The sequence below is a fragment of the Salvia splendens genome, chromosome 16, assembly GCF_004379255.2.
Source record: "Salvia splendens isolate huo1 chromosome 16, SspV2, whole genome shotgun sequence".
NCBI classification, from domain to species: domain Eukaryota; kingdom Viridiplantae; phylum Streptophyta; class Magnoliopsida; order Lamiales; family Lamiaceae; genus Salvia; species Salvia splendens.
The window spans coordinates 31,422,412-31,566,590 of NC_056047.1; the positions used below are offsets into that span (position 1 = coordinate 31,422,412).

General features: G+C 40.6%; 2 protein-coding genes and 1 long non-coding RNA gene across 10 annotated transcripts; 1 reads left to right on the forward strand and 2 right to left on the reverse strand.

Moving 5' to 3' along the window:
- Positions 1 to 47,911: 47,911 nt before the first annotated feature.
- LOC121771799 (probable bifunctional methylthioribulose-1-phosphate dehydratase/enolase-phosphatase E1 1) lies at positions 47,912 to 60,288 on the reverse strand. Of its 6 annotated transcripts, XM_042168686.1 has the most exons (16): positions 60,083 to 60,288; positions 59,963 to 60,033; positions 59,026 to 59,103; positions 58,802 to 58,957; positions 58,445 to 58,591; positions 58,269 to 58,372; positions 58,059 to 58,172; positions 57,863 to 57,981; positions 57,362 to 57,504; positions 55,966 to 56,488; positions 55,616 to 55,754; positions 55,450 to 55,530; positions 49,759 to 49,840; positions 49,322 to 49,423; positions 48,574 to 49,229; positions 47,912 to 48,488 (listed from the first exon to the last, which is right to left on the reverse strand). In XM_042168686.1, the coding sequence occupies exons 1-9, from the start codon at positions 60,186 to 60,188 to the stop codon at positions 57,404 to 57,406; spliced, it is 996 nt and encodes a 331-aa protein (XP_042024620.1). In that variant the 5' UTR covers positions 60,189 to 60,288; the 3' UTR covers positions 47,912 to 48,488; positions 48,574 to 49,229; positions 49,322 to 49,423; positions 49,759 to 49,840; positions 55,450 to 55,530; positions 55,616 to 55,754; positions 55,966 to 56,488; positions 57,362 to 57,403. The 6 variants fall into 6 exon arrangements, 1 of the variants encoding a protein (XP_042024620.1); XR_006044213.1 differs by lacking the exons at positions 57,362 to 57,504; positions 57,863 to 57,981; positions 58,059 to 58,172; ... (4 more) ...; positions 59,963 to 60,033; positions 60,083 to 60,288 and having other exon boundaries at positions 48,574 to 48,631; positions 48,882 to 48,938; positions 49,155 to 49,229; positions 55,966 to 56,473; XR_006044214.1 differs by lacking the exons at positions 57,362 to 57,504; positions 57,863 to 57,981; positions 58,059 to 58,172; ... (4 more) ...; positions 59,963 to 60,033; positions 60,083 to 60,288 and having other exon boundaries at positions 55,966 to 56,082; positions 56,221 to 56,473.
- A 37,875-nt stretch (positions 60,289 to 98,163) lies between these two features.
- On the reverse strand, positions 98,164 to 105,664 carry LOC121771830. The gene is made up of 3 exons (XR_006044217.1): positions 105,578 to 105,664; positions 100,625 to 100,626; positions 98,164 to 98,174 (listed from the first exon to the last, which is right to left on the reverse strand). It is a non-coding gene; the product is annotated as an uncharacterized LOC121771830 (long non-coding RNA).
- Positions 105,665 to 136,561: 30,897 nt separating this feature from the next.
- On the forward strand, positions 136,562 to 141,945 carry LOC121770547 (putative nuclear RNA export factor SDE5). 3 transcript variants are annotated; one of them, XM_042167271.1, is made up of 11 exons: positions 136,562 to 137,096; positions 137,245 to 137,270; positions 137,917 to 137,994; positions 138,266 to 138,336; positions 138,447 to 138,685; positions 139,839 to 139,924; positions 140,112 to 140,168; positions 140,645 to 140,712; positions 140,790 to 140,890; positions 140,966 to 141,033; positions 141,630 to 141,945. In XM_042167271.1, the coding sequence occupies exons 1-11, from the start codon at positions 136,568 to 136,570 to the stop codon at positions 141,744 to 141,746; spliced, it is 1,440 nt and encodes a 479-aa protein (XP_042023205.1). In that variant the 5' UTR covers positions 136,562 to 136,567; the 3' UTR covers positions 141,747 to 141,945. The 3 variants fall into 3 exon arrangements, with proteins under 3 accessions (XP_042023205.1, XP_042023208.1, XP_042023206.1); XM_042167274.1 differs by having other exon boundaries at positions 140,790 to 140,881; XM_042167272.1 differs by having other exon boundaries at positions 138,269 to 138,336.
- Positions 141,946 to 144,179: the final 2,234 nt, after the last annotated feature.

Here is a 144,179-nt window from a genome sequence, read left to right on the forward strand (position 1 = left end):
TGACGAATCCGTCCAGCAAACGGAGGAAGGATCACTGGGTCTAGCAACCGCAGCCCCTGAGCAGGCAAACTCTCCCAGACCTAGCAGTGGAGAGAAAGAAGAGGAGGAAAGCCGCCACGCGACCGAGAGAAAGAGGAAGGGAAAACAGATTGCTCCTTCCTCGACCAAGAAAGCAAAAAGGAAGTCCGTTGAACCCTCTCTTCCTCCACCTGCTAAGGTACCATACGCTGCTGGATCCGAAAGCCCTGGTAGGTCCAGTGATTCCGACGAGGAACAAGAAGAGGAGCTCAATTTCGAGCCTATAGAAATCTGGATCACCAAGGAATTGCTGGACGCTGTGAGGAAGTTCACTGACCCAAAACGTGCCGCGACGTACAAAGAGAAGAGCGCCGTGGGAAAGTATGCTAAGTCCGGGAAGATGTATGACCCAGAGGAGCTCAAGGAGATTGCGTCCAACAACGAATTTCGGGAGTACATAGAGGCAATCGGATTTGACTGGCTGCCCAAGCACAACACCTTCGAGGTTCCGATCGCCTTGGCACGAGAATTCTTTTCGACCTTCCGGTTTAAGTCCACCACTGACTTGGATGCTAACTCCATTAACTTTCGCCTCTTCAATGAAGAGCATGTGATGAGCATCAGAGAGTGGACTCTCCGGATGGGTTTGCTGACACGTACACAGGACGACGAAGGTTTATGGAATGAGAGAATGGTAGGACCGCCTAAGTCCACACCCGGTTTCAAGCCATAGAGTGCTTGGGAGTGTGTTACCCACCCAAGGGTGGGTCAGTTTAAGACCAGCTTTTCGAAAGCCCACCACATCGAGAACAGAATCCTGCGATTTGCCTAGACATTTATTAGCTATAATCTGATGGGCACCGCCAACAACACCTTGACAACCCCCGACCTTTATTTTACTTGGTGTATGGCCAAGGGGGTCCGTGTTCATCTAGGCTATTGGCTTGCCCAGGCTTGCCACCAGGTAACTGCAACCCTTCCAGGCATTTATACACATGTCATCTCCTAGGGGCTTATTTGCAGCGCAACGTGATCTTGAAAGTCCATAAAGCCTGCCGAGGAGTGGAGATGTGCCTACCCCCGGAAGTTTTTAATATGGATTATTTCTTCAACAAGGGGCTCCTATATATGCATGGAAAGGAGGTATGTTTTTACGAGGTTGGCGGGTCAGAAGTTCCGGTGAAGCAGGAAACGACGAGGAGGTGGGATGGATGCGATCCGAAATTAAGATGGTTCTGGAGGGGATTGTGACCCTACGGGGTAATAAAAAGGACAGTGTCGAGGTAGAGAAAATAAGGAAGGAGGTAACTGAAGTCAGAATGGAAGTCGGGTGAGTCAGGGAGGAAATCGTGGCCCTCACGGGGCGCATTAATGATCTTGTGGCCACATCGTCTAAGCACACTGAGAGGATAGCGGAGGGCGTCTCGCTAATGATGATGATGGCAAAGTGGTTTCGTGAGAGATTCCCTGATGCACCAAAGTCACTTTCTGGACCTGGCAGCGGTTCCAAATCACCGGGTCCAGGAAGTGTAGATATTCCAAAACCCCCACAGGCATCGAAGCCCTTGACTACCCCATCCTCCACTAGACCGTTGATCGTGAAGAAGACAATCCCCAGACCGAGTGAGACAGAGAAGGAGACGCCGGAATCTTCGGTAAAGAAGAAAGCCAAGGTGACCCAACCGTCCGCCCCGCCCAAGTCTGGCTCCCGCGGGGGCCAGACCCCTAATTGATTCCCTCCCCAAACCAAGTAACTTTTACTTTTCATCTTTTAATTTTTTTCATTTTTTGTTTGTGTTTATCTGTGCCAGCATGCTCTGTTCTGTATATACGTGTTGCAACTTCCCACACTTAGCCCACTCTGTGGTCTAAGTGTGAGACGGGTTGTTCTGTTTTTGCATGTTTTGGTTTTGTTTGTTATGATTTCTCCCACTTAGCCCGGTGTACGGTCTAAGTGTGAGAAGTTTGTTGTTTGTTTGTTTTGTGTTGTTTGGTTTGTATAGTGTTGTTCTTACTTCCCTATTTCCCCCCTTTACTACGATATCTAGGGGACAAGCTTGAGTGAAGCGGGAGGGGGGAGAGTAAGTGCAGTTTTTGTTTTTGTTAGTTTTTGTTTTTGTTTTTTTAAGAGTCTTAGAGTCTCTAAGTTTTTGTGTTTGTGTGTTGCATGAGCTAGTGGATATAATAAGGCAAAGAATTCCCTTAGTGAGAGCGATTGAAGAAAGGATACACGTCAACTTTGATGCCTTTATCCTTAATAAACTAAAAGCGGTCTGAATGAAGTAAGGACGATAGAAAATGCCTTAGATAACTTAGCTGTGCAGCCCTACTATAAAAGCGAGTTATAAGCCTAAACACTTTGAGCTAACATGAAAAAAATGGGCTGCCACTTGATGCTTATGGAGTAGAGTCTAAAGGAGAAAAAAATGGGTTATGGAGGAATAAGCTGGACGAAGTCCAGAACTGGTGGTATAAGCTGGACGAAGTCCAGGAAAAGGAGGTATAAGCTGGACGAAGCCCATGGGAGGAATAAAATAACAAATCGGAGGTATAAGCTGGACGAAGTCCAGGGAAAAAAGGGGAAAAAGAAGATTAATTACCCAAGGGCAGGAAGTGATAATTACCTGACCCAGGAATGAAAAAAAATATAGAAAAATTAGGAGACGATAGAAAAGAGAAAACTCTCATAACCCGACGCATCAGTGCTGTAACTTTAACTTTGGAGCGTTTCGATCCTAATATCCCTGGTGAGGAATGAGTGATCGAGCGAACCTAACCACTGGGAAATCAATAGGCTATCTTGACGAACTGACGGACCGTTTAGGTAGAAGAAGGAAGGGGGAGGATTTGAAGACTGTAGACGATCGGAGAGAACTTAAGCTTGTGGGGACAGTCGCCTAAAAGTTGAAACTAGTTCATGCTTGTCTGTTGTTTCTTTTTGTGTGTTGTCTTCTTTTATGAGTCTGTAGTTGTCTAGGTCTAGGAGTCTATTTTGTGTTAGTGTCTTGTTGGTAGAGTCGTTCTTGGGGACCGTGCGTTGAAATTCGCCTTATTCTTTTTCTCGTCTTTCATGCTTGAGGACAAGCATGGTTTAAGTGTGAGCAGTTTGATAAGGCTAATTTCATACATAGGTCTAGGGGATAAATTTGTGAATTTGCTCGGTCTAACACATGTTTTAAGCCAGGTGTATAGAAGAAATTCACCAGGTCCAGGAAAAGAAGGAGGCAATCACACGCCCGAGGAAACTGGCGAATAAGTGAACATTGTGAAAGAAATTGCAAGACGGAGTAAATCTCAGAACTGAAGGGTAGAATGGAGATTTCTACGAAGGTTCTAGAAGATTATGTCCGTGTCTATAAAAGGAAGGTTGCATGCATTCTGGAGGGATCTTCTCGGGGGAGACCTCACTAACAGTCGGCAGCTAGTTCACTTTTCTATACACTTGGATTTTTAGAGGGAAATTCAGGGGGTTCCGCGCTGGGGTTCACTTTCGGCTTTCTCGTTTCAAGTTGGGTTGTAACACCGTCCTGTTGAGGGCGAAGAAACAAGACCCCGTTTACTTTTCTCGCATTTTGTGGTTTCCACCGAGCTTCGCTGTTCGAAGCTCGGCATTCTGTTTTATCGACTATTTACGTGTTTTATGCAAGTTTAATTTTCTGTTATGTCGATGTCTGATTTTGCTGTTGTGATTTTCTAGAGTTTTGAGCTAGCTTGCTTGTTTATGATGCGTTTCGCAATTGTTTATTGAATCTGTGCAGAGTAATGGCTGAATCGGAGTGATCGGAGTTTGTTGGTGAATGAATCAGAGGTCTGAATTTGGTTTTGTAGTTTTGATTGTGGTAACGTTTAAATTTGATGTTGATCGGAGTAGATCTGTTAGATCGGAAGTTCTGGAGTGGAATCTAGTTGTTGTTGGTTTCGGATTGCTTGGATCCGGAGTGGATTAAGCGTTCGACGTGAGATCTGAGCAGAGTTGGTTTATTTTAATGCCTAGTCTTCGTGTTTTCATTTCGCTTCGTCTAGTATATGTAGATCTGAGTTATTTCCGGTTAGTCGTAAGTTTCCGACGAACAAACTTTTACATTCTGTTCGAATCTGGGTATGTGCTCTGTTTCCTTCATTTTCGTGTTTAATCCCGTTGAAGAAATGCATGCTGTGTTAGTTAAATGCTCAGTTAGTTATTTGCAACTTTTCTGCCGTTCTTCCTATTTCTGGGTCATGGTCCTCACTGTTAGTTGTTTCCTGTCTAACTAAATTAGGCAGTCGTTTACACGGTCTAGTAAGTGAATTTAATATACCGAAGTCTTGATGATGTTTGATCTCAGCATGTTTACAGTTTTCTAGGTCTAGTGTTTACATTTCCTGCCTAGGTCTAGTAGTAGTAATACCTCAACCCTGTTTGCGTGGCAGCAGCTGCTTTTGTCAAGAGTCTCTAAATGCTTTCTTACGTGTCCATCTTCGTGGGATCGACCCCTGCTTCTCTATACTAAATCATAGTATTCGGGTTGAGGGATCTTTGAAGGGGAGTTAGTGTGTCCAACGACATAGCATTCTGTGTTCTATTGAGTTCCTAGACCAAGTGATCTAGTGGATTCATAGTACCTGACATCTCGACCTAGCACATAGCATTTTCACCACACACTCAAACCATGCACTTCATCCTTCAAGAGTTGAAAACTTGCCTCGCACTCGGGAGTCCAATTGACTTTCAGCCCCCTCTTGAGTTGTTGTGTCATGGGTCTCGCTATCTTGGAGAACCCTTCTATAAACCTTCGATAGTATCCCGCCAAACCTAGGAAACTCCGAATCTCGTTTGGTGTTGAAGGTGCTTTCCACTGTTGTACTGCCTCAACCTTAGCGGGAGCTACTCGGATTCCTTCTGCTGACACAAGATGTGACCAAGGAAATTTACTTTCTTAAGCCAAAACTCGCACTTGCTGAATTTGGTGTACAACTTTTCGCTCCTCAAAGTCTCCAAGGTGATTCGTAGATGTTCCTCGTGCTCCTTCTCATTCTTCGAGTAAACAAGCACGTCATCTATGAACACCAAAACGAACTTATCCAAGTACGGATGAAAGACTCGATTCATCAAGTCCATGAATACCGCAGGTGCATTCGTCAATCCAAACGGCATTACGACAAACTCATAGTGACCATATCTCGTACGAAAGACAGTCTTTGGTATATCCTCTCTTCGGACTCTCAACTAATGGTATCCGGACCTTAAGTCCATCTTAGAGAACACACCGGCTCCTCGAAGTTGATCGAATAGGTCATCTATCCTTGGCAGTGGATATTTGTTCTTGTTCAGCTCCCTATAATCGATACACATTCTCATCGATCCATCCTTCTTTTTCACAAAAAGCACAGGCGCGCCCCACAGTGAAACACTGGGTCTAATAAAACCCAGGCCCATAAGCTCTTGGAGCTGTATCTTGAGTTCCTCTAACTCTTTAGGCGCCATTCGGTATGGTGCCTTGGACACAGGCGCCGACCCTAGCGCTAGGTCGATTGTGAACTCCAATTGTCGATCTGGCGGTGGTCCAGGTAAAGCTTCGGGAAAAAGTCCAGAAATTCCCGTACGACGGCTACGTCTTCCATTTTCCTTTCTCCTCTCCTTGTAGATAGACAAGATAAGCAGGACGTCCTTTCCTCACCATCGTACTAGCTTGAAGCGCGGAGATGATAGAGGTTCGCCAGTTCATCGAGATTCCATGGTATATGGTGGGTTCCTTGCCTGGGGCTTGTAGAGATATTTATCTCTCCTTACAACGAATCGTCGCAAAATTCAAGGTCAACCAATCCATTCCTAAAATTACGTCAAAGTCTCCGATCGCCATAACTTGCAGATCATGAGCGACTATCTTAAGGCCTCCCATAACAATTTCTACGTTCGGGCATGTTCGTGAGATTTCTATTGTCCCACCCACTGGTGAAGACACTACCATCTTATGTTCAGATTTGTTAACAGGCAAGCTCAAAGTATCCACACACAAGTCAGATATGAATGAATGCGATGCGCCCGTATCAAACAACACAACGATAGGAGTGTCGAGGATTTTGCCCATACCTGCCAGGTTTCCGTTTTCTTGATTCCCTTGTTCGATCTTGGGTTGTTTACGACTCAAGGCATATACTCTAGCCCGAGAAGGAAGTCTCGGGCGATAAGGTTGTTGTTGTCGCAGAGGTTGATCACGATTTCCCCTTGATTCTATTTGTGGTGCCCTTGGTTGCGTGCGGGGTCCTTGAGTGTTCTGCCTCATCCCCAGTGCCACATTCTTGCTCGGACACTCCCTGGAGAAGTGGCCGTTTCCCCCATAGTTAAAGCACTTAGTGGTGTGCTGAATTCTACACTCTCCAAAGTGGTACTTGGAGCACACGTTGCATTGGGGTGGCTTGGATCGGAAGTCGCCTCTCTGGTTAGATGAGTTTTGCCCTCCCCCATATTGCGGCTGGTTCTGGTTGTGCTGATACCTCTTGTTGTCATATGGGGTTCTGTTTCCCTCCCACTTCCTCTTCTCTCGGGAGTGGTGTGGTGGAGGTGGTGCCAAAGCGGTGTTATCCTTCACCCTCTCCTGGGGCATAGCTGCCTCAATGTCTAGTGCAAGGGCCAAAGCTTCCGCGTAGGGTAGCTTCCCACGACTAGCTAACGACATCCTTATCTCAGGCTTTAGTCCTCCACGGAACTTTTCGGCCAGCTTTTCGTCGGTATCGGCCTAATCAGGTGCGTATCGAGTCATGCTGTTGAGCGCACGATCGTACTCGGTCACAGTCATGCGTCCTTGGGTCAGATTATAGAATTCGGACACCTTCGCCTTCCGATAGCTTTTGGGTACATACTTATTATATATCTCTGTCTTGAAACCCTCCCAAGTCATCCCCGCTGCTTGCTCTCGGGGCATTGTCTTCATCCGGGTATCCCACCAGAAGTCGGCAGTCTCGGTTAGTTGATAGGTCACACAGGTTAACCGTTCTCTATCGTTGCACCCTAGGATTGCGAAAATGCGTTCCAATGAGCGTATCTGTAATATCTTAATCTTTTAGAAGTTTAGAGTTAGTAATTAGATTTTTAGTTAGTGGTTTTATATGTATATGTTATTAGGATTAGAATTGAAAAATATAGGAATTTTAGAAATTCAGAAAAAGAATGAAATAAAGAAAAAGAAGAAAGAAAAAGAATAAGAAGTTGATGAGTAAGTTGGGGGAAAATTACGTGTCTTGTGGATAGAAATTAGGGAGAAAAATTAGGAATAAGAATATAGAATTAAGAACAAAAATTGATCCTCATCCTTCTCCTCTTTCTTTTTGCTCTCTCTCTCGACGTCTCTTTCCTCTCTCTGTAATCTTCACTATAGCCTGCTCTCTCCCTCCGATCAGCCACCGTCTCCGATCACTCCACCACGGAACATGTAACACACCCACTAATTCAAGCTCTCAATTCCCCCATCTTCTTCTCAATTTTGGAGCTTAGGTTGCAAACCCAACTCCACTTATTTTTGGAAAATAATTGAAATTAGAGGTTAGATTCCTCCATAACCTCCTCAATCATGTTTCTAAGTATAGTAGTGATGTTAATTTGATGTGATTCTTTTGTTGGTCGAAAATTAGGGTTCATAGAATTGGAGATTTTGTTGTTTTGATGCTTTTGTGTAATTTGACTTTTGAATTATGCAATTGGAAGTATGATATGATATTTAAGCATGAAAGTGATAGGAAAAATCTGATTTTTAGGGATGATTGTTGACTTTAAGCTCTTGATATGGATTTAAGGAGGTCCCTTGCTAAGTTTTTTACTATATGGTGTTGGGGTTGCCTTGTTGTGCAGTTTAATGTTGGTTATTGATATTAACCAAGCTGAAAATTTTTAAAAAGGATTTGGTGAAAGAGGTTTAGATGTTGGTTGTTATCAAAAGGTTTAGAATTGAAGTTTTAGCTTCAAGATGTCAAAGTTTTGAGTTTAATTTTAAATTAAAGTTGCTGTCCCATATTTTTGAAAATTAATTAGGTTTGTTTTATGGAGAAAAATAGAATTGTGAGGCTTATATTTTTGGGACAGCCGGGGATAGCTCTCGGTTTCCAAAGCTATTGAATAGTAATATCGAATTTCTTTGCTTCTTTTTGGTATAAATGAAGTTAGAAATGTTTTAACTTGTATATATGTTTTAGTTGATTTAATTTGTGATGAAGGAAATAGTATAGAAAGTGAAATAGATAAAGATAATGATTTGGTTTTACTTGTGTTTTAAGTGTTTGTTTATAATTTTTATATGTCATTATTGGAAAAATTAGGTGAACCGAGTCCAAGCACAAGCGAGAAGGGAAAGGGGCACCTCCATGGTTGAATAAGCAAGTAATAGCGGCTTTTTTACGTGTACGGTAGTGTACCCGTGTTCTAGAATTTAACTCCTTTAACTTCGATAAATATTACTATTTGTTTGTGTGATTCATATGCTTATGCCATAGAACTTTAAAAAAATGATTGTGTTGAATAATGTGAAAGTTGATATGAAATAGTTGCGTTGTGCCCCATTGCTTGAGTGAACCACATAGTATAGTTGGCATGCCATATGACAGCAGTACTGCACACATGTTGATCACTCGTCTTCTGGATAACCGAAGCGATGGTCTATATGATATATCGATTGTTGAAATGTACCCTATATGGGTAATATATGACAGTTGCCTTGCGTAGGCCATATGGAAGATTACAGTGTCCGATACGGACTAACATGATAGACGCCCTCATAGGGCTACAGATAGTGTCCGTGTATCCGTGTCCATCACTAAGCATAACTTGGGGGCTGAATGTGACTTTCTATTTTTGAAATAATATGGTTGTGCTTTGAATTCTTTAAACAGTTTTGTTTTCCTCAGGTAAAAGTATGTTGTATTATGTTATATATTGTTTCTGATTTATATGTGATAGATGGCTATTATTGAAAGTATTACATGATTAAATTGAATATGTGTTGTACGACAATCCAAGTAATAAAGTGTTTACTTGTGATAGTGATATTGATTGAAGTTGTAGAGGTTTTATTCTGGAATGCGATTATACTACGAGCTTTTCGAAGCTCACCCCCCTTTCTTCTCCCTCTTGCAGAGTATAGAAGCGAGTGAACTCGCTAGTTGGCAGCAGCACGTGTCAAGTCACTACCCTCCCTTTTTGCTGGTAAAGTTGGAGTTCTCACGTGGCATGCTTAGGCTAACTTTTGGTTGTTTGTAGTTAGTTAGAAATATAAGGTTATTACCTTCTTTTTGCTAATGGAGTTGTATATATATATGTATCGAAACAGGTTATCGATATTTTGTTATGCATAGTAGTAAATAGTTGTGTTATCAGGTTTAGTTACTTTTATGATAGTGTTGTATATTGAGTGTTTGCAAAAAAAGAAAAAAAAATAGGCAGGTTTTGTTTGTCGGCAGGTTTTGTTTGTCGATCGTACCAAAAGGTGACGTCACTTACTCAGTTAAAACTAACCGAGTAAGGGGTGTTACAGTATCCATGATTCGGCCTTGGCCGGCTCTCCCATTCCATCAAAGACGGGAGGTTTCTGACCTAAGAACAACTTCACGATCTCACGGTCGACCAGAGGTGGAGGAGGTGGTGGCAGAGGGATGGGTTGTGTCACACTTCCTTCTACCGTCTGAGGGGTAAGTTCCGGGTTCTCACGCCTTATGTTACGTCTTGGCGGCATTCTGATTTATTATCACAAGAATTATTATTGCATGAAATCCCAAGAATGGTTATGTGGTATGGTTGAAAAGTGGGGATCAAAGGACAATTGCATCATAGAATAATAATGAGCTTTTGCAAAACAGGGCATAAAAAAAACAATTGTACAAAGTGATAGCAAGAGAGTAATTGCAGAGTAGCATAGCAAGAGACAATTGTGTCACAAGATGGCAAAAGAGGGATTGCCCAACAGAATAATAGAAGGTAATCGTTCAATAGTGCAATAGGAGACAATTTGTACAATAGAATGGCAAATCACAAGTATTCAATAGAACGTAAAAGACAACGATAGTATGGCAGGATAGGATTGTGCAATAGGATATCAAAAGACAATTTGCATAATGGAATAGTTAGGATGACTTCAACTTATGGCAGGAAGCAATTGTACAATCGAGTAGCAAATGTAGTATGTCAAAGGTAATTGTGCAATTGGGAAAAGGACAATTACAATATAGTATAGCAAAAGGTAATTGCGCCATAAGTTAGCAAAAAGGAAATCGCACAATTAGATAATAAGGAATGGTACCAAAACATTGCACAATAGGATAGCAAAGACAAAATTTGCATAGAATTATCAAATGTTGCCCCTAAGAGGTCTTAGTTCCATCATAAAGATAACAAAAGGGTAAAACATCGTGGAAAAAGAAATGCCAAAGTCAAGCAAAACGGTAAGGTATCAAAACGTGGGATATCGTAATAAGGTATTCTAGAACCATCATGTCTAATCCTTTCCATCCCCATCCTCTTTCCTTCGGTTTCTCCAACACCTTCTTCATTTGGGTCCTCCTCCTCCTCCTCGTCTGGATCCTCCTCCTCACTTTCCTACTCGGCACCTACGAGTGGAGGGGTCATCCCGAGCATCCCATCGACCTCTCTGTCTATTCTTAGAGGGGCTGAGATACGCATCCCGAGTCTCATTCTCTTAAGAACACGTGAGACATGTGGCTCACTGTCGCAGCGATTCTTCCGCATGCGGGCTTGAATCGGCGGATAGATATGTGGAGGTGGGTCACGTGGCGGTCCGTCAAATGCAGCTGTCATGGCCGGAAGTAGCACCTTTATAAGGCCGACTAAATCCCCCCGCGCGGTGTATTCGGGCCGGCTATACCATATGAAAGACCCAGACGCTTGGGCAGTCCACTCGCTCCAAGGAGATGGTAGAGTGTGGATGAGCTTTTGAATCCCCTCGTGATGGGTGGCTCCCCCATACGCGTAGGCATTCATCCATCTATCGTAAAACCCGGTGATGTAGGACATAAGGAAGAGCTTCCCATCCCACTCGTAGTCTTGGTAGCGCTCAACTGGGTGGTCCCTATTGCTGGAGTAGCAATTACGCATCGGGGCATAATACTGATGGACCATCTAAAAGAAAAAAAAAAAGAAAACTCTGCATCATTCCAAGGATAGAAGGAAACAATGGGGTTTAAGTTTCAAAGTGAGATGCTAAGAACATGATGCGTATGAAGATGGCTATATATCAAGAGATTTAGGTATTTAAGTAGCATCATGTCAAGAATTTATATCCCAAGGTTATTTGTTCGCGGGTTTTCGTGTTTCGTCGAGTCGTAGTATGCCGACTTCCCCATAGGCCGCTCGCCTTGCACTAAGCATTTCGCATCTCTACGTTCATTATTATCGTAAGGTTTACGTTCATTGCACACTTTACAACTAGGTACAGTAGCATGCTCAATTTAATATCATAGATATTGCTTCATGCTGCAATCGCATAATCATCATCATATAATTTCATCCAACTCATATAGATTTAACACATATTCGAGTAAAATATACAAGTTCATTTTCATAACATCATTCCTCATCCTTGGGCATTGACGCAATTGACAATTTCATGCCCATGTATATTCATCATTTCATATTCCAGGCCAAAACTTCCAAAATGTTATATTAACTTCGATTTTCATAGGAGTACTTTCATTCACACAAGAGTAATATTCCCATCGAAATTTCCAACAATTCACAGTTCATATCAAAATCCATTAGAATACTTGTTACCTCATTCTTCGTGGTTGAGCAGGGATGAGTTGTGGTGTTGAGCTCTCGATGTTTTTCATTTAGCCAATTTACACGTGAATAGATTTTTGACTTAAACAAGACTCTTGGGTCCAGAGCGGAAAGAACTGAGGCTCTGATACCAAACTGTCACGACCGCCCTTTAGGGTTAGTAAAAACGGGCGATCGTGATTAAGGGACTTAATGAACAAACATAGAAAACTAGGGTTTCAGTACCGGTTTGACCAAGAATTTAAGTTAAAAAAAATAAACGACCAAGGGTATTTATGTTTAATAAAGGAAAAGACTTAAAGGTTTGACATTATTCAAAAGATAACGAGTTTTCAACATCCAATTAAACAGTTTTAAAGTTTAACGCAAGTAAGTAAAGAAAACATCACAGCGGAAGCATCCAAGAGAAGAGTGAAGTCATGTGTGAGGACACAACAACACTCGGAGTTTCAAAACAGCCATAGTAATTCATTTATTTCTGCTCAACACCACCAACCCCTCGTCGCCGCTCAACCTGCACATAGGGAAAACACATGCAGGGCTGAGTACTATGAAAATACTCAGTGGCTCATGCCGGAAACATTTTAAAATAAGAGTATATGTTATCATGCCATATGTAAGTAACCATCGGGGTTTTAACTTTAGAAAGGCCCGAGGCACAAAAATATTTTCCATTGTTCAAAATCTCGACTGCGCAGTCATTTTCCCATAGACGTGAACCATATCTGCCCATACATGACAAGGAATGCGGCCACAAATCAGGTCACTAGACCGGCCAGCCCGTACGCTGGCACACGATCTACCATAGGTGTACACTAATCCAAGTAGAGTTTGCGGCTCTACAAGGATCCGAATTCGATTTATATAAAAATGGGAAAAGCTATTTCAGATAGGCACGTAAAAATCAAAGCAAGCATGATAAGCATAATTTCATTTCCATTAATAAATTATTTAGGACGATGTCCTTATTTAAAAGAGAGCCCACCTCGACCGTTTAGATTTCAAGTACTTCTTTCCCTTTGTTATCACGCTTCGCGCACGAGTTACCACCTTTAGATAGTATGTATTACCAATCAGTCACAAACATTGACTCATAATTATGCATGTCCCCACGTTTTCCCTTTTCCCCACTGACAAAAGGAAACACACCATAGCATACATCCTTGAATAACACATCACTTCATCATAGAGTGGCTCTTTAACACATATATAAATCATGTATATCATTTCACATAACAACATAGTTGTTTTTTAGTAAAGACAGAAATCTGGCAGCACTGCGATATCATTTTGTAAAAATCATTAAAAATTCACCCGACTTCCGTTGGGGCTAAAATTTTACCACAAAGTAGTAGACTCATCAAATAACTTCCAGTTAAAAATTCACGTCAAAATAACCTTTTTAGGTCGGTCCAATCGAAAACGTAACCTACTGGTCGAGAAAATATTTTCGGGCAGAACTGCGCAGTTAACTTCAAAAATTTACCAAAACTTCATCCTTTGTTAAATGGGTTGAAATTCACTCACAACACAGAATACACCATGAGGTTTACTCAGAAAAAGGAATCGAACAAAAAGGAGTTCATTTGGTCGGTCAAATACGCGTCGGAGTCTACTGTCTGAACTCACAATATTTTTTCATGTTTCAAAATTTGAATTAGGGTTTTATCCTCATTCATTCAAACACAACCTTTTCATGCTTCTAACACACAAACATGCTTAAAAGAGTCCTCCCACTCATGTTTCCATATAATCACACATCATTCACCAATGATTTATTTAGACTTCACGCAATTGTATTCAAAACGCATACACACATACAAACACAAATTCCCCACCGATTAGATTCTTAGCTTTGAAATCCCTACACTCACTATATGCATGAGGGAGTCAAAAGAATGCTTGAATGGAGAGGATGAAGAATAGAGGTTTGATTGTACCTTTCTTGATTAAAATGATCGGTAGAACAAATATAAATCTCGATTCTTCAACAACTCTTGGCAATGGAAGAGTGGAGTAGAAGAACAAGTGGAGAGGGAAGGGGCGTATGTGAGGGAGAGAGGCGTGAGATTTGGGGTTAGGGTTCTCCTTCCCTTCTTATTTATAGGATTAGAATAGACTCTCAATTAATTTGGAAGATTTGGAGAATTAATTGCATGAATATTTGAAAGAGATTTGGGGAGATTTGAGGGAGGGAAATCAACGTGAATTTGGGGAGAAATAAGGAGAGATTTTCAAAAATCATAGCTAATTAATCAGCCTATCATTTTATTTGGTACTTCATGGAGTAGAATAAAATAATACGGAGCAGAAAAATAATAAAATCCTCCCAAATTAATAGGAAATAGGCATGTGATTTTTGGTTCATCCCACAAGGAAAATTTCCAAATCTTTAATAGAATAAAGTAAGGCAAGACTTACTAGGATATTCCAATTCATTCATGGAAAGAAATAAGTAAGGAATCAATTATAGAATAATTAATTTCTCCTCTCCCAAAATTAGGAGATTTCGAAAATCTCCATGAACAAGTCATAGGGGTCGAAATTTCCATGGAGGAAATAAAGAATAATTGGCTTTGGATTTAATTTGGATAATTATCCCAAGCAAATAATTAAATCCAAGAAAATAGAATTCCTCTCCATCAATTAACAGTGGTCGAAAATTTCTGAACAAAAGGGCAAGGTAATTATTGATGATCCTATTTAAATCTCACTCCCCAAAAAAAAAATAATTTACTGCAATATATATTTAATTCTGCATCAATTAATTAAAGCCACGTCATAAATCGACGAATTTGATTCGGTCAAATCAGAATTAGGTCACCAAAGCAAATACGTAACAATTTGTCATTTAATTGCGGCAATCAAAGAAATAAATGCAATCGTCATAGGGTTCGAAAAGTGGGGTGTTACAGATCTTCCCTTCGTTCCCTCGCATCTCGCTCAAGGAAGTTGCTATCTGAGACAGTTGCTTCGCCAACATATCCAATGTCGCCTTTTGTTCCTGCTGAGCATCCTGAAGCTTGTGGACTACGTCATTGTTCGATTGCAAGTTGTTCTGCATATGCTATTGAGAACTGACGAGGTCATGCACCATTTCATCCAGATTCCTTAGCATTTTTGAATTTGGCAGACTGGGCCCTGGGCCTGCACTTGGATTCGAACCACTCGCTTGATTCTGGCGAAGGTTTCCTTGACCTCCTGAACTATTTTTGTACTGATTTCCTGGCCCTTGGTAGTTGGTTTGGAAATTCCTTTGGTGCGGTAGCACATAAGAGCTCCCTTGATGGTTTTGGTTCCTGTTTCCCCAATTCGAATGATCTCCTTGGTTTCAATTATTCCAGTTGCCCTGCCCCTCTTGACTCCTTCCAGACCAATTACCCTGCCTCTCGGGCTGAGGTGCAAGCTGGATACTCTGTTGTGGTGCTGGCTGGCTCTGTTCGTTGTCCGACCATCTAAAATTGGGATGGTTCCTCCAGGGTGCGTCTCTTTGTCTCCATGGATTCCAACTCCCCATCGCATTAGCTTGGGCCTGGTACTCTCTTTCCTGAGGTCCATAATATTGCTGAAGTTGACTATCTCCTAGACCCGGAGGTTTTTCCTTTGCTTGTGAGGTTGGTAGTTTGGTCTTTTCGATTGCGTTCAACAGTGCTTTCTCAAGCCTGTCGATCCTTGCCTCTACCTTCTCATCATCTTGCTCCCTCATCGCATTCACCGATCCTCTCTTCACAAAATTCCTTGGGTTATCGTATGCCTTCTTGGCATCTATCAACTTCCCCAGGATCTCTCTTGCTTCGCTTCCCTTCTTCCTTGTAAAATTTCCCCCGCTCGAGGAGTTCATTAAATCCTCTGACTCAGGGTTTGTTCCTTCATAGAATAGATAATAGGTCTCTGCCTCTATCATCCTGTGATTTGGGCATGCATCCTACAACCCTTTGAACCTCGACCAATATTGACTCAACGACTCGTCGTAGTCCTGCTTGCACTCCACTATTTCTTTCTTCAGAGCATTTGTTTTGTTGGAAGGGAAAAAGTAATCAAGGAATTCCAGTTTGAAATCCCTCCATGTGTGGATAGAATCCGGGGGTAACCTTAATAACCACGTGTTGGGTTCCCCCTTCAAGGCAAAAGAAACCGCACGCAGGCGATAGTCCTCCTCTGTTGCATCATTTGGCCACTTCTGAATGCTGCACAATTTGCTGAATTCATTCAAGAACTCGTACGGGCACTCATTCCTTCATCCAGAGAATGTGGGTAGGATACCGAGCACGTTCGTCTTGATCTCAATGGACCTCTGTCGCGGATTCATCACTATGGCTTAAGCTGGCTCTCCATCCAGATGAGCAGTGAGCGAACTAATCTCCGGATCTGGATCGATTATGTTCACCATGTCCCTTATTTCTTCTTCCTCTGTGCTTGTTTCCGAAGACGATTTAGGATCCTCACTTCCTGACGAGTTCCAATCCTCTTCACTTTCCGAACCAAATGGAAATGGATCTCCCGTAGATAATCCCGATCTGGTGGTGACCGTAGATGCTGTGTCCTTGACCTGCCAAATAAACTGATCGTTCCTCCACTCAGATGAGTCACCACAGTGTCCAATCCGCGAGCCTCTGCTCATAAACTGAAAAATAAAGAAAGAGAAAGAGAAAATAAAACTATGTACGCCAAAATCCTCTAAACACAATCACAAATTACGCCATCCATCCCCGGCAACGGCGCCATATGAAGCACGCTTGTCGTTAGTGGGAGTGTGTGTATAATAAACTTCTAGATCGAGCCGCCAAGTCCAATGAATCCACTAAACACTAAGTCTAGGAACTCAAAGCGACGCGGAAGACTCTGTCGATGGACACACAAACTCTCGTGTTTCAAAGATCCCTCAGCCCGTTATACTATAGACTAGTATAGAGAAGCAAGGGGTTGATCCCACGAAGATGGACACGTAAGAAAGCATCTAGAGATTTTTGGTTAGAAAACGGCTGCTGCCACGCAAACTTGGGTTGAGATATAACTACTTCTAGACCTAAGCACGAAATTAAACACTAGACCTAGTAAACTGTACACAGCATGCAGACATCGAACATCCTTAGATCTATGTAATTTTAAACTTACTTTCTAGACCAAGCAAACAATTACCAACTATAGCTAAACAGAACGCAAATAGAAGTGGGGACCAAATTCCAGAAATATCAAGTACGGAAGAATGGCTGTGAAAGTGGTAGTGTATGGAAAGTACTAGTTTACTATAAAAGGTTAAACAGAATATCAGAGGAAAAGAGGTAGTTAGGTGACTAGACTGACAGATCTGTAGGTACCAGCTGAAAAGGTAGAAAAAGTAAAGGACAAAAGCAAAAGTAACTAAAAAGTAAAAGTGGTCCCAAACTTGGATGTGGATGTTATCTTCTTCAACATGAATAAACTCAGATCAACAATCTCAGATTTCATGAACGAGAAACACATATTGACAAACTTCACAGCTCAGATCTACAATTAAAACTTCGAATCAAAAGATCGAACACTGAAACTGCAATTATGCTTACTGGTCAACATGCAGGGTGGCAGAAATCACGTAAACTGGGTTTTCACACTTAACTAATTCAGATCTAAAATCTAACAGCTATCTAGACTTGCAAACTCAGAGAGATTAACTACAGAAGTTAAAACATGCGATTCCACACTGAAAATTACCGTAACAGCTAGATCTAAGCTATCTAGGCAGAAAGAAGCGAAAACAAACATGAACCGATGCTGGAAAACAACTTCATAGCATTTAGAAAACGTTTGGATCACAACCAAGACTTCAAAATAAGCAAAATACTGGAAATGCGAAAGATCCAACGTAGAGAAAACAAACAAGATTAACTAGAAAGCAAATAAAGATTGTTTTTGCCACTCCTGTGAACTGCTAACTACGATCGTGCTGACTAGAACGAGAGAATGAAACTCCGGCGAACTGATGATCTTCAAGTGACCACGGCTGTGGCGAGGAACGAGAATTACGAAGGATAACGCTGAAGGAGGGATCTACCGAAGAGAAATTGCTAACTAAGCAGAGGAGTTAACTAACTAATTGATGATTTTCTCTCCAAGTGGCTTCCTTTTATTGGGAGGCCTCCCTTAATTTTTAGGGTAGACTTCGAACATGAAATGACTCTTTTGCCCCCTTGCTTGCGGCTGATCTTCCCAGCTATCATTCTTCTCCATCTCGAGCCTTTTTGGCATGCATATGGTCAGGATAACAACATCCTGACGCCCTTTTCGCCTGAAGTATCTGAAGCTTTGCCTACTGGCTAGAACACTTACTGGCTAGAACACTTCCCTGCACACGTTAGCAACTGTTTTGCAGAATATATACCAATTATGCACATTATACTGACCAGTAACCAAGACCTAGAATACGACTTATCAAACTGCTCACATACCACATGCTTGTCCTCAAGCGTGGAGAACAAACAAAAAGAAGTAAGTCGAATTCTAGCCTGGTTACTCCCCTGACCGACTCTATCCTACCCTAGACTCTAACTATGACGCAAAGAAAAACACATAACAAAGACAAACACATAAAAGAAAACTAAAACACTTAGACACATTAACACAGTAATTGGGCTATATTTTCAATCATCCCTCCCCTCGGGATCAGGTGCAATCCGGCCTTAGACAGCCTTGAACTTCCGCCGCCCCCCTTTTCTCTCCCAGTCAGTATATCTGCTCGTCAAGATCGCCCAAACTCTCGGCCAAACACTAGGTTCACTCAGTCACTCATACCTCACCAGGAATGTTAGGACTGCATTCTCTCAATATGCTCAACCACGATTGCTTCGGACTTAGATCTCACGTGCAGCTACTGAAGGGCTTAAAGGCTTGTAACGGGGCTATTGGTTTGTAATGTTTTGGGGTGGATGTTCCTAAGGCTCTAGGTTCAAAATTTCTACTTTATTGAGGTTGGGGAACTGTGTGCGCTTGGGCCTCTGGTTAGTTGCTTTTCTTGGCTGGCGCTTCTGGTTTTGATCTCCAACTGGTCAGTAGCTTCTTGTGGCTTCGCCACCCTTATGCCTTCTTCATTTTTTTGTGGCCAAGTTTTTCTGACCATTTTCCTTCATCTTTTCTCTCTTTTTTCTTCTTTCTTCCCCCCCCCCCCCTTATTTTTCTTTGTGGCTTTGCCACCCTTAGGGATGTCAATCGGGCCAACCCGTTCTGGTTCGGGCCAACCCGTTCTGGTTCGGGCCAACCCGTTCGGGTACGGGCTATTCGGGTTATGGTTTTTTCGGGTTATAAAAGTTCGACCCTAATCCTAACCCTTCGGGTTTCGGGCTAACCCACCGGGTTATTCGGGCCAATGCGTATTTTTAATTCTTTTAATATATTCAAAAAATAATATGTATTTTAAATTTTGTTTAATTATATACATATTTTTAATTAATCATTCAGCAATGAAATACATATTTTTAATTTTCTTTAATATTTTTAAAAAGATTAAGTTATTTAAATTTAAATAACTTATTCATTACATAATTATTTACAAAATATCTATCAATAGTATGTTTATGTTTATGCATTTAAAACATAAATCAACAATTTATTTCAAAATTCAAACATAAATCAATTCGTAAAAAATTAAATAAAATTTTCATAACGTGAGAGGTGCATTGTAGATGTAACAAAAGTATTTTGAATTGTTAAAGAGTGAATTATCAAGATGCTAGCTAATTGGAGTAACTTTAAGTTTTCTAGAATTATGATTAGTCAAATTTAATTTATTCCAGCTGTAAATAAGTCAAATAATAATTTATCTTTGTTTTAAGAATCATCAAAGTACGCATAATTCAATGACGAAGCGGCGTCAAAACACTTTGCACTATTATATTGGAAATATACTAAAAGAAAGCTTTTATAAACGAGTATTTATGAATCCATGAACCACATGGTGATTTTTTCGTGATCTTATATAGTCGGTTGACGTATTTGGATTTTGCATGGTTTTAGAGGGTTGTCTTGGATGATTTTGATTATATTTCTATATTTTGGTATGTTTACATGTTTGTTGAGAAATGATAGAAAATTGATTAGAAAATGTACACAAAATATGTGGATGTGCATCAGCCTTGTTTGAGTCAATTTTTCTCGCGATTTTGAAGTCTGATAAACCTATAATACATATATATTGCACGCCTCAATCGGAGCTTTGCAGAGAAAGTTATGACCGTTACAAAAACTGCTCACTGTGCAAAAGCCTTCAACCCGACGGGCCGACCCGTAACCCGAACGGGTCAGCCCGCCTAACCCGACAACCCGAACGGGTCAGCCCGAATGGCCCGATTTTAAATTCGGGCTGCGAAATTACAACCCTAACCCTGTATTTTTATCGGGTTATTCGGGCTGGCCCGCGGGTTCGGGTTACATTGACATCCCTAGCCACCCTTATACCTTCTTCTTCTTTTTTGGACATGGGATAACTCCCTGGTCGATTTTCTTCCAAACTTTCTTGCCCAGCTGGTTCCTGCCTTCTTATACACCTTTCTGGCCAGTAAGGTCCAATAGTCTCATGCCTTGCACACACAATCCCAGTGTCTAGGGGTGTATATCTGGGTATAAAGAGTTAAGAAAATGGGTTCTAAAGGTGGTTTTCTTTCTTTTTTTTAGAGGGAGGGGGTTTCCTACTGCCTTCAGTGTTCGCTACCCGTGGTCACTTCATCTTAGGCAGTTTGTGGCAGCCGCTCTTTTCTTTTCAATATATGTGGAAAGTGGTTCCACTTAAAGCTTATAACTCACATTTTAAGAGGGCTTTCGTGTTTGGCTCTAAGGATGGGCTTTCCCCTCATACTTGCATCGTCTATCCTGACTAGTAGGTACTCAAGGGGGTGATTTCTGTTTTCCAGCATGTCGTATCTCCCTCAATTCCCCTCACCGTCAGCTCAAGACAGTTGAGTTTTAAGCCCAATAAACACAAAATAAAAATTAAAAAAACTAGACCTAACCAAACACTAACACAAGCACAAACACAAACTACACATATACACATACATCATACTGGTCATTGCGTGCCCCTCCCATTTCACAAGTGTCGGCCCTCAGATAAGGCTGTGAAGTGGAAAAGGTAATGGCCAGTATGGTAGACACAACGACATACTAAAAACTAAAACTTCTCACACTTAGACTATAAAATAGGCTAAGTGGGAGAGTTTAAAACCTAAGCAAAAACCAACAATTACAAAGCACATATATACATAAACTTCTCACACTTAGACCATGCAATGGTCTAAGTGTGAGCCAACATGCTTTCGAAAAACAACAAACTAGAAAACACAGAAAACATGCGCCAAAGAGACAAACCTTTTATTTCTCACACTTAGACTATTAAATAGGCTAAGTGTTATGAATGGGGTTTGCGCACATACACAAATTATACTACCTAAACAAACACCAAAACACAAACAAAAATACGGAAAGCTAAAAAAAAATCTGAAAATTAAAACGAAAACTAACTGGTCAGTGTCTCCTGCTCCTTCGCGGCGCAGGTGGTGCAGGTGGGTTCTCCGGTGGTTCCTCTACATTCTCGGACTGGTTCTCATCAGACTTTGCCGGCTCCTCGGCTTCTGCCGGCACCTCGGCCTCTCCTTCCTCTATCTTGGGTACATGTGGTTCATCATTCTGGCCACCATGGCCACTCGGTCCAACATCTTCCTCTTGTCTTCTCTGTGCTAACTCCATCAGGATCCTTTCCATTACTGACGCTAACCGGGTCATCTCCGATCTCATCTCCCTGTTTTCCTCAGCTATTTCCGTCACTGTCCTCTCCAAGATAGCAACTCTCCCTCCTGAGGTGGCTTCTTCCCCCATCGCGTAAAAGCGCGGTATTCCTCCTGTCATATATACGACATTCGTTCGGACAAAGAACGACGTGTCAAACAACCCAGGGGGCGTACCATCGGCAGTGGGGACAATGAGATTGTTACCGACAAACGTTCCCAGAATATGGCACAGGGTGAGATTCCGGGCAGGATGAGTAGCTATCAGATGGCACTGGTACGCAGTCCAAAAACCCAAATGCAATCTACGGCCACGCTTTGCACACCAGAGGAGACATAACTCCGTCATCGAGGTTCGGACGGTCGAGTTCGACTGCCCTAACAGGTTAGAATCTAGATGGAGTTGAACCAAACGCAAGACATGGTCGTTAAGATGAATGGAGCGGGAGATAGTGGACGCGAATTCTCCAGCGTTAGGATGGGTCAACTCCGCCCATGCCTCCTGTGGGTTAAAATCTACATGCCTACGGGGGATGCCCCACTCCCTATTTCTCCAGTCTTACCCTATCGCCTCTTCAAGGCTACACATATCCAACCGACACGTCCACTCTATCAAATTCATGCTTATTTCCCCTCCATACAACCGAAAACTTATAGAAACTTCATCCAGATCAGTAGTCACCTTAAATCTAAAACTGGTGAAAAATTCCTTCGCGAGCCGAATGCATATATGAGAATCCCCATTCGGCAACAATCATTCAAAACCTAACGCATGCACGTAAGCTAGGAACTGCTCGCGGACACCTAGCTCGTCTAAAGAGGGATAGTGCATTATCTTCCCGCATTTGATTTCCTTGCTTCCATCATCCATGCTGTCAAACGTATCCTGCAACTTCTTTGTTTCAAAAAGCTTCATCTCCTCGGCGATCTCGTCAGTGAAATCCACCGACCACCGCCGGTATCTTATCCTCTCGATCGGGGGATGCACCAATTCCCGATGGTTGTCCGGAAGTGATTGTTCTCCATATTCCTCATCCTCCAAGGAGATATTGCAGTCTGAGTCGGATTCCTCGCTGGCAATGTACTCATTGTCACTAAACGCTCCTCGGCTTGGTGGAGTTCTCTGAGCAGCTTCAGTGATGACGATTCCAGTGCTCACCACTCGGGACTTCTTGGTTACCGACTTCCTTTGAATTGGGGCCTTCCCCTTCCTCTTCTTGGCTTGTTGGTATCTGGCTTCCTCCTCCGATCGAAGTAGGGACTCATCTTGGGCAGTAGAAGTAGTCTCTCCGTGAGCTTGAGCGTTGACATTCCCAGATCTATCTGGCCTTACTGACTCGGACGCGAGGTCCAGACCCTCAGCCACCCTTTCAGTTTCTTCGCCTTGTTCGCTCTGTGCTAAACCGCGGTATCCTCTAGGCCAGTAGCCTGTGCAGGCTTATCTCCAGATTTAGTGGGAGTGGCCTGTTCTTCTTCACTTGCAATTTCTACCGGATTATCTGCCATGTTTGCCTTGGCTTTACTCGCTGCCCATTGACCCAAGCGTCTCTGCGACACTCTTGTTGGTTTCGGTCATTCCGTCTTCGGACCGCCCTGCAAAATTAACTGCCTCTTGAAAGGTTTACGTTTCAAAAAGGGACGCGCCACTGGTTCTAGTTCTTGGATTGATGTAGCTGGACCTTCCTCCTCCACTTGAATTTCATCGTCCCCTGCTTTCGGTTGGGAATCCACGGGCTCAGTCTCTCTTTCTTCATCCTGCACTCCATCTGCTTCTCCTACTGACTGGGAAAATCGACCTTCTGGTGTGGTTCTTGTAACAGCTTTTTCACTTCCTCCTACTGCCCTCGATGCAAGGTCTAGCCCCTCAACCATCGCGGCGGTATCATCCTCCCTCTAGTTTACTCTATCCATAATCGCCATTTCTTGACGGACGGGTTCTACAACCGGCGTTTCCTCTACTGTAGGTCCTCCCTCTCGGTCTCGCTTCTCTTTTCACAGCCTGTCCGCTCTCTCCTCCGGATCAGAATCGTAATAGGTTGTAATGTCCTCATCCTCCATGGGCTCTGTTTCTTGATGAGTCGGAGAGGGTTCTGCAGGCTCAGATGTTGCAGCTTCGACGGGAGGGTTTTCTTCTTGTAGGATCATTGAGGATATCAGAATGATAGATGGAGGCTGCACTATAGGGCGCTTGTTACTAATAAGGCTACTGCCGGATTCGCTCCGGTCACGCTACCTTGCCCTCTTACTTGGTTGAAATTCGCCAACTCCGCCGCCCAGTTCCTCGTCGGATCTTGTAACCGGAGGAACTCCGCCATTGCGTCTAGGGATACCATCGTTGGGGCTAACGGTGCCAGTTCTGACGGTTATGGGTTTGGCGGTTGGTCTTCCCGCGGTGGATGTGTTTCAGGGGTTTCTGCACGACGGGTTGAAGGAGGTTTAATTTTGGTAGCGAACGCCTTCTTTCCCATGGTTTCAGTGGTGATGTGTTGGTGGAGATTTGGATTTTGATTTCTGGGAGGGATGAAAGAGATTTTGAAAAAGGGAAAATGGAAATGAGGGTTTGTGAAGGAAAAGGGTTTAGATGGTATGGTTAATGAGGAGGGAAAATGCAGTTTTAGGTGGTTGCAACCGGCTATTGGCGGTCTCCGGTCGCGTCGTATCAAGGGGGAAGACGGTTGAGAATGCTGGCCTCTGATTGGTTGGCGTGTCTCTTCCCTATGCTCACGCGCCCCTTCCAGCCGCTGCAACCCTGCAAAAGCTGCAAAGACTGAAATAATTTCCCTCCATTCTTACCTAATAAGGAAAAATAATTCAAATGGGCACTTAAACAAAATTGAAGTTGCACCAGATAAGCAATTTCGCGGTCAATGCATACATCTAAATCAAAATTAAGGCCCGAAAATATTTTTTGGGTTTTCTGAACATTAACATGCAAAGGTTTTAATTAACTACCATATATTCACAATATTTACATCTCTTTAGGAAAATTGGAATTCTACTTAGCCAGCATATGCAAGTTACGCTGAAAAGAGCTAGCCCAGTGGAATTCCAATCCCTATCATACCGGTCAGTATAAACCTTGAGTGTGTGGTCGCAGTGAAATCTCATCCACATCACTATTGTCCCTAAATACTTTTAGCCTATGCCCATTCACAATAAAAGGTTCAGAGTTAGAAAGACTCCCTGAAATTTCTACTGCTCCATTGGAACGGAGTGAGGTGATGACATAAGGCCCTGTCCATTTCGATTTGAGTTTCCCAGACATGAGCTTCAGTCTCGACTGGAAGAGTAGTACTTTCTGCCCAACATGGAGATCCTTGGTCCTCAGATTCCTGTCGTGCCATAGTTTGGTTAGCTCCTTGTACCACATGGCTGAGTCAAACGACTCCAATCTAAGTTCCTCAAGCTCCTGCAACTGCAGCTTCCTTTCCTCTTCACAGGTTGTAGCATCCATATTCACTTGTTGTACTACCCAGTATGCCCGGTGTTTAATTCCCACCGGTAAGTGGCACATCTTTCCAAAAACAATCCGGTACGGGGACATCCCTATGGGGGTCTTATAGGCTGTCCGATATGCCCATAAAGCATCTTCTAACCTTACACTCCAGTCCTTCCTAGAAGGATTGACAGTCTTCTCCAAAATCTTCTTTATCTCGCGATTAGAAATCTGTGCTTGACCGTTTGCTTGTGGATGGTAGGGTCTTGATAGTCTGTGGTGCACACCGTATTTTTTCATTTAGGCTTCAATTGTGCGATTACAGAAGTGTGTACCTTGATCCGATATGATCGCCCTTGGCACTCCAAATCGGCTGAAAGTGTGACTCTTTAGAAACTTGGCCACCTCCCTTGCTTCACACGTGCTTGTGGACTTGGCTTCTACCCACTTGGAGACGTAATCCACTGCAACCAGGATATACCAATTGCCATAGGACGAAGGAAACGGACCCATGAAGTCCATTCCCCAAATGTCGAACAATTCACATACAATCACCGGAACTTGGGGCATCTCGTCTTTCGCAGATATCCCACCGGTCAGTTGACAACGCTCACAACTTCTGCAGAACTCGTATGCATCCTTGTTGAGGGTTGGCCAATAAAAGCCGCTATCCAGAATCTTCCTTGCCGTCTTCTTGGATCCGAAATGTCCTCCACATGCTAACGAGTGGCAATGGATCAGAACGTCCCTTTGCTCCCAGTCAGGAACGCACCTCCTTATCACTTGATCGGATCCCACTCTCCACAGATATGGGTCGTCCCAAAAGTAGTATTTTGCTTCACTCTTGATCTTCATTCTTTGGGCCTTGGTAATACTCGGTACTTCTGGAAGCTCTCCAGTCACTAGGTAGTTGGCTAGGTCTGCATACCATGGTTCTTGCCCAACCTTTTCTTTTCCTTTTCCTGTATCGTACTGGCAGTAAGCTTCATCACTTCTTCCCAGTCAATCTTCCTGACCTCAAAAATTACCTCACATAAATGCTCTTCTGGAAACTTGTCGTGCACCTCTTCACTGTTTCCATCTTGCACTACTCTACTTAAATGGTCCGCCACCTTGTTCTCGACTCATCTCTTATCTTCCACTGCCCAATCAAATTCCTGTAACAAGAGGACCCATCGGATCAAGCGGGGTTTGGATTCCTTGTTGGCAATCAGATACTTAATCGCTGCATGGTCAGTATAAACGATGACCTTGGATCCCAACAAATATGGCCGGAACTTTTCGAAAGAATACACCACTGCCAGCATCTCTTTTTCAGTGGTATCGTAATTCCGCTGGGCTTGATTCAGTGTCTTAGATGCACAAAAAATTACGTACCTCTTCCCATCGATTTTCTGACCCAGTACGGCTCCCACTGCATAGTCTCTGGCGTCGCACATCACTTCGAAAGGGTAGTCCCAGTCAGGTGCCCGTATGATAGGTGCGGATATCAGCTTTTCCTTGAGAAGGTTGAAAGCGGCCTTGCATTGCTCATCAAAGACGAACTCCACTTCATTCTGAAGAAGTCGGGTAAGGGGTTGGGCGATCTTGGAGAAATCCTTGATAAATCTTCGATAAAACCCGGCGTGCCCTAGAAAACCCCTTATCCCCTTCTGATCAGTAGGGAACGGTAATATGGATATAACATCCACCTTGGCTCGATCCACCTGGATTCCTCTCTTTGAAACCACGTGTCCTAGAACAATCCCCTCAGTGACCATAAAATGACACTTCTCAAAATTCAAAACCAAACTTTTTGTTTGGACTCCTTTCTAGAACTATGTCCAAATGATGAAGGCAAGAGTCGAAAGAGTCTCCGTAGACCGTGAAGTCATCCATGAATATCTCTATGCAGTCCTCAATCAAATCGGAGAATATGCTCATCATACATCGTTGAAACGTACCTGGAGCGTTACATAGGCCGAAAGGCATTTCCCTGTATGCATAGGTTCCGAATGGGCAAGTGAATGTAGTCTTATCCTGGTCCTCAGGATCCACGTAAATTTGGAAATATCCGCTGTATCCATCCAAAAAGCAAAAGTACTTCTTACCAGCTAATCTCTCCAACATTTGGTCGATGAAAGGCAAAGGGAAATGGTCCTTCCTCGTTGCATTATTCAGCTTTCGGTAATCGATGCACATTCGCCACCCTGTGACTAGCCTCGTTGGGATCAGCTCATTCCTCTCATTTTGAACGACTTAGATTCCCGACTTCTTTGGAACCATGTGGATCGGGCTGACCCACTCACTGTCCGGCACAGAATAGATAATCCCTAGCGACAACAATTTCATGATTTCCTTCAATATTTCTTCTCGCATGTTAGGGTTGACCTTCCTTTGAGCATCTCGATGCACTTTTGCTCCTTCCTCCAGCCTAATATGGTGCATGCAGACGTCGGGGCTTATCCCCACCAAATCGGTAAGACTCCATCCAATCGCTTTCTTGTTCTTGCTCAGCACAGTCAGTAGCCTCGCCTCTTGTTCCTTTGTAAGGCTGCTACTGATGATCACTGGATATGAGTTCTCCTCTCCGAGGAAAGCATACTTCAGATTCGATGGCAGTTTCTTCAGCTCGACTTGGGGTGGAAGTGTGTCTTCGGGTAGAGGGTTTCTTTCAGCTTCTCCTTCTTTTTCTAGTTCTCCCTCTGAAGATTCCTCTATACTGACTGGTAGCTTGGCCCCTGAGGCTCCAATAAATTCCGATTTCTGGCAGAAGTCCTTAATTGCTCCCCTTATCTCTTCATCGGTCAACCCTTGGCTACTGATCAGATCACACCATGCAGCGGCTTCTACGTCAGCTTGCTCATACACATCTAAAGCTTGGAGTTTCTCCTGCAATAGTTCGGTCTCAAGAAAATCTTGGACTAAGGGGTCAATCACATCAACATAGCATACATTTTCAGAATCAATAGGCTTTTTCATGGCCTCATTGATATCAAAAGTAAACTTCTCCCCATGAAAATCAATGCAAATCTGTAAGACTCCATCCAATCGCTTTCTTTTTCTTGCTCAGCACAGTCAGTAGCCTCGCCTCTTGTTCCTTTGTAAGGCTGCTGCTAATGATCACTGGATATGAGTTCTCCTCTCCGAGGAAAGCATACTTCAGATTCGATGGCAGTTTCTTCAGCTCGACTTGGGGTGGAAGTATGTCTTCGGGTAGAGGGTTTCTTTCAGCTTCTCCTTATTTTTCTAGTTCTCCCTCTGAAGATACCTCTATACTGACTGGTAGCTTGGCCCCTGCGGCTCCAATAAATTCCAATTTCTGGCAGAAGTCCTTAATTGCTCCCTCTATCTCTTCATCGGTCAACCCTTGGCTACTGATCAGATCACACCATGCAGTGGCTTCTAAGTCAGCTTGCTCATACACATCTAAAGCTTGGAGTTTCTCCTGCAATAGTTCGGTCTCAAGAAAATCTTGGACTAAGGGGTCAATCACATCAACATAGCATACATTTTCAGAATCAATGGGCTTTTACATAGCCTCATTGATATCAAAAGTAAACTTCTCCCATGAAAATCAATACAAATTGTTCCCTCAGCCATGTCTACTATTGTCTTGGCCGTCCTCAGAAATGGCCTTCCTAACAATATGCCACTAGATTCCCTAGCCTCGGACTCACTCATTTTGATCACATAAAAGTCAGCAGGGTGGGTAAAATCATGCACTCTAACCAACACATGCTCTAAATCACCCTCAGGACTTATGCATGACCTATTAGCCAGTTGGATCAACACCCTAGTACTCGACAATCTAACTCCCTTCAATCGGTTATAGATTGACAAAGGCATGACATTAATAGAAGCTCCAAGATCACACATTGCATGCTCGACTTTCACATCTTCTCCACATGGCGTCTCCCCCAAGAAAAATGGGTCCTGCATCCGAGGCATGAATCTCTTAAGCTCTTCCACTGAGATGGTGTCGCCCCCTATCTTCGTTCCACTCGGCTCTCCACTTGGTTATTTCGGTCGAGGTCCATCATAAGTAGTTCCTGACCTCAATGTAACCTTACTCACATTCGCCTTTTCGGGTATTTGGACTGTAGACGGGAGTTTCCATGCATTTCCTCTTATTTCACCCATCGAACTGGCCAGTTGGGCCAACTACCTATTCATCATATCCATGTTCGCTTTATGTTGCTTCTGGGCATTTTGCATCCCCTGCACTACTTCGTTGTGGGATTGCAACTCGCCCTTGATACCTTGCTGCGACGCGAGCAATTCTCCCATTATGTCCTCCATGGATCGTCTTGTCCTGTTGGGATATTGTGACTGATTTGGGACTTGGAGCTGGTTATACTGGGAACTTTGGTTGGGCTGGAGGTTTTGGAAGTTTTGTTGGTTCTAGTTAGGTGGGTATTGGTTATACTGGCCAGGAGGGTTGTACTGGTCATGGTGATATTGGTTCTGGTTCATTGTTTTGGAACTAATTTTGGTTCTGATGGTGTTGGGGTGCTTGATTCGGCTGATTTTGGTAATTTTGGAAGTTTCTCTGGTGTGGTTTTGGTTCTGGTTTTGTGGGTGTTGGTTTTGGGATTGTTGGTTCCTTCCTGACCAGTTGAACTGGTGGTCCGGGTTTGCTGGTCCACGGTTGGGGTTTTGGTTCGGGTGGGGGTTATATTGGTTCTGACTTTGACCTTGGTTTTGATTTTGGTTCCCATCTCCCCATCGAAAATTTAGGTGATCCCTCCATGGTGCGTCCCGTTGTCTCCCCTGGATCTAATTCCCATTTGAGTTAAAATACCTGACAGCATTAGCCTGCTCCATACTGACCAAGTCGTTTGGCTGATCATAGCTCGGTCCTTGGTTTCCCTGTTCTGCACCCATGTAGTTCCCAACTGGGGAAGTTGGCGGTGTATTCTTCTCGATTGCGCTCAGGAGTGACTTCTTCAGCTCATCCATCTTCAAATCCATCTTCTGTTCAAGCTTCTGCTCCTAGTCAGTAGACGAGGTACTTGCAACCCTTTTATCGGTTGTATCCATCCCTTGAATGGCCATACTCCTTCTTCGCACTCAGTAGCTTCCTTAGGACCCTCTTTGCTTCGCTGACCCGTAGCTGCGTGAAGCTTCCTCCCGACGACGAATTGGCCAGGTCCTTGGTTGTTATGTTCATCCCCTCATAGAAGGTATGATGTATCTCAATGTCCGCCATGCGATGATTGGGACATGCATCTAAAAGGCCCATATACCTCGCCCAATAATCGCTCAAGGGTTCATCGTACCCTTGCTTCACACTAGTTATTTCCCTCTTCAGCGCGCTTGTCTTGGATGACGGGAAAAACTCGCCTAGGAATACTGACTTTAAATCGGCCCAACTCTCAATGGAGTCGGGGGCAGGCGCATGAACCAGGTGTTTGCCTCCCCTTTCAAAACGAACGACAAAGCCTTCAATCTGTAATCATCCTCGGTCGCCCCTGCTGGCCTCCTTTGCGCCCTACAAATCTTACAAAACTCATGAAGGAACTCGTAAGGCCATTCGTAACTCTTCCCGCAGTATGTAGGCAGAATTGCGATCACATGAGGCTTCACATAACAGGCAGTTTGCCCTGGGGTCACAACTATGGCTTGAGGTGGTTCTCCCTCAGTATGTGCGTTCAGCGTCCCGATCTCAGGATCTTCATCTCCTTGAGCGGCCATCTTTCTCGGGTTTTCCTCTATCCTTGATATCTCTTCCGGTATTAGTCCTTCTATGGTGTATTGCTCCTCGTCACTACTCGAACCTAAGTCAGACAAAGCCGTCGACAAGTCGGATCGAGTGGTTACGAGTATAGATCCTCGTTGAAGTATCTTCGGCCTCCACTAGTCAAGAGCCGAGCTGCTTCTCATAAACTGAAATAAAAAGAAAGAGAAAAAGTTATCCACAATATATACGCCAAAGTATCACGCACAATATTGCTGAAGTTGACTATCTAAAATTGGGATGGTTCCTCCAGGGTGCGTCTCTTTGTCTCCATGGATTCCAACTCCCCATCGCATTAGCTTGGGCCTGGTACTCTCCTTCCTGAGGTCCTTAATATTGCTGAAGTTGACTATCTCCTAGACCCGGAGGTTTTTCCTTTGCTTGTGAGGTTGGTAGTTTGGTCTTTTCGATTGCGTTCAACAGTGCTTTCTCAAGCCTGTCGATCCTTGCCTCTACCTTCTCATCATCTTGCTCCCTCATCGCATTCACCGATCCTCTCTTCACAAAATTCCTTGGGTTATCGTATGCCATCTTGGCATCTATCAACTTCCCCAGGATCTCTCTTGCTTCGCTTCCCTTCTTCCTTGTAAAATTTCCCCCGCTCGAGGAGTTCATTAAATCCTTTGACTCAGGGTTTGCTCCTTCATAGAATAGATAATAGGTCTCTGCCTCTATCATCCTGAGATTTGGGCATGCATCCAACATCCCTTTGAACCTCGACCAATATTGACTCAACGACTCATCGTAGTCCTGCTTGCACTCCACTATTTCTTTCTTCAGAGCATTTGTTTAAAGTAGGAAAGATAAAGAGAGGGTAAAGTAAATGGTGGAATAAAGTAATATTGATTAGTTGTTTTGTTTTTTGTTGAAAAAGGAAATGACTTAAGTTAATTGAGACACCATAAAGAGGAATACGACTCAACTTAGTTGGGACGGAGGGAGTACTACCAATACTCTAATCAAAAATTATAAATCTAATAATTAATCATCCTTCTACCGTCCTATAATAACTGTCACGCTTTTCTTTTTAGTTTGTTTCATAAAAACACTTTTCTTTTTAGTTTGTTTCATAAAAATATTAGTCTCTTCGTCCCCAAAGAGTATGAACTATTGCTTTTTTCGTCCGTCCCCAAAGAGTATGAACTTTCTAATTTTAAAAAATTCAAACATACTACACATACACATCATTTTATTTACAACTTATTTCATTACCATTAACACTCATACCATTATAATAATATGGACCCCGCTCTCCACTAACATTATTTCCACTACCCTTTCTTCATTTCTCTCTTACTTTTTGCCATATTTATTAAAACCCGTACCGAACCCAAAGTTCATACTCTTTGGGGACGGATGGAGTACATTTTTATTTTTTTTAAAGTTTTTTCTCGCATTAATATAAATATATTCTATCCGTCCACAAAAAATAGTCCTATTTGTGGACGGGACGGATTTTAATTAGAAATTTAATAAAGTACGAGAGAGTGAGAAAAAGTAGGTAAAGTACAAGAGAGAGATTTTCCATTTATAGAAACGGTACTATTTTTTTTAGACATTCCAAAATATCAAAATGAGACTATTTTTCACAAACGAATGAAATACTATTTTCTCTTTCAATTTAACACACGAAAAACATATCCTAAAATCATGTGCTATTATTCAAATGTAACATCTATTATGGGACGGGGGAATATATTCATAGCTTGAATAACAGACATCAGAGGCAAAATGTCAACTAGTCTATTCAAAATGGTCAAAATCTATAATTAGGCATAAGACCATCTCTAAGATACTCTAAAACTCAAAATAAAGTAGCCAATTATCACCAGTATGACCTAAAATCAATCTAAATTTTAATTTTTTAGTAAAATCTATAATCTATAAATATATAAAGGGACAGTTCTTTGGGTGGTCACATGGCGCACTTTTGGGTGGAAAGCCATCTATTGAGTAATAAAAAAGGAAGATATTATTGGGTTAAAATTGGTCTAATGAAATGCAGAAAAATGGCTTCTCCAAGAAGTTTAAGACACTTATATAGACTCGCCATTAATTGAAACTGCATTTTTGTGGATGATTTTGTTTTTTTTACTGCAGCATAGTAGGGTGCTTCGAATCTGGCGACAGCTCCGACAAGAGGGCGGCAAGGCTGAGGGAGATGGGGCGGCAAGGCAGCTGGCCGAGAGAAAATGAGGGATTCAGAGCGATGAGATGAGGAGGAAGGTTGAGAAGACAAAAAAAAGAAGAGGAAGGAGAGAGAAAAGTACGGCGGAGGTGGATTCATTTAAAGATTTGATATATACTTTGAGTCTTTGACGGTGCCATCATCTGAATAATTAGAGAATATATTTTTTAAAATAAAGTGCATAACTTTATAGTTAAACGTACTAATATTATGTAATATATATAAATATTTATAAGGTTAAAGAATTATTTTTTATTTTAAAATTATAAAAAGCAATATTTTATAATAAATATTTTATCTTCAGTGGAAAAGAGAAAGTATTATATTTATACTTATATAAATATACTCCATTCGTCACATAGAAATAAGTCATTTAGAGTTGCATGAGTTTTAATGAGTAATTGGTAAAATAGGAGAGAATGAGAAAAAGTAGTTGAACTTATGTAATTGATGATGGGGCTCATAAATGATAAAGTAAAAGAGAAAGAGAAAAATATTGTCATAGTTGGATATGAACTATTTCTATAGGATGGACGAAAAAGAAAATATGGCATATTTCTATGGGATGGAGGGAGTATATAATAGAGCCCCTGCCAATAAAATTTTCTACGTCCACCAATGTCTGCCAGTGATGATTTCAATCATGTTCATATATTTCCTAGATATGTAATGTACTATTCTATCTATGACATCGGAGTAGGAATTTGGCCTAATGTTATGTTTTCATAGGATTTGTCATGATTATGGAAGTTCCATAACTCATTCACCAATGTTGCACACCAAATGACCCTCACGAAAAAAATGATTGAGTTGGCATTAGGTGGGAGACGAGTAAGATTATAAGGAGAGACAAAATGAAAGTGGTGGTGTTGGCACGAGAGAAGAGTTCGTATAGTTTGGGATGAGAAGATGACACCAAGTCATCCTTCCACACACCACTACCATTGTCATGCCGTTTAGCTCTTTCAATTCAGATTCATAATATAGCATCTCTGCTGTGTTGTTTTCGTGCAAATATTTTTCCATTTGAAATTTGAAACCGTAAATTCTTTTCCGTTTTCAATTTGATGCAGAAACGACGTACAGTGAATGACTGAACTTGATGTAGTTCAAGCAAGATTAATGTGCCAAAATGTTAGAATGACTTGAAATTTGCAGGGTGTTTGCGAATCTTAGAAATCGAACTCATTCTTCGGTGAAATGCACAGTACCGTGTGAATTTCTAAGCTAGATTCGCAAGCACAGTGTGAATTTCAAGCCATTCCAACGCCTTACGTTATTCACACGTTTTCGTCATTACGGAATGAAATTATCAGACTGGAACGATGTAGTAACCACCCAAACACTTATGTAACAAGATCCATTTTTTGTTGATCAAGTTTCATTTGCAGATTCAAGAATGTCCTTCATATAGCAACAATGGAGGGACAAGAAGGCATCATCGAAGAGTTGTTACGTCGACTACAAAAAGTCACCATCTTTTTACATGGTAGATGCGCAAGAGATTTCCCGAGAACTGTTATACGTAGCCCTTGAGATGTGCTGGCGGGTCGATTATCAAGGCATGAGCTCGGTTCATATTGGAGTCTCTGCATGAACATCACTTAGTCTCCAGGAAATGTAATTTATTTATTCACCAATCACAATGTGTCTCAAATTTGTACTCGTATGTCACCAATCATAATTGTAATATAGAAGTACTTTTCTCTCAATTCCTTGGTAAACAATGTCCCCGAAATTCAACGTGGAGCTTACGCAATCTGTTATTAACTTAAATCCTTTCTCACCCTCAAATTGCAACATAGCAGGCAAATAGTACTTGACAAAATAAATAATCTATTAGTACTGAAATGTCACAAACATTTACAAATAGTTAAATAAGATGATAATACTTATGCATTACGGAAATGTGCAACATAGAAGCTAACTGGGCCTTTTAATCTTCCTAAGTCTTTCTTAATGGTCGTCTTTAGTCGAAACTGGTAATAAGTGCGAAAGATTCGATCAGCGATTGTATGATCATCATGCTGTAGTTTCAGTATCTTCCACTTGGCGCACGAATTCTTTAAACCTATGACAACTGCTAACAGAAAGATGCACAACACAATGACTACAATAGCAATAATTGTACCAACAGATTGTGTTTCGACAGGATTTGTAATGATTGCGGAAGTCCCATAGCTCACTACAATAGACCCAATCGCCACCAGCTTTGCATACCATATGAGCGCCATGATGTCTTCGGCGCACGGATGGGGGTGAGAAAGATTACCAAGAGAGTTGAAACGAGAGCGGTGTTGTTAGCACGATAGAAGACTTTGTATAGTTCGGGATGAGTAGATGCCACCACTGCTTTTCCGGCTTTGTGTGATGGAGTGTCATCTTGCCACACGCCGCCCTAGGGGCTGAAGTTCGCCTGGAACGCCATAGTAGCTATCAAACCGACCACTACCCCCGTGGGGGGCCTGAATGCACCTTGTCCAGACAAATACTTTATTATATGATGAGATTTTTATGCAATAATTCAAGTAAATAATAGAGTGAATGTTACGAAATGTAAACATACAATAGTGCAGAATCAAATGTTTTGACTAGGCAAACAAGTCCTTTCGTATGTGGTAGGTTGTTGGACGTATATACCTTACTCCAAGAATTGTATCTCCATAGAAATTCATCCTCCAAATAACAATATGAGTATCAACTGAATAATAGCACGAACATAAGCATAGTCAATCTTCTAAAATACGTAGTTGAGAGTAAAATTCTAATTTGTGAGGAAAAGAAAGACTAGTAAAAGCTCAGCTTCAAGATCAAAGCAACAGATCAATTCATTTCCCCTTAAATCTGATGTCAACCAATGAAGATTTCCATTCAAAAATGGAGCAACCGAACATCGTTGACCTATATGAAGGTCTAGTGCTGGTACTGCTAGGCTTATGCACGACCCTCCTCTTCCTCCTAGAGTGTATACATAACAAGATCAAGACCGAGATTTATATGCGAAGGGGTTGGCAGCGGAAGCGCATCACAAATCAATTACATAATAATTCAGATCTATTTAGCAAATTATTTAGATAAATTCTATTCGCACAATTATCACATGTATCATGCTCATAACTTGAATCAAATCATGCTTCAAGTGTAATTGAAACCTAAAACATGCTTTTCTACGGATTAGCCATTTTACCTTGAAGATTCTCCAAAGAATCGAAGATGGCTCGCGCCTTCTCCACGTGAAGATTTTGAGTACTAAACCACAGATCTTCTGACTGGTTCCCGGACTGTATGCTGATATCAGTGTGGGTTGATCACCAGAATACTAGGACTTAAATAAAGAAGACGGAAATCCCTCATAGAGTAGGAAAGAAGGAAAAATCATCCCCTATGTGTGAGAGGAGAGGGACGAAAATTTGAGAGAAAAATAAGTGTGTTTTCTGTCTCCTTTATTCTCCTATTTATATCAAGTCACATATTGGGCCCATTTAGGGATCTATGGAAGGTTTTGGATATGACCTCCCCCAATTAGCTTTTTATTAATTAAATTGAACTCACAATTTAATACAAAATTATATTGGAATATTATTAGCAGCCACTATAGAAATAATATTGCACTGCCCATCCAAATCCAAAATTACAAGTAATTCGGGTTTCCATTGTTTGTCGTTTATTTCCCGCGCTTAAGATAGAAATGTCCATTAATTAATTAGTGTCTGCTATAAACTTAATTAATTAACATCTTATTAATTTCCAAGAGTGGACTCAGCAAGAAACACTTATTTATTATTCATAGAGTAATCAAACTCCAACTAGTCAGGTTCCGAATAATAAAACCTTGTTTCAAGCTCCTCTATGGGACATTATCAAACGAGACTCACCTCATGCTCGATTCAACATAATAGCAATCCTAGCACCGCTAGATATTAATCACCACTACCCAATATACCAGGATTATTGGGTTGTGAAAAACCCACACCATTTGGTAAGTCAAAGTAGTGCATAATCAATACCGTATGCTCAATGCTAACGCACATTGATTAAGAAATAAGTAATTATCAAGACCTCGTCTTTCAGTAGATAGCATAAATACTTGTCTCGCTGTTAGATCCAATTCAGTGCTCTACCACACCAATGTCATCTTATTTCAGTAAGGCTTAGAAATATGCGGACTGACATTGCAACATTTCACGATAGGTAGTCTAGGCCTATCTGGGTTGTGAAATTCTTATTTTTCTTTATTCAGAACTGACCGTGTTACCTTAAATTGGACGTCGCCCACAACCGGTCTACTAAAACAAAGACTTAGACTTTGTTAAGTTACTTATACATTTAAACATGCAATAAACATCCATTAAATGTAAAACATAACATTATTATGACAAAATAATCTGTTTCATTTATTGGAAAATAAAATAATAGTTTTTACAGTATTCAATCACTTGAAAGGTGATTTTTAGTATACAAACTCTAGCAATCTCCCACTTACACTTAAAACAGCTTTCGAGTATACAAAAAAAATGTGCATTACGTCTAATTCTCCCACTTATACTGAAAGAGAGTTGAGGTCTTGAGCGAGTCGAACTCCATCCCTTCAACATGGCGCTCGAACGGTTTCACTGCCAATGTCTTTGTAAAAGGATCTTCCAGGTTGTTATCTAACGCAATCTTGACCACTTGTATGTCTCCTCTCTGCACTATATTTGTAATGATATGATACTTCCTCTCTATGTGTTTGCACACTTTGTGAGCCCGTGGTTCTTTCGAGTTTGCCACAACACCAGAATTGTCACAATAAATGGTGATGCTCTTGAGCAGATTCGTAACCACACCTAAGTCCAAAAGGAAGTTTTTGAACCATACAGCCTCCTTTGCGGCCTCCGAAGCGGCCACATATTCGGCTTCCATGGTAGAGTCCACAATGCGTTTCTGCTTCACACTTTTCCAAATTACGGCACCACCTCCTAAGGTGAATACGTATCCAGAAGTAGGTTTTCTCGAGTCGATCAGCTTGAAAGTCTGAATCAGTATATCCCAAAGGACAGAGCTCGGCGGCATTGTAAACTAGAGCATAGTCCTTAGTTGTTTAAGGTACTTGAGTATGTTCTTTACCGCAGTCCAATGTCCTTGGCCCGGATTCGACTGATATCTTGCCACAATGCCAACAACAAAGCAAATATCAGGCCTTGTACAAAGCATAGCATACATGAGACTACAAACTGCCGAAGCATATGGTATCCTTCTCATCTCTTCTATCTCAGACAGTGGGTTAGGACGCATCTCTTAGGATAGATGGATGTCATGTCTAAAAGGTAAGTAACCTTTCTTGGCATCTTGCATGCTAAAGCGACTAAATACAGTTTTGATGTAAGGTTCTTGAGATAAGCACAACGTTCTCTTCTCACGGTTCCGAAGAACCTTGATGCCGAGAATGTGTCTCGCGTCTCCCATATCTTTCATCTCGAACTGGTTTGACAACTATGTTCGTACTGATGACAACATCTTTTTATTGTTTCCAATTAGAAGAATGTCATCTACATATGAAAGAAACATCATTGAAAAGAAATATCATTGAAAATTCTACCTAAATTAATAATTTTAATTAAAAATAATTTATTAGTATTTAAAAATCTAAATTTTAAATTTAATTTAATATAATTGAAGGATGAAAAAAAGGAATAAGAAGATAATATGAAAATAATATCAGATTTAGTACATCATTGAAATAATATCAGATTGAAAAAGTTAAAAATGTGAAAAGGCAAAATTGCCCAGCAGCCCAAAAGGGCATTTTCGTATCAATATTTGCCAAAATGACCATTTTTAAATAAACCCTTAGTCTAGGGATGTCTAGCGATATTTTTAAAGTTCAGGGACTATGAGCGAGATAAACACATAGTCCAGGGACCATTTTTGTAGTTCACTCTACTTTTTATTAATTAAAGTTCACGGAGGCCGACCGACCTTGGTCTTCTGAGAATGGTTCGAATGAGCATACCTTTCGGGACCCGAAAGATGGTGAACTATGCTTGACCGGGGTGAAGCCAGAGGAAACTCTGGTGGAGGCCCGCAATGATTAGATGGATGGAGAACTTGGCGAGTCCTTGGCCACCCAGCGAGTGCGCTAGGCAGCGGGATGGGGAATGGATATCGGGGCCATGCTCCACCAGCCATGTGATCATGATTTTCTTTGGCCTTTTAGGCCACGGAAGTTTGAGGCAATAACAGGTCTGTGATGCCCCTAGATGTTCTAGGCCGCATGCGCTAGCCACTGATGTATTCAACGAGTTTATAGCCTTGGCCGACAGGCCCGTGTAATCTTTAAAATTTCATCGTGATGGGGATAGATCATTGTAATTGTTGGTCTTCAACGAGGTATTACTAGTAAGCGCGAGCTGAAAACTTAAATTAATTTTGTCGTCCCATTCCCAACAAACATTACTTCGCACAATGTAAATTAATTAAGACTTGGTGTTATTCCAAGCATTAATTTAAAACAAACTATTATGCATAGAGGTGGGAAATTATACCGAAATACCGGACTTACCGTACCGGAAAAATACAGAAAATATCGATTTTTCGGTATACCGCAGTTTCCGGTACGGTATGATACCGTACCACAGTGTTTCGGTACGGTAACGGTATCAATTTTTCTATACCGCGGTATGCCGAATCCACGGTATACCGAATCTTCGGTATATATCGAAAATTCGGAATACCGCGGTATACCGGTATACCGATAGATTATTATATATATATATATATTAAATATGTTATAATATATATATATATATAGGGTAGTGATCTATGGCAAACACCCCTTAACCAAATAACTAGAGAACAAATCATAGCCACAAGATCAAAAAAATCAAGGGTTAGTATTAATTTTCGAATTTAATGAGATATTAGTTCCCTCAATCACAAATTTACTCCATAATAACAATGCAGGGGTATTATGGTCATTGACGGCAGCTAGATCCTTGGTGAGAGGCCACTCGATCTCATCGGAGACGACGGCGAGGATGGCGACGTTGTTGTCGCCCTGGCGGAGGCGGATGATCTGGAGATCTCCGGCGGCGAGCTCGACGGAGTAGTGCGTGTCGATCAGGTGGACGATTGCGTCGGGGATGGTGAAGTAGGAATCCTCGACTGAGTCAGGCGTCGGGGGTGCCGAGTATCTGTGGAAGTGTTTGATTGACGGAATATATATAGCTCTTGTACTTGCTTTTCGATGGCGAAAAGCAGCCACGAATCGACATCGCTTGCATCGCTAGTCCGAAGCCGCTTCTGATTAAATTGGCGCATCTCATCGCTACCATCGTCGGACCAGAAATAAACATGTAGGTTGAATCTGAGAATGTTGGGACCTTTCCATTGTGCGAGAGAGTTTGAGTGTTGTTGGGAGAGGTCGAGGCAGGGGATGGTGGTGGTGGTCCATAGGTTTTTCCAACGTTTGGAGAGAAGACTTGTGGCGACGGCATCTTTTAGCTGCGTCAATTAAAGAATTTCAAGGATTAACGAGTCTGGTAACTCGCTAATTCGATCAACGACATACTTTTCTTCCATCTCAATAAATTTACAAACCATAGATCAATTTTCAGTTTAATTAATGATGAGTTTAGGGTTATACCTCCAAATCTCGAAACAAATCAAATTTTGATATGGATATACTACACTATACATCATCAAACGAATAATAATTATTTATTTACTTTTGTTTTGTAAACAAGAGTAAAGTAAAATCATGCTAAGAGTGATGTGTTTTGTAAACAAGAGTGAAGTAAAATCATAATAAGAGTGATGTGTTTTGTAAACAAGAGTGAAGTAAAATTATGCTAAGAGTGGTGTGTTTTTTTAAATAAGAGTGAAGTAAAATCATGCTAAGAGTGATGTGTTTTGTAAACAAGAGTGAAGTAAAATCATAATAAGAGTGATGTGTTTTGTAAACAAGAGTGAAGTAAAATCATGCTAAGAGTGATGTGTTTTGTAAACAATAGTGAAGTAAAATCATAATAAGAGTGATGTGTTTTGTAAACAAGAGTGAAGTAAAATCATAATAAGAGTGATGTGTTTTGTAAACAAGAGTGAAGTAAAATCATAATAAGAGTGATATATTTTGTAAACAAGAGTAAAGTAAAATCATAATAAGAGTGATGTGTTTTGTAAACAAGAGTGAAGTAAAATCATAATAAAAGTGATGTGTTTTGTAAACAAAAGTGAAGTAAAATCATGCTAAGAGTGACGTGTTTTGTAAACAAGAGTGAAGTAAGATAATGCTAAGAGTGATGTGTTTTATAAACAAGAGTAAAGTAAAATCATGCTAAGAGTGATGTGTTTTGTAAACAAGAGGAAGTAAGATAATGCTAAGAGTGATGTGTTTTGTAAACAAGAGTAAAGTAAAATCATGCTAAGAGGGATGTGTTTTGTAAACAAGAGTGAAGTAAGATAATGCTAAGAGTGATGTGTTTTGTAAACAAGAGTGAATTAAAATCATGCTAAGAGTGATGCGTTTTGTAAACAAGAGTGAAGTAAGATCATGCTAAGAGTGATGCGTTTTGTAAACAAGAGTGAAGTAAGATCATGCTAAGAGTGATGCGTTTTGTAAACAAGAGTGAAGTAAGATAACGCTAAGAGTGATGTGTTTTGTAAACAAGAGTGAAGTAAAACCATGCTAAGAGTGATGTATTTTGTTAACAACAATGAAGTGAAATCATGCTAATCATGCATGATTAACGACCCGGTGATTTTAACAACTTGGTATATGTTATTGTAAACTGTAAACCGATTTCAATAACTTGATATGCAAGTGATTACGAAATCAAATCGTTGGCTGCTCAATTAAAATACGACAAACTCTTGGCTGCTTAATTTGTTTATTACAAACTAATGAAAGATCGGTTTGATTGTGTGATATCAATGATTATTTTAAACTAGTTGTTCAAATTTCAAAACTAGGGAAATTATCGACTTCGACTAAATTCCAAGTCTGTGTACAGTATATTTTGATCTAGAAACTTTGGAATTCAAACAGAGGCAGGTTATTAATATAATAATTGTTTCCTTCCGCTTGATGCGTTCTTCAACGTATATTCCATGACGCCTTTGATAATGTGCTTTTCTTGTTCTTATAGAAGAATAAGTTGATGGGCTTCGGTTGTAAAAAAACAAATGCATTCTTTGGTTGAAAAATACAAAATGAAGCAGAAGAGAGTTTTGGTGACGACGGCGAGCGACGGAAGCGCAACGACGGCTGAAGACGCCGGCGCCGGTGCGGGACCTTTCTGCGCGGCTGAGCTACCGATGAGAGCGAAGACGGTTCCGGGAATGACCTCCTCTGAGCTACAAATATTAAGGGTAATGGAGGATAGCAACAGTACAAAACTAGTTAGCTACCATTCAGCTAAATAAAATGCCTCCTCTTAATCACCTACTCTACTCTAATCTCCTCTCACAAGCGTAAACAAATCCCATCTCTCTCTCTATCTAAATCTGCTTCCTCTCTGGAACCCATCGCTGCGCCTATGGAGAACTACTCGTACAACTCCTCCTACCCGAGTCCGGCGACTCCTCGCCGCGCTCTCGCGAGATGATTTCGAGAATCCGCCGCCGTGGGAGGATTCGCAGGGGAATCAGCCACCTCCTAATTATAAGGTCAAGTTTATGTGCAGCTATGGCGGGAAGATTCACCCGCGCCCGCACGATAACCATCTCTCCTAGATCGGAGGCGAGACCAAGATCCTCTCCGTCGATCGCAACATCAAATTCGCCTCTCTGCTCTCCAAGCTCATCGCACTCTGTGATAAAGAGCAACAATGCACATCTCTGCTTTCGTGCTATGAAATCCGAATGCAGGCTGAAACCCAAGATGAAGTACAACAAAGGCCATTACAACTAAACCTTGAGACGAAAAACACATCTTGAATTTAGTTTCCAATAATGCCCTTCTTAATTACTTTTTATTTAAAACATGTAAAAATAGCTAAGCCAAATGATTAATTTAGAGTATTAAGATGTGTGGCTGTGATTTGTTCTCTAGTTATACACTTAAGATTAGTTATATCTTGATCACTACCCTATATATATATATATATATATATATATATATATATAGGGTTTTGATCTATGCAAAACTGGATTTAAATACAGAAACGCAGAACAATATCATAATTAGGGCACTTTTAGGTCATAATTAGGTAATTTGTAGGTCATGCTAACAAAGCATGACCTAAAACGATCTTAGTATGACATTAAATCCAAATATTATAATATGACCTAAAATTGCTTAATTATGACCTTCCGTGTTTTTGGTTAATTATTGACCATTAGATCATCTAATCCTAGGGCTGAGATTTGGTCTGCATTTCTGGATTTAAACACATACTTATTTTGATCATCTCCCTATATATATATATATATATATATATATATATATATTATAACATATATATATTAAATATGTTATAATATATATATTACATTTATGTATGTATTATATTAAAAAAATTTAAAAAATAGAATTCCCTAAAATTTAAATGTAATATTTTGGATATATATTATATTATATTTAAAAAATGTATATTATATTTATATATATATTATATTAAATAAAATTTAAAAAAATTTAAATGTAATATATATTACATATATATATATATATATATATATATATATATATGGGAGCGTTATTCTCCTATTCATCCCTTAGATCTTTTATTCTTCTTTATATGGGCCGTTAGATCTCATTCATCAACGGTACAGATGATCTGCATTATTACATTATAATGGTGCATTATTAGTCGGTGTGCATTATTCAATTGAAAATCTGCATTATTACACTATAATGGTGCATTATTAGTCAGTGTGCATTATTCAACTGAAAATCTGCATTATTAAATGATATGTGGCACCAATCTAACCGTCGGATGACAAAATCGTGGGGCTGAGATTAAAAAGAACAAAGAACAAAAGATATAAAAAGGAAATGAATACATCCCTATATATATATTACATTTATAAATATTTTGGATATAATAGGTTTTTTTCGATATACCGTTACCATACCGCATACCGTTATTACGGTATGGTAACGGTATCAAAAATTATCATACCAGACCGGAAATTCGGTACGGTATCGGTATGGAATTTTGATATACCATAATTTCCGATACGGTATGCGGTATGGCACGGTCGGTACGGTATACCGTACGACCCAACCCTAATTATGCACACGATGCACTTCTACTTCAACTCCAACAATGATATCATCTTCCACTCACATGATCAACAATGATATCATGGAGGATCATATTCCATTCACCACAGTTAACCATCGTGATTACATCATATTGTTCAAGAATCACACATAATCAGGTAAGGATATTGATTTCAACAAACAAATAATACCTTTACATATTCATTGTACGAATTCTTTTCTTCGCACCACCAAACAATTTGTTCCTTGGTGTTATGCCAAAAACTACTACACCACTGACTCATAAACGTATCCACTTGATTAATCAACCAAGATTCGTATTTCACAAATTCATAGAACAAAAGATTTCAACGTGCTCAAATATATAATACTCGCCTGACCTCAAATATTTAATTCATTGCTTCGCAAGAAATTAAATATTATTTTCAGAATTTCCTTTTTAATTATCATATCACATTCAATAAAGAAAATTTTACTATCCAAACATAGATGCTCTAATTATTTAAAACAAAAAAGCCTTTTCACTTTAGAATTTTATTAAAATAGTCATAACGATTTTTTTAATACCTTTAAAATTCTCCTTTTATATATGTATAGATTCACCATGCAACAATGATGACTTTATATTCTCAGCATTTCTCATAAAAATTAATTGAATAAGATATAAATAAGAATAGACAAAATATAAAAAATATAAACAAACCGGTCCAATCAGTTGATGGTTCCATTTCAACAGGCCAGTCTAAAATGGATAAACCTTGAAGTGATTTTTATGACTGAATCGGACCGAAAAACACATTGATTTGTCGCCAAATCGTTCACTCCAATCCGACTTTTAAAACATTGATTCTACCATATACACACATAGAAAATCCCCAAATACGCTGAGGTTCTATGATACAATTTTTATGAATGGAAGGTACAAGTTTTGATATTAATTATTTTCCTTTTCTTGAGCCGTGTGAGTTGTTTCTTCAACAACTTCATTAATAAGTACTCCCTCTGTCCTAATAAATATGAAATATTTGTTTCCGACACGAGATTTTATGCAGTGTTATTTTTTGTAAGTTAATGAAGAAAAAGTAAAATAAGAGAGGGAAAAAGTAGAGATAATATTGTTTCCATTTTAGAAAACGTTTCAATTTTAATAGGGCAACCAAAAAAAAGAAAACGTTTCATTTCTAATGGGACAGAGAGAGTACATTGTCACAATAATTTGTACTAGCCTCCTTCCATTTTATTATAAGCGATAGATTTTTTAGATATGATTTAATTAAATGATACTCCCTCCGTCCAGCAATAGGAGTCCCATTTCTCCATGGCACGGGTTTTAAGAAAGTTGTTGGAGTGTGTAATAAATGGTGTGTGATAGTGGAATTTGGGTCCCACTTAAAATGTTGGTTGAATACAAAAATAGATCTAATTTAAGCATTGGATTTTAGTATTCCTAATTTAAATTAAAAAAACTGGAATATGCATAAATAAAATAGGCAATTTTCAACTGAATCCCAAATCTGCCTTCCATTCATTCCATAATGCAGTAACCGAAATATGTTCACATAGTACAAGAGGTGACCAAAAAATTTAAAGTTTCCCTCTTAAGCATTTTAGAGGGAACTTTGAACACAAATTTTCAAACTCCCTCAGAAAAAGTTCATCATTGGGATGGAGGAGGGGTCAAGAACAACACTGTTCTTCAGCAGCTGTAGGAAGAACTTGGTGGTGCATTTTCTACTGAAGCACATCATCGATGGAGTGCTCACAAGAGGGGCAGTAATGGAGGCAGCAGAGGAGTACGGCATAAGCAGAGACAAGCCAAGCACAACCAACACAATAGCAACATCATCAGAACCAATCAGAACCATCAATCCACAAACATAGCATAATGCAGTAACCAATCAAGGAACCACAATTACACTAATAAGGGCAGTTTATACTCAGCCTCCAAACCTCTAAAGGGGTGGCTGAACTCAAATTAACACAAGGCAGAGACAAACCAAGCACAACCAACACAATAGCAACATCATCAGAACCAATCAGAAAATCGATCCCCAACATAGCATCAGGTAGTAACCAATCAAGGAACCCCAATTACCCTCAGCAAAATATCATCATAGGGCAGTTTATAATCAGCCTCCAAACCCAACATTGGGGGTGGCTAAACTAACCAATACAGGGACAAAACCAACAACCAATACTCCTCACAAAGAATTCATCACAGAGCAGCCTCCTAACCCAACATTGGGGGTGGCTAAACCCTTCATCATAGAGCCAGATATCCCCAACCCCCTCGGAATCCCATAAATCGCGAACCCTATGAACCTCCAAACCCTATGAATGTAGGGGGTGGTTCTAAGGCAAATTGAAAGAAAGACTCACAGATTATCAAGGGGATTTCATTTTTCTCGCCGATTTCAGAGGCGAATTGGAATCAAGGAGAGGCGTTGAAGGTGTAGCAGCGAATCACCTTCAACATCCACGCAATAGCCTCGTTTCTCGCCGATTTCAGAGGCGAATCGGAATCAAATTCATCGATTATCAAGGGGATTTCATTTTTCTCCTTGATTAACAGGTTTTTAAGCTCCTGCTCCTCCCAGTAAAAGTCGTGGTCAAGGAGAATCGCAGAAGGGGGCTTAGGGGTCTCCGAGAGAGAGATAGGAGAAACTGGATTGGAATCGGAGTCCATTACACAGATCTAGGCGGTGGCGATTAGGTTTGAGGAGGAGAGGTCGGCGGCGATTAGGGATGGAGGAAGTGGGAGGATGGAGAGTGAGAGGATAGAGAGTGAGAGTGAGAGTGAGAGTGAGAGTGAGACAGGTGTTTGGGTTTGGGGGTGGATAGTGTATTTAAGTTGTATTTCCAAATATGGTAAGCGAACCGGGACTCCTATTCGCGGACGTCCCGAAATGGAAAAACGGGACTCCTATTGCCGGACGGAGGGAGTACTTATTAAGCTAACACTAAAACAAACTCGCCATTTAGTGACGGAAATATTCATCACTAAACATCGAATTTTCGTCACAAAACAACGTTAGTGACAGATTAGCTCCGAAATGTAGTCGTAATTAAAAAGCTTGTCAATAAAAAATTTAAAGACTAATTTTGTCCCGCACTAAATTTAACATCACTAGCGGAATACATTGTCACAAAATCAATTGGGCACTACCTTAGCTGTCCAAATTAGTGACGGACTAGGCCGTCACTACAACTGTGTTCTCTAGTCTCATAGTAATGACGAAAAGTCTGCCACTGATTAGAGACCGACGCACCTCCATCACTAATGCTGTGTTGCGTATTTATACATTAGTGACTGCCTAATCCGTCACTAATCTAGCATTTGGATCAGAATTTCTATTTTAATTAATATTTCACTTGTATATTAATAAAAACTTAAAATTAATAACCAATAAAATTAAATAAATAAAATAAACATTAAATCCAAAAATTATGATGATTAAGTACTTGTTCAGTGTTCTTTATATGGGATTGCAAGATATAAAATCCAATGTGATTAGAGGGTATGAAGTCCACATATTTAAAGGAGGAATCTTTCGTTCAGTGAGGAAGATATAAGGAGAAATCCATCTGTGCATTTATTATTTTATTAGCTGTCATCTTTTTCAAAGTGATTTGACGTAAATGACCTCGTCCAATTTGGAAAATTTCGCTGTCAGAATTTTGGGGAGTTGAAAACGCGAGGGGTAGTTCAGTAAACTTCATTCCATTTCAGGACACATTTCTCAATGCTGCTACATGGGCAATAAATGATTTCTGGCGATTAATGGACTCAACAGTGCGGGCCGTTATATTAGTCGAGGGCAATGGAGATATATTACATACACACTAAACACCATAAATGCATAGAAATAAACCCAATTCTGGCTATATCTAATACACTGAACAGGTCCCTAGATGTTAGTAGTTAAAACAAGCAACGGAAGTATGAAATGTATAATTGCATTATGTTAAAAAGAAAATATAGCGACAGCTACGGCCAGCTGGTCCAAAAGCTCTTTTTGTTTATCCAACGCACACAACCATATTCCCAATACCGTCTGCTTTACTCTGCAGGACACTCACTCGATGACATTGCATCCCAACCTTCCCATTCTCGACCTCCGTCTCAGCTGCTTCATTTCTCAGCTTGGCAATTTTGTCTCTAAGATTTTCGTACGAGCTCTGAAGCAACGCTATTCCCTGTGCCAGATTCTCCTTCATCAAAGCTTGCACCTCACTCACCTCCCTTTGAGTCGACATTATTCTCTTAGACTGCTTGTAGAGTACTTCAGAGTACCTCAACACGGAGTTCACATGATCCTCCAACACTCTCGAGGTCCCTGTGACTTTCTAAGTCCAGACATCGATTGAGGCCAGGGAATCATGAACTTGCTCCACGTTTTGCAGCAGTAGCTCCCTGCACACAAATCGATGGTTGATCTCAATAGAATGCTAAAATATGAATTATGTAAACCAGGTAACAATTTCAGGGGAAATTTTACCTTTTTTCTTCAAAACAACCTTTTGTCCAGGTTGCATGCTAAGGTGTACATACAAACACTAAGGTGTACATACAAACAAAAAGAGTAGTCAACTTCAGTATTCAGTAGTAGAATGACAGTGCAGAAGATGGTACATTACAGCAAATCTCTCATACCAGAAACTAATGAACCCTACCAGACCATCCCTTCAACCTAGACACATCAGGTGAAGAAAGGCACACGAACAGATAAAAATGGAACCGAGTTGCTATGACCATGTTCCTTTTTTGTACTTGTTTACTTTAAAAAGGAAGTAAATTTAAACAAACCTTTACAACAACTTCTCCAGTCAGGGTTGGCAACCAAAATATTCCTCGCAAAATTGCCTGAAAATAGGAGGAAACAAGATAAAGGAGATGTATTAATGAAAAAATGAGATATCTAAACAACCATCAGTATTCAATTCCCAAACACAAACAAACATTACTCGAACAATATTTCTTGTTACAGTCATTTGTCTACCAAAAAAATTATACCTTAAGTTTTCTACTTCACAAACTTCATTTTGCTAACTCCAAATATTAATAAAAAAATATGCTTACTCAAAATTCTTGATAATACTCATCTTTTTGCTGTTGAGATGTCATTTTCCAAGTAAAACCTGTGACATTTGGAAGCTGGTGGAAAGAAGAGGTGATTACCCTTGAGATTCGATAGAAGATAAATTATAAAATATGCAAAATTTATTTCCCTAACTGTGTCAACTTACCTGAAGGTCCTTTTGTTATCAGTATCCTCTAGGGTTCCTCAACAATATATTGCACCAGCTGCTCAACCTGAGCTCTATCTCCCAAACTAGCACACTGAGAAACTGCAATTAATTATCTCCATGAGTTTGTAAGCTGAATTATTGTGAAAAAACAGAAGAAGAAGATCAGTCCCTAGGGTAAACCGAGGAGAGAGGGAAATCTTGAGTGAGGTTTGCATTGGCAGAGAGGGACTATTACAAACCCAAGGAGCATTGCAAATCAAATGAGCTATATTGATGTTACGTCTTGCATATCAGACAATCGATTGCTATATAATTAATTGTAGATACTAACGATTATCATCACATAGTTTAACATTTATTGCATGTTCAGTGATGTATCACATCATCTATGCCAAAACTAACAGTAAATTCATGGCTGATAGAGAATTACTTACAAACTTTGTGTAAGCCTGGTCAACCAGATTCCTCCATTGTCCTAGAAGGTATTGCTCCATTCGTGTTGCATGAGTAGCAAATCTATGCCAAAAATAACAGTAAATTCATGGCTGATAGAGAAAGAATTGTTGAATACCTAAGAAAGCCAAATTAATATCCATGGAGTGATCAGAAAAGGTTCTGAAAAGGATATTTTAAGATCACAAAGATACTTAAATCCACTGCAAATGAAAATAATAAAGTCAGCTATGACATCTAAGTTACAATTTTCTGAACATGTTATACATCCAACTTTCAGGCTCAGTTGCTTTCATTTGTGAACATCAGTATTCGGAGTGTAATCCCATCTGGAGCAGTAATTCTAACTATCCTCATAAACTATGGAAACTATGAGTATCCTCATAAACTGGACCACACTTAAGGCATGTGATAGGAGTTGGCGGGTCTACAAAAGGGGAAACCGCCAGGTTGTTTGGCCAACCGAGTCAGAGGAAAAGGAGGAAGAATGAAGGAGCGGCAGGCGCACAAATCTCGGCTGTAGTTAGGAGTTTTCAAATTCAAATTAAGTTGTTACAGATGCTGTTAGTAATTGCTGATTTTTCTCTAATTGTAAGTCTATATATTGAAGTTCCAAAATGCAGAAAAGTATCTTGGGAATTTAGTATTGGACGATCGTAGTATCGTAGGCCTCCTTGTGAGGATTTCCGTTGAAGTGTCATTTCATTTCTCATATCAATAAAGCCGAGTTCTTTCATCTGATTGAGTGTGGGAGTTTATTCCTTCCTCTGCATATTTTATAGAGCACTTCTTGTGCTCCTCTTATTGTCCGGTACCTTAACTCCTATCAATTGGTGCGGTGACGATGGTTAACACTCGGAATACGGACACGCGGCTGGAGGGATTAGAGAAGGTCACCGGAGATCTGGAGAAAAAGACCGAGACATTGACTGCCATGGTAGATGAACTCAATCTCCAGTGTTCCAAAATGGGTGAGCAAGTTACAACGATTGGAGCTCAACTCGAGACTTTTATGGCGGAGGTCCGAACCGCCCTCGCCACGGGATCTTCTTCCAAATCAACAGATCCTCCTACGGATGGTGACTCCACCAGCAGCACGACAGCAACAGGGGACAACTCGAACCTATCCATGCCTACATTTGATGGAACTGATACTTTAGCGTGGCTCGCGCGCGCGGAGCAATATTTCTTGGTGTCCAAAACCTCCCCGGAGAAGCGACTGGACATTGCAATGGTGGCTTTGGCTGGGCCAGCCTTGCCTTGGTTCCTACTTCTGCGACGCCGTCTTCCGGCGCTCAATTGGGAACAATTCAAACGAGAGATAATGAAGCGTTTCGGTGATAAAATGGCTCTAGATGGCTACGAGGCTTTCGCCTCTACCCGACAGGAAGGTTCTCTAGTCGAGTTTGTAGCAGCTTTCGAGGCTCGTCTTGCCCAAATACCGGACCTAGCAGATCACCAATATCTGGGGTTCTTCTTGGCAGCCCTTCGCCCAGAGATTCGGATGCACCTGAAGGCAGCGCAACTTACTTCTTACTCGGATGCAGTGCAAATGGCTTTACAACTGGACCAACTCTCTGGTACTCATCAGGTGAGTAAACCTCTTTCAACCGCGGTTCTGCCGCCACAGGGTATATCTCGCCCGAGCCCAAAAGGTTTCTCCCCGACGCCAACGTCGTTTTCCTCTTCGGGTTCTAACCGCCCCAACCGTTTCCGGAATATATCCTCCGAGGAGTACAAAAAGCACATCGCCGCGGGCACCTGCTTCAAATGCGGCCTCAAATTTGGCCCCACTCATCGCTGCCCCCCGAAGACTCTCAACGTTCTTGTCATCGACGACGATGATCCCATTTATGACGCTGTGGAGTCCGAGAACCAGATGGATAACGGGACCGAACTGGAGCTCCAGCTTTCGGAACTATCTTGTAACGGCTTGGATACCTCCCGCACTATGAAGCTGTTCGGCGACATCGACTCCAATAAGATCCTAGTCATGGTCGACAGCGGGGCGAGTCACTGTTTCATCTCAGATCAGCTGGTCAGACGTCTGCAACTCCCGACCACGCCCACGGCACCCTACTCGGTCACGCTGGGAAACGGCTCGTCGGTCAGCGCTTCTGGCATCTGCCACGCCGTGCCTCTTCGGTTGGCATCTGAAAACTTTTCCTTGGCCTGTTACGTATTTCCTTTAAGAAATATTGATATTATTTTGGGAGTCTCTTGGTTGGAAACACTGGGCTACGTGGTCGCCAATTGGAAACGGTCAACTATGCAGTTTCGTGTCGGCGATCGGTGGGTGCTGATGGAGGGCGATCCGTCCCTTACTCGTCGGGCGTGCTCTTCCTCTGACATTAATAGGCTAGAGGATGGCGACTCGTGTTGGGTCTTGCGCTCCTTAGAAGCCCCAAGCCTCACGACAGAATTCGGGTTAGAACCTTCATTATCACTGCCCGAGCGTGATCAGCTGCGATCACTGGTCGACGAGTTCCCGCGTGCCACCCGCCCTTCGTCGGCACTGCCACCTCATCGCCACACCGACCACCAGATACCGCTGAAACCAGGCTCACAGCCTGTCTCCGTGCGGCCTTACCGTTACAATCACACTCAGAAAGATGAAATGGAGCGTTTGGTTGCGGAAATGCTCGACTCGGGGGTTATACAACCAAGCACCAGCCCGTACTCCAGCCCGGTGTTGCTAGTGAAAAAGAAGGATGGGTCGTGGAGATTCTGTGTCGATTACAGGGAATTAAATAAGCGCACGGTGCCAGATAAATACCCGATCCCAATTATCCAAGAACTCCTTGACGAGCTACATGGATCCTGCTGGTTTAGCAAGCTCGATCTGAAGGCCGGGTACCATCAGATCCGGGTGGCCGCCCCCGATGTGCACAAGACCGCTTTCCGTACGCACTCAGGCCACTATGAATTCCTCGTAATGCCATTCGGCCTAACGAACGCCCCCGCCACCTTTCAAAGTCTAATGAATGAAATCTTCAGACCTTTTCTCCGTAAGTTCGTCCTGGTTTTCTTCGACGACATTTTGATCTACAGCGACTCTTGGGACGTGCACTTATCTCACCTTCGGCTGGTTTTCACCGTTCTCGAGGACCACTCTTTGATAATTAACCCAAAGAAGTGCCTCCTTGGGCGGCGCCAAGTGGAGTATCTCGGTCATGTGGTGTCAGCGGCAGGGGTGAGCATGGACCCCTCCAAGGTCTCTGCAGTGCTTCGTTGGCCAACACCCACCAGCCTAAAAGGAGTTCGGGGTTTCCTTGGGTTGACGGGGTACTATCGGCGTTTCGTCCGCGACTATGGCAAGATCGCGGCGCCTCTGACTCAGCTCCTCAAGAAGCCGATCGACACCACCCGCAAGGCAAAATGGACCTGGCCCCCCGAAGCGGATCAGGCTTTCCACACCTTAAAAACAGCATTGACATCAGCCCCGTTACTAAGGATGCCTGATTTCACCAACGACTTCGTTATTGAATGTGATGCATCGGGCCATGGGTTGGGGGCTGTCCACACCGACCAAAGGAGTTTAAAACACCTCCTTGCGCAACCTTTGTCCACGCCTGCGCAGCAGAATTGGGCTGCGAAATTGCTCGAATATGACTTCTCCATCGTCTACAAAGAGGGAAAGACGAACCGGGCGGCAGATGCTCTATCTCGGCGGGACGACGATGGGGTAGAATTCTCGGCTATTTCCCGACCGACATGGCCTGATTGGTCGCAGGTCCAGTCGTCTCTAGCTGCAGACCCAGCTCTGTCCAAGATCAAGGCTGACCTCGAACTAGGCAAGCAGGGACCGGCCCACTATGAATTAATCCATGGCATACTCTTCTATAAAGGGCGCATCACGGTACCAGCCAACTCACCTTGGATTCAGCAGTTAATTGCAGAGTTCCACGCCACCCCCACCGGCGGTCATGCAGGGGCATACCGTACCTACCGACGCCTTGCCTCGAACGTATACTGGCCGGGAATGATGAAGCATATTACACACTTCGTGGCTGCTTGTGCAACTTGTCAGAAGAATAAAATTGATACCCAAGCGCCCGCAGGCCTCCTCGTCCCGCTTCCCGTTCCAGAGCGCGTCTGGGAGGATCTGAGCATGGACTTCCTATCTGGCCTCCCTAAGTCCGGCGGCATCGACTGCATTTTCGTCATCGTGGATCGTCTCTCTAAGTACGCCCATTTCATCGCCCTTCGCCACCCATTCTCGGCCAAGCAAGTCGCTGAACTTTTCACTAAAGAGGTTGTTCGTTTGCATGGAATCCCAAGCTCCATTGTTTCGGATCGCGACCCTATCTTTCTGAGTTCGTTCTGGCGCGAATTATTCCGGGCGACGGGTACCAAACTAAGAATGAGTTCAGCGTATCACCCGGAGACGGATGGCCAAACCGAGGTGCTGAATCGATGTCTACAAACTTACCTGCGTTGTTTTGCATCCGAGCGCCCCAAACAATGGCACAAGTGGCTTGCATGGGCGGAATATTGCTATAACATGAGTGCCCACTCCACGTCGGGAACCACCCCTTTTGAGGTAGTCTATGGCAGACCCCCACCCACGCTGCACAGTTTTTTACCTGGGGAAATCCGTGCCCAAGCAGTAGTGGACTCCCTCCGGTCTCGTGACGAGGCGCTGTCCTTGCTCAGGCGACATCTGCTCCGCGCACAACAGCGAATGGCTGCATCAGCAAACAAACACCGTAGAGACGTGGAGTACGCCGTGGGAGACCTGGTCTATCTAAAGTTTCGTCCTTACCGCCAGTCATCCCTCTTCCCAGCTCCTAACCGAAAGCTAGCTCCTCGCTACTATGGGCCCTATTCGGTGGAAGCTCGCATTGGCGAAGTGGCCTATCGCCTTAAACTACCCGAAGGTTCTCGCATACACCCAGTATTTCACGTCTCATTGTTAAAGCGGGCGATTGGCTCTGCAACGCCGGACGGCGAACTTCCAGAGGTCTTGCTGGATGCCGAGCCACCGTTTCTACCAGAGGAGGTCCTGGGAGAACGGGTGGTCACACGGGACGGGAGCCAAACACCTCAATTACTAATCAAGTGGTCGGGCCAGTCGGTCGACGAGGCCACATGGATGGATACGGCGGATTTGACAGGTCAGTTCCCTTACTTCCGCGTTGCGGACAAGGCTGTTTCGCCGACCCGGGCAGTTGATAGGAGTTGGCGGGTCTACAAAAGGGGAAACCGCCAGGTTGTTTGGCCAACCGAGTCAGAGGAAAAGGAGGAAGAATGAAGGAGCGGCAGGCGCACAAATCTCGGCTGTAGTTAGGAGTTTTCAAATTCAAATTAAGTTGTTACAGATGCTGTTAGTAATTGCTGATTTTTCTCTAATTGTAAGTCTATATATTGAAGTTCCAAAATGCAGAAAAGTATCTTGGGAATTTAGTATTGGACGATCGTAGTATCGTAGGCCTCCTTGTGAGGATTTCCGTTGAAGTGTCATTTCATTTCTCATATCAATAAAGCCGAGTTCTTTCATCTGATTGAGTGTGGGAGTTTATTCCTTCCTCTGCATATTTTATAGAGCACTTCTTGTGCTCCTCTTATTGTCCGGTACCTTAACTCCTATCAGCATGGTATGAAGAAATGATGTAGCTCATGACTTTAGGCAATAACATCAAACATGAAATGTTGTGGTTGTTTTCCTGTACCTCCAAGTGTTGCAAGCGGCGTGCATATGTCGTGCACTTGTATCTCAAATCAGCATGATCAAGCCTCTTAAGTTGTCCATGCTGTTAAAGACCAAGACGACAACAAAATTACAATCATTATTGTAGGCCAATAATTATTAATGAACAGTATCCTTGCACGGAATACCTGAGAGAAGTAACTCTTATCACTCATCATGAAATCCACCAAACTAGTAAAATAGTTCCTTGGGAATTCAGATGCTCTTTTGACAAAATTATTTCTCAACTTGTCAAGTTCTTCCCGATACTCAACGAGATAACATTAACTGTAACACAAGAACTACGAAACTCTCATATATCGCATAAAAATTTGTCCATACTCATGAAAACCGATTAAAATAGACCACTACCCACAGATAAATCCAAAACCCCACCATTCCTTCATAGTAGTTTATATAATCTCAATCTCACAAAATACTACCACAATCACACGCATTAAGAGAATGCAAAACCATAGGAGCCAGAGAGAGAAAGTACCAGAGATTCCAACAAGCTCGCAAACAGTCTCAGGCTACTGCCATTTCAATCGGTTCAATTGTGGAATTAACCGATTCATTGTGAAAATTCACACCAAGCTGGAGACGGAGACCATGTCTGGTTGAGGGTAGGAGAATCACGGCGGCGACACAGAGTGGAGAGAGCGATTGACAAGGAAATGGGGAAAGTGAGAGAAGTTAGGGCGGTTTTTCTAAATATATTGCAAAATGAAAAGGTACTCCATATGCTAAGCACCCGAGTAATCGAGGTAGAGGTCGAGAGTTCGCCTTTTGAACTTCTTCTACGCGTTCTTCGACACGAGCTTTGCACACGCTTATCGGCGGGGAGCTCAGCGGCGCTAAGCAATGGTCGAGATCGAGGCGCGGAGGGAGGAAGAAGTGGTGGTGGTGGCGTCTCGATTTTGGATTCTCCGGAGCTCAGCTGCAATGGTCGAGAGTCCGGCTGAATTCAATTTGGAATAGGGCTTGCCGAGGAAGAAGAACGCGCAATTTTTAATTAGTTTCTGAAATATAATTTTATATAATTAATAAAATATGTAAATAAAATAAATTAATTATTTACTAAAAATAAAATGATTAGTGTCGGATTTATATTCGCCACTAAGTTGAATTAAATATTTTTTACATATATTTAATGACAAAATAGTCTTCCACTAATTAAAAAAATTCAAAAAAAAACTAAAAACGCAATCAATTTTTGTGTCAGACTTAATTCCGTCTCTAAACTGAAATTAAAAAAATATTAGAAATATGTTTAATGACAAAATGTCTGCCACTAATTAAAAAATTACAAAAAATAATTTAAAATAAAATATATTTAGTGACGGACTTATATCCGTCTCTAAATTGAAATTAAAAAAATTCAAAATATATTTAATGACGAAAAGGACTACCACTAATTAAAGAATCACAAAACATAAATTAAAATAAAATAAAATAATTTATTGACAGAATCTTCCGTTACTATTTTAAAAATAAAATGTTCTTATTTTCAGGAACTCATACGGTCACTAATGCCACCATTAATTAAAGAAGGATGGATCTCCGTAAGTAAAACACACTTTTTTTTGTAGTGTAAGTGAATAGAGAATAGAGTAAATAGGTAAAAGAAAATAAAGGAGTAAAAATAAAGTATAAGAAAATAAACATATTATTTTTTTGTTAAATATGGAAATTAATTACTATTTTTAATAAAACAACCAAAAAATAAAGGAGTAAAAATAAAGTAAAAAAATAAACGCAATTTTTTTGTTAAATATGGAAATTAATGATTTGTTACAGTTTTAATTTGTGAGACGAGTTCGATGCTGAGAGTATTATATTAAAAACAGAAAAAAGAAAAACCTGCAAAAGAATTTACTGTGCAACTTGCTCACCCTTATAAACTCTCCTATTTGATTATGTTACATGTGTCAGTATTAACAGGGGTTCATTTCAGACAAGGAATTAGTGGTCTGAAAACCATGATTTTCTGGAAGCGGTCCATTTCCTGGTCTGATAGATATGATCACCTCCAAACCTGCATTACAACTCATGCAACTAAAACTCAGTTTCTAGCTGGAAAAAAAATAAATACTCATGAAAATAGGACACTTTTCTTTTCTCTCTGTCGCATAAAAACAACCATTTTCATTTATAGAAAGTTCTTCCCAACTCATTACTCTTATACATCAATTTATTTATGACTTATACCATTAAACACTAATAATCATTTGAGTCCTACTATCCACTAACACCACTTTACAAATTGTGCATCGTGCCATTTCAAATGTCTGTATTTTTATGGGACGGATAAAGTTACAGGCTTGCTTTGCTTACACTTGGTAACATCATAGTATTATCCTTGAATTTGGAGAAAGCAAAAGAGATAGGCATACCTGCTGCTTTTGCAGCTGTAGCTTCTTGATATACATCAGTGACAAATAAAATTTGTGATGGATCATCAACTCCAAGAGACTCCGAGATTTCTTGGTAGCTTTTTGTTTCCTTTTTGTTCCTGCAAATCGGTACGATATCGGTATGATATTCATGTAACAACTGATAGCCTGAGAAGCAAATACTGAAATAATTTACCCAATAGTAGTATCAAAAAAACCACATAAGTATTTTCTGAGATCACCGTAGTTCGTATTGCCAAAAATTAGCCTCTGCGCCAATCTGCTACCCCACTCGAATATATATATATACCTAATGGCATAAACGGGTTATCCCTCTAGATGAATTATCCACGAATAATTCACATCTCAACTCACTGGATGAACATGAAAAAGCATAGCACATAACACCTTCAGTCCCATAGCGCGCCACTTTTCTAGAGCTTCGGGTACATCATTGTATACTACGGCCTCTATCTCGTTACTCCGAAACCCTGTCCGCCATATATGCCCCTGTTAGATGACATGTTTTTCCAGAGTTAAACATCACACAATTGTAGCTAAAAACACATTTAGTAGCCTAACCTGCAATTGCTTCAAGGATGTAATCTTCCTATCGGCTTTGATCATAGCCTGCACGTTCGCAACGACACTTGCAATTACCTCCTCTCTGTCTCCATGTGTGGGGATCGGAACTGCCCCAACAACATTCTTCTCAACATCTTCTAGCACCTACACAAACAAAAACCACACTTCACCATAAGGCCAAGATATATGAGTTATATGGGTTTATTTGACTGTCTGGTAGATAAGATGAGGCCCATGTCAGACACTTAAAGCCCATCTTTATCGTAAACCCTATCATAATCCAGTTATCTTGTGTTATCTGAACATGTCTGCCAAACAGGCACTAAGTTGATTAGAAGCACATATATGAATTACTTGAGCTCGTAGTAATTCAATGTCGTCTTGAGTTTCTGCAGTATCGTATGTCAGCTCCAGATGCTTCCCCACATTGTCACGAGCATATGGAAAGAGAACATCCGTGACAAACGATATGGGAGTAGTCGTTCCTTCAATGTCCAGAACAATACAACGCTGCAATTCATTGACTTAGAACAACACAGTGTAGGAATAAAGACTGCAGAAGAGAGCTAGAAAATTACTCTTGTTGGTGCAATGCCATTACTTGAAGTCCCTGCCTTGGCAGTAACTGGAGTATTTCGACTTGTGCCTAGAACTCTCTGTGAAATTCAAATTGAAGCATGTAACGATGCTGTACAATCCAATCCTAATTGATAGAGTTAATGATGATGGTGACATTCATCAATTTTTTAATCGAAAGGAAACAAGAAAAATGGTGGTTTCACTACAACAAAAAAAAATCAGATAAGGACACTTTTTAATGCTATTAAGGATGGAACGCTAATTTGTTTGTCTAATTATGATAGAGATCAAGCTAATGATCTCCAATATCTCTTGAGATCATTTTCATTATTGTGGAGATTGATGAAAGATTACTTAATTTGTTTCCTTGTTTATTTATATGCTGATTCACTTTCCTAGATTAGAGTGTGTAGAGTCCTATAAATAGCTCCTCTTTAGAAGAGCTAGATATCTCGGAAAATAAAGTATATTAGGACGGTATCAACCGTAGGCCACTTAGGAGGATTGTTCTTCTTTTATATTGAATTCCAGTTCTTGTTTTACTTTCCCGCCTTTCACTTCATATCAAATTATACCACCAACGCTTCATAAAATGTCCGTATTGTTTAGTGTCCAACTAAAATTAGGAGACACAGATAGAAGAGTCCTAAAAAAGCAAAAAATTAAGATAATTTGCCCTCAACTTAGGGATGCCTTCTTCTACGTCCTAAATAATGGTTATTTTAAAAAATTTCCCAACACTAAACTATGTCAATGTGGATGATATAGCCGTGTATGAGTGCGTAAATAAAAGCAAACAATGCATGAATTGCTCACTAATCGGAACTGGAGAAAGAAGTATATCAAATCATAAACATTGAGAAATCATCTTAGTCAAATTATCCTAGCTAAACATTAGAGCCACAAATGTGTTATCCTAAACAATAAAGAATTCACCTTGAGCAACTTGGAAGGCTTAGGCAAGACAGATCCACTGGGAGGCAACACACCTACAATAATTACAAAAACTAAGAGCGAGCACAGACAATTTTGTAAAATGAAGATAGATAGATATACCTGAAACCCAGCCAAGATGCTTGAATTGGCTGCAAACAATGGCTTTAGTTTGTTTAACTCTTCCTACGAGGAAAATGGGGGGTGATGAAGCAACAGCTGCTGCCATTCTTGTTTTTGTGAAATGCTGATTTCTTCTGATTTGTCCAAACCTTATATTTGTATTTATGCGGGTGTCAGCTCAACACGGTGAGTGAGTAAGCCTCTAGTTTTCCTTTGTATACCGAAACCACAATAACAATTCCAATGGATTACGGTTCATTTGAATAAAGAACCCGAAATTAATATTATAAAGAAATATTTTTTTATTTAAATGCCTAACTTAGTTTTCAATAAACAATCCAAATCTAATTTTAGTAGTAGGATTTATTTGTATTGCAACTTTCTTCAAATATAAAATACTCCCTTAATATCACGTCACTAAGTCACTTCTTTTTCTTATTCGTTTAAAATAAAAATTATAATAAATAATTAAAATGGAGAGATAGTAAAATAAAAGAGAGAATACGAATGACAAAACTCTTTGCAACATTATTATCTCTCCACTTAAACTATTTATTATCATTTTTAAAATTTTTTGTTATTAGATTCTAATTCGTGGCAGTGTTAATACGCAAGATAAATTTTTAGTTTGAAATGCTTGAGTTGAATATTTTGAATTTGTTTTTAAGTGCTTCTTTGCTTTTGAAACGCTTGAGTTGAATACTTTGAATTTGTTTTTAAGTGCTTCTTTGCTTTTATAGCTATAGCATGGTAATATTTTTTATTTATGTATTAGCGTAGTTTTATATTCTATGGAGTATTTTTTTTATAGTTGTGGTTGAATATTGGACTCCATGTTGTGGATTGTTGGGGATAATGCTGGAATTACAAGAGATAAACAATACCGGGCGTAATACAACCCAAGAAGGAAGGAAGGAAGAACTAAAACTGAAAATTACAATGAAATTGAAACCGTAAAACCGTAAAAGCGTTTAGCCGAGTCGAGGAGTCCTCTTTCCGCAAGACGAGATACGCCCCGGTAGTGCTCTCGGTTTGGCGTTTCGTCCTCAAAGATAAAACGTCTACGTCTCTGGTGAAGCAGCACCGCAATCAACAGAGCTCCGGCGAACTGGATGGATGAGAGGGCAGAGCTTCGGAAAGAAAGACTATGCAGAGAGTATGGTGCTTGTGAGTATGTTGTTCTAATTGTGCTATCTATCTAATGCAAGGAATGACTAGCCTATTTATAGGCTTCGTCCACTGCAGGGGTCAACTCAGCCTTGATGGCTGGCATCATGGCTCATTATGGCGGGGCTGTAACTGCCGGCCGTTACGAGTATGAAAGCTGGAGTGGTCGACTTTGAATCTAGACGCTGTACACGCCCTAGTTCAACCGTCACATGTGGACTTCGACTTGATCAAGACGCTGATCAAGCCATCGCTCAAGGCGCAGCAGGTCGAGTTGATCATGCTACTGAAGCCATCGCTCAAGGCGCAGCAGGCCGACTTGATCAAACTGCTGATCAAGGCGCAGCATGTCAAGTTGATCAGGCTGCTGCCCAAAACTTAGGTGGTCCAAAACATTAAGTCTGGATCCAAGGACAAGCCCAAGAACCAAGCCCAAAGACCACCCAAAGACCAATTGCCAAGATCCAAGATCAAAGTCCAAGTCCAAGACCAAGACCAAGGGCAAGGGCACGGGCTCGGCTCGGCGTGCGTGTGCGCGGGTGTGGGCTCATTCACCCATATTAGTCCACGATAATTACTAAGTGTAATAAGTAACTTAATAAATACACGTTTAAAGATGTGTCTCATCTCCTATGTGGGATAATTAACACTAGTTAATTACTCCCTACACTTTCAACTCCTAGCTTTATCAAAAGCTACAATGTGACCAACTTTAATCCACTATTTCTTACTCACCGGGAATCGAATTTAAGAAAAGTGAATATACTACGGTCATCTACGCGGAACGTAGATCGACGCTATATCATTTAATTCTCCAAAATTAAATGTCTCGTCACATTTATTATTGGCAAACTTCATTGACCGGACATCTTAAAATGAGATTCCAACAATCCCCCACATGAGTGGAAATAGCCAAATGCATATGCATGCAGACACAAGCTCAACCCTCACGAGGTATATAAGCATAAGGATAGGTAGTTGTTGGCTTTGAACCCTCCATAGTCGACACCATCGGATACACAGACGGCTTAGTAGCGCGATGCTTTGAACTAATCCCCCACGACGTGCACCGAGACAATGATGTTAACGCTTAGACACCTCAACCTCATCCGTTCTCACGTTTTGTGTCCATTGCAGTCTTGGACACCACTTTGGATTCATAAGTGCGTTTTATGAAGCGACTGTTAGGGTTTTGTATACTAGAAATCACCTTTCGAGTGATTGGATACTGTAAAACTCTAATGGTTATTTTCCAATAAATGCAACAGATTATTTTTGTCATAATGTTGTTATGTTTTACATTTAATGGTTGTTTATTGCATATTTAAATGTATGAGCAAACGTAACAAAGTCTAAGTCTTTGTTTTAGTAGACCGGTTGTGGGCGTCGTCCAATTTAAGGTAACACGGTCAGTTCTAAACAAAGAAAAATAAGAATTTCACAACCTAGATAGGCCTAGACTACCTATCGCGAAAGGTTGCAATGTCAGTCCGATTATTTCTAAACCTTATTGAAATAAGATGACGTTGGTGTGGTATAGCACTGAATGGATCTAACAAGCAAGACGAGTCTTTATGCTATCTACTGAAAGACGAGGTCTTGATAATTAATTTCTTAATCAATGTACGTTAGCATTGAGCATACGATATTGAGTATCCACTACTTTGACTTACCAAAGGTGCGGGTTTTTCGTAACCCAACGATCCAGGTATATTGGGTAGTGGTGATCATTATCTAGAGTGCTAGGATTGCTATTATGTTGAAACGTGTGCGAGGAGAGTCTCGTTTGATAACATCCACAAGAGGAGCTCGAAACGAGGTTTTATTATTCGGAACCTAGCTAGTTGGAGTTTGATTACTCTATGAATAATAAATAAGAGTTTCTTGCTAAGTCCACTCTTGGAATTCGAAATATTTTAATTAATTAAGTCTATAGCAGACATTAATTAATAAATGGATGTTTCCATCTTAAGCGCGGGAAATAAATCAAATACAATTAAAGGAAACCCGTAATACTTGTAATTTCAGATTTGGAAGGCAGTGCAATATTACTTCTGTAGTGGCTGCTCGTAATATTCCAATATAAGCTTATATTAAATTGTGAGTTCAATTTAATTAGTAAAAAGCTAATTGGGTGAGGCCTGTTTCAGATTCTTCCTTAGATCCCTGACTGTGCCCAATATGTGACTTATATAAATAGGAGAATAAAGGAGACAGAAAACACAACAATTAATTGCAAAAATTTTCGTCCCCCCCCCCTTGAGAGAATTTTCGAAAATTGTGCTCCCTCCGTGAGCTGAGTTCTGTCTTCCATTATTCGAGTCATAGTACGTTGGTTAGATTTGCCCACACAAATATTAGCGTATAGTCCGGGACACCAGTCAGAAGATCCGAGGTCTTGTATTGAAGATCTTCATGTGGAGACGGAGCAAGCCATCATCGATTCTTGATTGAATCAACGATGTAAATTGGCTAATTCCGTAGTAAGCATGTTTTAGGAATTTTATGTGCTAAAGCATGTTTAATTCAAGTTATGAGCATGATACATGTGATAATTACACGAATAGATTTTGTCTAAATAATCTGCTAAATAGATCAAATTCATGTGATTTGTTTTGTCCACACGCTTCCGCTGCCAGCCCCTTCAGTTGGTATCAGAGCCAGTCTTTGGCTCTGATTATTTGGATTTAAATTTCGCGAAATTCATGTATGCATGTGTTATTTGATTGCGAAGCATGTTCTTGGTGGTTTTGTTTAATTTTATGCGTGATGAACTCAAGAACTATCGAATCAAAGAACTTGAATTGCTCGAACGCACCACGTGCGATCGAGATAGGGATGTCGAGACAGTGGGAGCCGGGAGCCGTGATCACGGGGAGACGCGCGAACAAGTGGGGACTCGTGCGCGCCGCCGGCCGAGACCACACGCACCAGACGGAACCCGGGTCAAGGTCGACACGGCGGTGACTTGCGCGGAGTGGTGGCTCGTCCGAGAGCCACCGAGACACCGCGAGACACCGGGCCGAACCCTAGGCGGAAGGCCCGAGCTGGCCGAGAGCAGGCGCGCCACTGTGCGCGCCGCTGGCCGAGAGCTCGCGACACCCGACGGCTCGGAGGGTCGAGCAGGGCGCCGAGATGCTGGCCGAAAGGCGCGCGCCACCGCGCGCGCGCCTGGCCGAGAAGCGTCGGCACCCGTCGAGCAGGGCGCCGAGACGCTGGCCGAGAGGCGCGCGCCGCCGCGCGCACGCCTGGCCGAGAAGCGTCGGCACCCGACGAGCCGAGACGATGAGACAGGCGTCGAGCAGCTGGCCGAGAGGCGCGTGCCGCCGTGTGCGCGCCTAGCCGAGAAGCTGCGACACCCGACGGCACGACGGGCCGAGATGCTAGCGCGCCACCTGCGCGCCGGTGGCCGAGACGAGCGTGCGTCGTGGTTCGACGACGAACTCGTCGGATCTTCGTCGTTCATCGTTCGTGCGAACCTCGTACGATGAGAAAACGATGAATCATTATTTTAATGATTATTTAATTATTTTATTAAAAGATATCATTAAAATATTATTATTTAATGGTAATAAAATCTTTTTGGAAGATTTGTCTAGATTTTAGGAATATTTTTATTATTATCTATATCTATGGAAATAAATAATATTATTTTATTCCTAGATGATATAGATGAGAATAATTTAATAGTTTCCTAATATTTATCTAGATTTAGAGAATATTTTTATTATTTTCTATATCTATGGAAATAAATAATATTATTTTGATTCCTAAATGATATGGATAAGAATAATTTAATAGTTTCCTAATATTTATATATCTAAGATCCTAAAAAGGATAGATATGTATGAATACATTAAATAATGAAATATCTCTTCCTAATCTTGAACATGTAATTAATTTGAATTTAATTTTTTATGTCTTATTAAGAATTAAATAATTCATTTATTTTAGTAAAATCTTATAGTAGACATGAATAAGAATTATATTCTAGAATAATTATTTCCTAAAGGAAGATACCAATTAATAAAAGATTTAATTATCCAGTAGATTAAATACCAACAGAATTTAATTAAGCCTTAAACTGCCTCAAGGCTAAGGATAATTAAAATAAAACCATAACCCAAAATATCTAAGCTATAATTACGAACTCAATGTTTGTATATGGTCTCCATCAATTGGTCTGCAATTTATGAAGCCTTTTTCTAATATTATCGCCACCTGCTCTATGGGGACAATAATCCTAAGAAAATAGCAAGTTCATGAGGGCGGACTTCTCAAATATAAATAGTATGAACTAGAATGTAGTTTCCAATATTATCGCCACCTGCTCTGTGGGGACAATAATCCTAAGAAACTGCGAGATTCAGAAGTTCACACAGGATTTATGGGATAGCTTGATCTTGTTAGCAGCACACAAGCATTGTTATGGGAGTGTGTTGCAGAAATGAGACTCTGTAATGCTAAATTCGGTGGTCTTGCTTAGGCAACATTAGGCGGCCATGCCACTCTGTGGTCTCTGGACTATTCGTCGGTGTTGTGACCAGTAAAATTGTAAGATTTTAATGCGTATTGACTTCCTCTAGAGGGTACAAAATTTTAATTTTACAGTTGTAAGATTTTGAAAAGTTTTATGGTTAATCTAATCAAACTTCTTACATAAGTTTATGACAATAGTAAAATACTCTGTTTTGCAGTGCAAATCAAATCGTCAATATGTCATTCAATCCTCTTTCCGCAATTCTCAAAGAAAATAAACTCGAGGGCCAAAATTACATAGAATGGAAACAAAATTTGGACATCGTTCTCACAGCAGATGAGTACATCTTTGTGCTCACCACCCCGCGACCTCCAGTGCCGCCGGCTACCGCTGCGGCAGGAGTCAGAGATGCACACAGACGGTGGAATAAGGCGAATGAGATGGCTAAGTGCTACATGTTGGCTTCTATGTCTTCAGTACTCAAGCATCAGCATTCAGCCATGGAAACAGCCGCCGAGATCATGCAGAATCTCAAAAATCTTTTTGGTACTCAGAATCGAACAGCGAAGTCTCAAGCCTTTCGGAGTATCATGTCGAAGACAATGAAGGAAGACTCGTCTATGAGGGACCATGTCCTCGAGATGATGGGCCTCCTCAACCAAATTGAGGTCTTGGGAGGGACGATCGATCCCGAGTCCCAGGTGACAATCATCCTTCAAAGTCTTCCCCCTAGCTTCCAACAGTTCAAGCTCAACTTCGAGATGAACAAAAGGAATTACACCTTGGCAGAGTTGTTGACTGAACTTCAGTCGGCAGAGGACCTTATGGTCCAGGCTAAGGCGGCCATGATGACTTCGGCGCCTCGTTCCTCTGGCTTAAAGCCTAGCAAAGGAAAAAGGCAGGCACCGAACTCAGGACCGGCCAAGATAGCTAAGGGAAAGAAGAAGAAGAGGGCTAACAAGAAGCCCACGGGGAAGTGTTTCAAGTGTGGAGAAAAGGGGCATTGGAAGCCAGACTGTCCTAAACGGGGCAAGGCTACAGGTATGCACCAGGCTCTAGTTGTCGAGTCTTGTTTGACTTCGACATCAATTTGCACTTGGGTTATTGACACATGAGCCACTGATCATATTTGTTTTGATCCTGACTTATTGCAGGTGACAAGACGGCTACATGATCGTGAGATCGAAGTTCAGCTGGGCGACGCTACCAAAGTGGCGGCCGTTGCAGTGGGAGACATTTATTTGCGTTTTAGTAGTGATAGATTTTTGATTTTGAAGAATGTTTTGTTGATACCTTCTTTTAGAAGAAATTTAATTTAAGTTTCTAAATTGGTTTATGATGGATATTCGATTTCTTTTAATGACAACCGCGTTATTAAGAAAGATGGTTCTTATATCTGTCGTGGTATCATGGAAAACAATCTGTACACAATCACTTCTACACAGTTTAATAATCGCAAATCAGAATTCAATACAACATCGAAAATTTCAAAGAAACGAAAAGAACCTTCAAATTCAATGAACGAAACGTACTTGTGGCACCTTAGACTTGGTCATGCCAATGAAAGGAGGATCCATTCTCTTGTTCAACAAGATCTTATCAAAGGACTAGAGGAGGAACCTTTTCATAAGTGTGAGTCATGCTTATAAGGCAAGATGACCAAGAGGCCTTTTAAGGCTAAGGGCAATAGGTCCAAGGAAGTACTTGAGCTCGTTCATTCCGATGTATGTGGACCAATGTCAATTGAGGCAAGATGTGGTTTTTGATACTTCATCACATTTATTGATGACTTCTCGAAAATTGGATATGTCTACTTGATGCGTCACAAGTCAGAGTCTTTTGACAAGTTTAAAGACTTTAAGACTCTTGTGGAGAAGTATCATGGGAAGAATATCAAATGCCTACGATCAGATCGTGGAGGTGAATACCTCAGTGCCGAATTTTTGGACTACTTATCGGAAGTGGGAATCCAATCCCAACTGACTGCGCCGGGCACGCCCCAGCAGAACGGCGTGGCTGAAAGAAGGAACAGGACCTTATTAAACATGGTTCAATCGATGATGAGTTATGCACGTCTGCCTATTTCGTTTTGGGGACATGCCTTGCTTTCCGCAAGTCACATTTTAGACAATTTACCATCAAAATCCGTACCTAAAACTCCATATGAGTTGTGGACTGGGCGTAAGCCCAATCTAGCACATCTCAAGGTTTGGGGTTGCCCGGCTCATGTATTGGAAAAGGATCCAACTAAGCTAGGATCTAGGACGGAGGTATGTTTGTTTATAGGATACCCCAAAGGAACGAAAGGTTATGAATTCTTTAGTCTCCGAGATAAGAAAGTCATTGTGAGCACTCACGCGACATTCTTAGAGGAAGACTATGTAATGAATCATAAACCCAGCAGTGAAGTGGCTCTTGATGAGCTAACTTCAGTCACAAGTTTCATTAACCAAGAACAAGTACCAAGTGTACAAACAATTCCCGAAACTTCAACTTCTACTCAAAATATTGTAGTGCCGCGCCGCAGTGGGAGGGTCTCACATGAGCCCGACAGATACATTGGTTTGGGAGAATCTATGGATCATTCCTCGGACAGCAATGTATTAGATCCCTGGAACTTTGCGGAGGCGCGAGCAGATATCGATCATTGCGAATGGGTAAAAGCAATGGATTCGGAACTACAATCTATGATGGACAAAGACGTCTACGATTTGTCCGTCCTACCCGAAGGTTGTACTGCCATTGGGAGCAAGTGGATATATAAACGTAAACGTGGACCCGATGGACGAGTTAAAGTCTTCAAAGCAAGACTAGTGGCCAAGGGGTATACCCAAAAGGAAGGCATCGATTATGATGAGACCTTCTCCCCAGTGGCCATGCTCAAATCGATCCGGATACTGTTGTCTATTGCAGCTTATATGGATTGGGATGTATGGCAGATGGACGTTAAGACTGCATTTCTAAACGACAGTCTTGAGGAGACCATCTACATGGAACAACCCGAAGGATATGCCATAAAGGGCAAAGAACACATGGTTTGGAAGCTTAAGAAGACCATTTATGGCCTCAAGCAAGCATCCAGATCGTGGAACCAATGTTTCGATCAAACTGTTTGCAAGTTTGGATTCGAAAAGTGCCCAAGTGAAAGCTGCGTGTATAAGAAAGTTGATAAGGGGAATGTGGTGTTCTTAGTTTTATATGTAGATGACATTCTTCTAATTGGAAACAATAAAAAGATGCTGTCATCAGTTCGAACATGGTTATCAAACCAGTTCGAGATGAAGGATATGGGAGACGCGGGACACATCCTCGGGATCAAGGTTCTTCGGAATCGAGAGAAGAAGATGTTGTGCTTATCTCAAGAATCTTACATCGAAACAGTACTTAGTCGTTTTAGCATGCAGGACGTCAAGAAAGGTTTCTTACCTTTTAGACATGACATCCATTTATCTCAAGAGATGTGCCCTAAAACGCTGTCTGAGATATAAGCAATGAGAAGGATTCCATATGCTTCGGCAGTTGGAAGTCTCATGTATGCTATGCTTTGTACTAGACCAGATATTTGCTTTGCTGTTGGCAGGTGGCAAGATATCAGTCGAATCCGGGCCAAGGACATTGGACTGCCGTAAAGAACATACTCAAGTACCTTAAACGGACTAAGGACTATGCTCTAGTTTACAATGCAGCCGAGCTCTGCCCTTTGGGATATACTGACTCAGACTTTCAAGCTGATCAGGACTCGAGAAAATCTACTTCAGGATATGTGTTCACCTTAGGAGGTGGAGCCGTAGTTTGGAAGAGTGTGAAGCAGAAATGCATCGCGGACTCGACCATGGAAGCCGAGTATGTGGCCGCTTCGGAGGCTGCAAAAGAGGCTTTATAGCTCAAGAACTTCCTTATGGACTTAGGTGTGGTTTCGAATCTGCCCAAGAGCATCACCATTTATTGTGACAATTCTGGTGCTGTGGCAAACTCGAAAGAACCTAGAGCTCACAAAGCGAGCAAACACATAAAGCGGAAGTATCATATCATTAGAGATATAGTGCAGAGAGGAGACATAAAAGTGGTCAAGATTGCGTCAGAGAACAACCTGGCAGATCATTTTACAAAGGCTTTGGCGGTAAAACCGTTCGAGTGCCACGTTGAAGGGATGGGAGTTCGACTCATTCAAGACCTCAACTCGCTTTCAGTATAAGTGGGAGATATTTAAGACGTGTGCACTACCATTTTGTATACTCGAAAGCTGTTTTGAGTATAAGTGGGAGATTGTTAGGGTTTTGTATACTAGAAATCACCTTTCGAGTGATTGGATACTGTAAAACTCTAATGGTTATTTTCCAATAAATGCAACAGATTATTTTTGTCATAATGTTGTTATGTTTTACATTTAATGGTTGTTTATTGCATATTTAAATGTATGAGCAAACGTAACAAAGTTTAAGTCTTTGTTTTAGTAGACCGGTTGTGGGCGTCGTCCAATTTAAGGTAACACGGTCAGTTCTAAACAAAGAAAAATAAGAATTTCACAACCTAGATAGGCCTAGACTACCTATCGCGAAAGGTTGCAATGTCAGTCCGATTATTTCTAAACCTTATTGAAATAAGATGACGTTGGTGTGGTATAGCACTGAATGGATCTAACAAGCAAGACGAGTCTTTATGCTATCTACTGAAAGACGAGGTCTTGATAATTAATTTCTTAATCAATGTACATTAGCATTAAGCATACGATATTGAGTATCCACTACTTTGACTTACCAAAGGTGCGGGTTTTTCGTAACCCAACGATCCAGGTATATTGGGTAGTGGTGATCATTATCTAGAGGTGCTAGGATTGCTATTATGTTGAAACGTGCGCGAGGAGAGTCTCGTTTGATAACATCCACAAGAGGAGCTCGAAACGAGGATTTATTATTCGGAACCTAGCTAGTTGGAGTTTGATTACTCTATGAATAATAAATAAGAGTTTCTTGCTAAGTCCACTCTTGGAATTCGAAATATGTTAATTAATTAAGTCTATAGCAGACATTAATTAATTAATGTATGTTTCTATCTTAAGCGCGGGAAATAAATTAAATACAATTAAAGGAAACCCGGAATACTTGTAATTTCGGATTTGGAAGGCAGTGCAATATTACTTCTGTAGTGGCTGCTCGTAATATTCCAATATAAGCTTATATTAAATTATGGGTTTAATTTAATTAGTAAAAAGCTAATTGGGTGAGGCCTGTTTCAGATTCTTCCTTAGATCCCTGACTGGGTCCAATATGTGACTTATATAAATAAGAGAATAAAGGAGACAGAAAACACAACAATTAATTGCAAAAATTTTCGTCTCCCCCCCTTGAGAGAATTTTCGAAAATTGTGCTCCCTCCGTGAGCTGAGTTCTGTCTTCCATTATTCGAGTCCTAGTACGTTGGTTAGATTTGCCCACACAAATATCAGCGTATAGTCCGGGACACCAGTCAGAAGATCCGAGGTCTTGTATTGAAGATCTTCACGTGGAGACGGAGCAAGCCATCATCGATTCTTGATTGAATCAACGAGGTAAATTGGCTAATTCCGTAGTAAGCATGTTTTAGGAATTTTATGTGCTAAAGCATGTTTTAATTCAAGTTATGAGCATGAAACATGTGATAATTACGCGAATAGATTTTGTCTAAATAATCTGCTAAATAGATCAAATTCATGTGATCTGTTTTGTCCGCACGCTTCCGCTGCCAGCCCCTTCAGTTGGTATCAGAGCCAGTCTTTGGCTCTGATTATTTGGATTTAAATTTCGCGAAATTCATGTATGCATGTGTTATTTGATTGCGAAGCATGTTCTTGGTGGTTTTGTTTAATTTTATGCATGATGAACTCAAGAACTATCGAATCAAAGAACTTGAATTGCTCGAACGCACCACGTGCGATCGAGATAGGGATGTCGAGACAGTGGGAGCCGGGAGCCGTGATCACGGGGAGATGCGCGAACGAGTGGGGACTCGTGCGTGCCGCCGGCCGAGACCACACGCACCAGACGGAACCCGGGTCAAGGTCGACACGGCGGTGACTTGCGCAGAGTGGTGGCTCGTCCGAGAGCCACCGAGACACCGCGAGACACCGGGCCGAACCCTAGGCGGAAGGCCCGAGCAGGCCGAGAGCGAGCGCGCCACTGTGCGCGCCGCTGGCCGAGAGCTCGCGACACTCGACGGCTCGGAGGGTCGAGCAGGGCGCCGAGACGCTGGCCGAGAGGCGCGCGCCACCGCGCGCGCGCCTGGCCGAGAAGCGTCGACACCCGTCGAGCAGGGTGCCGAGACGCTGGCCGAGAGGCGCGCGCCTCCACGCGCACGCCTGGCCGAGAAGCGTCGGCACCCGACGAGCCGAGACGCCGAGACAAGCGTCGAGCAGCTGGCCGAGAGGCGCGTGCCGCCGTTTGCGCGCCTGGCCGAGAAGCTGCGACACCCGACGGCTCGACGGGCCGAGACGCTAGCGCGCCACCTGCGCGCCGGTGGCCGAGACGAGCGTGCGTCGTGGTTCGATGACGAACTCGTCGGATCTTCGTCGTTCATCGTTCGTGCGAACCTCGTACGATGAGATAACGATGAATCATTATTTTAATGATTATTTAATTATTTTATTAAAAGATATCATTAAAATATTATTATTTAATGGAAATAAAATCTTTTTGGAAGATTTGTCTAGATTTTAGGAATATTTTTATTATTATCTATATCTATGGAAATAAATAATATTATTTTATTCCTAGATGATATAGATGAGAATAATTTAATAGTTTCCTAATATTTATCTAGATTTAAGGAATATTTTTATTATTTTCTATATCTATGGAAATAAATAATATTATTTTGATTCCTAAATGATATGGATAAGAATAATTTAATAGTTTCCTAATATTTATATATCTAAGATCCTAAAAAGGATAGATATGTATGAATACATTAAATAATGAAATATCTCTTCCTAATCTTGAACATGGAATTAATTTGAATTTAATTTTTCATGTCTTATTAAGAATTAAATAATTCATTTATTTTAGTAAAATCTTATAGTAGACATGAATAAGAATTATATTCTAGAATAATTATTTCCTAAAGGAAGATACCAATTAATAAAAGATTTAATTATCCAGTAGATTAAATACCAACAGAATTTAATTAAGCCTTAAACTGCCTCAAGGCTAAGGATAATTAAAATAAAACCATAACCCAAAATATCTAAGCTATAATTACGAACTCAATGTTTGTATATGGTCTCCATCAATTGGTCTGCAATTTATGAAGCCTTTTTCTAATATTATCGCCACCTGCTCTGTGGGGACAATAATCCTAAGAAAATAGCAAGTTCATGAGGGCGGACTTCTCAAATATAAATAGTATGAACTAGAATGTAGTTTCCAATATTATCGCCACCTGCTCTGTGGGGACAATAATCCTAAGAAACTGCGAGATTCAGAAGTTCACACAGGATTTATGGGATAGCTTGATCTTGTTAGCAGCACACAAGCATTGTTATGGGAGTGTGTTGCAGAAATGAGACTCTGTAATGCTAAATTCGGTGGTCTTGCTTAGGCAACATTAGGCGGCCATGCCACTCTGTGGTCTCTGGACTATTCGTCGGTGTTGTGACCAGTAAAATTGTAAGATTTTAATGCGTATTGACTTCCTCTGGAGGGTACAAAATTTTAATTTTACAGTTGTAAGATTTTGAAAAGTTTTATGGTTAATCTAATCAAACTTCTTACATAAGTTTATGACAATAGTAAAATACTTTGTTTTGCAGTGCAAATCAAATCGTCAATATGTCATTCAATCCTCTTTCCGCAATTCTCAAAGAAAATAAATTCGAGGGCCAAAATTACATAGAATGGAAACAAAATTTGGACATCGTTCTCACAGCAGATGAGTACATCTTTGTGCTCACCACCCCGCGACCTCCAGTGCCGCCGGCTACCGCTGCGGCAGGAGTCAGAGATGCACACAGACGGTGGCATAAGGCGAATGAGATGGCTAAGTGCTACATGTTGGATTCTATGTCTTCAGTACTCAAGCATCAGCATTCAGCCATGGAAACGTGCGGACAAAACGGATAGATGTAATCCAGGTACTACAAAGAGACCAAGTATGACAAGGATCTCAAAGAGATGGAGTTCTCAAAGAGACCAAGTATGACAAGGTACTAGACTAAGAATCACCTATGTAAGTGCGAAGTGTGGTCGCTGAAGGGGCTGGCAGCGGAAGCGTGCGGTCAAAACGGATAGATGTAATCCAGGTACTACAAACCCTTCGGGTTGTTCCATATAAATTTCATCTTCTAGTTTACCATTTAGAAACGCGGCCTTTACATCCATTTGATGAATCTCAAGATTGTGCAATGCATCAATGGAGAGAAGCACTCGGATAGATGTAATCCTTGTTACAGGTGAATAGATATCGAAGAAGTCATGCCCTTCCTTTTGTTTAAAACCCTTTACTACTAGTCAGGATTTATACTTATCCACTGTTCCATCGGCCTTAAATTTCCTTTTAAGTACCCATTTGCAACCTAGAGGTTTCGCACCTTCAGGTAGATCTACCAACGGCCAAGTGTGGTTTAGAAAAATTGAATCAATTTCGCTTTGAACAGCTTCTCTCCAATGTAACCCGTCTGGGGCATCGAAGGCTACTTTGATAGATGTCGGTTCTTCATCTAACATAAAAGCAATGTAGTCAGGACCAAATGTTTCTGGTGTTCTGACCCTACTACCACGTCTTAGTACTGTATCCTTTGGATCGGGCCTTGCACGCTTGCGCGATTCAGGTTCCTCGTCCGCTGATTTAGAACTAGTGACTTCTACTTCAATTCATGTCTCAGAATTGGTTAAGACTTTTTCCTTGTCTTTGCAAGGAAATGTATTTTTGAGAAATACAGCATTCCTTGACTCAATTGTTGTTCCTACTGTAATAGTCGATATTTCAGACTTGTGAACAACAAATCGATATGCACTACTATTAAGTGCATATCCAATGAAGATGCAATCAACCGTTTTAGGTCCGATTGTAACTTCTTTGGGCGGAGGAACCATCACCTTTGCCAAACACCCCCACACTTTGAGGTATTTGTAGGATGACTTCATTCCCTTCCACAACTCACAAGGAGTAACATCTTTTCCTTTGAGAGGGATTTTATTCAAGATATAATTGGCTGTCAATACAGCTTCCCCCCACATGTTATGTGGTAATCCTGAAGTCAGAAGCAGTGCATTCATCATCTCTTTTAGAGTTCGATTCTTGCGTTTTGCAACACCATTAGATTGTGGTGAATATGGTGCAGTCGTTTGATGGATTATACCACTTGCTTTGCATAATTCCTCAAACGGGGCTACATATTCGCCTCCTCTATCGCTTCGAATCGTTTTGATTTTACAACCAAGTTGATTCTCAACTTTGATCTTATAATTTTTGAACGCTTCTATTGCTTCATCTTTACTTCTTAAAAGATAAATGTAGCAATACCTTGTGCAATCATCTATGAAAGTGATAAAGTACTTTTTACCACCTCTAGTTTGCATCATCTTTAAATCACATACGTCCGTGTGAATTAATTCAAGGGGTTTTGTGCTTCGTTCCACCGAGTGAAACGACAACTTAGTCATTTTTGCTCCAATACAAATTTCACATTTATCTTGGGTATCCACTTCATTAGCCTTTAGTAAATCTAAATTCACTAATCTTTAATGGCTTTTGAATTTACATGTCCCAATCTACAATGCCACAAATTTGAACACTCAGTCAAGTAAGAGGAAGTAGATGCTTTATTATTAGCCAATGGCTTTGCAACACTGCGAGTTGCCACACTAAGTTTGAAAAGCCCGTCGGTTACATAACCTTTTCCGAGGGATTTTCCAAACTTATACAATACAAACCTAACAGACTCAAATACAAGTTTAAACCCCTTATTAACTAGTATTGATCCTGACACTAGGTTCTTGCGGATGTCCGGGACATGCAGCACATCCTTCAGCGTTATTGTGACGCCAGACGTCATCATGAGGATCACATTTCCGATGCCAAGGACTTCGGAGGATGCTTGATTCCCCATGTTGATCTTCTTCCCATCAACAGGACTGTAAGTTGAAAACTTACTCCTATCGGCACAAACATGAGCAGTTGCTCCAGTGTCGATGTACCAGCCTCCCTTGTTTTCAATCAAGTTGGCTTCTTCAGTGACCACAGCAATGAGGTCGCTTTCATCCCAGTCTTTGAACTCATTCTCAACGACGCGAGCTGCTGGCTTCTTCTTCTTGTTGCGGCAGTCTTTGGCAAAGTGGCCAGTTTTGCCACATTTGAAGCATTCGTCTTCAAATTTCTTTGCAGGCTGCTTCCCTTTCCCTTTATCCTTTTGACTTGGGAGAGGGCGTTTGTTGGAGGGACCACCCCGCTCCAACAGATTGGCCTTGGCTTCAAGTGGGCTAAAGCCCTTAGCCTTTTGGTCGCTTTTGCGCACATCGGCCTCAATGCGCAATTCCACGATCAAGTCTTCAAGAGTCATCTGCTTTCGCTTGTGTTTGAGATAGCTCTTGAAGTCATTCCAACTAGGACGAAACTTGTAAATGATCGTGCACCTTAAGAATTTGTCGGGCAAGGTCATCCCTTCAGCCACTAGTGCGTGGATGATCATTTGGAGCTCTTGAACTTGCTCCATGATGGGTCGAGATTCGACCATCTTGTAGTCCATAAATTTGGATGCTACAACTTGTTCAGTGCCTGCAGCATTATCTATGCTATACTTTCTTTCTAGACTTTCCCACATCTATTTGATTAGGTTACAATGGAGTATATATTGTACAAACTATCATCTAAAACACTTAGAATGAAATTTTTACAAAGGTAATCTCCTTTTCTCCAACCTTCATAGTCTGCCATGACTTCAAGCCTAATCTCTTGATCGCTCGGCGCGGGCGGCTCGTTTTCCGTGAGGAAGTTGGCGACGCCCAATGTTGTCAAGTAGAACAACATCTTTTGGTACCACCTTTTGAAGTCGGATCCTCCAAACTTTAGTGGCTTCTCGGCAGGTGGCATCAATCTTGGTGCCAAAGGTGTCGTACTTAGTCCATGGAAGGAACCAATTCCGTTGCCCCCGAAGGAGCCAACAACGTGGTTGGGCATAGAGCCCCCACCATTCATGTTGGGCATGGAGCCCGCCATGGTCGTACCAGCCCCGATGGAACTAGTACCCGCGTGAGACCCGAAGGCCCCAGCATTCGTGGGAGACCTGAAGGCCCCAGCACTCGTGTGAGACCCGAAGGCCCCAACATTTGATCTATTAAAGGATCCAAAGGAACCACTAAAAGTGGAACCAACCGATCCACTCGAGGTGGATCCACCAGTGGGCCCAATGGGGTTAACAAATTCCCAAGGGGTTGTTGATGAAGATGGATAGCGCCCAGGAGTGGGCATCACCGTCGGAATCGACGATATGTTGACCGGTGCAGTGGTCGACATGGTGGATGGAGATGCGGCGGCGGTGGTGGCAGCGACGGTGTTGGCTTAGGTCGACATCTCCAAGCAAAGGTATTTAAAGTTTCGAAAGTTTTAGTTCAGTTTAGGTCCGAAACCTTCAACGACAAGTATATCTCGTCTTACGATTGTTGGGGATTATGCTGGAATTACAAGAGATAAACAATACCGGGCGTAATACAACCCAAGAAGGAAGGAAGAACTAAAACTGAAAATTACAATGAAATCGAAACTGTAAAACCGTAAAAGCGTTTAGCCGAGTAGAGGAGTCCTCTTTCCGCAAGACGAGATACGCCCCGGTAGTGCTCTCGGTTTGGCTTGTCGTCCCCAAATATAAAATGGCTAAGTCTCCGGTGAAGCAGTACCGCAATCAACAGAGCTCCGGCGAACTGGATGGAGGAGAGGGCAGAGCTTCGGAAAGAAAGACTATGCAGGGAGTATGATTCTTGTGAGTATGTTGTTCTGATTGTGCTCTATATGTAATGCAAGGAACGACTAGCCTATTTATAGGCTTGGTCCATTGCAGGTATCAACTCAGCCTTGATGGCTGTCATCATGGCTCATTATGGCGGGGCTGTAACCGCCGGCCGTTACGAGTTTGAAAGCTGGAGTGGTCGACTTTGAATCTAGACGTTGTACACGCCCTAGTTCAACCGTCACATGTGGACTTCGACTTGATCAAGACGCTGATCAAGCCATCTCTCAAGGTGCAGCAGGCCGAGTTGATAAAAATGCTGATCAAGGCGCAGCATGTCAAGTTGATCACGTTGCTGCCCAAAATTTAGGTGGTCCAAAACATTAAGTCTGGATCAAGGGACAAGCCCAAGAACCAAACCCAAAGACCACCCAACGACCAATTGCCAAGATCTAAGATCCAAGATCCAAGTCCAAGTCCAAGTCCAAGACCAAGACCAAGACCAAGACCAAGGGCACGGGCTCAGGCACGGGCAGGGCTCGGCTCGGCTCGGCGGGCGTGTGCGCGCGTGTGGGCTCTTTCACCCATCTTAGTCCACGATAATTATTAAGTGTAATAAGTCACTTAATAAATGCACATATAAAGATGTGTCTCATCTCCTATGCGGGATAATTAACACTAGTTAATTACTCCCTACACTTTCAACTTCTAGCTTTATCAAAAGCTACAATGTGACCAACTTTAATCCACTATTTCTTACTCACCGAGAATCAGATTTAAGAAAAGTGAATATACTACGGTCATCTACGCGGAACGTAGATCGACGCTATATCATTTAATTCTCCAAAATTAAATGTCTCGTCACATTTATTATTGGTCAAACCTCATTGACCGGACATCTTAAAACAAGATTCCAACATGGATTGGGCTGATATTATATTTAAGCCCACTGGAATTAAATAGGCCCAATGTAAAATCAGGCTGTCTCATTAATTCACTTATCTGATATCACCGATGGTTGCCACGTGTGCACTCCACACGGATCATGAGTGAGAGCCGTTGGATGTCTTGTGTGTTTGTTTGGTGAGAGATATGTCTCTCGATCTTTCCATTCCTTTCGTATTCCAGTCTTTACTCTCTCTCTTTTGAGTTTTGCTCTGCCTTCTCTCTACACTTTCGCTCTCTTTCTCACTGCGGTTACTGCCGGTCATCTTCTCCGGTCTTCTTTTCCCTCCGATGATTCTCAGTTTTGGAGAGGTTCTTCGGTGTAGATCTTGAGTTAGGTCACTTCTTCGGTTCCCTACTAAGATCTGTTGTGCAATCTGACCTTAGGGTTAGATTTGGTTGTGATCGGAGACGTTCTTAAGGGATCTTGTGTTGTGAGGCTGAGATCCAAGTAGTTTGTGGAGATCCGTGTGTCGAGTTGGCCGTGGTGAGCGGTAGTCGGTGGGATCTAGGATTTATTGGTCCCTGACGGTCAAGTCCGTTCAACGGTGTTCTCTTTGTGACAATCAGTAGAGATTTGGGGAGGTCCGAGGCCAAGTGTAGCCACTGCTGTGACCTGAGACATATCCTTCAAACTCTCGGTTTTCTTTGTCATTCTGTTTCTTGACTTTAGATCCTTCGGGATCGGTTTTAGGTTTACTGATCTTGCTACTTAAGTGTGCAGGTGATACTTCGGAGTCATATCGGGAAGTTCAGTCCGCATATAGGATTTGAACTTAGATGGGTTTTATCCTTGTATCTTGTACTTAGTAGTAGATCAGCTTGGTGTAACCATCTTTTGTATTTATGTTTGTAACATCTGAGACTAGCCGTATCAGTAGCGGTGTAACCAAAAAGAGGTCCTGGTATTTAGTGAATCCCATCGATCTGATCCCTACAGTTGTGTTTGTAACTTTTTTCATGATTACTATTTTTCATACCTATATATTTCCTTCGTCCCATAAATATAGAAACCCATCTATTTTAAAACTCATCTAATCTCAAAAGTATCTATTTTAATGGAACGAATGAGGTTTTCAGTGTTGATTACTTCTTTAATAAGGGTTTGCTATACATGCATGGGAAGGACGTTTGTTTCTATGAAGTCGGCAGATTGGAGCCACAGGTCAAGCAAGAGCAGGACGTTGTTGAGTCAAAAGCCAGTGTCGAGTACGAGGCGATGAAAGAGGCAGTGAGTGTGATGCGCAAGGAATTGGGTGAAGTTAGCAAAGAAATGGGTGTGATGCACAAGGAACTCAGTGACACCCGAAAAGAGATGAGCGGGATGAGGACAGAGCTAGGCGAAATTAGGGAAGAGAAGCAGGCCCTCAAGGGGTTCATCACTGTCTTGGTGGGAAAGTCATCTACACAGAGCGATCGCATGGCGGAAGCCGTCAACCTGATGATGATGATGACAAAATGGCTGAAGGAGAAATTTCCCGAGCCACAAATGAAATTGCCTGCTGTGCCTAAGCAGCATGGGCCAGGAAGTTCACCTCCCCAGCATCCCCCGCCATTGTCAAAACCCCTGATGGCCCCATCTGCATCCAAGCCCATTTCAGTTAAGAAGACCGTGTCTAGACCAAGTGAGACGGAGATAGATAAGCTGGAGTCGCTGACGAGGAAGAAAACAAAAGTAACCCGCCCTTACGTTCCACCGCAGTTTGGCTCCCGTGGGAGCCAAACCCCGATATAAACACTCCTTGACCAAGTAACTTTACTTTCAGTTTTTTTTCCTTTTATTTTCTTTCTTATGTGTGTTTATTTGTTGTTTTGTGTTGTGTATTTTTTTCCGGCATGCTCTGTATATATTTGCTTGCGTTTATAATTGTCTTCTCCCATGATGCGAATCAAATTGTACATTTTTATTCCCCTAACTTTACACGATTTATATAGTTTGATGCTTGCAAAATTATGTTTTATGGTGTAGGAATGAAGCCCGGATGGTGAAAAATTTGTGCAAAAATTCCCCGGACTGCCCAAAAAGCTCTCAAAAGGAGGCTCCCGGTCGGGTGTATTTTTATGCCTGCTAATTCCACCCGGCCGGGTGCAATTTTTATTACACGCAGAGTCCAGAACGTTTCACCCGACCAGGTGATTTTTCAGTTGCAAAATTCCACCCGTCCGGGTGGATTCCGCAATACATGAGGAGTCCAGAATGTTTCACCCTACCGGGTGATTATTCAGTTGCAAAATACCACCCAGCCGGGTGGATCAGTTAAAACGGCATTTTGGCAGTTTTCTCTCGGAGTTCGAGGAATTAAAAGGGAAGAAAATTAAGAAAAATGAGAAGGATGACAGGAGAAGAGAAGTTGGACTTTGGGAAGAAATCAGTTGGAAGAAATAAGGGCCGGTTGGTGCTTGGGAGATTATTCAACAAATTCATCATCAATTTCTTCATGGTTTCTATGGTTTCAGATCTCTTATTCATTCTTCCTAGTTCGATAATGCTAGGCTAAGAATTCTAGTGTTGCTCCAAACATGTAATCGGATAATTTGTTCGTGTGATTTATACTATGTTATTCTTTTATCTTATGTTCGTCTTTATCATAATTTTAGTGCTTGAATCTATTACTTTTGGTGCATCATTTGTAGTAGATCTTTAGTCTTATTCAAATGTCTCTTTAACTTTGAATAAGATAAATCTTCGTGGTAAAGAATTGTCAATTAGAATTGTTCAAATGATAATTCGATAATGGATGTCATGTGTTAATAGTATTTAATCTTTGAGTCTCACGCATCCGTAGGATTCTTAGATTAGTGAAGGTGGTTTATAGAATATGTGTTCAACTATTCGTAAGCTATTGTATGACAAGCATGTTTAGTGCTAGCATCGCGAATTAATGCTTAAGTCCCGTAATTCATAAGATAGAATTGAATATTAGTATAAGTCATAGTTTTATCCTTGTATGTTTGGAGTAACAATCTCTTCTCTTGATTCATCTTGCTTGTTTTATTTCTTTTAATTGTTTTTGCATGTTCATGAAATAAAAAAAACTTCAAACCAAAGTATTCTTTAGTATGTGTTTTGTTTACTTTAGAATTAAATAATCACACGTCTCCATGTGGATCGACACTCGAAGTACTACATTCGACGCTGTACTCTTGCAGTATCGTTGTAATATTAGAGTTATTTTAGTAAACTTGTGTGATCGTGCATATAATATTTGAACTCGAAAATTACACATCAAGTTTTGGCGCCGTTGCCGGGGAAGGCAATAAATTGTTTAACTTCTAGTTTGTTTATTTGTGTTTTATTTTATTTGGTCTTTCTTTTTATTTCTGTAGGTACTCAATTCGTATTCTTGGGAGGATGACAAAAGAAGAAAAGTTGGACTTTGGGAAGAAATCAATTGGAAGAAATAAGGGCCGATTGGTGCTTGGGAGATTATTCAACAAAGTCATCATCAATTTCTTCATGGTTTCTATGGTTTCAGATCTCTTATTCATTCTTCCTAGTTCGATAATGCTAGGCTAAGAATTCTAGTGTTGCTCCAAACATGTAATCGGATAATTTGTTCGTGTGATTTATACTATGTTATTCTTTTATCTTATGTTCGTCTTTATCATAATTTTAGTGCTTGAATCTATTACTTTTGGTGCATCATTTGTAGTAGATATTTAGTCTTATTCAAATGTCTCTTTAACTTTGAATAAGATGAATCTTCGTGGTAAAGAATTGTCAATTAGAATTGTTCAAATGATAATTCGATAATGGATGTCATGTGTTAATAGTATTTAATCTTTGAGTCTCACGCATCCGTAGGATTCTTAGATTAGTGAAGGTGGTTTATAGAATATGTGTTCAACTATTCGTAAGCTATTGTATGACAAGCATGTTTAGTGCTAGCATCGCGAATTAATGCTTAAGTCCCGTAATTCATAAGATAGAATTGAATATTAGTATAAGTCATAGTTTTATCCTTGTATGTTTGGAGTAACAATCTCTTCTCTTGATTCATCTTGCTTGTTTTATTTCTTTTAATTGTTTTTGCATGATCATGAAATAAAAAAAAACTTCAAACCAAAGTATTCTTTAGTATGTGTTTTGTTTACTTTAGAATTAAATAATCACACGTCTCCATGTGGATCGACACTCGAAGTACTACATTCGACGCTGTACTCTTGCAGTATCGTTGTAATATTAGAGTTATTTTAGTAAACTTGTGTGATCGTGCATATAATATTTGAACTCGAAAATTACACATCAAGTTTTGGCGCCATTGCCAGGGAAGGCAATAGATTGTTTAACATCTAGTTTGTTTATTTGTGTTTTATTTTATTTGATATTTCTTTTTATTTCTGTAGGTACTCAATTCGTATTCTTGGGAGGATGACAAGAGAAGAGAAGTTGGACTTTGGGAAGAAATCAATTGGAAGAAATAAGGGCCGATTGGTGCTTGGGAGATTATTCAACAAATTCATCATCAATTTCTTCATGGTTTCTATGGTTTCAGATCTCTTATTCATTCTTCCTAGTTCGATAATGCTAGGCTAAGAATTCTAGTGTTGCTCCAAACATGTAATCGGATAATTTGTTCGTGTGATTTATACTATGTTATTCTTTTATCTTATGTTCGTCTTTATCACAATTTTAGTGCTTGAATCTATTACTTTTAGTGCATCATTTGTAGTAGATCTTTAGTCTTATTCAAATGTCTCTTTAACTTTGAATAAGATGAATCTTCATGGTAAAGAATTGTCAATTAGAATTGTTCAAATGATAATTCGATAATGGATGTCATGTGTTAATAGTATTTAATCTTTGAGTCTCACGCATCCGTAGGATTCTTAGATTAGTGAAGGTGGTTTATAGAATATGTGTTCAACTATTCGTAAGCTATTGTATGACAAGCATGTTTAGTGCTAGCATCGCGAATTAATGCTTAAGTCCCGTAATTCATAAGATAGAATTGAATATTAGTATAAGTCATAGTTTTATCCTTGTATGTTTGGAGTAACAATCTCTTCTCTTGATTCATCTTGCTTGTTTTATTTCTTTTAATTGTTTTTGCATGTTCATGAAATAAAAAAAACTTCAAACCAAAGTATTCTTTAGTATGTGTTTTGTTTACTTTAGAATTAAATAATCACACGTCTCCCTGTGGATCGACACTCGAAGTACTACATTCGACGCTGTACTCTTGCAGTGTCGTTGTAATATTAGAGTTATTTTAGTAAACTTGTGTGATCGTGCATATAATATTTGAACTCGAAAATTACACATCAAGTTTTGGCGCCGTTGCCGGGGAAGGCAATAAATTGTTTTACTTCTAGTTTGTTTATTTGTGTTTTATTTTATTTGGTCTTTCTTTTTATTTCTGTAGGTACTCAATTCGTATTCTTGGGAGGATGACAAGAGAAGAAAAGTTGGACTTTGGGAAGAAATCAATTGGAAGAAATAAGGGCTGATTGGTGCTTGGGAGATTATTCAACAAATTCATCATCAATTTCTTCATGGTTTCTATGGTTTCAGATCTCTTATTCATTCTTCCTAGTTCGATAATGCTAGGCTAAGAATTCTAGTGTTGCTCCAAACATGTAATCGGATAATTTGTTCGTGTGATTTATACTATGTTATTCTTTTATCTTATGTTCGTCTTTATCATAATTTTAGTGCTTGAATCTATTACTTTTGGTGCATCATTTGTAGTAGATCTTTAGTCTTATTCAAATGTCTGTTTAACTTTGAATAAGATGAATCTTCGTGGTAAAGAATTGTCAATTAGAATTGTTCAAATGATAATTCGATAATGGATGTCATGTGTTAATAGTATTTAATCTTTGAGTCTCACGCATCCGTAGGATTCTTAGATTAGTGAAGGTGGTTTATAGAATATGTGTTCAACTATTCGTAAGCTATTGTATGACAAGCATGTTTAGTGCTAGCATCGCGAATTAATGCTTAAGTCCCGTAATTCATAAGATAGAATTGAATATTAGTATAAGTCATAGTTTTATCCTTGTATGTTTGAAGTAACAATCTCTTCTCTTGATTCATCTTGCTTGTTTTATTTCTTTTAATTTTTTTTGCATGTTCATGAAATAAAAAAAAACTTCAAACCAAAGTATTCTTTAGTATGTGTTTTGTTTACTTTAGAATTAAATAATCACACGTCTCCATGTGGATCGACACTCGAAGTACTACATTCGACGCTGTACTCTTGCAGTATCGTTGTAATATTAGAGTTATTTTAGTAAACTTGTGTGATCGTGCATATAATATTTGAACTCGAAAATTACACATCAAGTTTTGGCGCCGTTGCCAGGGAAGGCAATAGATTGTTTAACTTCTAGTTTGTTTATTTGTGTTTTATTTTATTTGATCTTTCTTTTTATTTCTGTAGGTACTCAATTTGTATTCTTGGGAGGATGACAAGAGAAGAGAAGTTGGACTTTGGGAAGAAATCAATTGGAAGAAATAAGGGCCGATTGGTGCTTGGGAGATTATTCAACAAATTCATCATCAATTTCTTCATGGTTTCTATGGTTTCAGATCTCTTATTCATTCTTCCTAGTTCGATAATGCTAGGCTAAGAATTCTAGTGTTGCTCCAAACATGTAATCGGATAATTTGTTCGTGTGATTTATACTATGTTATTCTTTTATCTTATGTTCGTCTTTATCACAATTTTAGTGCTTGAATCTATTACTTTTGGTGCATCATTTGTAGTAGATCTTTAGTCTTATTCAAATGTCTCTTTAACTTTGAATAAGATGAATCTTCGTGGTAAAGAGTTGTCAATTAGAATTGTTCAAATGATAATTCGATAATGGATGTCATGTGTTAATAGTATTTAATCTTTGAGTCTCACGCATCCGTAGGATTCTTAGATTAGTGAAGGTGGTTTATAGAATATGTGTTCAACTATTCGTAAGCTATTGTATGACAAGCATGTTTAGTGCTAGCATCGCGAATTAATGCTTAAGTCCCGTAATTCATAAGATAGAATTGAATATTAGTATAAGTCATAGTTTTATCCTTGTATGTTTGGAGTAACAATCTCTTCTCTTGATTCATCTTGCTTGTTTTATTTCTTTTAATTGTTTTTGCATGTTCATGAAATAAAAAAAACTTCAAACCAAAGTATTCTTTAGTATGTGTTTTGTTTACTTTAGAATTAAATAATCACACGTCTCCCTGTGGATCGATACTCGAAGTACTACATTCGACGCTGTACTCTTGCAGTATCGTTGTAATATTAGAGTTATTTTAGTAAACTTGTGTGATCGTGCATATAATATTTGAACTCAAAAATTACACATCAAGTTTTGGCGCCGTTGCCGGGGAAGGCAATAAATTGTTTAACTTCTAGTTTGTTTATTTGTGTTTTATTTTATTTGGTCTTTCTTTTTATTTCTATAGGTACTCAATTCGTATTCTTGGGAGGATGACAAGAGAAGAAAAGTTGGACTTTGGGAAGAAATCAATTGGAAGAAATAAGGGCCGATTGGTGCTTGGGAGATTATTCAACAAATTCATCATCAATTTCTTCATGGTTTCTATGGTTTCAGATCTCTTATTCATTCTTCCTAGTTCGATAATGCTAGGCTAAGAATTCTAGTGTTGCTCCAAACATGTAATCGGATAATTTGTTCGTGTGATTTATACTATGTTATTCTTTTATCTTATGTTCGTCTTTATCATAATTTTAGTGCTTGAATCTATTACTTTTGGTGCATCATTTGTAGTAGATCTTTAGTCTTATTCAAATGTCTCTTTAACTTTGAATAAGATGAATCTTCGTGGTAAAGAATTGTCAATTAGAATTGTTCAAATGATAATTCGATAATGGATGTCATGTGTTAATAGTATTTAATCTTTGAGTCTCACGCATCCGTAGGATTCTTAGATTAGTGAAGGTGGTTTATAGAATATGTGTTCAACTATTCGTAAGCTATTGTATGACAAGCATGTTTAGTGCTAGCATCGCGAATTAATGCTTAAGTCCCGTAATTCATAAGATAGAATTGAATATTAGTATAAGTCATAGTTTTATCCTTGTATGTTTGGAGTAACAATCTCTTCTCTTGATTCATCTTGCTTGTTTTATTTCTTTAATTGTTTTTGCATGTTCATGAAATAAAAAAAAACTTCAAACCAAAGTATTCTTTAGTATGTGTTTTGTTTACTTTAGAATTAATAATCACACGTCTCCCTGTGGATCGACACTCGAAGTACTACATTCGACGCTGTACTCTTGCAGTATCGTTGTAATATTAGAGTTATTTTAGTAAACTTGTGTGATCGTGCATATAATATTTGAACTCAAAAATTACACATCAAGTTTTGGCGCCGTTGCCAGGGAAGGCAATAGATTGTTTAACTTCTAGTTTGTTTATTTATGTTTTATTTTATTTGATCTTTCTTTTTATTTCTGTAGGTACTCAATTCGTATTCTTGGGAGGATGACAAGAGAAGAAAAGTTGGACTTTGGGAAGAAATCAATTGGAAGAAATAAGGGCCGATTGGTGCTTGGGAGATTATTCAACAAATTCATCATCAATTTCTTCATGGTTTCTATGGTTTCAGATCTCTTATTCATTCTTCCTAGTTCGATAATGCTAGGCTAAGAATTCTAGTGTTGCTCCAAACATGTAATCGGATAATTTGTTCGTGTGATTTATACTATGTTATTCTTTTATCTTATGTTCATCTTTATCACAATTTTAGTGCTTGAATCTATTACTTTTGGTGCATCATTTGTAGTAGATCTTTAGTCTTATTCAAATGCCTCTTTAAGTTTGAATAAGATGAATCTTCGTGGTAAAGAATTGTCAATTAGAATTGTTCAAATGATAATTCGATAATGGATGTCATGTGTTAATAGTATTTAATCTTTGAGTCTCACGCATCCGTAGGATTCTTAGATTAGTGAAGGTGGTTTATAGAATATGTGTTCAGCTATTCGTAAGCTATAGTATGACAAACATGTTTAGTGCTATCATCGCGAATTAATGCTTAACTCCCGTAATTCATAAGATAGAATTGAATATTAGTATAAGTCATCGTTTTATCCGTGTATGTTTGGAGTAACAATCTCTTCTCTTGATTCATCTTGCTTGTTTTATTTCTTTTAATTGTTTTTGCATGTTCTTGTTTTATCCGTGTGATTATTTAATTCTAAAGTAAACAAAACACATACTAAAGATGAATCAAGAGAAGAGATTGTTACTCCAAACATACACGGATAAAACGATGACTTATACTAATATTCAATTCTATCTTATGAATTACGGGACTTAAGCATTAATTCGCGATGATAGCACTAAACATGTTTGTCATACTATAGCTTACGAATAGCTGAACACATATTCAATAAACCACCTTCACTAATCTAAGAATCCTACGGATGCGTGAGACTCAAAGATTAAATACTATTAACACATGACATCCATTATCGAATTATCATTTGAACAATTCTAATTGACAATTCTTTACCACGAAGATTCATCTTATTCAAAGTTAAAGAGACATTTGAATAAGACTAAAGATCTACTACAAATGATGCACCAAAAGTAATAGATTCAAGCACTAAAATTGTGATAAAGACGAACATAAGATAAAAGAAGAACATAGTATAAATCACACGAACAAATTATCCGATTACATGTTTGGAGCAACACTAGAATTCTTAGCCTAGCATTATCGAACTAGGAAGAATGAATAAGAGATCTGAAACCATAGAAACCATGAAGAAATTGATGATGAATTTGTTGAATAATCTCCCAAGCACCAATCGGCCCTTATTTCTTCCAATTGATATCTTCCCAAAGTCCAACTTCTCTTCTCCTGTCATCCTCCTTCTTCTTCTTAATTTTCTTCCCTTTTAATTCCTCAAACTCCGAGAGAAAACTGCCAAAATGCCGCCTTTTAATTGATCCATCTGGCCGGGTGGTATTTTGCAACTGAAAAATCACCCGGTCGGGTGAAACATTTTGGACTCCTCATGCATTGCGGAATCCAGCCGGACGGGTGGAATTTTGCAACTGAAAAATCACCCGGTCGGGTGAAACGTTCTGGACTCTGCGTGTAATAAAAATTGCACCCGGCCGGGTGGAATTAGCATGCATAAAAATACACCCGACCGGGTGCCTCCTTTTGAGAGCTTTCTGGGCAGTCCGGGGAATTTTTGCACAACTTTTTCATCATCCGGGCTTCATTCCTACACCATAAAACATACTTTTGCAAGCATCAAACTATATAAATCATGTAAAGTTAGGGGAATAAAAATGTACAATTTGATTCGCATCAAATACCCCCAAACTTATTTGCTTGCTCTTCCTCGAGCAAGATCACATAAAGCACAAAACTTTAAAGATCAACTCACAAAAGTTTTTCAAAAGTTTTCATAAGAGCGAATCATGTAGGGACGTGAATGATGAAATCTAAACCCCCAACATTTCCAATCAAAATCTCCCACTCTCAAGAACAATCACTCATCAACCTAGAACTTCAAGTCAAGGTGCACGTCTAAGTAAGTCCAAGCATAAGATCATACAACTCAAACCGTCGTCGTTGACTCGTCAAGTAATACTAATCTCATAGACTCGCGGATTTCAAATCAAACTTCTTTAACTCTACCAAGCTATTTACAAAATATCCACAATGTATCAACAATAAGGTCCAAGGTCTTTAATAAAAGGTTGTAATGGGGCTAGGGATGAGGTAGGATAAATATGGAAAGTGAGCTCAAAAGCTACACATTTGAGTGCCAAATTCTTTCCTCCTACAACTTCCTTCCAACGAATCAAACAATAAGACCTTCAAATTACAACCAAACTTTCACTCCCCCAACTTAATATCATTCTAGACAAGATTACATCTTAAAAATAGAAGCTCTATCTTTATTTCATCAAACTTCATTTTTTTTTCTTTTTCTGTTTTTGTATTATTCTTTTTTTTTAAAGACATCGACTTTTGCAAATTTGGAGGTCGTCTTTTTTCCTAAGAACTTCATTCTCAACACCTATAGATTAAATCAAGTCTCAAAATGTCTACACTTTTACAAGACACCACCCAACACTCAAAACTCAAACAACAAAGCTCAAACTTGTATTTAGCACCCAAATAGTAGCAAGGTTTATTGATGAGGCTAAAATGAGGCTTATTTAAGTAGCTAAGTGATTGGCTAAGTGTTTACAAAAATAATAGGGAATTAAGCTCAAAGTGGCTTCTAGGGGATCATTTGTTGGACTAGGCATGTGATCATTTGGCCATGGAGTTCATCCTAGTGCCTTATCCTCCCAAATCATTAACACATGTGAATGCAAGCACACAACTCAATAAAGCAAATCGATCCAAGATAATTTCCACAAGACATGTGATTTTCATACTCTCATCAACTCAAGAAATCGGTTGTAATCACAACATGCTCTTTCAAATAAATTCATGCATAAATTCCATCCATCCTAAGCTTCAAAGATCAAGTAAAATCAAGCAAGATTTCCCAACCAGAAAGCCGAAGATAAAGCATGCATCCGTCAATTACTTGATTCACAACACTTTAGCAAATAATACACTCAATAAACATGCATCAAACATAAAAATCATTGACAACCTCCCCAAACTTGAATGCTTCATTGTCCTCAATGCATGCAAAGAAGAACATAAAAAGTAAAGGGAAAGAAAACTCCCCCAAACTTGGCATGAAATCCATAGTGCATTTGGGTGGGAGGATGGGTGTATATTCCTTTGTGGGTGTGCTTCCTCCTAAGCTCCAAATAAGTCATATCTCCATGTTGCTCCTACAAAAAGAAACAAAACCTACAAAAAGACACACTCAATTTAAAATAAATGTTAGAGGAAAGAATTGAGCAAACAAAACCTCCAACATATGAAATCAAAAATAAAATAAAAATAAAAACTTGGGTTGCCTCCCAATCAGCACCTTTGTTTATAGTCGTTGGCTCGACTTTCCTTTTCCTTGATCTACACTTTGGGATCCACTAGTGTAGCCACTTCTCTCGCCTCCATGCCGCTTTCAACTCCAACATAGGCCTTCAAGCGTTGGCCATTCTCCTTCCAAATAGTGTCACTCTTCTGATCTCGAATATCCACGGCACCATAGGGGTACACCTTGTGAACCACATAAGGACCCCACCATCTTGATTTGAGCTTGCCCGGAAACAGTTTGAGCTGAGAATTGTATAAAAGGACCAGTTGTCCTTCATGGAAACGACGAGGCTTAATGGCTGCATCATGTATCTTCTTAGCGCGCTCCTTGTAGAGATCAACGCTCTCATAAGCTTGAAGCCTAAACTCATCCATTTCATTCATGTCAAACATTCTCTTCTCGGTTGCAGCATCATAATCCAAGTTGAGCTTTTGCAAAGCCCAATAAGCTTTATGCTCAAGTTCTACCGGCAAATGACAAGCTTTTCCGAACACCAACTTGTATGGCGAAGTTCCAATCGGGGTCTTATATGCCGTTCGATATGCCCACAAGGCATCATCTAGCTTTTGAGCCCAATCCTTTCGAGACGGCTTCACAACTTTCTCAAGCACTCGCTTTATCTCTCGATTGGAGACTTCAACTTGACCACTTATTTGGGGATGATAAGGGGTAGCAACCTTGTGTTGGACACCATACTTTCCTAGGAGGTTTTTAAACAACTTGTTACAAAAATGCGTTCCTCCATCACTGATTATAGCTCGTGGTGTCCCAAAGCGGTTAAAGATGTGATTCTTGATAAACTTCAACACAAATTTGGCATCATTGGTTGCCGAGGCCACTGCCTCTACCCACTTAGAGACATAATCGATAGCTACGAGAATGTATTGTTGCCCATTAGACTTGGAAAACGGTCCCATGAAGTCTATTCCCCAAACATCAAAGAGTTCTACCTCGTGAATGTTATTCATTGGCATTTCATTTCTCCACGAGATATTGCCGGTTCTTTGACAACTGTCACATCTCTCTACATAGGCTTTTGCATCCTTGAAGATAGATGGCCAAAAGAATCCGGACTGGAACACTTTAAATGCAGTTCGACGTGCTCCAAAGTGGCCGCCATACTCAGAATCATGGCAAGCAGACAAAATCTGAAGGTGCTCATGCTCTCCAACACACCTTCGAATGACTCCATCACTACAAATACGGAAGAGAAATAGATCTTCCCAAACATACGTGCGGGTATCACTCAAAAATTTCTTCTTTTGGTTAGAAGACAACCCTTCTGGTAAAATGCCCGTGACAAGGTAGTTCGCCATATTAGCAAACCACGGTACATATGTTTCCCGAGCTTCCACTTGCAACACTTGCTCGTCGGGAAATTTTTCATTGATCCTCTTCTTTTTTTCATCTAGCCTAGAAAGATGATCAGCTACCAAATTCTCGGTCCCCTTTTTGTCTTTAATTTCCACATCAAATTCTTGCAATAATAGGATACATCTCACCAAACGAGGCTTTGCATCTTTCTTATTCATCAAATACTTGATAGCTGAATGGTCTGTGAACACTACCACATTCGTGCCCAGTAACTATGTACGAAATTTCTCAAAAGCGTACACAACTGCTAACATTTCCTTCTCTGTCGTGGTGTAATTCAATTGAGCTTCATTGAGTACTTTGCTAGCATATTAGATGGCATGTAGGACCTTGTCTCTCCTTTGGCCTAAAACGGCCCCCACAGCGTAGTCCGAAGCATCACACATCAACTTAAATGGTTTCGACCAATCAGGTGTGATAATAATAGGAGCTTCGACTAGCTTTTTCTTAAGCAATTCAAATGCCTCAAGGCATTTATCATCAAAGACGAACTTGGCATCCTTCTCAAGTAAGTTGCAAAGTGGCTTTGCAATCTTTGAAAAATCTTTTATGAATCGTCTGTAGAATCCCGCATAATCAAGGAAACTACGGATGCCCTTCACATTCGTTGGGGGAGGTAACTTAGAGATCACATCAATCTTCGCCTTATCCATCTCCAATCCCAACTCCGACACCTTGTGTCCCAACACTATGCCTTCTTTGACCATGAACTGACACTTTTCCCAATTGAGCACGAGATTAGATTCTTCACATCTTTGCAAGAACCGTCTCAAATTTTCTAAACAGAGGTCAAATGAGGATCCAAAGACGAAGAAATCATCCATAAAGATCTCCATAATGTCTTCATTCATGTCGGAAAATATTGCCATCATGCAACGTTGAAACGTAGTCGGTGCATTACACAAACCAAAAGGCATCCGGCGGAAGGCATACGTACCGATAGGACAAGTGAATGTCGTCTTTTCTTGATCTTCCGGGGCAATTGCAATCTGATTATACCCCGAGTATCCATCTAAGAAGCAGTAGTGAGAATAACCCGCAATCCTATCAAGCAACTTATCTAGAAATGGCAACGGAAAGTGATCTTTTCTTGTCGACTTGTTCAATCTTCTATAGTCCATGCAAACTCTCCATGAGTTTACCAATCGAGTTGCTAACACTTCATTCTTCTCATTGACTGTCACGGTTATTCCTCCTTTCTTCGGTACACATTGCACCGGGCTAACCCACTCACTATCGAAAATGGGATAGATCATCCCAAATTTCAATAGTTTCTTCACTTCTTTTTCGACCACTTCTTGCATAAGTGAGTTCAACCGTCTTTGTCTCTCTCTTACCGGCTTAGCTCCATCTTCCATCAAGATTTTATGCATACAAATTACGGGGCTGATTCCTTTGATATCGGCCCAATCTTTGGTCTAAGTGTGAGAAGTTTGTGTTCTTTTCAATCATGTTTTGGGTTTTGTTCTATTGGAATTTCTCCCACTTAGCCCGATGTTCGGTCTAAGTGTGAGAAGTTTGTGTTGTTTATGAGTGTTGTTTGTTTTGTTTTGTGTTTGTTTGTCTGTTGTGTGCTGTTCATACTTCCCTGTTTCCCCCCTTCACTAGGATAGCTTGGGGACAAGCTTGAGTGAAGTGGGAGGGGGGGAAGTCAGTGCAGTATGTGTTTTTGTGTTTAGGAGTCTCTAGGTCTAGTGTTTTTGTGTATCGCATGAGCAAGTGGATATAATAAGGCAAGATCCCTTTAGTAAGAGCAATTGAAGATAGGATGCATGTCAAGGGGAAAAAAAATAATAAATGAATAATAATATTCGGAGGCATAAGCTGGACGAAGTCCAGGGGAAAATATAAAAAGGGGGATAAAAGAGAAAATAATACGTAAGGGCAGGAAGCAATAGTAACCTGACCCAGGAGTTAAAAAAAGGAGGAGCTTGTAGAAAGGAGAAACTTTCATAACCCGACGCATCAGTGGTATAACTTTGACTTAAGAGTGATTCGATCCTAACATCCCTGGTGAGGAATGAGTGATCGAGGGAATCCAACAAGTGGGAAGTCAATAGGCTATCTTGACGAACTGACAGACCGACTAAGTAGGAGAAGGAAAAGGGGAGGATTTGGAGACTGTAGACGAATCGGATTGACCTTAAGCTTGTGGGGACGGCTGCCTAAAAGTTGAAGCTGGTTCATACCTTTGTGTTTTTCTTCATTTTTTTTTTCTTTCTCTCTGTGAGTCTGTTTTATGTCTAGTTCTAGGAGTTTTTTGTTTTTAGAATCGGTCATAGGATAATCATGCATTGAAATTCGTCTTATTTCTTTTTCTTGTCTTTATACTTGAGGACAAGTATGGTTTAAGTGTGAGCAGTTTGATAAGGCTAATTTCATGCATAGGTTATAGGGTAAAATTCTTGTATTTGCGGGGTCTAACACATGTTTTAAGCCATGTGTGCAGAAGATTTTCGCCAGATCCAGGAAAAGAAAAGGACAATTGCATGGTCCAAGGAAACTGGTGAATAAGTGAGCAATTTGAAGAAAAATTACAAGGCGGAGGAAATCAAGGAGCTGAAGGGTAGAATGGAGATTTCTACGAAGGCTTGTAGAAGATTATGTCCGCACCTATATAAAGAAGAAAACATGCAATCAGAGGGGACCTTCTCGGTGGAGGCCTTATGACCAGATTGTAACTCTAGCTCACTAACTTCTACATACTTTTGGGTTTCATTCGGGAAATTAGGGGGTATTCTCGGGTATATTTTGCTAGCTAGTAGTTGGGTAACACCGTCCTTGCAGAGGGCGAAGAAACAATTTAATCGCTTTCATTTTACTTTACTGTCGTGAATTTCACCGAGCTTCGCCGTTCGAAGCTCGGCCCTGTTTGCTGTTGAATTTCCGCTGTTTATGAAATTCTTGTTTTCCATATTTGAGCTGCTGTTAATTTTGATTATGGATGTCATTTATCTTGAGCTAGTCGTGATTGCTGAATTGGATGTTTGCTTTTCGTGTTGGTCGCTGAGTTTGAGTAGACTCACTGGAATCTAGTGTTGATCGGAGCAGATTTGTTGAATCGGGAATTATGGAGTTGATTTTGGTTGTTGTTGGGATCGGATTGCTTGGATCCAGAGTGGATTAAGCATCCGGCGTTGAAGCTGAAATAAAGTGATCGTAATTTATTTCCGGCTAGTCGCAAGTTTCGACGTCCGAACTTCTATATTCTGTTCGAATCTGGGTATGTGCTCTGTTTTCTTCATATTCGTATTTGATTCAGTCGATGAGATGCATGTTGTTGTTAGTTAAATCCGCAGTTAGTTAGTTGCAGCTTTTTTCTTCCATACTTGTTATTTCTGGAATATGGTCCCCACTGTACTCGCTTTCTGTTTGGTTATATTAGGAAGTTGTTTGCTCAGTCTAGGAAGTTAGTTGGTTATTTTGATGTTCATTGCCAGCGTGATGTTTACGGTTCCTAGGTCTATTGTTTGATTTTGTGCCTAGGTCTAACAGTAGTTAACCTCAACCCAATTTGCGTGGCAGCAGCCGCTTTCTAAACCAAAGTCTTTAGATGCTTTCTTACATGTCCATCTTCGTGGGATCGACCCCTGCTTCTCTATACTAGTCTATAGTATAACGGGTTGATGGATCTTTGAAACACGAGCTTTGTGTGTCCAACGACTGAGTTTTCCATATTCCCTTGAATTCCTAGACCTAGTGATCTGTTGGATTCATTGGAGTTAGTAGCTCGACCTAGAACATTAGAACGCACACACTACACACTTCGCTCGATGAACTTTCAAATGGCGCCGTTGCCGGGGATGGATGGCGTAATTTGTGATTGTGTTTAGAGATTTTGGCGTACGTAGTTTTTAATTTCTCTTTCTTTTTCTTTATTTTCAGTTTATGAGCAGAGGCTCACGGTTTGGACACTGGGGTGACTCATCTGAGTGGAGGAACGATCAGTTTATTTGGCAAGTCAAGGACACAGCATCTACAGTTACCACCCGATCGGGATTATCTACGAGAGATCCATTTCCGTTTGGTTCAGAAAGCGACGAGAGTTGGAGTTCATCAGGAAGGGAGGATCCTAAATCGTCTTCAGAAACAAGTACAGAGGAGGCGGAAATAGGGGACATGGCAAAGGTAGTTGATCAAGATCCGGAGATCGGTTCGCTCACGGCCCATCTAGATGGGTAGCCAGCTCAAGCCATAGTGGTGAATCCATGACAGAGGTCCATTGAGATCAAGACGAACGTGCTCGGCATCTTACCAACATTATCCATGACAGATTTTATCCGCACATGGAGGGACTTTAAATTGGAGTTCCTAGATTACTTTTTCCCCTCCAACAAGACAAATGCTCTGAAGAAGGAGATTGTGGAGTGCAAGCAGGACTACGAAGAGTTGTTGAGCCAATATTGGTCACGATTCAAGGGGTTGCTGGACGCCTGCCCGAATCACAGAATGATCGAGGCAGAGATTTATTATTTGTTCTATGAAGGAGCAAACCCCGAGTCGAAAGATTTGATGAACTCCTCGAGCGGGGTAAATTTTACGAAGAAGAGGGGTAGCGAGGCAAGAGAGATTCTGGGAAAGTTGATAGAGGCTAAAAAGGCATATGACAGCCCGAGGAATGCTATGAGGAGAGGATCAGCAAATGCCCTGAGGGAGCAAGATGACGAGAGTGTTGAGGCAAGAATAGATATGCTCGAGAAAGCATTGTTGAATGCAATAGAGAAAACCACTCCGCCAGCTGCACAAGTGAAAGATAAGCCTCCAGGTCTAGGAGATACCCAACTTCAGCAATGTTACGGTCCCCGGGGGGAAGAGTACCAGGCCCAGGTTAATGCGATGGGAAGTTGGAACCTCAATGGGAGTTGGAACCCAAGAAGACAGAGAGACGCACCCTGGAGGAACCATCCCAATTTTTGATGGTCAGACAACGAACAGAGCCAGCCAGCACCACAACAAAATATCTGGTTTGCACTCAGCCCGAGAGGCAGGGTAACTGGTCTGGAAGGAATCAAGAAGGGCAGGGAAACTGGAACAATCGGAACCAGGGAGATCATTTGAATTGGGGGAACAAGAACCAAAACCATCAAGGGAACTCCTATGTACCACCGCACCAAAGAAATTTCCAAACCACTTACCAAGGGCAGGGAAATCAATACAACAATAATTAAGGAGGTCAAGGAAACATTTGCCAGAGTCAAGGAAGTGGTCCACATCTGGGTCCAGGACCAAGTTCTGGCCAGCCTAATTCAAAGACACCAAGGAATCTGGATGAAATGGTGCATGACCTCGTCAGTTCTCAGCAGCATATGCAGAACAACTTGCAATCGAACAATGACATAGTACATAAGCTCCAAGATGCTCAATTGGAACATAAAGCAACAATGGATATGTTAGCAAAGCAAATGTCCCAGATCGCTACATCCTTGAGCGAGATGCGAGGAAACGAAGGGAAGATTCCTGCCTCAGTAAGGCAACCAGACAGAGCTAACATCAATCAAATCACTTTACGATCTGGGAGAGGTTATGAAGGTTCAGCGATACGGAAGGAGGAAGAAACGCCTTCCGTGAAGGGCAATGAGAGTAAGGATCTGATTCCTGAGTCCGAGAATTTGGAAGCAGGGGGTTCTAGGAATAGAGATGACCTTCAGGAAGGTGATTTGGGGAGACCTTTACCAAGTGTGACTGAACCATTTCTCCTAGACCCAGAGCCGGAAGTAGAAAATGAAGTAATAAGGAGGGATCCGGGCAAATTTTCAGCTGAAGATTTTACAGGTGCAGTGAAACAAGTGAAACCGTTCCCACACTGAGGAGAGGCTAATAAGAATAACGATGAACCGGTGGATTTTATGGATATCTTTGGAAGGTTGGAGATCAATTTACCATTCTTGCAGGCTCTGAAGTTGCCGGTATTCAGTAAGTTCATTAAGGAGTTCATAGCTGGGAAGACCAGACCCAGTGGGAAGATTCTGATTGGAGAAAATATATCAGCAGTAATTCATAATCGAAGGATGCCCTCGAAATGCACTGATCCAGGTATGTTCACCTTACCTATTTCCATCGGTGATGTAAATGATAAGTCGTATTCTAGGCCTTGGTTACTGGTCAGTATGATGTGCATAATTGGATTATATCTGCAAAACAGTTGCTTAAGTGTACAGGTTGAGTGTTCTAGCCCGTAGGCAAAGCTTCGGATACTTCAGGTGGAAAGGGCGTCAGGATGATGTTATCCTGACTAGTATACATGCCAAAAAGGCTCGAGATGGAGAAGAAGGATAGCTGTGAAGATCAGCTGCAAGCAAGGGGGCAAAAGAGTTATTTCATATTCGAAGTCTACCCTAAAAATCAAGGGAGGCCTCCCTATAAAAGGAAGCCACTTGGAGAGAAAAAGATCATCAATTAGTTAGTTAACTCCTACGCTTAGTTAGCAATTTCTCTTCGGTAGATCTCTCCTTCAGCATTATCCTTCGTAATTCTTGTTCCTCGCCACAGCCATGGTCACTTGAAGATCATCAGTTCGTCGGAGTTCCATTCTCTCTTTCCAGTCAGCATGATCGTAGTTAGCAGTTCCATCGCCCGGAGTGGCAAAAACAATCTTTATTTGCTTTCTAGTTAATCTTGTTTGTTTTCTCTACGTTGGATCTTTAACATTTCCAGTATTTTGCTTACTTTGAAGTCTTAGTTGTGATCCAAACTTTTTATTGAATATGAAGTTGTTTTCCAGCATCGGTTCATGTTTGCTTTCGCTTCTTTCTGCCTAGATAGCTTAGATCTAGCTGTTACGGTAATTTCCAGTGTGGATTCGCATGTTTTAACTTCTGTAGTCAATATCTTTGAGTTTGCAAGTCTTCATAGCTGTTAGATTTTAGATCTAAATTAGTTAAGTGTGAAAACCCAGTTTACGTGATTTCTGCCACCCTACATGTTGACCAGTGAGCATAGTTGCAGTTTCAGTGTTTGATCTTTGATTTGAAGTTTTAATCATAGATTTGTGTTCTTGAAGTTGTTAATCTGTGTTTTTATGGTGATGAATCTGGTTTTGCCGATCTGATTTGATTTATGTTGAAGAAGACAACATCTCCATCCAAGTTTGGGACCACTCTTACTTTTTAACAACTTTTTACTTTTGTCCTTACTTTTCAGCTGTTACTTTTCAAATCTGCAGGTCTAGCCACCTAACTACCTCTTTCCCTCTGATATTCCATTTAGTCTTTTATAGTGAACTTGTACCTTCTACATTTATTTCTGAAACATCATGTTCCCCACTCACACGTACACAACCGTCTGTTTAACAACTCTCCCTCCTCCTAGTCAGTAGAGTACCACTTTAATTTCCCATCTAGGTAGAAACTCAACCCAAGTGTGGTAGCTAACCAAACCTTCCAGAATATCACCACAATCACTCCAAAGCGTCACCATCCCTGTGGGATTCGACCCCTACCTTCACTATACTACCCAGTAGAAGAGGGTTGAGGAATTAATGATACCAGGATTCAGGATTAGCTGGGACTTCCATACTGATCAGTAGGATACACCCCTGCTTGAAACGACACCTGACGCAAACCTGCTCTTTCAAATGGCGCCGTTGCCGGGGATGAATGGCGTTATTAACTGTTATTGTGAGTGATACTTTGGCGTATATACTGTGCATAATTTTTCTCTTTTTCTTTCGTTTAAGTTTATGAGCAGCAGCTCGGCTCCTGATCATCGGGGACCGCAAATACTCCAGCGAGGGACTATACTCGTGACCACTCGTTCTGGCCTGTCAACAACTTTGTCTGACTTAGGTTCGAGTAGTGACGAGGAGCAATACACCATAGAAGGACCAATACAAGAAGAGATACCAAGGCTAGAGGGAAACCCGAGAAGGATGGCCGCTCAAGGAGAAAGAAGATCCTGAGATCGGGACGCTGAATGCACATACCGAGGAAGAACCACCTCAAGCCATAGTTGTGACCCCAGGGCAAACTACCTGTGATGTGAAGCCTCATGTGATCGCAATTCTGCCTACATACTGCGGGAAGAGTTACGAATGGCCGTATGAGTTCCTTCATGAGTTTTGTAAAATTTGTAGGGCACAGAGAAGGCCAGCAGGAGCGACTGAGGATGATTATAGACTGAAGGCCTTGCCGTTCATACTGAAAGGGGAAGCTAACACCTGGTTCATGCGCTTGCCCCCCGACTCCATTGAGAGTTGGGCTGATTTCAAGTCAGTATTCCTAGGCGAGTTTTTCCCGTCATCCAAGACAAGCGCGCTAAAAAGGGAAATAACTAGTGTGAAGCAAGGGTACGATGAACCTTTGAGCGATTATTGGGCGAGGTATATGGGCCTTTTAGATGCATGTCCCAATCATCGCATGACGGACATTGAGATACATCATACCTTCTATGAGGGGATGAACATAACAACCAAGGACCTGGCCAATTCGTCGTCGGGAGGAAGCTTCATGCAGCTACGGGTCAGCGAAGCGAAGAGGGTCCTAAGGAAACTACTGAGTGCAAAGAAGGAGTATAACCATTCAAGGGATGGATACAACCGAGAAAAGGTTGCAAGTGCCTCGTCTATTGACCAGGAGCAGAAGCTTGAACAGAAGATGGACTTGAAGATGGATGAGCTGAAGAAGTCACTCCTGAGCGCAATCGAGAAGAATACACCGCAGACTTCCCCAGTTGGGAACTACAAGGGTGCAGAACAGGGAAACCAAGAACCGAGCTATGATCAGCCAAACGACTCGGTCAGTATGGAGCAGGCTAATGCTGCCGGATATTTTAACTCAAATGGGAATTGGATCCAGGGGAGACAACGGGACGCATCATGGAGGGATCACCCAAATTTTCGATGGGGAGATGGGAACCAAAATCAAAACCAAGGTCAAGGTCAGAACCAATATAACCCCCACTTGAACCAAAACCCCAACCGTGGGCCACCAAACCCGGACCACCAGTTCAACTGGTCAGGAAGGAACCCACAATCCCAAAACCAAAACCCACAACACCAAAGCCCAAACCCTATTTACATACCACCCCACCAGAGAAACTTCCAAAATTTCCAAAATCATCCGAATCAAGCACCCCAACACCATCAGAACCAAAATCATTTCTAAAACCAGAATCAGAACCAATATCACCAGTATAACCCTCCTGGCCAGTTTAACCAATACCCACCTAACCAGAACCAGCAAAACTTCCAAAATTTCCAGCCCAACCAAAGTTCCCAGTATAACCAGCACCAGGGCCCAAATCAGTCACAATATTCCAACAGGACCAGACGATCCGTGGAGGACATGATGGGAGAATTGCTCGCGTCGCAGCAAGGTATCAAGGGCGAGTTGCAATCCCACAACGAAGTAGTGCAGGGGATGCAAAATGCCCAGAAGGAACATAAAGCGAACATGGATATGATGAATAGGCAGTTGGCCCAGCTGGCCAGTTCGGTGGGTGATTTGAAAGGAAATGCAGGGAAACTCCCGTCTACGGTCCAAATACCCGAAAAGGCGAATGTGAGTAAGGTTACATTGAGGTCAGGAACTACTTATGATGGACCTCGACCGAAACAACCAAGTGGAGAGCCGAGTTGAATGAAGATAGGGGGCGACACCACCTCAGTGGAAGAGCTTAATAGATCCATACCTCGGATGCAGGACCCATTTTTCTTAGGGAAGACACCATGTGGAGGAGGTGAACCCGAAAATGAACTGATCAGGAAGGAACCCCATCAAGAGGTAGAATCCAGAACGGGGGCTCAGTTCCAGAATTTGCCCTAGGAAGATTCCAAGGGGGCTGCTGAGGGACCGGTAGAGGAGAGAAATGGGGAGAAACCATTCCCTTTCCGCTTTGTTACAAAAAGAAAAAAAGAGAACCCGGTGGATTACTTGTCGATTTTTGGGAAATTGGATGTCACCATACCATTCCTCCAAGCCGTGAAGCTACCCCCTCTTGGGAAATTCATTAAGGAGTTCATAGCCGGGAAAGCCCAAGAGGATGGGAAGATCATGGTGGAAGGGATAGCATCGGCGATTGTGCAGGAAAAACTACCAACCAAGAGAGCCGACCCAGGTATGTTCACTCTACGCATAACTGTAGGAGATGTAAAAGTCGAGCATGCAATGTGTGACCTGGGGGCATCTATAAATGTTATGCCATTGTCAATCTATAACCGATTCAAGGGAGTTAGATTGTCGAGTACTAGGGTGTTGATCCAACTGGCTGATAGGTCATGCATAAGTCCTGAGGGTGTTTTAGAGAATGTGTTGGTTAGAGTGCATGATTTTACCTACCCTGCTGACTTTTATGTGATTAAAATGAGTGAGTCTGAGGCTAGGGAATCTAGTGGCATATTGTTAGGGAGACCATTCTTGAGAACGACCAAGACAATAGTAGACATGGCTGAGGGGACAATTTGCATTGATTTCCATGGGGAGAAATTTACTTTCGATATCAATGAGGCCATGAAGAAGCCTATTGATTCTGAAAACTTATGCTATGTTGATGTGATTGACCCCTTAGTCCAAGATTTTCTTGAGACCGAACTATTGCAGGAGAAACTTCAAGCTTTAGATGTGTATGAGCAGGCTGACGTAGAAGCTGCTGCATGGTGCGATCTGATCAGTAGCCAAGGGTGGAAAGATGAAGAAATAGAATGAGCGATCAAGGAATTTTGCCAGAAATCAGAGTTCATTGGAGCCGCAGGGGCTCAGCTACCAGCTAGTATAGAGGAACCCCTAGGGGGAGAATTAGAAAAAGAAGGAGAAGCTGAAAGAAACCCTCTACTCGAAGACACACTTCCACCCCAAGTCGAGCTGAAGAAACTGCCGTCGAATCTGAAGTATGCTTTCCTCGGAGAGGAGAACTCATATCCAGTGATCATCAGCAGCAGCCTTACAAAGGAACAAGAGGCGAGGCTACTGACTGTGCTGAGCAAGAACAAGAAAGCGATTGGATGGAGTCTTACAGATTTGGTGGGGATAAGCCCCGACGTCTGCATGCACCATATTAGGCTGGAGGAAGGAGCAAAAGCGCATCGAGATGCTCAAAGGAAGGTAAACCCTAACATGCGAGAAGAAATATTGAAGGAAATCTTGAAATTGTTGTCGCTAGGGATTATCTATTCAGTGTCGGACAGTGAGTGGGTCAGCCCGATCCACATGGTTCCAAAAAATTCGGGAATCCAAGTCGTTCAAAATGAGAGGAATGAGCTGATCCCAACGAGGCTAGTCACGGGTTGGCGAATGTGCATCGATTACCGAAAGCTGAACAATGCAACGAGGAAGGACCATTTCCCTTTTCCTTTAATCGACCAAATGTTGGAGAGACTAGCTGGTAAAAAGTACTTTTGCTTTTTTGGATGGATACAACGGATATTTCCAAATTTACGTGGATCCTGAGGACCAGGATAAGACTACATTCACTTGCCCATTTGGAACCTATGCATACAGATGCATGCCTTTCGGCCTATGCAACGCTCCAGGTACGTTTCAAAGATGTATGATGAGCATATTCTCCGATCTAATTGAGGTCTGTATAGAGATATTTATGGATGACTTTATGGTCTACGGGATTCTTTCGACTCATGCCTTCATCACTTAGACATAGTTCTCGAAAGGTGTCAAGCAAAGAGTTTGGGTTTGAACTTTGAGAAGTGTCATTTTATGGTCACCGAGGGGATTGTTCTAGGACACGTGGTCTCAGAGAGAGGAATCCAGGTGGATCGAGCCAAGGTGGATGTTATATCCAAATTGTCGTTTCCTACTGATCAAAAGGGGATAAGGGGCTTCCTGCGGCACGCCGGATTTTATCGAAGATTTATCAAGGATTTCTCCAAGATCACCCAACCTCTTACCCGACTTCTTCAGAATGAAGTGGAGTTCGTTTTTGATGAGCAATGCAAGGCTGCTTTCAACCTTCTCAAGGAAAAACTGATATCCGCACCTGTCATACGGGCTCCTGACTGGGACTATCCTTTCGAAGTAATGTGTGACGCCAGTGATTATGCAGTGGGAGCCGTACTGGGTCAGAAGATCAATGGGAAGAGGTACGTAATTTTTTATGCATCTAAGACTCTGAATCAAGCCCAGCGGAATTACGATACCACTGAAAAGGAGATGCTGGCAGTGGTGTATTCTTTCGAGATGTTCCGGCCATACTTGTTGGGATCCAAGGTCGTCGTATATACTGACCATGCAGCGATTAAATATCTGATTGCCAAGAAAGAATCCAAACCCCGTCTGATCCGATGGGTACTCTTGTTACAAGAATTTGATTGGGAAGTGGAAGATAAGAAAGGAGTCGAGAACAAGGTGGCGGACCATTTGAGTAGAATAGTGCAAGATGGAAACAGCGAAGAGGTGCACGACAAGTTTCCAGAGGAGAATTTATGTGAGGTGATTTTTGAGGTCAGGAAAATTGACTGGAAAGAAGTGATGAAGCTTACTGGCCAGTACGATACAGCAAGAGAGAAAGAAAAGGTAGGGCAAGAACCATGGTATGCAGACCTAGCCAACTACCTAGTGACTGGAGAGCTTCCAGAAGTGCCGAGTATTACCAAGGCCCAAAGAATGAATATTAAGAGTGAAGCAAAATACTACTTTTGGGTCGACCCCTATCTGTGGAGAGTGGGATCCGATCAAGTGATAAGGAGGTGCATTCCTGACTGGGAGCAGCGGGATGTCTTGATCCATTGCCATTCGTTAGCATGTGGAGGACATTTTGGGACCAAGAAGACGGCAAAGAAGATTCTGGATAGCGGTTTTTATTGGCCAACCCTCAACAAGGATGCATACGAATTCTGCAGAAGCTGTGAACGTTGTCAACTGACCGGAGGAATATCTGCCCGAGACGAAATGCCGCAGGTACCCATCATCGTTTGTGAGCTGTTCGACATATGGGGAATGGATTTCATGGGGCCTTTTCCTTCATCATATGGCAATCTGTATATCCTAGTTAGTGTTGCCCACGGTTCCAAAACCGGCGGTTCCGGTTTGGTCGAAGTCGGAACCGGAACCGGACCGTGAGGCTATTTCACGGTTCCGGTTCCGGTTCGAAAACCGCAGGTTCTGGTTCGGAACCGCCGGTTTTCCGGCAGTTTACACGGTTCCGATTCGAAAACCGGCGGTTTCGCGGTTCGATTTTTTTAAAAATTAGAAATTTGGACTTATACAATAAATTGGAACAAGACAATGGATAATTTAAATTGAAATAAGACGAATAAGGTGAAAATGATATCAATTTTATTGAATTTGAGTTGTAACGGACAACGATACATTACAATTTACAATACATATACAAGTATACAACATACAATAATGTAATATAAATTTGAAATTTGGACTTATACAATAAATTGGAACAAGACAATGGATAATTTAAATTGAAATAAGACGAAAAAGATGAAAATGATATCAATTTTATTGAATTTGAGTTGTAACGGACAATGATACATTACAATTTACAATACATATACAAGTATACAACATTATATAATAGAAATGTAGAAATATGGAACAATATATATTTTTTTGTTTAAGCAATTGAGAAAAAAAGACAACTTATAGAACTACGGGAACAAGTATAAGTGTATAACAATGCGTAATAAGAGTAGCACTTGAGTAATTAAATGGAAGCACAATAGCACAAATGATAAATTGGAGACAAAGAGAGAGAATTGAGAGATTGAAGAGAGAAACTGATACGACCACAAGTTCCGAGCCTCAAGAGTCACTCGTACTCCATGAGCCTTGGGTAGATTGGGGTCCAAGAACGATGAAAAGGCCATGACAAGGAGCTAAGATGTAACTGGGGTCTGATTCAAGCAGTGATCTGACATATCAAATGACGTCCAAATTCTCTTCCAAGGCAACCGATGTCTTCGTCTTCGAAAGAGGGTCGCGTGAGTATGTTTCACGCCTCGAACGGAGTTCGGATGAGAGAGATATGGCCGTTTGAAGAAAGCCGCGCAATGCAGAACAAAACGCGCGGGCGGGCGTTTTCCCTTATGCAAAACGCCCGGTCGGGCGTTTGTGTCCGATTTTAAGAATTTAGGCAGAAAATTCGCCCGGTCGGGTGATTTGCCATTTTCTAAACGCCCGGTCGGGCGTCGGCACTGTTTTTGCCAATTTTTCACTTATTTTGGGCCATTTTCTTATGTTTCCAACCCTAGCTATAAATACCATTTGTGAGACATTTATTTGGGGGACTTTGATGAATGTTATTATGAAGACTCCTTTGAGAGCATCTCCCATGTGAGATTTCTATCCAAATTCCTACATTGTAGGTTGCTTGTTTTATGTTCATTTGGCTAAATCAAGTATAGGTATGCATTTATGGTTGTGTAGTCATGAATGTGGAGCCAATGGAGTATTTGCTTTGGGTGAAAGTAGCCTAGGGTTGCCCACATCTTTTTGTGGGAGGTCATAGGTCCTCAAAGAGGATTCCTCCTTCTTTACACGTTCTTCTCACCTTCTTTCTCTCCATCCAAAACCATTTTGAGTTTAGTTTTTGGAGGCTAGGCTCTTTATCTTTACTTTATCTTTGAAAACACAAAAAAATTGAAATCAAACACCGCTTTGGGTATTTCTTGGGCACATGGAAGGTTTCCCTCACAAGGAACCTTATCAGAAACTCTTATTAACACACGAGTGGGGTGAATGTAAATGAGGATAGATTGGGGTATTTATAGATAAAAATGGGTGGAAAATGGAAGAATTCGAATTTGAAATCTGAAAAATAAATTTGAATTTTCGAAAAAACCGGCCGGATTTCACGGTTAACCGGCGGTTCCGGTCCAAAAACCGTCAGAACCGGCCGGTTTTCATGCTCAAAAAGCTGCCCTCCCTGATGCCTTGGTTTCCGCGCCCGAACCGGCGGTTCATCCGATTAACCGGCGGTTCCGAACCATCCCAAATCGGCGGTTCGGTGACGGTTCCGGTTCAAAAAATCTTGAACCTGAACCAGACCGCGACCCGAATTGCCACAGTTCCGGTTCGAGGAAATTGCCACGGTTCCGGTTCGAGGAAATCGCCACGGTTCCGGTTCGGAACCGGAACCGGTGGGCATCTCTAATCCTAGTCGCAGTGGATTACGTTTCCAAATGGGTACAAGCAAAGGCCATGAGCACGTGTGAAGCAAAGGAGGTGGCCAAGTTCTTAAAGAGTCAGATCTTCAGCCGGTTCGGAGTCTCGAGGGTGATCATATCTGATCAAGGTACACACTTTTGTAACCGTACAATTGAAGCTGTAATGAAAAAGTACGGTGTGCACCATAGACTTTCGAGCCCCTATCATCCGCAAGCTAACGGTCAAGCGGAGATTTCTAACCGAGAGATAAAGAAGATTCTGGAGAAGACTGTAAATCCTTCTAGGAAGGATTGGAGTGTGGGGTTAGAGGATGCTCTATGGGCCTATCGTACAGCCTACAAGACCCCCATAGGAATGTCCCCGTACCGGATCGTTTTTGGGAAGATGTGCCATTTACCGGTTGGAATTGAACACCGGGCATACTGGGCAGTACAGAAAGTGAATATGGATGCTACAGCCTGTGAAGAGGAAAGGAAGCTGCAGCTGCAGGAGTTGGAGGAACTCAGATTGGAGTCGTTTGATTTAGCCATGTGGTACAAAGAGCGAACCAAATTGTGGCACGACAGGAATCTGAGGACCAAGGATCTCCATGTTGGGCAGAAAGTACTACTCTTCCAGTCGAGACTGAAGCTCATGCCTGGGAAACTCAAGTCGAAATGGACAGGGCCTTATGTCATCACCTCACTCCGTTCCAATGGAGCAGTAGAAATTTCAGGGAGTCTTTCTAACGCTGAACCTTTTGTTGTGAATGGGCATAGGCTAAAAGTATTTAGGGAGAATAGTGAGGTGGGTGTAGTGGATGAAATTCCACTACAACCACATACTTTAGCCGCATACTGACCAGTAGGATATGAATTTGGAATTCCACTAGGCCAATTCTTTTGAAAGTCTACATATACTGGCCAAGTAGAGTTCCAAATTGCCTAAGAGAAATGTAAATATTGTAAATACATAGTTAATTTTCGTTTGCAAAATAAAGTTTAGAAAATCCAAAATTATTTTCGGACCTCAAACATTAATTGGGAGTACGTACTGACCATCAGAATGCCATTTTGATGAAACTCCTATTTTATTTAAGTGTCCTTTTTACTTTATTTCTAATCTAGGAAAATATAGGGGAAAATCATTAAGGGACGAATTTGAATTTGTGGAATTTTTGCAGCTTTTGAAGGGTGGTAGCGGCTGGAAGGGGCGCGTGAGCCGAGAGAGTAGGCACGCCAACCAATAGGGAGCCACTATTCTCAACCGCCTCTCCCTCGAAACGATGCAATTTGGAACCGCCTATAACCGGTTGCAAACCCACAACTGCCCTATTCCAACCCATAACCAGCCGTCTCCCCCATTTTTCACTTCACAATTTCACTCTGCAACTTTTTCTCTCTGCAAAATTTCCACCGTCACTCCACAAACACCAACCCCCACTTTATACCCAGAATTTCACAGATCTAAGCCATGGGAAGGAAGGCATTCGCAACAAAAATCAAACCCACTTCAACCCGCAGGGAAGAAAAACCAGAATCACCACAACCGCGGGAAGAACGGCCGCCGAGCCCACAACCGCAACCATCGGAGTCGGCTCCTCAAGCGCCAACAATGGTCTCCTTCGAAGCAATGGCGGCGTTTCTTCAACAGCAGGACCTCAATTGGGATTGGTCGGCGGCGCTGGCCGGTTTGGGTCAAATCGGGGGACAAGAGAGAGTATTCGGAGAAAATCCTTCGGAACCGATTGTGCCATCTACAGCAACACTCCCAACCCCCATTGCGACTTCCTCCGGAATTCCACCAGAAAGAGAAGCTCCATCGACTACCCCACCACCTAAGACCTCAGAACCCTCAGAAACTCCACAACACAGTGATTCAATGGAGATTGACCCCATTTCAGATCATTACGATTCCGACTCGGGAGAACGTGAAGCGAGGAAAGGTCAGGAACAGGGGAGCCTACAGGGAGTAGTTGAGTCAGAGAAAACGCTGACGGCGGGAGTCGTTCCCCGAAAAGTGGCGAGGGAGGAGATAGATCTGAACGAATCAGCCAAGAAGCAGGGCCTAATGACCGATGAGGAATTTCAGGCTATTTTAGATGATGTCAACCAAATGGAAGATGACACTGCCGTGGTGGCTGAGGGGCTAGACCTCGCATCACAGCCAGTAGGAGAGAATGAAGAAGCCGAAGAAAGAAACCGCTCAGAGGGCCAAGCCGAACGGCCAATAGACGAGGTGGTGGAAAGCCAAGCTAGGGAAGGAGAGAAAGAGCCAGAGTCAGTGAACCCCCAGACAGAGGCGGGGAAGAGTGATGTGCATGTGGAAGCAGAAGAAACAGAGGCAAGAGCGGTGGTACCAAAACCAGTAGCACCTCCGGTGACTAAACCGAAGGCAGTCAAGAGGAAGTTGGTGTTGAAGGGCGACCCTAGGGCAGAATAGCCAAAGCCGCAAAGGGTATCTCAATGATGCTTAGGAAGGTGGGCAGCTAGTAAGGTGAAGCCGAACATAGAGGCAGATCCCGTTGAGATCTTGAGTGAAGAGGAGAGGACCACTCCCACAAAACCTGGCGAGGAGTCTTTACCTGTTACTGACCTAGAGGATACCGCAATGGAAACCGAAGTGGTCTCTCCAACACTGAGTGGCCAAGGTGAAGAGGCTGACGGGATGGCTGAGGGTCTGGACCTCGCATCCAGGTCAGTAGGCCACAAGGGGACCGGCCCTACTACCCAGGATCCACTTTCGACACAAGCTGAGAAGGAACCCGAAGAAGAGAAAGACAAGGATGACGGAGAGGAAGTTAGATACCGAGAAGAGAGAAAACGAAAGGGGAATGCCCCTATGAAAAAGAAGTCCAGCAACAAGAAGCCACGCATGGTGAACACTGGAATAGTCATCACTGAAGCTGCTCGGAGAACACCACCGAGCCGACAGGAATTGAGCGACAGTGAGTATGCGGCCAGCGAGGAATCAGCCTCCGACAGCGATATCTCTTTGGAGGATGAGGAGTACGCAGAACAACAGCTTCTGGATGATCATCGGGAGTTAGTCCACCCACCGGTAGAGAGATTAAGGTACCGGAGGTGGACAGCGGACTTCACTGACGAGATAGCGGAGGAGATGAAGCTTTTTGAAACCAAGAAACTGCAGGATACTTTTGACAGCATGGATGATGGGAATAAGGACGTCAAGTGCGGGAAGGTAGTGCATTACCCCTCCTTGGATGAGTTGGGTGTTCGAGAGCAGTTCCTAGCCTATTTGCAAGCACTAGGGTTTGAGTGGTTGCTGCCGAATGGAAACCCAGATATTTGTGTTAGGCCTGCGAAAGAATTCTTCACTACATTCAGGTTCAGGGTAACTACAGATTTAGATGAGGTGTCTATAAGTTTTAGGTTATTTGGAGGAGAGATTAGTATGAGTCTGATCGAGTGGACGGTACGGCTGGGGATGTGCAGTCTTGAGGAGGCCATAGGGCTAGATTGGAGAAATAGGGAATGAGGAATCCCCCGCAGACATGTCAATTTTGACCCACAGGAGGCTTGGGCAGAGTTAACTCATCCAGATGCTGGAGAGTTTGTTTCAACCATCTCTCGCTCAACCCATTTCAATGACCCCATTTTACGTCTAGTGCAACTCCATCTAGATTTCAACTTGTTGGGCCAGTCAAACTCAGCAGTCCGTACCTCAATGACGGAATTGTATCTGCTATGGTGTGCAAAACATGGACGGAGATTGCATCTAGGTTTCTGGACTGCGTACCAATGCCATTTGATCGCCACCCATCCTGCCCGAAATCTCACCCTATGCCATATTTTGGGAATATTTGTCGGGAACGAAATTGTCGTCACAGAGGCTGAGGATTTGTCCCCGCTGACCATGGTATGCCCTCCTGGGTTGTTTTATATACCACTCTTTGTCCGCACAAATGTCGTGTACATGAGAGAAGGTGTTCTGCATTTCTACGCAATGGGACAGGAGGCTATACCAGCTGGTAGAGCTTCTGCGGGACAGGGGATGCAAGCTCAGAGGCTGGCGACTTTGGAGAGGACCGTGGCAAAGATGGGGGAGGAAAATCGACAAATGAGATCGGAGATGACCCGCTTAGCGTCAGTTATGGAAGGAATTCTAATGGAGTTAGTTCAGAGAAGGCAAGAGGAAGCGACTGGACCGAGTGGCCATGGAGGCCAGAGTGATAAACCACCCACAGGTACCCGAAACAGAAGCTGCAGAGACAGAGGAAGGAAAGGCCGAGGTGACGGCGGATGCCGAGGAGCCGGCAAAGTCTGATGAGAACCAATCTGGAACTGAGAAGGAACAACCGGAGGAACCACCTGAACCACATGCGCCGCGAAGGAGCAGGCGACACCAATAGACCCCCCCTGACGAGTTAGTTTTCTTTTTAGTTTTTAGTTTGTAGTTTTTCATATTTTAATTGTGTTTAGCTTTGTTTAGGTAGTATAATTTGTGTATGTGCGCAACCCCCATTCATAACACTTAGCCTATTCTATAGTCAAAGTGTGAGAAGTAAAGGGTTTGCTATTTTTGGCGCATGTGTTTGTGTTTTCTGTTTTCTTTTTCGTAAGCATGTTGGCTCACACTTAGCCCATTGCATGGTCTAAGTGTGAGGAGTTTATGTATATGTGTTTTGTAATTGTTGGTTTCTGTTTAGGTTTTACATTCTCCCACTTAGCCTATTACATAGCCTAAGTGTGAGAAGTTTTTAGTATAAGTATGTTTTGTTGAGGTTTGGTATTTCTGTGCGTCAACCATATTGGCCATTACCTTTTTCCACTTCACAGCCCCATCTGAGGACAGACATAGTGAAGTAGGAGGGGGAAATGCACTAGTCAGTATGACATGTGTACACATGTGTCATCTGTGTCTATGTGTTTGTGTTAGTGTCTTGTTAGGTCTAATTTTTTTTTTCTTTTGTGTGTTTATTGGGCTTAAAACTCAACTGTCCTGAGCTGACCGTGAGGGGAATTGAGGGAGATACGACATGCTGGAAAACAGAAACCACCCCCCTTAGTACCTCCTAGCCAGGATAGATGATGCGAGTATGAAAGAAAAGTCCATCCTTAGAGCCAAACACGAAACCCCTCTTTGAATGTGAGTTAAAAGCCTAAAGTGGAACCACTTTCCACTAATTCAGAAAAGAAAAGAGTGGCTGCCACAAGGTGCCTAGGGTGAAGTGACCGCGTGTAGCAACACTGAACGCAGTAGGAAACCCCTCCCCAAAAAAAAAAGAAAAAAATATTTATTTTCCAACCCTTAGAAACCCACTTTCTAGCCATACACATACCCAGATATAACCCATATCCCCTGGAATTGTGTGTGCAAGGCATAAGGCAAGAAGGCAACTGGCCAGAAGGTGTACAAGAAAGCAGAATCCAACTGGGCAAGAGTGATTGAAGGCCCAAGGAAGAAAATCGACTAGAGTGTCATCCCAGGTGCCAAAAAAGAAGGAATAAGGGTGGCGAAGCCACAAAGAAAAAAAAAGAAGAATATGAAGAAAAATGGTCAGAAAAACTTGACCACAAAAAAAAGAAAGAGAAGGAATAAGGGTGGCGAAGCCACAAGAAGCTACTGACCAGTTGGAGATCAAAGCCAGAAGCGCCAGCCAAGAGAAGCAACAACCAAGAGCCCAAATGCACACGGTTACCCCACATCAATTAAAGTAGAAGTTTTTGAACCTTAGAGCCTTAGAAACATCCACCCAAAACACTACAAACCAATAGCCTCGTTACAAGCCTTTAAGCCCATCAGTAGCTGCACGTGAAATCTAAGTCCGAAGCAATTGTGGTTGAGCACTATGAGAGAATGCAGTCCTAACATTCCCGGTGAAGGTATGAGCGACTGAGTGAACCTAGTGTTTGGCCGAGAGTTGGGCGATCTTGACGAACGGATATACTGACTGGAAAGAAAGGGGGGGCGGCGGAAGTTCAAGGCTGTCTAAGGCCGGATTGCACCTGATCCTGAGGGGAGGGATGGTTGAAAATATAGCCCAATTACTGTGTTAATGTGTCTAAGTGTTTTAGTTTCCTTTTATGTGTTTGTCTTTGTTATTTGTTTTTCTTTGCGTCATAGTTAGAGTCTAAGGTAGGATAGAGTCGGTCAGGGGAGTAACCAGGCTAGAATTCGACTTATTTCTTTTTGTTTGTTCTTCACGCTTGAGGACAAGCAGGTGGTAAGTGTGATGAGTTTGATAAGTCGTATTCTATGCCTTGGTTACTGGTCAGTATGATGTGCATAATTGGATTATATCTGCAAAACAATTGCTTAAGTGTGCAGGTTGAGTGTTCTAGCCAGTAGGCAAAGCTTCGGATACTTCAGGTGGAAAGGGCGTCAGGATGATGTTATCCTGACCAGTATGCATGCCAAAAAGGCTCGAGATGGAGAAGAAGGATAGCTGGGAAGATCAGCCGCAAGCAAGGGGGCAAAAGAGTCATTTCATATTCGAAGTCTACCCTAAAAATCAAGGGAGGCCTCCATATAAAAGGAAGCCACTTGGAGAGAAAAAGATCATCAATTAGTTAGTTAACTCATACGCTTAGTTAGAAATTTCTCTTCGGTATATCCCTCCTTCAGCATTATCCTTCGTAATTCTCCTTCCTCGCCACAGCCATGGTCACTTGAAGATCATCAGTTCGCCGGAGTTCCATTCTCTCTTTCCAGTCAGCACGATCGTAGATAGCAGTTCCATCGCCCGGAGTGGAAAAAACAATCTTTATTTGCTTTCTAGTTAATCTTGTTTGTTTTCTCTACGTTGGATCTTTCGTATTTCCAGTATTTTGCTTACTTTGAAGTCATAGTTGTGATCCAAACGTTATATTGAATATGAAGTTGTTTTCCAGCATCGGTTCATATTTGCTTTCACTTCTTTCTACCTAGATAGCTTAGATCTAGCTGTTACGGTAATTTCCAGTGTGGATTCGCATGTTTTAACTTCTATAGTTAATATCTCTGAGTTTGCAAGTCTAGATAGCTGTTAGATTTTAGATCTGAATTAGTTAAGTGTGAAAACCCAGTTTACGTGATTTCTGCCACCCTACATGTTGACCAGTAAGCTTAGTTGCAGTTTCAGTGTTCGATCTTTTGATTTGAAGTTTTAATCGTAGATCTGTGTTCTTGAAGTTATTAATCTGTGTTTTTATGGTGATGAATCTGGTTTTGCCGATCTGATTTGATTTATGTTGAAGAAGACAACATCTCCATCCAAGTTTGGGACCACTCTTACTTTTTAACAATTTTTTTACTTTTGTCCTTATTTTTCAGCTGTTACTTTTCAGATCTGCAGGTCTAGCCACCTAACTACCTCTTTCCATCTGATATTCAGTTTAGTCTTTTATAGTGAACTTGTACCTTCTACATTTATTTCTGAAACATCATGTTCCCCACTCACACGTACACAGCCGCCTGTTTAACAACTCTCCCTTCTCCTAGTCAGTAGAGTACCACTTTAATTTCCCGTCTAGGTAGAAACTCAACCCAAGCGTGGTAGCTAACCAAACTTTCCAGAATATCACCACAATCACTCCAAATCGTCACCATCCCTGTGGGATTCGACCCCTACCTTCACTATACTACCCAATAGAAGAGGGTTGAGGAATTATTGATACCAGGATTCAGGATTAGCTGGGACTTCCATACTAATCAGTAGGATACACCCCTGCTTGAAACGACACCTGACGCAAACCTGCTCTTTCAGTAAACATTGAGCATGTCATGTGTGATCTAGGGGCATCGATAAATGTTTTACCGCTTTCCATTTACAAGAAGCTGGTAGGAGTAGGGATGGTAGATACAAAGGTGGTAATCCAACTGGCGGATAGGTCGTGCATTTGTCCAGAATGAGTTTTAGAAAATGTTATTGTCAAAGTGCATGATTTTCTGTATCCGGCCGACTTCCATGTTATCAAAATGAGTGATAATGAATCTGCTGAGTCTAGCGGTGTTCTCCTAGGAAGACCTTTTCTCCGTACCGCTAAGACCATAATTGATGATTTTTATGGGACCATATGCCTGGATTATAATGGGGAGAAATATACATTTAGCATCGATGAAGCAATGAAGACACCATTAGATATTGAAAATTTACATGCTATCGATGTTATTAACCCCCTGGTCCAGGAATATCTTGAGACTGAGTTGATGCAGGAGCAGGTGGTTAATTCAGAATTAAGTCACCCTATTGACAGAGAGGTAGCTGGATGGTGCGAGGCAATGAACACAAGGGATTTGACAGATGAGGAGCTGGCCGAAGCTATTTCAGAGTTCTGCACGAATTCGGAGTCAGCTAGGTCAAGAGGATCAGCTCATGTGGCAAGTATGGAAACTACTCCCAGGTCTGGGAAGGGAATGAAAACTGATGAAGAAAATGATCCCTTGCCCCAGGAAACAAGCACTCCCAAGAAGGAATTGAAAACGCTTCCACCGGAACTCAAGTATGTTTATCTAGAAGCAAATGAGACATTTCCAGTAATCATCAACAGCAGCTTGACCAAGGAACAGGAAAAGGAGTTACTGGAGGTAATTAGAAGGAATAAGAAGGCAATAGGATGGACTTTCTTAGACCTAGTGGGGATCAGTCCTGATCTTTGCATGCACCACATTAGGCTGGAGGAATGTGTGAAGGCATGTAGAGATCCCTAATGCAAGCTAAATCCGAACATGAGAGAGGAAGTTCTGAAGGATGGGCTGTGCAATGCGCTAGGCACTTTTCAACGCTGCATGATGAGCACCTTCTCGGATCTGCTGGAGGATTGTATCGAGATTTTCATGGATGATTTCACCGTATATGGGAACTCTTTCGATTCCTATTTAGCAAGTTTGGATATAGTGTTGAGGAGATTTCGAGAGAAGAATTTAGTCCTCAATTTTGAAAAATATCACTTCATGGTACCCAAGGGAATCGTCCTGGGGCATGTAGTCTCAGAGAAGGGCATACAGGTGGACCCAGCAAAGGTCGATGTGATTTCGAAATTGCCTACGAATCAGAAAGAAGTTAGGGGATTCCTAGGGCATGCAGGGTTTTACAGAAGATTCATAAAGGATTTCGTGAAGATTGCTCAGCCGCTCACCCATCTGTTGCATAATGATGTTGATTTCGTTTTCAATGAGGAGTGCAAGGAAGCTTTTCAGCTATTGAAAGATAAACTAGTCTCTGCTCCTATCATTAGAGCGCCCGACTGGAGTCTACCGTTTGAAATAATGTGTGACGCAAGTGATTAAGCAGTAGGGGCTGTGCTAGGTCAAAGAATTGATGGGAAAAGCTATGTGATTTTTTATGCATCGAAAACACTCAATCAAGCTGAGAAAAACTATGACACCACGGAGAAGGAAATGCTGGCGGTCGTGTATTCCTTTGAAAAGTTCTGACTATACTTACTGGGGTCGAGGGTGATAGTTTTCACTAATCACGCAGCTATTAAGTACTTACTGGCGAAGAAAGAATCCAGGCCAAGGTTAATCTGTTGGGTGCTACTCTTGCAAGAATTTGATTGGGAAGTAAGAGACAAGAAAGGAACAGAGAATAAGGTAGCAGACCACCTGAGTCGGATTTTCCAGGGAGAGACAGACGAAGCAATACCTGATGCATTCCCGGAGGAGCATCTGTATTACATGGAAAATTTTGCTAGACCCATCAGATGGGAAGAGATAATGGCAGTAACAGGTCCAAGGGATTCTGAAAAAGGGAAGTGTCAACTGAACGCCGAACCTTGGTTCGCAGACCTAGCAAACTATTTGGTCACGGGTGAAGTACCCAGTTCTCAAGAAATCACTTTGGACCAAGGAAAACTGCGAGGAAGGTGTTAGATAGTGGCTTCTATTGGCCTACGTTACACAAGGATGCCTTCGAATTCTGCCAAAACTGTGAAAGATGCCAGCAGACGGGGAGGAATTTCGAAGAGAGATGAAATGCCATAATTCCCAATGATTGTCTGAGAGATTTTCGACGTTTGGGGAATGGATTTCATGGGACCATTTCATCTTTATATGGGATCACTTATATTCTTGTGGCTGTAGATTACGTTTCGAAATGGATAGAAGCAAAGGTTACCACTTCATGTGAAGCCAAAGAGGTGGCCAAGTTCCTTAGGGCCAACATCTTCAACAGATACGGAGTGCTGCGAGCAATCATTTCTGACCAAGGGACGTACTTCCGTAACAGGACAATAGAAGCTCTGATGATGAGATATGGGGTCCACCATAGGCTTTCTACCCCGTATCATCCTTAGTCTAATGGACAGGCTGAGATCTCCAATAGGAGATAAAGGCGATATTGGAGAAGACGGTGAATCCGTCAAGGAAGGACTGGAGTAAGAGACTAGGAGATGCATTGTGGGCCTACCGGACAGCATATAAAACGCCTGTTGGAATGTCACCCTACAGGTTGGTTTTTGGCAAGATGTGCCATCTGCCCGTAGGAGTGGAGCACAGAGCATACTGGGCGGTCAAGGAAATTAATATGCGACCCCAGTCTTGTGAGGAAGAGTGAAAATTGCAACTTCAAAAGTTGGAAGAGTTGAGACTGGAGTCATATGAGTCCGCAATGTGGTACAAAGAAAAGACAAGGCTCTGGCACGACAAAAACCTCCAGGTCAAGGAACTCCAAGTAGGGCAGAGAGTGCTCCTTTTTCAATCCAGGCTCAAGCTGATGCCCGGGAAGCTAAAGTCCAAATGGGTCGGGTCATACACTATTGTTGGCCTTCGAGCAAACGGAGCTGTGGAAATTCAGGGTAGTACTTCAAACTCTACTCCTTTCCTTGTGAATGGTCATAGGGTAAAAGTTTTTAGGGATAATTCTGAGTTGTGCGTAGTGGAGGAAGTGCCACTACGCGCACTCTCTGTTATCGCCTAATCGGTCTGATGAGTAAATGCTTTCGATGAATTCCTGGGTCAGGTAAATGGAAATGCATTTTCAACCTATACACTGAACCAGGGGATCTCGAAGAGCACTCAATTGAATGTGTAAATAGTTTAATCGCTTTCTTTAAAATGAAAATTCCAAACAAAGAAAAAATTCTAATCTTCCAAAAAGATTTTTGAATCACCAGGATCCTTAGGGAAATTGTTTTGTCATATTTTGAATCCTTGACCTAGGAGCCTGGCGTTTCATTTTTGTTGTTTTCGCCAAGTGTGGTATTGCAAGAAGGAAGCGTTTACAAGGGGCAGAGAGATGTTAGTTTGGGAGGAAAGAGATAAGGTTTCGAAATTCAAAATTCACTTTATGGGAAGGGGTACGGTTGCTTACATCATGCCTGCAAACTGTTCCCATTCCGACCTAAATATCTCTTTTCCCTTCTTATTCTTTATTTCCTAAAACTGAATTCTCTCTCTCACTAAAAACCCCAAACTTCTCTCTTGCGATTCCACCATTTTTTTCTAACCCTAACCAGAAAATTTTCTTCCAAGATCTTTGTGAAATTTTCAGAATCAGACCATGGAGAACGCACCAAATGCAGGGAACCCCACCGGATCTGTCGAGAAGAGGCAATGAAAGCCTTCGCTCTGTTCACGACAATGGTGGAGAAAGCCACACCTGTCGCGTCGACATCCACCACACCCCTACCACTACCGATTGCAGAAGATTCGGCTACCCAACCTTTTATTGTACACGCAGTAGTCGAACAGTCCGCAAGCGTACCGGAGAAAGCCACCACGGTAGGCGAAGAGCAGGGCCAAGAGGCGGATCTAGCTGAGGGGTTGGAAAAGATGACGGATATTGAGGGGGGGGACCTCTGTTGCAAAGGTTGAGGGGGAAGCCCCTGTTATTTCTGTTGGTGTTTCGGAGGGGGAAACCCTTAGTTCTCATAAATTAGTTGAGGGGGAAACCCTAGGAAGGTTCGAGGGCGGTGATGCCCTAGAATCTGATCAGAGAGATACCGAAGGGGAAACCCTTTTTGAAACTTTGGAAGGTTCTTGACAGTAATGCTGATGAGGGGGAAACCCCTGTGAAGATTGCGGGCGGTGAAGCCCAAGAGGAGGAACAGTTGGTGGAGGGGGAAACCCCTATTTACATTGAGGAGGCAACCCCTGAATTGTCTGAGGAGGCAGTGGGCCTCGTTACTGAAGAAACACCGGAACCCGTCGATGGGGAGGAAAATCTAGTGGCAGATCTGACTGATGTTCCGGAAGAAACGGTTTCGCCGGTGGACAAACGGGAAACTAGGCAGCAGGCTAGACGAAGCCTGTTGGACGAGATTGATGATACAGCCCAACCTGCTGATAGAGAAGTACTGGATCCAGCGGCTACGGGAACGGAGAAGGCAGATTCTCCTGGACCTAGCGAGGAGGAGGAGCGCCGCCAGGCGGCGGAAAGGAAAAGGAAGGGTAAACATACAGCTACTTCCTTGGTCAAGAAGTCGAAGAAGGCCCCTGGGGGCAAGTCTGATGAAACCTCACTTCCTCCATCCGCGAAAGTACCGTACGAGAAGGAGCCTGTTAACCCTGCCCAGTCCATTGAATCTGAAGAGGTCGAGTTTGAAGAACCAGAGGAGGAATTAAATTTTGAGCCTGCAGAAGTCTGGATCACTAAGGGACTGCTAGACGCAATGAAGAAGTTCGATGATCCCAAGCGGGCGGCGACTTACAAGGAACGGTGTAGCACTGGTTAGCTTGCAAAGTCTGGAAAACGTTATGCTCCTGAGGAGTTGAAGGAGATAGCTTGTGATGAGGAATTTCGGAAATGCATCGAGGCCATAGGTTTTGACTGGCTGTTAAGGCATAGCAATGCGGACGTACCGACTGCTCTGGCACGTGAGTTTTTCTCCACCTTCCGGCTGAAGCCAACCACAGATTTGGATGCAGACGTGATCACTTTCCGCCTGTTTAATGAAGAATATGAGATGAGTATCCGGGAATGGTCTCTCCGAATAGGATTGTTCACTCGAGCGGAGGATGACGAGGGGATCTGGAACGATCGGATGGTAGGGGCGCCGAAATTCACTTCTAGTTTCAAACCACAATCTGCGTGGGAGTTCATCACCCATCCGAAGGTGGGACAGTTCAAAACAAGCTACTCGAAAGGGTTTCACATTGGGAATCACGTACTTCGTTTTGCTCAGACCTTTATCAGCTACAATCTTATGGGTACTGCCAACTCTGCCTTGACTACGACGGATCTTTACTTCACATGGTGCATGGCCAAAGGAATCAAAGTGCACCTAGGCTATTGGCTAGCACAGGCCTGCCATCAGATGGCCGCAAACCCTTCTCGTCATATGTATACGTGTCACCTTTTAGGTGCATACCTTCAGGGAAACGTGATAATGAAGATTGCCAAGACTGCACCGGAGGTCATAATGTGCGAGCCACCTGAGGTTTTCAGTGTTGATTACTTCTTTAATAAGGGTTTGCTATACATGCATGGGAAGGACGTTTGTTTCTATGAGGTCGGCAGATTGGAGCCCCATGTCAAGCAAGAGCAGGACGTTGTTGAGTCAAAAGCCAGTATCGAGTACGAGGCGATGAAAGAGGCAGTGAGTGTGATGTGCAAGGAATTGGGTGAAGTTAGCAAAGAAATGGGTGTGATGCACAAGGAACTCAGTGACACCCGGAAAGAGATGAGCGGGATGAGGACTGAGCTAGGCGGAATTAGGGAAGAGATGCAGGCCCTCAAGGGGCGCATCACTGTCTTGGTGGGAAAGTCATCTACACAGAGCGATCGCATGGCGGAAGCCATCAACCTGATGATGATGATGATGACAAAATGGCTGAAGGAGAAATTTCCCGAGCCACAAATGAAATTGCCTGTTGTGCCTAAGCAGACTGGGCCAGGAAGTTCACCTCCCTAGCATCCCCCACCATCGTCAAAACCCCTGATGGCCCCATCTGCATCCAAGCCCGTTTCAGTTAAGAAGACCGTGTCTAGACCAAGTGAGACGGAGATAGATAAGCCGGAGTCGCCGGTGAGGAAGAAAGCAAAAGTAACCCGCCCTTACGTTCCACCGCAGTTTGGCTTCCATGGGAGCCAAACCCCGAAATAAACCCTCCTTGACCAAGTAACTTTACTTTTAGTTTTTTTTTCCTTTTATTTTCTTTCTTATGTGTGTTTATTTGTTGTTTTGTGTTGTGTGTTTTTTTTTTCGGCATGCTCTGTATATATTTGCTTGCGTTTATAATTGTCTTCTCCCACTTAGCCCAATCTTTGGTCTAAGTGTGAGAAGTTTGTGTTCTTTTCAATCATGTTTTGGTTTTTGTTCTGTTGGAATTTCTCCCACTTAGCCCGATGTTCGGTCTAAGTGTGAGAAGTTTGTGTTGTTTATGAGTGTTGTTTGTTTTGTTTTGTGTTTGTTTGTCTGTTGTGTGCTGTTCATACTTCCCTGTTTCCCCCTTCACTAGGATAGCTTGGGGACAGGCTTGAGTGAAGTGGGAGGGGGGAAGTCAGTGCAGTATGTGTTTTTGTGTATAGGAGTGTCTAGGTCTAGTGTTTTTGTGTACCGCATGAGCAAGTGGATATAATAAGGCAAGATCCCTTTACTAAGAGCAATTGAAGATAAGATGCATGTCAACGTATAAGTTGGACGAAGTCCAGGAATAGAGGTATAAGCTGGACGAAGTCCAAGGGAAAAAAAATAAAAAAATAAAAATAAATAAATAAAATAAATGAATAATAATATTCGGAGGCATAAGCTGGACGAAGTCTAGGGGAAAATATAAAAAGGGGGATAAAAGAGAAAATAATACCTAAGGGCAGGAAGCAATAGTAACCTGACCCAGGAGTTAAAAAAGGAGGAGATTGTAGAAAGGAGAAACTCTCATAACCCGACGCATCAGTGGTATAACTTTGACTTAAGAGTGATTCGATCCTAACATCCCTGGTGAGGAATAAGTGATCGAGTGAATCCAACAAGTGGGAAGTCAATAGGCTATCTTGACGAACTGACAGACCGACTAAGTAGGAGAAGGAAAAGGGGAGGATTTGGATACTTTAGACGAATTGGATTGACCTTAAGCTTGTGGGGACGGTTTCCTAAAAGTTGAAGCTGGTTCAAGCCTTTGTGTTTTTCTTCGTTTTTTTTCTTTCTCTCTGTGAGTCTGTTTTATGTCTAGGTCTAGGAGTTTTTGGTTTTTAGAATCGGTCATAGGATAATCATGCATTGAAATTCGCCTTATTTCTTTTACTTGTCTTTATACTTGAGGACAAGTATGGTTTAAGTGTGAGCAGTTTGATAAGGCTAATTTCATGCATAGGTTATAGGGTAAAATTCTTGTATTTGCGGGGTCTAACACATGTTTTAAGCCAAGTGTGTAGAAGATTTTCGCCAGATCCAGGAAAAGAAAGGGACAATTGCATGGTCCAAGGAAACTGGCGAATAAGTGAGCAATTTGAAGAAAAATTACAAGACGGAGGAAATCAAAGAGCTGAAGGGTAGAATGGAGATTTCTACGAAGGCTTCTAGAAGATTATGTCCGCACCTATATAAAGAAGAAAGCATGCAATCAGAGGGGACCTTCTCGGTGGAGGCCATATGACCAGATTGTAGCTTTAGCTCACTAACTTCTACATAATTTTAGGTTTCATTCGAGAAATTGTGGGGTATTCTCGGGTTTATTTTGCTAGTTAGTAGTTGGGTAACACCGTCCTTGCAGAGGGCGAAGAAACAATTTAATCGCTTTCATTTTACTTTACTGTTGTGAATTTCACCGAGCTTCGCCGTTCGAAGCTCGACCCTGTTTGCTGTTGAATTTCCGCTGTTTATGAAATTCTTGTTTTCCATATTTGAGCTGCTGTTAATTTCGTTTATGGATGTCATTTATCTTGAGCTAGTCGTGATTGCTGAATTGGATGTTTGATTTTCCTGTTGGTCGCTGAGTTTGAGTAGACTCACTGGAATCTAGTGTTGATCGGAGCAGATTTGTTGAATCGCGAATTATGGAGTTGATTTTGGTTGTTGTCGGGATCAGATTGCTTGGATCTGGAGTGGATTAAGCATCCGGCGTTGAAGCTGAAACAGAGTGATCGTGATTTATGCCTAGTTTTCGTGTGTTCATTTCATTCCGTCTAGTATATGTAGATCTGTTTTATTTCCGGCTAGTCGCAAGTTTCCGACGTCCGAACTTCTATATTCTGTTCGAATCTGGGTATGTGCTCTGTTTTCTTCATATTCGTATTTGATTCAGTCGATGAGATGCATGTTGTTGTTAGTTAAATCCGTAGTTAGTTAGTTGCAGCTTTTTTCTTCCGTACTTGTTATTTCTGGAATATGGTCCCCACTGTACTCGCTTTCTGTTTGGTTATATTAGGAAGTTGTTTGTTCGGTCTAGGAAGTTAGTTGGTTATTTTGATGTTCATTGCCAGCGTGATGTTTACAGTTCATAGGTCTAGTGTTTGATTTTGTGCCTAGGTCTAATAGTAGTTAACATCAACCCAATTTGCGTGGCAGCAGCCGCTTTAGATGCTTTCTTACGTGTCCATCTTCGTGGGATCGACCCCTGCTTCTCTATACTAGTCTATAGTATAACGGGTTGAGGGATCTTTGAAACACGAGCTTTGTGTGTCCAACGACTGAGTCTTCCATATTCCCTTGAGTTCCTAGAACTAGTGATCTGGTGGATTCATTGGAGTTAGTAGCTCGACCTAGAACATTAGAACGCACACACTACACACCTCGCTCGATGAACATTCAATATGTTTCCCATTTTGATCGGACACAAGTTTTAAGAAATATATAGAAAAGTGAGTTGAAAAAATTACTGAATATGGGTGAGAGTAAAAATGAGTTAGAGGAATAAAAGGTCCACTACCAATAGTAACAAAAATAAAGTGGGATAATTAATAAGGCGGATCAAAATATTAAACTAGAACACAATGAAGCACGGTGGGAGTACTACAGCCCCTGCAGGTCAGTAGAGTTTATTTGTGTTGACGAGACGAGACGAGACGAGACGAGACGGTGCCAGACTAAGAGAATGAGGTGAATGGGAAAATTAGAAAGTTGGAGAATTAGAGAGATCGAATTTACCACCAAAATAAATGTATGGGAGAAATGACCAGTGACCACAGTATTCACCAGGGGCATTTTAATGGAATTAAGTTGACGACTAGCATCCATGTTACCATATATTGAAAGAGATTAGATTACAGATAGGGAAGCAAACACAATATAGACAACAAGTTATGCATTGCCGTATGAATTAAAATCCATCATATAAATTAAATACGAATGAGAAACGGAAAAGGAAACAACAGGCGTTGCTTTGTACTAATACATGCCGAAACCGATCCTTAAACGGTACTTCTAGCGCAACGAGACGCCCGGGTGCAACCGCGGTTGTACGGGTTGGCTTGCTGGTGTCCGCGACAATTATAATAGGATCGGCCCCTCTTGTTGCACGGTGTTTTGTTCCGGGAGAGGGCCCCGTAGCTGATGTACCCCGCACCGCCGAGCTGTCTCCGCGCACTCTCGGATTCCATCATCATGTCCTCGTCAATCTCGATGGCATCCTCGACCAGCCCGTGGCCATCGGGCTCGGCCTCTCCCAATTCGTACGTGCCCGAATGCGCCACCGCGACAACGAGTGCAAGCATTAGAACAAAAAACCCCATTCGTAAAGCCATCCTTGTTAATCAAATAGGATTAAACTGAGATGGCTTGGCTTTTTCTCCTTTTCCAATTTGTTCTGCCTTCACCTTTTATATTTACTCATGGGGAAGGACCATAGAATTACATCAATTAGGTACCGCTTTTTGCTCCTTGTTTTTCTTGGAATGGGGACTAGAGCAAATATAGGACCATTAGTTTGTTAACCCTATCACATCATTTTTTCCATTAATCAACTCTGAATAACATGAAATATTAACATATGTTGGTCTCTATTTTCAGTCTAAAATATTCATGTCGCAAATAAATTTAAGTGTATGTAAGTTTTTTTTTCTCAAAATCACATTCAGTGAATTCTAATCTTATGCGGCATTAGAAAGGTGGGAAAATTATAGAAAACACGTTATTTACGTAACAGTAACTTTGAATGTATGAGAAAATGGATGTATTCAAATAATATATTCTCCCCTTTTGAAAGTTTGTCACACCTCTTTTCTGCATTCGTTTTTGTAAAATCAATAATAGAATAATTTAATTAAGACTTTTCTCTATATTATTCTCTCTTACTTTACTTTTCCTCTACTTTAACTATTTATTACTGCTTCCATCCCCAAAGAATATGCACTTGGGTTTGAAACAAGTTTTAATGCAAAATTGGGAAAGTAAGAGAGAGGTAGAGAGAAAAAGTAATTAAAGTATTGTTAGTGGAGAATGGATCTCACCTCATTAGAGTGAAAAGAGTTTCCAAAATTAGAATTGCATATTCTTGTGGGACGGAGGGAGTATTATTTTTACAAAACAAATGCTGAAAAGAAGTGTGACAAACTTTCAGGGACGGAGATATAAATAGGGAGTACTATATTTATTCCACAATAGGAGTCATATTTGTTGTGGACACAGATTTTAAGAAATGTAAATAAAAATTAGTTGAATAAGTTAGTGAACAATGAGTCATACTTATATATATTAGTTTTATACTCCTCCAATCCCATAAAAATATGTGCACTTTCCATTTCTGTCCGTCCCATATTAATATGGACATTTCCTTCTATGGAAAGTTGTTGTCAACTCATTATTCCTATACATCAATTTATTTACAACTTGTACCACTATGGTCCACCATTACAACTCATTAAACACATAATGATGTGGTTCCTACTATCCACCGACATTACTTTTACTATCATTCTCTTTCTCTCTCTTACTTTACCAATTGTACATTAATTCTAGTGTCATTTTAAATACTCATACTTTTGTAGGACGGATGGAGTAATAAAATGTGAGTAGAATAAGTTGGTGAAATGTTGGGCCTATTTATTATTGAGTGATGCTAAACGGTCATATTATGGCCAGCCATAATATTAAAAAATTATTAAAATTCTGTGTACTTAATGATAAATTGGTGAAATTTATGCATTTAGAGAGTTGCAATTTTTTAAAGACTAATATACCCTCAAATATTAAATACTTATGTAATAGTAGAATATATTGTATTTGTATCTTCAAATATAAATGGTACTCGTATATTTGTATCCAACCAATAATACGACAATGTGGACTTCAAATTTCATTCTTCATTCTTGACTTGATTGGAAAATCAATAGATCTAACTCTAAGGCATGATGAAAAAATGTACTTTTTCCTAGTTATTTCCTAATGCCTACATTTAGAAAACATTGAACCATACAGTTTAGTTACGTAATTTAATTATTTTAAAAATTTTAATTATACTAATATTTAATTATTATAAAATTATTTAGTAATCAAACATGCACTTATTTGTAATCAAACACATATTTTATTAATTCAAAAAGAGGTACTAAAAATTATTCAGATTATTTAATATGTATAATTAATTTTGAAATCCTAATAAAATATGCTGCTGATATTTCAATTCTATTATTAGTGATTATTTATGTTTAGCTTCACTTATTTAATTTAAACTAATTTAATGTATACTATAACTTATCCTATTATTAAAACAAGTTGAGATTAAAATACATGTAATGTAAATACTATAACAATCCATTGATATAAAAACAATTCAATTTTAGTTATACTACAGAATAATTTTCAGTTTAATTATAGTGAAATAATTTAAATTTAATGAAAACACATACTAGTAATAATATTAATATTTTATCAAGATAATTCAGATTTGACTATTTACTAAATTTTATAACTAATTTTATATATAAAATATATTTAACCTTGGTGTTATATCACAACCTACTCACTAATAAGGAAATGTAACGCTACATATTCACAACTTATTTTGAAACTATATAGAAAATTGTTAAATTGAATTTTGATATTTCAATAGCTTGTAAAATAATGAATTAATATTGACTTTTAAAGTAATAAACTAAACAGAAAAAATGAAAAAAACCAATGCATAGATGGACTAAATCAGAATTGTATTAATGAATAATTCTCTCATAAAGTATGTAGCTTAGTAATTTAATTTCTCCCTCTTTCTTGAGTATGCTATACCATAACATCTTATGGTACATAAAATTAATAATTAAATCTAAATATATTAAAATCCCCAATCTCACAAGACTTTATCAATAATTTATAAAATTAAATAATACTAAAAAAATTTCTTTACTTGAAAAATAAAATCTATAAAGGCATATCCAACTATTTACACTAAACTCAAACTGATTTTTGAGTATATGTCACATCAAAAAGTGATTTTACTCCAACCATATACAACATTTTTTGGTATATGTGTCACAAAATTTTTGTAGTAGCTTCATATTAGATGTTGTTCCATAGAAATGCTTTGAATTAATAACTAAAATTTTAATTTTAACTATTTTTTTAAAAAATTTAATCATAATATTCAAGTAACTTATAAAAATTAATAAAAATATTATTTTAATATTTTTCGAATAAGAGTATTTCACTTAAAAATATGATGTTATATTTTGATATATCATTTAATTTACTATATATGTATATAATATGAGTGGAGTAACTTCATCATTATCTTGTTGATTATATATTATGGAGTATTGTACTCCTGATAACTAAAATTAAAAAACTATTATTAAGATTATATAATATAATAATAATAATAAAATGTAGTAAAAAAGTTGAGTACAAATTACTCGAATAAAGAAAGAAACTACAATTAAAAACTAAAGGTAATATTGTCAACTGAATTATGCATTAAATGAGACCATTAAACTATTAATATCCAAAAATATTTATATTTACTGAAATGCCATTTATGGCCAGCCACATTATGGCCACATAGCTTTACCCTTTATTATTTATGGTGAAAGTGAAATGTGTATTTTACTATGGGGCGGACCAAAATTGTAAATTATGACTTTTATTATGTGATGGAGGATAACATCTAACAAAGATTAAATTTGGGTCGTACGAATTGGAACTTTTACGTATGGGTTATGAGAAAGTAAATTTATCATAACTTTTTCAATTTAAATTAAGAGAAAATGAATAACAGAAAGAATAAAATAAAAAAAAGAAATTTTTAAATTTAGAAATGCATAGTGACTATTAAAAAAATGCTCTGAGATGAGATAGATAGAATTGAAAATGCCATAGTGATATGGCCCTCGAGCATCCCAAATCAAGCTCAAGATCGCGTCCAAATCTCAATCTCCAACGTATTTTTTTAATAGTATTTGATTTGATTTTGCATATATTTTATAGTCTTATTTTTTATTTTTTTATTTTGTTTGCTTAACAAGATATGTTTTAAGGTTTAGAATAATATAAATAATAGAATTCTATAGTATTTTGATTCATTGGGAAATAAAGTATAAACTTATTCTCATTCTCGATTCTGGTGGAAATCACCCCCTAGCACCTCAACTAGGGTTTATCTTGTTCTTCGTCTCACTACAAATCATTGGTGCTCTAGTTTGATAGATCAATGGTCTATCAACTGGTGCTTCCATTGATCTACTCTTCCTCCAACAAAACCAATTTTTACCTCTCCATATTCACGCCAGTTTCTCCTCCAGTTCCAGACTCACGGTTGTTTTCATTTCTCCCCATTCAATATTCCATCTCCTCTAAATCACGCGCTTCACTCTTCATCCCAAAATCACATTTTTTCTCAATCCTTCTCCATAAATACAACATATTCTCATCTCAAATCTTTGCTTACGTTTCCTTCTTGCAAGAAACAATTACTATGATTTCCCTGGCTTTTCTAGGGGAATCACAACAACACACTCTCACAGACATCCGTGGGATGCTCGTGGACTTGCGTCGCCTAGTTAGCGCTTGTGGAGAATTTCTAGCCACGTTTGGGCAGCAAACACGGTCTGAGGAGAATTCAGACAGACTTGACGAGCGCTCGCCTCCGTGGCGTTAGTTGCCCCTCCGTCGGTCAAGTAGGAACCGATGGGTTTCAAGCCTTATTCCATGTCACGACTCAACCCTCCACGTTTCGACGGAGAAATGGCCCTAGATTGGATCTGTAAGGTCCAAGAGTATTACAACCACCACTACACTCAGCTCGATGATCACCTTTATCTTACGAAATACTTGTTTGATCCACCGGCGATCGATTGGTTTCATAATTATAAAAAACTGACATTGATGATTCGTGGGAGGATTTCTTGGTGGCGGTATATCATCGTTTTACCTTGGAGTTACTTGAGGGGGATTAACATATGGTGGACGATGCCCATCAATCTGAGCATATTGTTGATACACCGAAAGAAGTTACGTTGGGTCCTTCAATCCCAGATGCAGCGCCAGTTACGTTGGACGACAACGTTTCCTTAGTTCAACAAACCCATCGGTCTCTTGTTGATGCACCACATGACGATGTTTCTCCTTTTATTGGCGTCACACAACTCGTAATTGCATCATATGTGCCCACTCTAATGCGAAGCTTTGACTTTTGTCCAAAAAAGAAGCATTTGCATACTGTTGATGATCGTGAGTTGTTTCGATTGGAACTACCAGCCGTTCCCCATCAATTACCTACTTTCGCTGCTGATGCCCGCTGGATTCCGCTGCACGTCGCATCACCTTATGTAAAGAAGTTGTTAAAGCATTATATTTTCAAGCAAGCAAGATTTAATTATTATACTCCTAGAACTCTTTTGGATGGTGTATGGTGCCGTGCAACTCATCAATTTGGTGACGAAATTGGGGTTCGCATATTTGATTCGGGACCTTTTGATGTGTCCAAATTGATCTGCTACGGCACGTTGGAAGACTTAACTACAGCCCTCTCCATAGGCGTACACAATGAAAGAGAACATAGAGTTGGAACTACGGGTGTTGCCCTTGAAGCCAAGATATGATATCACTTTCGCAGTGCTTATTTCTTTTTCTCACGTTGAGGATAAGGTAGATTTCAACCGTGGGAGAGTTGATAGGGCCCTCGAGCATCCAAATCATGCTCAAGATCGCGTTCAAATCTCTCTCAATCTCCAACGCATCTTTTAATAGTATTTGATTTGATTTTGCATATCTTTTGTAATCTTTTTTATTTATTTATTTTCCTTGCTTAGCAAGATATGTTTTAGGGTTTAGAATTCTATAAATAATATAATTCTATAGTATTTTGATTCATTGAGAAATAAAGTATAAACTTATTCTCATTCTCAGTTTTGGTGGAAATCGTCCCCTAGCACCTTAATTAGGGTTTATCTTGTTCTTCATCTCACTACAGATCGTTGGTGCTCAAGTTTGTTAGATGAAGGGTGTATCACATAGCCACATAACTTCTTTACCATTAAATCACATTAAACACCAAATTAAAAAAAAAGATTATGTATGTTCTAAGGCCATCTCCAACTATTTACGCTAAACTCAAACCTATTTTTGAGTATATGTTACATCAAAAAGTAGTTTTACTCCAATCATTTACACCATATCTAAAATTTACACAATTTTTGAGTATTTGTCTCACAAAAATTTTGCAGTAACACCAAATATGGTGTTATTCCATTAAAAAACCCAAAAATGGGGTTGAGTTTGGTGTATGATTGGAGAAATTGTTTACACTAAAAATGAGTTTTGGTGTATGGTTGGAGATGGTCTAAGAGCATCCACAATAGAAAGGACTCCCCAAAAACATCTTCTGCCACGTCACTAGGACTTCCCACCCCACTAGCATAGGACATCCCATTAAACAAATTCACATTTATATATTGAATTAAAATTTTATATAAGGAATATAAATCCGGAATTAAAATTTCGACACGAATACGGGCGGAGAAAGTGCAATAATAATTTTATTAAATAAAAAAACTAAAATAATTCAATGCAACAAAAAAATAATTTAAACAAAGTTTAGTATGCCTTGAATCTTTATTTTGCCGCTAGCCGAACGGGGGTCTCGCTGTGTTTATGTTTATGTTTATGTTTTAGGCCTTCATTTTCGACGATCGTTGTGCATGATATGAAGTGCAAATGAAATGAAGTGCAACGAGTTGGATATATAGAGTTGAAATTTAAAAAAAATAAAAAGTAAAAAAAAATTAAAAAATGCTCTCGTCCGTCGGCTCGTCCGTCAGGACCCACAATAGCGGATGAGATGACGGACAACCAAGAAATCCGACGGACGAGAGGTCGTCGGTCTGGCTCGTCCGCGAGCCGGTCACAATAGTGGTGAGCGACTCACCGGTCACTCTTCCGTCGGCTCGTCCGCTATTGTGGATGCTCTAATCTTTCTCATTGCATTAATAAAAAGATGAGTAAAGGTCAAAAGTGATCCTTAACATATTACGACTTTATCATTTTGGTCCAAAACATTATTTTTTGAATTATTTAGTCCTGCACAATTGAAAACGGGCTGGATTTAGTCCTTTTTGGACGGCACCGTTAAAAATGACGGTAAATGCATGTCGAAGCTATTAATTAATCATTTATCAAAAAAAGCTCCACGCGGTGGCGGAGAGGCAGTGCACCGCCGCGTTCCCGCACCATCCTGGCGGCGGGAGGTACTTCTCATCGTAGTTCTTATTCGAGAAAATGGACGCGATGGAGAACGACACCGCACCACCGCCAATCGCGCAGAAGCAAGAGGGTTCCGGCTACGGATCTCGACTGAAGTCTTTGCTGGATCAGAATATTGTGAAATTGAAGTTCAAATCAAAGAACAACACCAAATTAGGATTCGCCGACAATGTCAAACAGAAGAGATTCAATTCCAGAGCTCAAATACCGATCGATTACTCAGAAATTCTAGAGGAAAACACCTCTCACGAGCACGATCTCATGAAAACAGTTGGGTGGTGGTCGTTGCTTGGCTGGGCAAACTCAGAAGGAAACTTCTTTGCAACCATTGCCTCTCCAAGTTCAATTTGTTGTATATCTGAGCCATTTTCGTTGAATTTGTATGTTCCATTTTAGAGGAAGTCGGCCCATTTTTGTTGGATATTTTTTTTTTGTTCTATCTTCGATTTGGTTCGATTGTTAGGGTCGATTCTGGTTCAAGGCTGTGACGATTTCCACTTGAATTGAGGTATTTCTGTTAGGGTTTGTATACTAGAAATCACCTTTCGAGTGATTGAATACTGTAAAACTCTAATAATTATTTTCCAATGAATGCAACAGATTATTTTTGTCATAATGTTGTTATGTTTTACATTTAATGGATGTTTATTGCATATTTAAATGTATAAGCGAACATAACATAAGTCTAAGTCTTTGTTCTACTAGACCGGTTGTGGGCTGCGCTCAATTTAAGGTACGCAGTCAGTTCTGAACAAAGAAAAATAGGAATTTCACAACCCAGATAGACCTAGACCACCTATCGTGAAAGGTTGCAATGTCAGTCCGATTATTTCTAAGCCTTATTGAAATATGATGACGTTGGTGTGGTATAGCACTGAATGGATCTAACAGCAAGACGAGTCTTTATGCTATCTACTGAAAGACGAGGTCTTGATAATTAATTTCTTAATCAATGTAAATTAGCATTGAGCATACGATATTGAGTATCTACTACTTTGACTTACCAAATGTGCGGGTTTTTCGTCACCCAACGATCCAGGTACATTGGGTAGTGGTGATCATTTTCTAGCGGTGCTAGGATTGCTATTATGTTAAATCGTGAAAGAGGAGAGTCTCGTTTGATAACATCCACAAGAGGAGCTCGAAACGAGGTTTTATTATTCGGAACCTAGCTAGTTGAAGTTTAATTACTCTATGAATAATAAATAAGAGTTTCTTGCTAAGTCCACTCTTGGAGAATAAAATATGTTAATTAATTAAGTTCATAGCAGACATTAATTAATTAATGGTTGTTTCTATCTTAAGCGCGGGAAATGAATTAAACAAATAAAAGGAAACCTGGAATACTTGTAATTTCGGATTTGGAAAGGCAGTGCAATATTACTTCTATAGTAGCTGCTTGTAATATTCCAATATAAGCTTATATTAAATTGTGGGTTCAATTTAATTAGTAAAAAGCTAATTGGGTGAGGTCATGTCCAAATTCTTTCTTAGATCCCTGACTGGGCCCAATATGTGACTTTATAAATAGGAGAATAAAGGAGACAGAAAACACAATTATTAAAGCAAGAATTTTCGTCCCCCTCTAAAAAGAGAGAATTCGAAAATTGCTCCCTCCGTGAGCTGAGTTCTATCTTCGTTATTCGAGACCTAGTATTCTGGTGAGATTTGCCCACACAAATATCAGCATACAGTCCGGGACACCAGTCAGAAGATCAGAGGTCGAGTAATGAAGATCTTCACGTGGAGACGAAGCAAGCAATCATCGATTCTTGATTGAATCAACGAGGTAAATCGGCTAATTCTGTAGTGAGCATGTTTTAGGGATTTTATATGCTAAAGCATGTTTTGATTCAAGTTATGAGCATGATACATGTGATAATTACGCGAATAGAATTTATCTAAATAATCTGCTAAATAGATCAATTTTATGTGATCGGATCTCGTGCACGCTTCCGCTGCCAACCCCTACAATTGGTATCAGAGCCAGTCTTTGGCTCTGATTATTTGGATTTAAATTTCGCGAAATTCATGTATGCATGTATTATTTGATTTCGAAGCATGTTCTTGGTGTTTTGTTTAATTTATTATACATGATGAACTCAAAGAACTATCGAATCAAAGAACTTGAATTACTCGATCGTACGAGACGTGCGATCCGTTGGCCCTCGCACCGAGACAGGGTTGTCGATTGAGTGGGAGCCGAGGTATCGCGATCACGGGGTGACGCGCAGTCGAGCGTGGGCTCGAGCGCGACGCCGGCCGAGACCGCAAACCCCAGGTGGCCCCCACACCAAGGCCGACGTGAAGGCTGGCACGAAGTGGTGGTTCGTTCGAGAACCACCGAGACACCAGGCGCCGAGAGCTGGAACCCTAGGCGGAAGGAAGGGTGGTCGGAGCTGTCCGAGAGTGGGCGCGCCACCGTGCGCGCCGCTGGCCGAGAGCTCGCCACCGTGCGCCACCGCTGATGTGTTCCTAACGATGAAGGATTATTTTAATGATTATTTAATTGTTTTATTAAAAGATATCATTAAAATATTATTATTTAATGGAAATAAAATCTTTTTGGAAGATTTACCTAGATTTTAGGAATATTTTTATTATTATCTATATCTATGGAAATAAATAATTTTATTTTATTCCTAGATGATATGGATGAGAATAATTTAATAGTTTCCTAATATTTATCTAGATTTTAGGAATATTTTTATTATTATCTATATCTATGGAAATAAATGATATTATTTTATTCCTAGATGATATGTATGAGAATAATTTAATAGTTTCCTAATACTTATATATCTAGAATCCTAATTAGGATAGATATGTATGAATACATTAAATAATAAATCTTATCTTCCTAATCTTAAACATGGAAATAATTTGAATTTAATTTTTCATGTCTTATTAAGAATTAAATAATTTAATTATTTTAGATATATCTTATAGTAGACATGAATAAGAATTAAATACTGGAACATTATTTTCTTAATGGAAGACGCCAACTATAAATAAAGGATTCAATTATCCAGCATATTAAATACCAACAGAATTTAATTAAGCCTTAATCTGCCTCAAGGCTAAGGATAATTGAATAAAAACCATAACCCAAAATATCTAAGCTGTAATTACGAACTCAACGTTTGTATATGGTCTCCAACAATTGGTCTGTAATTTATAAAGTTGTTTCCAATATTATCGCCACCTGCATTGTGGGGACAATAATCCTAGGAAATAGCGAGTTCATAAGGCGGACTTCTCAAATATAACTAGTATGAACTAGAATGTGGTTTCCAATATTATCGTCACCTGCTCTGTAGGGACAATAATCGTAAGAAACTGCGAGATTCAGAAGTTCACACAGGATTTATGGGATAGCTTGATCTTATTAGCAGCACATAAGCATTGTCATGGGAGTGTGTTGTAGAAATGAGACTTTGTAATGCTAAAGAGGTGGTCTTGCTTAGGCAACATTAGGCGGCCATGCCACTCTGTGGTCTCTGGACTATTCGTCGGTGTTGTGACCAGTAAAAATTGTAAGATTTTAATGCGTATTAACTTCCTCTGGAGGATACAAAATTTTAATTTTACTGTTGTAAGATTTTGAAAAATTTTATGGTTAATCTAATCAAACTTTTTACATAAGTTTATGACAAATGATAAATATTATGTGTTGCAGTGCAAATCAAATCGTCAATATCTCGTTCAATCATCTTTCTGCAATACTTAAAGAAAACAAACTCGAGGGCCAAAATTACATAGAATGGAAATAAAATTTGGACATCGTTCTCACAGCAGATGAGTACATATTTGTACTCACAACCCCGCGACCTCCAGTGCCACCAGCTAACGCTGCGGCAGGAGTCAGAGATGCACACAGACGGTGGCATAAGGCGAATGAGATGGCTAAGTGCTATATGTTGGCATCTGTGTCATCAGTACTCAAGCATCAGCATTCAGCCATGGAAACTGCCGCCGAGATCATGCAGAATCTCAAGAATCTTTTTGGTACTCAGAATCGAACGGCTAAGTCTCAAGCCTTTCGGAGTATCATGTCGAAGACTATGAAGGAAGGCTCGTCTGTGAGGGACCATGTCCTCGAGATGATGGGCCACCTCAACCAAATTGAGGTCTTGGGAGGGACGATCGATCTCGAGTCCCAGGTGACTATTATCCTTCAAAGTCTTCCCCATAGCTTCCAGCAGTTCAAGCTCAACTTCGAGATGAACAAAAGGAACTACACCTTGGCAGAGCTGTTGACTGAACTTTAGTCGGCAGAGGACCTTATGGTCCAGGCTAAGGCGGCCATGATGACTTCGGAGCCTCGTTCCTCTGGCTTCAAGCCTAGCGCAGGAAAAAGGCAGGCACCGAACTCAGGACCGGCCAAGATAGCTAAGGGAAAGAAGAAGAAGAGGGAAAACAAGAAGCCCACGGGGAAGTGTTTCAAGTGCGGAGAGAAGGGGCATTGGAAGCCAGATTGTCCTAACACGGGCAAGGCTACAGGTATGCACCAAGCTTTAGTAGTCGAGTCATGTTTGGCTTAGAAGTCTACTTGCACTTGGGTTATTGACACTGGAGCCACTGATCATATTTGTTTTGATCCTGACTTAATGCAGGTGACAAGACGGCTACGTGATCGTGAGATCGAGGTCCAGCTGGGCGACGCTACAAAAGTGGTGGCCGTAGCAGTGGGAGACATTTATTTGCATTTTAGTAGTGATATATTTTTTATTTTGAAGAATGTTTTGTTGATACCTTCTTTTAGAAGAAATTTAATTTCAGTTTCTAAATTAGTTTTTGATGGATATTCGATTTCTTTTAATGACAATTGCGTTATTAAGAAAGATGGTTCTTATATCTGTCGTGGTATCATGGAAAACAATTTGTACACAATCACATCTACATAGTTTAATAATCGCAAATCAGAACTCAATCAACATCGAAAATTTCAAAGAAACGAAAGGAACCTTCAAGTTCAATGAACGAAACCTACTTATGGCACCTTATACTTGGTCATGCCAATGAAAGGAGGATCCATTCTCTTGTCCAACAAGATCTTATTAAAGATCTAGAGGAGGAACCTTTGCATAAGTGTGAGTCATGCTTAGAAGGTAAGATGACCAAGAGGCCTTTCAGGCTAAGGGCAATAGGGCCAAGGAAGTACTTGAGCTCGTTCATTCCGATGTATGTGGTCCAATGTCTACTTGAAGCTTTCGGTTCCGCTGTTTCCTTCGAAGACATAGCTTCGTCCTACTGCGAAACCGGCCGGAATTTGAATTCTACGGCGGAAATGCTCTGCAACATTCAATCCGAGGCACAAACCACTGATGGAGGGAGCTCCTCCACCGATAAAGGCGGCATTGTTAAATTGAATCCGGATAAGTGTTCGGCATCGATCGGAACTGTTTCTGGTGTGATCGGAAAGGACTACTGTAACCCTAGACGACGTCGTTCCGAGGGATCGAAGGAGAGGTTCAAACCTGTGAAAGTTAATTCAATTGATTTTCCAGCCGCCGAGATTTGGGGTGAGGAAAAGGAGCCACGAGTTACTACTCAACCCATGGACAATGATCTTGGGGAATTTCTTTATAGAATGCTTGGAACTGGGTTTCAGCTTGACATGGGTGTAATCCAACAAGTTATTGGTGAGTTCTGTTGTTTTGAATTTATCTGGAATAGTCCTTGCATTACTTTGAAGAGGCTTTATGGTTCCTGATGTTTTGGTTATGAATGGTGAATTGTTTTGGCTTGCAACACCTAATATCTCTTGCTCTTCTGTTTTCTAATTTGCAGGTCAATGCGGGTACAATATGCCAATGGTTAGTCAATGTTGTTAGTTACTGTTTGCTTCTATTGATTGTTTATTGTTCATTTAAAGTTTGGAAGATGATGCTTTAGGAAGTGTATAAACAAAGTTTCTCAAAAAAGTTTGGAAAGTAAACTGATTAAGCCTGAGCATTCTGAATGCAGAAACATGTTTGGTTTATATATTTCTGAATGTTGGAATTGATCTTCTCTGAAATCATTTAATGCCTAACATTTATAACAAGCATAATCCCTTTTCATTGTCTGAATAGACTCACATGCTATCAGGATACAAAATAAAGCATAGTTTACCTTATGTTAAATTTTAGACATTCATTTTGTATTGTGCATGTCTCTATAGGAAGATTAGTTTCTAGTTTGAGTTATTGGGAGAAAATTAATGTGGTTGTTCTAAACCCTGTGTTTCCAATATCATGTCCTAATAGTTGATACATTCATTTGTCTAACATAATTCCAATGAGCCGTTTTGTTAAAACTAGAATGAAGTAGTCGAACATTAATTCTGCTGCAACAATTTTGCATACAAAAAGGGAACATTATCTTGTTGATAGTGCTGAGAGTAAAATTTAAGTGTAATTAACTATTTTATCCTACTAATAACTTCTTATTTACTCCATTTGTGTTCCTAACAATGTGCAGTGCATTGACAAACTCCTTGATATATCAGCTGCCACCCTAGAGAAGAGTGATGATGTTATTGGCATATCAACTACAACTGTGAGTTCTTCTTTAAAATTATTGCTTCAATATTTTTTGCCAACAGCTTCGTCAGTTATTATAGATTCTATTTAATATGATATCTGTCTTTTCAGAGTAAAATCCTGTAATGATTTTACTGTAAAAGAACTCTTGTAGTCCCTACTATTGTCAATTGAAAATTGCGCCTACTCCTCAACGCATAACTATGTGATATGCCCACTTATATCAAATAAGTTGCAGTGAGTTATCTTATATCGGCTTCCTTTCCAATTTTGTTGCTTCTTTAAAGCAGGAGATGAACAATATCCGTAATGTGGGGTCCACGTCTTGTCCAAAGCAATCAAAACTTCTTTCAGGAAGGTACGATTCTTGATATTAGAATATAGTGGATGTGAATCATGTGATATAAACTTTCTTTTGTACCTGATAGAATTATGTTGAAAATAATATCATCCTTTCAAATTAAAAAGTGATGCTAGTGGTGGAGACCTAGTATTACCTCAGACAAAGATAGGGAGGAAAGACGTGGAAAGAGAAATTTTAGAAGCACTATTTGGTGCGCCTGACAGATTTCAAGATCATCATCAATCCACCCGTCCAGTTAGAACACACAAGCAGTCATCCTATGGTCGGATTGTGGCCAAACCAATGGAAGAAAAAATCGTCGACGATTTTACTTTTATTACAAGGCAAACTATTAACTGTAGAAGTAAGTGTTTTCTTATATCTTTGTACTCTTTGGGGTTGTTGTGTTTCTTATTGAATCAACAGTTGTTTTGTTTGTGTTTGCTCATTCTATCATGTTGGTGATGCAGATAGTTGCTTGCATAAGTCCTAACTTACTCTTTCGATGTCCTTTATATCTATGTGTAAATGAACTAGCAAGCATCAAAATTATCTCTTCACAGGCTGTCTTCGACATTATCTCCATGAGACATATCATCCTTTAGTTCTAACATAGGTTTTCTTCGTACAGCTGCAACAAGCTTTCATTTGACTTAAGACTAGTGATTCGATCTATGTTATTTGGCAGACTTATCTATTTCTTCAATGCCATTATTGCCATTATATTTAAGTTTTCTGGATGTAACTTTAGACATCACTTTACTGTCAGTTTCCTCATCACACTGATACCATTAGAGAAATGAAGCAAATGTAAGTCTGTTGAACACTTTGTGCATAAAATAACAAACAAAATTTTTTATAGAAATTATAAAAATTATAAGTCCTTCAAAAAATTACTATAAAATATAACTCCTTCATATGTAAGGAAAGCCTTTGAAATGCCGTCCAATACAATGCTCAAAAGTAGTCCTCTTCAACATCCAAGGACATCTATTTATAATTCTAGAAAGAAGAAAGATAACATCTACTGGAAAATTATAACTAGCTACTATAACTTCATTCAAGCTCCACTATCTGTAATTAATTTCACTACTTGTAACCAAAGCAACCAACATCAACTGCTACTCCACTTTATTCAAGCTCCACTACTGCTGCCTGCATTATTGTGTAACAGATACTACATTCCTGTCTATTTTACTTTTCATATTCTAAATTTTTCCTTCCAGTTAAGTCAGGGTTCAAAGAAGTTCAGAGGCTTTCTGTTAACCAACTAAGCTGTTACACTCTTTGATGTATAACTACTAGTACCAAATTATTAGACGGTCTATGATTATTCTGTTCAATCGTAAACAATTAACTGTAATGCCATATATTGATGTCATCATCTCGTAGCTTCTGCATGCCTCAGTGTCAGTGACATGATTCTTTTGTAGGTTGTGCTTTTAATAAATTTTTACTAAGTCAGGTTGTGCATACCTTTATGAGTGCAGTCTAATGCATGCAAATGTGGTTTGTAGATTCTGAAGCAAATGAGGAGAGTTATGATGAACTAAGAAAAGCTGTTGCGGAGAATTGGGTTACAATGAAAGAGTACTACAAAGCTGTATGTTTTTTCTTGATTGTGTCACTTCTTGTACTAAACATCTTTCTTGTCGTGTTATGAACACTATAAGTAGTATCTACAGCTACCATGTACCCTTGTTGTGCCCTCCCTACCTTACGTTTCTTTCTTTTCTTTCAGACAAATATAAAACTGTACTTCGTGATCCATGACTAACTATTTCTTGCAGTCTATGGATGCATTCATGAAAAAGGAATTTGAATCTGCTCAAAACCTTCTAGAACAGGTATTTGTATTTATACTAATTTTGCACCCTCAAACTATTTACAACAATGTCCCAGTCTTTCGATTTGTAGCAAATTCAACCCTCTTAAATTTTTTGCATAAATTTGGAGTTGATTATAGACATCTATTTATCATTGATACTCAAAATCGATTGAAATCTTTTTGAAGCCCATTATATGTATTGTCCTCTGGAATTTTTGATTTCATCGTACGGAATGTCTGCCAAATTCTGAAATATTTAGAACTTAGCAAATATAGTGCTTGGACCTTTTATACTGCAAGGAGTTAATCTTCTGTAACAATTTGTGTAGATTATAGTACTCTGAATTTGAGAATTTTGAATGTGTGTACAATGAACTGGATCTTAATGTCCTTTAACTGAGGCTCCATCCCTGCCACATAAAAAATGCCAAATTAGATATTTTCTTTTGATTTTTATGTATAGCCATTGTTTATCAGATATGTTGATTGTTGTAGGGTGACTTCTATAAAACAAAGGCCCGAGAAGCAGATGAAAAATCTGCCCAAAAACTAATTGAGAACAGGTCAGGATAAATACTTCTTGTTTTCTTTTAACATTCATTTGATCATTGATGTCCTAAATATCTCATTGGGTTTGCAGTAACAAAGAAGAAGAATATTGCATCAATGTGCATTTTCTTGAACCAAAGGATGCCTTGTCCCACATGAGACTTTATCTTAGCTCTCTTTGTGGTTTGTCATGTCCGTTATCATTCTAAACATGTTTCGAATTCTCATTTCACCTGGCTACAAAGCTCTGACACGTGATTTCTTCAGCTATTCAGTTCATGAAGGTTGTAGTTGGGACTGGCGGAGACAAGAAAGACAAGCGAAGGAAGCTTCTGGTATGGTTATGATATAGTTATACTGAATATCTGCATTTATTTGTTTTTTTCTCTTTTTTCTGCTATATATTTTGTTATGCACTTCCATTCCAGAAAAAACAATGAACATTTTTATGTAGCCGTACTAAAGTATGCGTTATAGATTATTCTCCGGTAGCTCTGGTATATCGATTCTGAATCAGGATATGGATTTTATGTGAATTTAAAAGTTGAATAGCGATAGGTTTCTTTGATTTTGATAAGAGATGATTCTTTTCACCCAAATTTGATCATTTATAATTTAGGAACACGAGTAATTACTAAAAAAGAGGCTACACATTCCACTCACATATCATTTCAAACTAATATATACAAGTGGTACCTATATTCCACTAACTTTCTTCCACTCACTTTTTCTTAACATTTCTTAAAATCCATGCCGGAAAGAAATGAGACTTCTATTTGCGGACGGAGGAAGTACAATTATACTCGAAAATGTTGAGCTTTCTCCAATAAATGTGTACTGATTATTTTCTTGATTAATAAACAAATGTCTTACTCATCCATCATTTATCATCTTTGCATTATAACCAGTACCTTACACTTGCTGGCCACAGATTACCAAGCTTTTGGAAGAGGAGGGTATTGCGTGGACTGAAGAAGAAAATGGATGGACAATTTCCATCCGAGTTGACCAGATTGATCATAATAAATTGAGTTTTATAAACAAATAAGGCATCCACTTGTTTTGATTTGTCCATCTCAAGATTATTTTGTGGTGCCTTTGATGAAGCTTTATTTAAATATTGCTATTATTATTATTGGAAGGAAAACCATTTAAGTTAGCTGTTACTCGTTATTGAAACTGGGTATTGATTCTTTGTTGGGGTATCTCCAGCAATACTATCTTTTTATCTCATTCTCATACTCTTATTTCCCTGCTTTTTTTTCATTCGTGTCTTGTTGGGATCAGATTGGTTATGAGCTTGTATTTCTCATTCTGTTATTTTTCATGTTATAGTTCATTGCTTTGTGATTTTTCATTAAAAAGGCATTATCTAGCCAATTTTACCATTTTCATTGTCATTGGGCTATTTGATTCCATGAATTGGTATTTAGAGCCACTGATTCTCAGCAATGGCGTCCAGATCACTGACGTTGGAGGCGGAGAAAATGTACAGGGGAGATGTTGATGGAGTTGGGCTAGAGAAGCCTCGAAAACAAGCTCTCGAACAGAGGCGCATGCAAGATTACGGCAATATGTTTGCAAAATAGTAACATTAGAGGTGAGGAGCAACGAACAAAGACAAGAAGACTGGAATTTCGTAAATTGAATGAGGAAGAATTTATCTTGGAGGATAGGGAAAAGGGGTATATGAGCTTGCAAATCATACAGAGATCGGGAAGGATATACCAAATCGTTGGCAGTTAGATTCGTATCCATCTGAGAAATCTCAAACAATATATTTGATGAACTTTATTCATGAAGCACTTACAGATGTCAGTTAGAATGTTTAAACCTCTAACTATATAGCAGATGCCTATGCTATGCTCTACCCAAATTGCATGAACTAAAAGCTTTGCAAACTAAAGTAACAGAGGGGAAGAGAAAAAATAGTGAAAGTATAGTTAGTAGATTGTGGGGTCCATATCCTAAAATAGAAAGATTCTAAAGTTTCTATTTTTAAGGAATAACTCAAAATGGAAATAGTCGCTATTTTTAAAAAAACGGAGGGAGTATATAATTTAAACATCTTAACCATGTGATATCTGAAGAGGAGTTGCTACTAATTAAACATCTTAATCACGTACTTTACTTTCTATCTCTTATATTCTATTTTATTTTCAATTAATCCAGTTAAATAATTTCTTAATCCCCGTGTTAAAAGTTTTGCCCCAGTTTTTACTAACACGTTTTTTTTTTATTTAAAACTTACCGATTTGCACTAAAACTCATTGTCAATTTAAATATTTCTATCTTTAAAGTATAAGAAAGCACCACTCTTCAATAAATTATAACTAAACATCTTTTTACTTGGAATGCTGATCAATTACGTCACAGCTAAAAAACTCAATTATTTAGTAAACAAAAGGACAACTAATAACAATATGTTTTTATAATTTTTTATAGGCTGAATTATAAAAATAATCCCTAAACTATAGCTTTCTCTCGCCAATAGTCCTGTAATTTAAAACATCTATAGTAGTCCATAGATTAGGGTTTATTTTAAAGAGTGAACTACATAAATGGTACTCGATCTTTCACTTTCGCACATAAATAGTGCTTGATCTTTATTTTATATCGTTTTGGGTACCTCATGACAAAAATAACCTTAGGTACTAAACATGTGATATTTAGGTTATGAAGGATGTTTTTGGAAATTTTAATTAAATAGTACTAAACATGTGATTGTTTTTTTCATCTCTTCCTTTCTTATTTCATTTTGATTAAAGTCCAATTTTGGTCCCTTACATTTGGCCCAAAAATCTTTTTGGTCCCTTACATTAAGTTTGTGACCTTTTGGTCCCTCCCTAATATATTGTTTTGGTACATTTGGTCTCAAACAAGGTCACAAACTTAATGTATGGGACCCGAAATGAATTTTATAGAAAATGTACGTGACCAAAATTGGACTTCAGTCCTAGATTATAATTAAGTTATTAAATTGATCAAACATTTTGACGGTTAATTTTAACAAAAAAATGGTTATTTTGGACCAAAATAATATGTTTGGGACCAAAAGGTACCAAAACAATATGTTAGGGACCAAAAAGAATTTTAGGCCAAATGTAATGGACCAAAATTGAACTTTAGTCTTTCATTTTTCTTCTTTAGTTTATTCTTCTTTCTTTTTTCTTCATTTTCTTCTTTCTTTTTAGTATTTTATCTTCCTCTCTTCTTTCTTTTTTCTTTTATGTTTCCTCTTTTTTCTTTTCTCTTCTTTTTTGTTCTTTCTTTTATTATTTTATACATACATCTAATTGAATTCATAATATATCAAGAATAAAATACCTAATTAAATTAATTATTTAAACTAATAAAATCAATTGAATGTTTTTAATTAAATTATTTTATATTCATTTTACGGTTGAAACACCTAATTAAAAATATTCAATTGTTTATATCATTATGAATACAATTCACAATTTAAAATTTTTATTAAGAC

What these genes read in the sequence shown, in the direction of transcription:
- LOC121770547 (XM_042167271.1), top strand. Translation starts at nt 136,568, where the DNA reads ATGACCAAGAGGCCTTTCAGGCTAAGGGCAATAGGGCCAAGGAAGTAC. An exon ending in TGTAATCCAACAAGTTATTG is followed by an intron (nt 137,097 to 137,244) that starts GTGAGTTCTGTT and finishes TCTAATTTGCAG; the next exon opens with GTCAATGCGGGTACAATATG. An exon ending in TTGGCATATCAACTACAACT is followed by an intron (nt 137,995 to 138,265) that starts GTGAGTTCTTCT and finishes GCTTCTTTAAAG; the next exon opens with CAGGAGATGAACAATATCCG.
- LOC121771799 (XM_042168686.1), bottom strand. Translation starts at nt 60,188, where the DNA reads ATGGCAGCAGCTGTTGCTTCATCACCCCCCATTTTCCTCGTAGGAAGA. An exon ending in GCATCTTGGCTGGGTTTCAG is followed by an intron (nt 60,034 to 60,082) that starts GTATATCTATCT and finishes GCTCGCTCTTAG; the next exon opens with TTTTTGTAATTATTGTAGGT. An exon ending in TTTTTTGATACTACTATTGG is followed by an intron (nt 57,982 to 58,058) that starts GTAAATTATTTC and finishes ACCGATTTGCAG; the next exon opens with GAACAAAAAGGAAACAAAAA.